General features: G+C 31.5%; 5 protein-coding genes, 2 long non-coding RNA genes and 2 other non-coding genes across 10 annotated transcripts; 5 read left to right on the forward strand and 4 right to left on the reverse strand.

Moving 5' to 3' along the window:
* The first annotated feature begins 1,679 nt into the window (after window positions 1-1,679).
* On the forward strand, window positions 1,680-1,786 carry LOC143196759 (U6 spliceosomal RNA). The gene has a single exon (XR_013005827.1). It is a non-coding gene; the product is annotated as a U6 spliceosomal RNA (small nuclear RNA).
* Window positions 1,787-3,203: 1,417 nt separating this feature from the next.
* Window positions 3,204-5,566, reverse strand: LOC143194708 (uncharacterized). The gene is made up of 2 exons (XR_013005374.1): window positions 4,719-5,566; window positions 3,204-4,660 (listed from the first exon to the last, which is right to left on the reverse strand). It is a non-coding gene; the product is annotated as an uncharacterized LOC143194708 (long non-coding RNA).
* A 2,491-nt stretch (window positions 5,567-8,057) lies between these two features.
* Window positions 8,058-8,538, reverse strand: LOC143195818 (uncharacterized). Its single transcript, XR_013005599.1, has 2 exons — window positions 8,433-8,538; window positions 8,058-8,359 (listed from the first exon to the last, which is right to left on the reverse strand). It is a non-coding gene; the product is annotated as an uncharacterized LOC143195818 (long non-coding RNA).
* Window positions 8,539-14,866: 6,328 nt separating this feature from the next.
* LOC143195819 (uncharacterized) lies at window positions 14,867-79,797 on the forward strand. Of its 2 annotated transcripts, XM_076403283.1 has the most exons (7): window positions 14,867-16,310; window positions 34,299-34,520; window positions 43,103-43,211; window positions 62,015-62,174; window positions 76,807-77,060; window positions 77,122-77,314; window positions 79,604-79,797. In XM_076403283.1, exons 1-7 carry the CDS (start codon window positions 15,005-15,007, stop codon window positions 79,649-79,651), a joined length of 2,292 nt encoding a protein of 763 aa, XP_076259398.1. In that variant the 5' UTR covers window positions 14,867-15,004; the 3' UTR covers window positions 79,652-79,797. The 2 variants fall into 2 exon arrangements, with proteins under 2 accessions (XP_076259398.1, XP_076259399.1); XM_076403284.1 differs by lacking the exon at window positions 34,299-34,520.
* Window positions 79,798-86,704: 6,907 nt separating this feature from the next.
* LOC143195380 (uncharacterized) lies at window positions 86,705-87,384 on the reverse strand. The gene is made up of 2 exons (XM_076402450.1): window positions 87,263-87,384; window positions 86,705-87,204 (listed from the first exon to the last, which is right to left on the reverse strand). Exons 1-2 carry the CDS (start codon window positions 87,332-87,334, stop codon window positions 86,743-86,745), a joined length of 534 nt encoding a protein of 177 aa, XP_076258565.1. The 5' UTR covers window positions 87,335-87,384; the 3' UTR covers window positions 86,705-86,742.
* A 112-nt stretch (window positions 87,385-87,496) lies between these two features.
* On the reverse strand, window positions 87,497-88,209 carry LOC143195381 (uncharacterized). Its single transcript, XM_076402452.1, has 2 exons — window positions 88,068-88,209; window positions 87,497-88,002 (listed from the first exon to the last, which is right to left on the reverse strand). Exons 1-2 carry the CDS (start codon window positions 88,119-88,121, stop codon window positions 87,547-87,549), a joined length of 510 nt encoding a protein of 169 aa, XP_076258567.1. The 5' UTR covers window positions 88,122-88,209; the 3' UTR covers window positions 87,497-87,546.
* Window positions 88,210-109,431: 21,222 nt separating this feature from the next.
* Window positions 109,432-110,300, forward strand: LOC143195610 (uncharacterized). The gene is made up of 2 exons (XM_076402879.1): window positions 109,432-109,529; window positions 109,593-110,300. The coding sequence occupies exons 1-2, from the start codon at window positions 109,476-109,478 to the stop codon at window positions 110,232-110,234; spliced, it is 696 nt and encodes a 231-aa protein (XP_076258994.1). The 5' UTR covers window positions 109,432-109,475; the 3' UTR covers window positions 110,235-110,300.
* Window positions 110,301-116,127: 5,827 nt separating this feature from the next.
* LOC143195225 (trypsin-1) lies at window positions 116,128-136,143 on the forward strand. The gene is made up of 7 exons (XM_076402210.1): window positions 116,128-116,720; window positions 121,691-121,901; window positions 121,963-122,156; window positions 130,125-130,261; window positions 132,859-133,105; window positions 133,165-133,308; window positions 135,746-136,143. The coding sequence occupies exons 1-7, from the start codon at window positions 116,585-116,587 to the stop codon at window positions 135,865-135,867; spliced, it is 1,191 nt and encodes a 396-aa protein (XP_076258325.1). The 5' UTR covers window positions 116,128-116,584; the 3' UTR covers window positions 135,868-136,143.
* On the forward strand, window positions 125,585-125,656 carry TRNAD-GUC (transfer RNA aspartic acid (anticodon GUC)). Its single transcript has one exon. It is a non-coding gene; the product is annotated as a tRNA-Asp (tRNA).
* Window positions 136,144-144,179: the final 8,036 nt, after the last annotated feature.

Raw genomic sequence — 144,179 nt, forward strand, 5'->3', positions numbered from 1 at the left:
AAGTTGATGGCAAAATTGTTGGAATAAGAATTGATTAGGTTTTTTTAGCCATAACATTTATTAATAATTCATTGGAGATATATTGTGCTTCATAACCTCGATCAGACACATTGAAGAAGAAATTAACAAATGATGGAATCCTGAACAAACGTTTGATAGATTGGAAAAGAACAGCTTAGTTATTCACTTGAGTGTCAATTCTGATTATTTCCAAGACAGGGTAATGATAGTGGAATTTAATTAAAGGTGTGTATACAATTACATATACGATAATTGGAGAAAATTGTATTCTAAGAGTGTGAATGATTTATATCCATTACATATGTGTGTAATTGTTCAGAATATGTATGAGTATTTGGTTAAAATGTGCGAGGGGAGAAAAAGTACTAACTGTTTTGCAGATATGGCAAATGCATTAGGGAGAATGCAGTCATAAATTTTATCAAGGATGTCATATACAGGTAGTAGCAGAATAAATAAAAATACAGTGATATCAAAATGACTTGACGATGGAACAAAAACTAAACTTAAAAGGTATTAAATATTCTCTCTAATGAGGGTAAAATACATTACTTGGATATGCAATTGTATACATACAATTGGGTAGATATATGTATATGTATATATATATATATATATATATATATATATATATATATATATATATATATATATATATGTATATATCTACCCAACATTGCTACGTTTTGATGTCATAAATTTAGATTACGTATGTTCACACCAACTTTGGATAAACTAAATATCGTTTTGTATACTTGAATTTTCGTGGTGCTCGATATCTTTTTCTTGTTAGTAACATCACTAATTTTTCAATTTTGTATTTAGTTTGCAAACTAATTTTCTTCTTCTGATTTCTGTTAATTCCTCAATTTCAAATCAATTCGCAAATATTTAAATGAATTTATTCTATGTTAATTTTTTTAATTCCAATTAATATTTAATAACTCTTGTTTTGGTTCACCATATTCCCTTACGGCTATTTTCCTTCAGCTTAGAGTTCTTTATGGGTGGTATGGACTATCAATTGTAATCTACGTATCATCAGCAAAAGCCCCTTTTGACATTTCTATTTTTCCATGTTCTTATGTCTTATGTATTACGTATATTATGTCTTGTCTTTTAGATTTGAAATGTTTTATCGAAATTTATGATTCTCTAGTCAATTTTGTTTGTTTTGGGTTTCTACATTTTCTGGTATTGGTCTCGGTTTAAATTTATGGTCTTGCATACTTCTACCTTTTCAGAATCTACTTCTCAGAATAAATAGAGATTTATGTTTATAGGCCAATTAGAAGACCACATGGAATAAATGTTTAGCAACGTCTAATATCTGCTTTTTCCTATTTCCTTTTTCCGGATGCCCTCTCTGTCCGTTTTATTGGTTTGTTTTAATCGCCATACTATGCGCCACGAAGGTATTGGATACCAATCATTCAAATGTGTGCTTGCTATATTTTTGTTTTAGGCGTCGTTTTCTGTGTGCAGTATATTAAGAAGAGTACTTTTAGTATTTTTTTAAGTCGTGACTGACTTATAGTTAAAATTAGTTCGTTATAGTATATATTCATTCCAAGAAGAACCGGGTGTACGGGAAGCAAAGATTTGAGTTATGGTTTTCCTCTTAAGAACTTTTGGACTCTAATATAACAATAAATATTATACTAGCTTCGGTGGTACATATACTAAAATTGGAGCGACACGGAGAAGACTAGCATGGCCCCTGCGCAAGGATGACACGCAAACTCTTGAAGCGTTTGACATTTTACCACAAACTAAATTAGATCTCTCATATAAACTACATAAAGGGAAAATGTTTGACATACGATTATTGAAGACTCTCTTCAATCACTACTGGGATGATGATATAAGAGACTAATTAGCAGTTGTTCATTCATCGTTGTCTCAAATATCAGTTATCTTCCGTTTAATTTTTAAAAATATTTCTATATCAAAATAATTTTGAACCTATACTTTTTCCGTCTTTTCCGTCCGTCCTGTTTATTTACATTTCTTCCTATCTTCGGTGCTCTCTTCTGCTCTTCTTCTGTATATTTTTCATTATGTCAATTCCTGCGCACATATCATTTTCTGAACATATTCCTTCAATCTTCCAGTTATTTATCATCCTAATTCATAATTGCATGATTTTTCTATCCATAGTAAAATGTACATTAAATAATATAAAACCATGTAATAATGTGAGGTTATATGTTTAAAACTTATTTTACAGTTCCAATAAAATGTACTGTAAATAATACAATTGTTTAATAATGCCATAGATTTTACGATGTCTGAACTTATCTGAACTCATGTACATTTTAATTATAATTAGTGCTTATACCATAATTTTGTTCCACAGATTCTGCTTAATATTGATGGTGAAATGTTAATTGAGGATATTTAGTTTATTTTATAACGCTATGAGATTCAATGAGAGTAAAGTAAATACTTAAAGTAGTTTTCCTAACCATTAACCCATTTCTTCCTAGTGTTGCGTATACGCAACACGAAGTTTAATCTCACAAAATGCAGTAAAAATGTAAGTAACTCATTGTACAAAACTCATCATGGATGTTTTAAAAACGATTCACAAGTTCTCTTTCTATCTATTGATATTTCGCAATAAGTCTAAGTCTAACATACTAAAAAATTAAAAAAAACTCTAAACATGTTTATTTTCAATATTTTTCAATCATTTATCTCAAGTATCGAAATACTTATATTTGAAATTATGTGCATATTCCGGAATGTTATATATCTGGAATACACATGTATATTCTTTTTTCTTGAACATATTTGATCTATGACACTGCAGCGAATGATAACAACGTTGGGAGTTGCCTGTGCTCTCGAATATAGAATACGTTATTCCTCAGTTATGCCCGGACTTGGCACATGCGCATATTGAGTTCCATTTAATTTTAAAACAGATAATAGTCCGAGTGTTGCGCATGCGTACATACATCTTTATATATTTATATTTTTTTAAGGAGACTAAGATTAAAAGTCGAAAATATATATATTAGTAAATAGGTTCAGGAGGTAAATAAAAATTGTAAAATTTTGGAAATAAGTCTGTTTATTTAAAAAATAGTTAATAAAGCGAAATAATAAAAATATAATTAATATATGTTCAGCCATTCCATTTTTATAAAAATAGATTACAAGTTATTTAGCCGAACTCCAAGCACAATATACATAAACCTCATAGAAAAAACTTACAAAGACCAATCACCAACACTATATATTGAGATATATTTAAAGAATTTACATGAAGATAAAGAATATATAAAAATATATTTGCAGAATTTACTACAAGACCAATTACTAACCTACATTACAATATTTAGATCAAATCTAACATAGTTAAAACAAAATTAAAAATCCACCACCTCATTCATGAAAGCAGTGAAAATATCCAAAATTTCCAAATACAATCCAACTTGTTTTAATTTACTCTATACATATATATAAATACCTAATATTTTATATATATTATTGGGAAAATAAGTCTGCTTCTCAATTTTTATTATCTTTAATCTTCCACCAGTGTTTGATAGTACATCCGCAAAACGCTTATTCACACCTTGTAATGCTTCAATATAACTAGATACATAATCGGGACCTAATGCTGGAACTGTCGAAAGCATTATTATTATCTCTCCATACGCCTGTAAATGACACAATTAAATACATTTTTATAATATACTTTTAATTGGGATCGCTTCTGATCTCAAAGCAGCTGTATCTGTTTTATCAACGGAGGCCCCTTCTTGAAGATTATCCTTAATAAAATATAACTAATTAAGTGATGTATGTCACTTGAATATAAAAAGTTCTTCATTACCCTGTTATCAACATTTAAATTATTTTCGTTTGCATTATCAGTGATAATGCAATGTTTTCAACAAAATGTTTAACTTCATTTTGGTACTTGCTTTTGCTAATTGAAGGTTCACTGATAATTAGTAAACGTTCATTTTCATCCGATCTATTTGGACCTACAACATAATCGCTTCTCTGCTCAAATAGGGCTACAGCGTGAATATGTTTGCATAATATAGATTTTAAGCTGTTTTCGGAGCATTCACATCTATATCTATGTAAACATATTTTGCATGGATGAAAATAACCAGCTAGGCAATCTTCATTACAGATTTTGCTGGGCCATACCATATAAGCCTTATTGTTTACAGAGATTGATTGAATCCTAAACACACAACATTGGACTTTAGTCACACTGAGTTCTACTTTACCATTCATTTCCAGAGCTTTCTTGTATAATGATTCTGTGATGATAGTTGTTTGAATTCGGACTTTCTGTGTCTACAATTGTTTTCCAGATTTTTTCATTTACAATTTCCTCTAAAATATCCAAAAGCTTTTCGACCCTAAAAATATAGCATTTTAATACCACTTTTATATATTTAAGTTATGATCATGTTTCGTCAACGTTTACTAAATTTATCAAATTCATGAACATTTACCTCAGATTACAATTGCCTTTCATTTTATTGTACTTTAAAAATGTATTTAGACTTTCAATCATGTTCATTCAGACATGTTCGTGTTTATTCCGGCATTGATTCGGTGACAATGCATCAACATCATAATACGCTCTCTGGTCTGGAAATAATAACTAAAAAATAAAAAATTATGAAAAACTAATTCATATTAAATATATGAATTGTCCTCACGTTTGCAGGTATTTGTAATTTTATTTGCAGTAAAAATGCATATTCTCCCACTTCTTCTAAATACTTAAAATATTCTTGCTTATATTGGATAAATTGTTCTTCATTTGTTTCTTTCATAATAATTCCCATTTTATATTTCATATTATCTCGAACCTCCTTGGATTTTATTTTTTTTATTTCTTCCTTGTATTTTCCAGTATGAGGTACTGACAATTGATTGCTGCCCCTAACTTCATCAGTAATGCTCTAAAAAATATTTCAATGATTATTTGATCTTTTGTATTACTTAAAAGAAATGTGGAATTGTGGTCCTTTAGTAGAACTGTTATCAATTCAAAATCCCTTTTATTAGTATGATGGGTTCCATCGATGCAAATAACCCTGTTTTCTTTTTGAATTTTGTTTTCCATTATATAATTCGTATATCCAAGGGCAAAGTCTTCATCCCGGAGGCCATCATACTTTTCATATACATACACTTTTTTTACAGAACCAAAAAATATTAACCTATGGTTTTATATAAAAATTCATTATTTTCCCCTCCTTTGTTCTACTCTGTTACCTTGAGGGAAGATGGCACCGAGTCTTTGTTGATTTATGTTGTAAGTTCTCATGATTCTATTTAAATCAACTCTTGTTAATAAATTAATACTTTTCAAAGTATTATCTTTCGCTATCCTAGCATCCTGCAGAATCCAGGTTTCTTCAGCTTTTGTCAATCTTTTGTATCCTATATTATCTTCATGTCCTACATGCGTTTCAACAAAGTCAACAGACACTTCACCTAAAGACATAGAATGTTTACTACAAGATATCTTAATTAAAATATGTCACTATTACCAATTACTGCAATTATACTCTTTTTCTAATACCGCTTGGATATTTTGCATTTATCCTACATGAATAATTTTCTTCTCTACTATCCTGACTCCTCCAGAATTAAAATTTTTCTAAAATGTAAGGTAGATATCTTAGTATTTATGTCGTGTGTCTCCAATAGATGTCTGCAGAAGTTAAGATTGTGAGCATAAAGGGCAGATAATTCTCCTTGCTCTTGTTTGTAGAACTACTTCCGGGTGGAATTTACACATAGGTCGATTTCGACTTGAAGTCGATGAAAATATTTTTTCACAAATGTGGCATATGATTATCTCACGATAAAAGTTTCATTATCATTAGTTCCTACAATTTTTAATTCTAAGCTTTCAATTTATACTTACACCTGGTTTTCCATCATTTAAAACGAATGTTGCTCCCAAACACCAAAAATAATACACAGTAAACTGAATATATATTTTCGGCTTGAAAGCACTCAAATGCAAAGCAAAAATGCGACCGTTGATATAACTCATTCAGTAAATGTAACGTTGAAAAATAATGCAAAATACTGACTCAGTGTTAAAAATCAGTTCAATCATTAAAAACCGTTAAAAAGCCGTTAAATAGAACGTACTGTCATTAGAAAAGGTTGTCAATATAGTTTATTCTTTTCTAAGGTTTATTCTATGCAGGAGATAGGCATGCGCCAAGTCCGGGTATAACTGAGGAATAACGTATCCTCTCAAATATAATAACTCGACTTGTATGTTTGGTACTAATGAAGTATTCTGTAGTCTAAAAGCTTGTATACTTTGTATTTTATATGTGGGTTTGTGACATCATTGAAGGATCGAACCACCGTTGTAAGTACATCGTAGTATAATTTTCTACTGTGACTTTCGCATTTTATTTTATTAGTATTTTATTCGTTGCTATTGCCCTTTGCCGGACTATAGAACATATAAATAGCTTTCTAGAATAATGAAATACTAATAATTGAGGAATTTATAGCTGTTCTTGAGGAATTAAAGATAGAAGAAGCTACTGTCATCATACAGTCATCATACCTCCTGAAGTAGGCGAACTTACTGATAAAGAAAAAATAGATGATTGACGTATGATTATCCATGACGCGGATGACGAATTACCAATAGATGTGGTGAGCATATTTGAAATATTCATGTTACTATAGACGACAAAACAGCACCTGAAACTACACAAAATATTTCTGAAAAAACAAAACAGAAGAAACCTATACCAAAATGGTTGAATCGAGTTCCAACTTACACTGAGATTCTTAAAAACTGTGAAGTCAAATGTGTCAAGGAAATAACGAATAAGTTTGGGAATTTTATACCAATACAAATGTTTGAACTTTTCTTAGACAAACCAATTCTGGATGAAATAGTAGAGTTTTCAATCAAATATGCCCAAGTAAGAACAACCACACATTTGCTATGTTACTTACCGACTTGAAAAAATTATTGGCACCCTTATATTCTCTGGTTATCAGTCTCTCCCTTAAACAAAACGTTACTGAAGTTTAGATGAAGATAAAGGGATCCCTCTTATAAGCAAAACAATGTCACGGAATATATTTGATGAAATAAAGAAATACATTCATCTTTCTGGTAATGGTAAGTTGAACAAATACGAAAAGTTTTCCAAGCAAAGACCTTTTCTTAATGAACGTAATAAACATGTAGTTTGGTGAAAAGTATCAATAAGATATCGGTTGGTGAAGAGATGGTGCTATATTTTGGACGTCATTCTGCTAAGATGTTCATACGAGGGAAACCAGTAAGGTCTGGATTGAACCTATGATGTATAGCCTCAGCTGAAAGATATGTGTATTAGTTTGACCCTTATGGAGGAGTTTCACAGAAGACTAATGAAAACCTGGGTTTAGAGGAAAGGGCTGTAACAAATTTGTTGAAAGTTGTTTATGACCTTGAAAATCATACCCTATTTTTTGCAAGGAAGAGATGCAAGATTTGCAAAGGCCAGAGGGTCTACGTATGCAACACATGTCAGGTCAAATTTCATAAGTGATGCCATCAACTTTGGCCAGTTTTTTCATATAGTCAACAGTTTTGTACATTATGTGTATATGTGATCGAAATATCAACCATTTCTTACATTTTTACCAGGAAACACTGAACGTTGCGCCAGTGCAACATTATGTTTGACGAAGATGGCAACACATACTGACAGCTCTTAATATTTATAATGTTATTTCAATTATTATAAAGTAAAATTGATGACAAAATACTATAATATTTCACAATTTTTATTTTTGGTAAGAAATGGGTTAATAATGTTTAATTAAAATAAATATTGTTATAGTATCACCATATAACACATTTTAATTATTTTATCTTAAATAAATATAATTTATGGTAAACAAAATTGTTAAGATAATAATTACATACTTATTTATATTTATATTTCTGATTTAGATTCAAGATTAGTTGCACAAATTCATATTAAAATTATGAACAAAAAGGAAATACAACGAAATAATACGCGTTATAGAATTTATTTTATTCATCATAACTTAAAAATATATAAAAGTTAAGAGTATAGTAACAAAAATTAATAATTAAAAGTTATATTTACATTAATAAGCCTATATTATAAAATAGTGCACACACATGTGCAACTTCCTGGTGGTCCCCCACAGCAGCTCCCGGGAGGTCCTCCGCAACAACCACCACATCCGCAACAGTCACCTGGTGGGGGCGGAGGTGGTGGACCACCGTGAGGTGGAGGAGGTCCATAATGTAATCCTAATTCTTCACCACTAAGTACTCCCATATTTTCTTAAATTTATTTTATAGCAAGTCATATGTTTCTGTTTTCTGTTAGCTAAGAGTTGTTTTGTTGAATACTTACCAGTTGAGATTCAAATTGAACTGTCACAAAACTGTTTGACTTTATACTAAATATTACAAAATACTTACTGGAACTTACTATTAAATACTGTTATGCTATCGATCCCTTTCCATATCTTATCAATAATATCCGTATTATCCTTATCTAAAATTAAAGTGTGATTTCACAATATAGGTATGTTTATCATTCAGAGACAATTTTTGACTAATTGTTTCGTGTTAATTAATACTAGATAAAACGTTACTGTTAAAAATATGGATCACCATGAGGTGATAATACATATATTAAGATGAAAAATATAAGATGCAAAAAGATCAAAATTATAGGTATTTAAATCTGTATGATATATAAACATTCCAAAATAAATATTAGATTAACTTGAAATGTTTACATAAAATTGTATTTTGGCAGTGATTTTAGTATATGCGTAGATTTTATATCTACTTTCTATATATAGAAACTGATTCCAAAATTCTAACGAAAGCGACAGCATTTGATGAAGTTATAATTTGTCATAGTTACGTTGTCATACTAATGACGACAATTATATTCATAGAGAAATAGAGATGCAACTTAATAGGGAACTCTGGCGCTAAGTTTTGCTTTGTTCAACATCCAGAGGGCGCATAATTGGTCACTGAAATAATTTGATTGGTTAAATCTCCATTATACGCATCCGTAAGATATTTTACTGCGAAAGACATTTGATTGGTTCATTAGTAATGCTTGGCACGTGACAGCCTTGACGTTATATTTAACTGGCAAGGAAATTTAAATAAAGAACATTTTTTTCTTAAATAAATTTATTAAATAAAATTTAATTAAATACAAGGTGTGAAAATAAATAAATATAAATATAATCGACAGCAATAAAAATATAATCTAAATTTATTTATAAAATATAAATAAAATATATAAAGATAAACAAAATAAGCAAAGAACTTTTGTGTATTGCAAATCAAAATTATTTCTTCCGTCTTCTTACTTTTTCATATTGGTTTAGTGCCACTAATTTAATCTATTAGATATCTATTGTGGGTTTACAAAAAGCATATTGCACACATTATTTGTAATATTCTATCTGAAAAATCATTTCGGAGGTTAAAAGAGACATACTGACAGTATAATAAAACAATTTTCTGGGGCACAAGATGTTGCCTTGACTCGTTTATTCATATAGAAACATCTGGAATTGAAGTTATAGAGTCATCCCTCACTAGTATAGAATGTAATTATTAAAAGAGCTCTCATGTTCATCCTCTTCACAATTTCCTAAAGGCCAATGAGGTGAAAAAAATTAACTTATGTTAAGCGCTTCAAATGAGTTCTAAACATACTACCCTAGGATTCCTTAATCCATGAGCTAGATCCAAAAAAACTTTTTTGTTTAAATAGCCTTAAGCCAATACATTTATGTGCATAATTACACTTTTGTTTCTTTAATGAAAATAACCACTCAACGTAGTTATTACATTGATGACACTTTAACAAATTTATTCTTACTTGGGCAACAAATTTTATACCAAAATTTATTATTATTATATTATGGGAGCTGCAACTATTGTTCCAAGAAGAAAAGTATATAGCCGTGTACATAGCTTTTTTCAGAAAAGGATTAATTTCTAAAAATTTTTAATTTATAATATTTTAATTAAATAAATATTTAATGTTTATATATAAAGTAATATATATAAATAATATATAAATGTATATATATATATATATATATATATATATATATATAATATATATATATATATATAAAGCACAAGCCAGTATACATAAATCGCCAAGTAGTTCCATATGGAAACATAGCCAAATATCTTGGCATGGCTCTTAATGTTAAATTCATGTGGAACTGCCATGTTAAGAAAAAATGCGAAGAGAAATATAACAAATGTACTGATTATTAGGTAGATATTCTGTAAATATATATAGCTTTTGATTTACTAGTGAAAGCCTGGAACCAGTGAGGACTTATGGTGTTCAGCTCTGGCGTTGTATCAGCCAAAATAATGGATACATGCTACAAAACTCCAAAACAAGGTACTGCGAGGCATTGTTGATCTTCCATGGTACATTCGTAATGAAAATCTTCATAGGGACCTGAAAGTAGAAAATGTCGACAGTGTTATTAAGGACTATGCTCAAAGACATGACAAGGGAACAACACATCAATGTGGAAGTCCTTTAGCTTCTAGATAATGCTGGCCTAGTCAGATGGCTAAGGAGATTAAAACAATTTGATCTAGTTTAGTGAAGTTATAAGTAAAACTCAGTGCGCATTAAAAACAGTGACAGATGTTAAGCCTAAAGTGTCTATCATAGAATACTTTATAATTTTAAAATCGTAGAAAATTTATATAAAAACAAATAGCTTATTAGTATTAATTTACTAGATTGCTGTAATAAATAATTTTAAAAAGTATAAACATTTTCCGGGTTGTTTCAAGGTGGCTCTATTTATTATGTTCTGACAAGTCAACAGAACAAGCCGTAAGAGACCTATCGCGCTGCTGTCTATGATATTATCTAAATTATTTGATAAACTGCCATTAAAACGTGTTAAAGCATTTATAAAAATACCATATTTCTAGTTTGGATTTCATAATCGTCACCCAATAATCGTTCAAATGCATAAAGTAATAGCGTAATAGTTAAGTAAATTAAGGGTTTCGCAGGATGGGATATTTTCAACATTTGTCACCTCCAAGCCTAGTTAAGCAGGAGTTTCACAGGCTAGTGTATTATATGTTCGTGTATCTGCTGTACACTATCGATATCCCAACAAATAAAGAAGTACTATTTGGAATATTTGCTGATATCACAGTGAATAGGCCAAAATACCAATAGGCAATAGAAAATAGGTAAATAATCATCAAGATCCACAAATGAATTAGATATTTACTGGCCATGTAAATGTTGAGTTGAAGCGAATAGACAAAAACATAATTATATATATCTTAATTTACTATATGTCACTTATATCATAATTTTTCCATTTCGCAAACAGAATTAGCGAAATATCTCAACAACCATCTCAATCGTACCCGAAATTACAAATATTACATTAGAAAAAAGACTGAATATATTAAACAACGGTACTGTTTTATCAGAAGATACTTACAAATTAATATAAAATCAAAATGATTGGCTTTGTTGGTTAATAATAAGGCCTAATAGGACTTATGGCGTTTAAATATTTCGTTGCATTAAGATATCAAAAACAAAACGGAGCTATTTAAATAATTATCAGTGCCTATCGCCATGTAATTAAGGAAAACTGAGCGATAATAATCTTGAAATCAAATTGATCTATGAAGTTGCCTAAGAAATTCGTAAAATATAAATTTTTTTGGCAAGCCCGTCAAAGTGGAAGTCAGAGGTCAATTGAAAAGTCCCCGGCCTACCATAGTAAAACATATTTTTTTGGCAAAATTATATTTTTTTATTCAACATAATTCTCTTCAATGGTGATACACTAATTATAGCGACTCTCCAACTTTTCGATACCATTTTGATACCACATTACGATTTGTCCTTTGCTTCAAAATAGGCCTCAGCCTCGACGATCACCTCTTCATTAGACAAAAATTTCTTTCCAGCGAGTATACTTTTGAGATCGGAGAGCAGGAAATAATAGCTGGGAGCCAGATCTGGAGAATACGGTGGATGAGAAAGCAATTCGAAGCCCAATTCACTGACCTGTGACACGGTACATTGTCTTGGTGAAGCAGCACTTTTTCTTCAAATGCGGCCTTCTTCCGGCGATTTTGTCCATCAAAAGGTCCAATAGCGTTATGTAATAGTCGCTGTTGATGGTATTTCCTTTTTCAAGGTACTCAATGAAAATTATTCCATGCGCATCTCAAAATACAAACGTCATAACCTTGCAAGTCGACTGTTGCGTTTTCCCACGCTTTGGAACGGGTTCATCGTGTGCAGTCCACTCGGATGACTGTCTATTGGACTTCGGAGTGAAATGATGGAGCCATGTTTCACCCATTGTCACATATCGATGCAAAAACTCAGGTTTATTATGCTTGATCGTCTTCAGACACTGCTCCGAATCATGAACTCGTCGTTGTTTTTGGTCAAAAGTTAATTTAGCACGGCACCCACTTTGCACAGAGCTTTCTCATATTCAAATATTCGTGAATGATATGATGTATAAGTTCAGTTGATATCGTTAGAGTGTCTGCTATTTCATTTAATGTCAATTTACGGTCATTCAAAATCATTTTGTGGATTTTAAAAAATATTTCGTAATAAAAAAATTTAGCATACCAATCCTTGATGATTTATTTTCCTGTGGCAGTGTCCGGAAACTCGGCATTAAGCCACGTTTTTGCTTCAACTGTATTTTTTTTCATCAAAAAGCAATATTTTATCAACACGCGAAATTCCTTTTTATCCTTTTTTTTCACAGTAACAAAAGTTGATTCACTCAATATGCTATAATTCACAAACAAATGATCCGACAGCTGTCAAATTTATACACGCATTTTTTGAGGGTTAGGGCTAACTAAAAATTTTTTTTCAATTGATCTGTTAATACAATTACTGAGCAACACGCAGGAAATCAGAATGTTGAAGCTAACCAAGCCACACGAAATTCTAGAGTGTCTATTGGTGTTCATAATATTAGTTCAACTTGTTTAAATTAATTTTGATTTGGGAAATATATGTTACATCGTGCGACTTTTGGCTACCAATTATACTATCTATTCAAGTGCATCTGTTAAAATGGAATGGTGTAACGATTGAGATCTAAAAACAGACGTCGTAGAGAAAGGGGTTTTTACTTTATTTTACATTCCAAGTATATAAAGCTATAGCCGTTCATCTTCTTCTCTTCCTTAAGTAAAATAGATTTTAAAATAAATTAATAGCGTTTGTGTTCTAAACTCCTTGTTATTTCATAACTGGTGTGGTCGGTAGGATTCCGGGGAGATTATAAGGCGGTTTTCGTTTGAATTCATAAAATTAACTGGAGTTAATTTAATTATTAAGAAAAAAAGACAGATTAACGTTTGATTGTCAGTGCTTCCGTAGTTAGTCGAAGCAGTCCTTGGTGTAATTAAGTCGAGTTCGGCAAAAGTATCGCAGCTGAAGCTGTTAGGTCACAAAATGTGATCTGGACCTGTTCAAAGACCTATGGCCATAAACCGTTTAAATTGTGACACCTTTTCCATGAATTTCCAGCAAAACCGTCCCAATCCAAGTCGCAAGATCACCAAAGGCGTGCTTAAAAATATTGCAACTGAAGCTGTAAGGTCACAAAATATGGATATGAAAAATTGGTACAAGTATCACAGTTCAGGAAGTAAGATCACCAAAGCCGGACTAAAGTTACTGTTAGCTCAGTGTTTCAGCCGTAAACTATTGGAATTTGTAGTTAGCAAAGCTGGGAAAACCATTATATACAGGTTATACCATGGAAATTTGAGTAAACAACAGTTTCATTTAGAAGATTAATAAAGTCAAATTCGCGGACGAAACTACTGGCGATACTCAAAAATAATTTTCTACTCCCTGCCATTTTCTATGGCACGTGGTGATCCCTGTGATCGTCTCTTTAGTAGCATTCAAGTTCTATGCATTCTAATACCTATGTTGTTAAAATCGAATTGTGTAACTACCTAAAAATAATATGTCGTTGAGATAGGGATCTCTTTTTATCCTGTGCCGTTTTGTATCGCCGTTCAACAAGGTTTGTTCACTTTGCCTTAAATGAAATAGTATTTCAAAGTAAATTAATAGTGTTTGTGTTTTAAATCATTTCATATTTTATAATTTATATACTAATGAATTTATTTCACGCTTCTTTATGAATTTATTTGCAAATTAAGATTGTACAGAGCGTATCTGTAAAATGTAATTAAATAACAAAAAACGTAAACCGAGTAATAACTCAATACAAAACTGTGATGGATAATATGTTCCAAAATTATATCAAGCTAATGGTTCACAAATTGTCAGTCATGCATTCTTTATTAGATGGTAAAAGTGCGCGTTAAATTATAAAATTGGAATTAAAAATGTGACGCTCTAATAGAATATATTTATTTCACTTTTACCGCATTGTTGAGAGCATCACCTCCATATGAAAACATAACTCGTTTAAACAATATCATCGTCACGATCAAGAAAATCCCAACTTTCATCGTGGCGTCCGATGTCTCGCGGAAAACAATGGCGCCTGCCGTTTGCTTCCGTCTCATCTCGTCAGTTTGACATTTGACGCGACCGCGTACCACCATCGGCGACCGGCAAGAGTGAAAGTGCTCGTCGCCTACCTTGAGAAAGTTACGGAGACCTCACCAGACCGTTCCGACCATCTAGTTGGCCACGGTGCCTCCGATAAACCGCCAACTACGATTCTCCGTTCGCTCGCTTTGTTCTTCCTTTTCTTCTTCTTACTGTTCAGGCACGGGCTTGCGGTGCTTAGTGCGCGAGGTGTAGAATGATCCGGCTTGGGTGACTAGTGACATAGAGAGCAACGACAGGAACCACCAATCACAGACGGTCTATTTTTCACTTACAATAAGAATAAATGCTACTAGGACAATATGAACAAAATTCGATCCAGTGTTTTTGCCATAGTGTTGAGCATTTTTTTAATTCAAGCGGCAGATCCGCCTTATCCGAAAACGGTTGGCTCTATTTCACAGGCCCCATCGAGCGTTATAGAACAAATAGCCCCCCAGCAACAGAAATCCTCAGACGATCCCATTAAAAGTCTGTATAATGTTCTCCAAAGCATCCAAACACATAACGAGACCACTAAAAGGACATATAATAACGTACATGACTTTCTGCAGCAATCTCCCAAAAGCATACAGGAAACTAAGCTGGAAAACGATTTTGTGCGGCCGCTACTGACTCAGTATCAAGAAGAGATCCACGGAGAACCTTCTTATGAAGAAGTTCAACATTCAGGAAGAATATCTAAAGAGGATTATGTGGATCACTTTAAGATTGCAACCAAAGAAGAAATTGATGCTTTGATACATGGAGCGGATAAATATCAACAAAATCTCGGCTTTTATCATGACCAGAATGATAATAGCCTCAGTGGTAGTGACAATGGAGGTGATTCGATTGATTTAAGACCTCCTCAGTCACAGCTGTATGGAGATACGGATTCTAAAGGTATAGAACATGTACGGGGAGTTGAGGAATTGCCCTTGGAGGGCGATAGAATTGATTACAGTGAGGATAAGAGAAGGACGGACAAAAATGATCAAGTATCAACTAGAAGGGATGACCTATCAGTGGAAAATAATGATAATGAGCATATAGGGGAGATACTTCCTCCTGGGTTCCAGATAAATGAACAAAAAAGTCCTTCTTTTATGGTTTCCAGTACAAGACGGAACTTATACCAATATCCCATAGTGCAAACACGGAAATCTTACTCGTATGATGATGCTTTTCAACCTAGAACTCCGGTGGCCTTCCCTGTGGAGAAATATCATCCAGAATACGATGTAACTGCAGTGTCTGGCGACGGTTTTGATACAAGTGGTTTTATAGCGTTCTATCCAGGACAGGAGACGTTGACCACCACGAGTTTTCCAAGAGCTCGATTTAACGAGATATCACCGTATAGATATCCGAGAAGGCTTAGACCTTTTGACGGTTCTTCTGGATACCAAGCGGTGAGGCAGGAAGTTCCTCGTCGTGAGCCGTTTTTTGAGCCTTCGACAAGATATCAGGCATGGCAAGCATCTTCCAGAAGACCCCGCGTTATTTTCCCTAGTGATTTGGTACAATTTAGAGAACAAAACACTCAGGGCGTGTCCGAAGAACCGGAGTGGTTGGTGGGCGATGGTAATCTGCAAGATTTAGAAGGTGGTGAAGTTCGTGACCGAGGTAAGAGCTTTAGCAAGAGCGAGATTTCATTTTTACTATATATTTACTTATAAGAACTGTGATTTATTTTTGACAGCTGGTGTTATTTTTGGAGAAATTATATTTTACCCCTCACTGCTTTTACTTTCTGACAGCATTTAATTATTTCACGTTGGAAAAACATCATTGATTCTATGGAATTATTCAAAATTCTATTGGTTTTTCAGTCATGTAAATATGGATATGCTTGATATTTAATGTTCCCATTTCTATAGTTAACATTTTTCTGTTAATTCTCAGCTTAAACACTTTAGTTAGTCTTTGCTCCAGTTTGAATCTTATTTCTTCATCTGTCAACTCTCTTGCTTAATGGTCAATTTTGAATCAAAGGATACTTTCAAATTGTCGAAATTTGTAGTATTTTCATATAATGTGAAATATCGCTCAAAGGCTATCAAAACATTTAGTAATAAGATGGAGCAATGCCTGATAAACATGAGGAGTGGGATATGACTAGTGCAGTTTGCTGTTGGAAAATTTCATTCAGATTCTATATATAATATATATATATATGAAAATTAATACTTTTTGGGAAGAATATTTTATTGTAGACAAATAGATTTTTGTGGAGTGTAAAACAATAACAAAAAAAAAGCTGAAAAAAAGAAACTGATAGCTTTGATATAAATATTTCAAAACAAAAAATATTTCTTCTGATCAAAATTCGTTCTGTTCATGTTTTGATTATCATAAAACGGGGTAAACAATTGCGGTTATAAACAGTTCTTCTTTTAGCTTTAGAAATAGTTTGATTAAGTCTATGCCTTTTAATTGCTTGTTTTAATTTTTCATTCTACAAAACCAAATCAATAATTTGCTAGATGGACCACATAATTAATAGATATCTTTAATAACAATAAATTTTCATTATCATGTTATTCCAGAGACAAAAGCTGAGACTGCAAATCTATTTTTCAAACATTATTTTATTGTTTTGGTACAAATTTTTAAAATAATGTTTGTGTTTCGTATGAATAAATTTTTTTTATTTCTGTATTTTACATACATATTTTTATTTATATATTTTCTTGATTAGTATATAGTTTTATTATAAAATTAAATGATATTATTTGATGAATTGATTTTGATACGATATCCAAACAGCAAATAGCACAACTCTTGATTAAATATTCAAGTTTCTTCATGGACACAAGTTTCTTCACAGAACTAATACTTCGTATTCAAGCTATCACTTCCTTATGGTTATGGTTCTTCTTTATGGTTCCTATGTTATGTTAAGGTGTTAATGATTGATATAATGGGATAACATTGACATGGTAAAAATTATTTTTGGTTTTACTTGGTATTATATCTCTTTACATGCCTTATTCTTTCTTTGTTACACTGACTGTGTAATTGTATTTTCTTGTGGTATTTATAACAGGAAAGCCAGAAATTGGATTAAGATAATTATTCATTGTTTGATTTGATGAAGGGGGAAATTGGAATTAATTTAAATAAAGCTTTTTGTGTGTTTTATTGGGTTGGGAAAAAATTAAATTTGATTTTATTCAAGGCTTTCAACACTAATCATAATTCAACACTAATGATATATGACCTTATGCCTTTTCTCTGATAATAGAAAAACTGAACCAAGTGATTTTTGGCCCATTAGCCTTTAAAGAATTTTTATGGCCTGTTATGACTATTATTATGTATTTAATTTACACTAATTTACAACGTAATCTGATCACTATACACATTAACATATCACACATTATATACATTGTCCTAGAATTGCCGTACAGGTTTATTGCTATTAAGGATGTTATCAAATTGATCACATAATTTAACATAAAATGCGGTGTTCAGAATTATCATCCACAATCTAGTTTAATAAACCAATAATTTAATATTCAAGGAACCGCCAAGGCTATAGTATCATAAACGAGACTCAAGTTCATCAACTTCAATCCATTTGAAAAAAATGTACACATATTATAATTGTTTCCAGATACTTTTCTGCAAACATTCTTGATCTCAAGATTTTGAATGTTAAAAAGTAGGGCTTCGATGTTGTTATAGTCAAATGTATAGTAATTCTTAAATATTATTCAATATCTCTATTATTCAATAAAGCAGTCAGTGCGCGTTATGTTCAGTCGCAATGTTGTCGCATTAACTTAGAGCTTTGTTTTACAACATTTGCTGATTTGTTACCTCTAATTATTATTACCAATATTATGAAAATATTTTGTAGACATTTGACAATAGGGTTGATCAGTACAAACATAAATCAAATTTTATACTGATTTCGTTACATGTTCCGACAGATCAAACAGCATTCTGTTTCTTTTTAGCTAGGGTAAAGTAAGAGGAACATATCCGCTCCGAGTTTTAAGTGAATTTTACATTTTTAGATACTGCATTTGAGAGTATATTTGGTTTCATCTATACAATTCTTCGTTATATATATTTTTTCTACGTCATTAAAAGTCAACTTCTGTTATATATAAGTATTAAGTTGTGTTATTTCAATTATGATACTACAAATATTTATTCACTGCTTTTGTAGTTATCTTAAGTAGTCACTACTTCCGCTTTTGCATATTTTTAATAGCATTCAAGTATCATTTGAAAAAAATTGTAAATTTTTCCAAAAAATAATTCCAAAAGATTGTTTAGAAATTTACCAAATTATTAATATTTTTACTTGTATAATATGAAATGGTGTTCCGAATGACCTAATATTAATGGAATTATATTGAGCTTGAATATATTTTTATCAGCAATCTTTTGTTATAAAATATAATCTAATATAATCAATATCTATCTATTGGTAGTTATACAGTAAACAACAGTTAATCAGTCTAATTGTTTATTTTTGGTCAGTTCGATAGTTTTTACATTTGTCTATATAAAGTAACAGCTTTTCTTTTAGTGTTATTGAGTTGTTTAGTCTGTACAGACGCTAATCATGGAATGCCCAAAATTGTATTTTTGGACATTCATTTTTTTTTGTTTAATTTGAAGTAATATGCTATAAAATATATGAGGCGCTTTCGAATACTTATGGTGATATTGCTTCATCATATTTTAATTATCAGTTTTAGTAATGACGATTTAACAGTGAAGAATTATAGGATGGACTTTTCAAGAGAAGAACTTTCGCGATTAGTTAATTAATTTCCTATATTTTTCACTTGTTTATATGCTATGGGAAAGATCGAAAATAATGTCTACTCCACAATTGGACGGCAAATTCATTTTCTAACTGTTTTAACAATAAGCTTTTATAGTTTGCCAAACTGAGGCGTATTTTTCTTTCGCCGCGGTATCTTCATGTTAGAATAATGGCAAAAAGCAATAGAAAATGATGAAAAATATTTTGAGTAATGTATTTTTAATTTTTCTCAATAAATACCTTTTGAAAGTTAATAAATAATCAGAATAAGCGCAAGAACCTAATATACAAATTTCGAAAATTTTAAATACATAAATAATGATATAAATACAAAAATTGAAGAGAAATATTGCACAGTTCGTGTAAGTTTGATTCACCAAACAAAACCGGATATTAAATTTAAATAATGTACGTCTGTATTATTCAACCAGTGTTGCATAATGTTTGTTTTGTTAGTTATCCTAAATTTTGATTTCTTGTAAAACAATATCGTAATAATAGAAATCCCAGACAGTCAAGCAGGCAACAGTTGCAGTAAATAAGGATATAAAGCTCACTAAAAGAAATCTACGTTATATAATCATTATTTTGACATGTGTTTCGTTAGATTGACTTTGCTGACGCTGCCTTCATACTTTTTTTTGTCAGATGTGAATAAGATAGCCCTAGGCATATTATTTAGAAACGCAGTAATGGGAAAGTTGCAATCTATATATGACGTGATTCAGCGGTGAAACTTTAAAAGTATTTTGAGAGATATTTCGAAAATTAATGTAAAAAACATTCGAAAATATGTCGAATTTCATTGAAGCAATATTTATTTAGCATATTACCAAATGAAAATCAACATAATATTTTGAGTCTGAAGAAATTTTTATATGATTTCAGAGCCACCTATTTGAATTATGTATTTTTTATATTATATTATATTACGTTATATTATGTATAAAAAGTTTCTGGAATTTATCATTTGAAAGACGCATATAAAATAATGACAAAATTTTGTTTATTTCCTTTGGAAATTGGATACCGTGGATACCTTAATGTGATACTTTAATAAATTTAATATTAAGTTGTTTTACATAAATTCTGTGAGCAGAAATATCGAACAGGTTGCACTAGAATTTATTAGTATGTGAACAACATTTTGACAGGCTAGGAAATACTAAAATGTTTACTTCAGGAGTTGGAGGTTGAAAAATATGGGTTTGAGTTTTAGAGAGTTAATTCCAGATGCGTATACATGTTTTAATATTATTCGTATGACTAATATATTGATTATGATTGAAAGTCTTTGGCAAAAAATTGAACAAACGTTAGGCACTATTATCTCTGTACTCTGTCGAAATGTCTTCTGTATCGATTGAAATTGTATTAGCTTATAAACAATATTTGGATCATTAATTCAAACGCTGGAATAATTGTATTGCGCTGATGTCTTTGAGGACGATCAAATATATTTTGATTAATTCGTTATCATTGTGATTGTGTTTTGTATGTTATTTTTCCGAATACTTTTTATGCACAATGTGTTAATTTAGGCATCTGCATGAGATATAATCCACTTTATTGAACACACAGCGCTTGTATTTTACCAGCTGTTAAATTATTTTAGTTTTGTAAATCTATGTCTAGTTGTGATAATGCTTTTCATAACTTCATTTGCAATCAATGATTCGGTAAATATCATGGATTTTGCAGCAGATCACTATTTCTTATGGATTAAGGAATGCACATATTTTCGCTTTGACTGATATGTGACTGCAGATGTAGATGTCTGATGTGTCTATAATGTAGGTGTGTATCAGTTTGTAGTTGATAACCATCTAGTTATTATTATAGCTATTATTATAGTTCCGATCAATCAACACATAATCCTGAGTTAAAATTTCATTTATATTTACTTATTGCTAATTATGAATATTTTTTTTGGTGTTATTTCAGTTTTTTAAGCTATAAGACAATATTAAAGATTTCTGTCCATATCTCCTAATTTATATATAGAACATCATTAATTTGATCTTTTGCCATTGTATTTTTACATTATGTTAAAGCAATATATCTTCTTTAATATTACATATTGTGTAATTTTTTTTCAATTTCTTCTATTACCAGTGGAGTTCGATCTCTATGATCTTGACACATATAATATCTTTTTGGGGGTGATAGTTGAGTTTTTCATATCAAACATAATGCCACAGAAGTCTTCGAGGAAGCCTCTATTTTCAAAATATATATACAGTCACGTTCCATTATTTAACACTGACTCGGATAACTTCATATTTAAATTGATGTTAGATATAAGAATGCACAATTTGGTTGAGCATCGCGCTTTTAACTTACTATAGCAATGTGTCCTAATAGCATCATCTGTTGTCAATAATTTAATAATTTCTTCATATATTTTAAGAAGTTATATAGTTATGCAGTGAAAATTATGGCTATTGCTTTCTAGAGTGTGTTAGTTTTTCCAAGATATTAGAATCATCATAATGTATTCCATTATGATTCCTTTTACAGAGTTTTGCTTTTACAGTGATAGACAGTGACGTTATTTCTGATAATTTACAAGCAATGGAAAAGTGATGTTTTACGTGTTGATTGTTGTTGCATTATTTTAAATGGTAAATAATACAATACACAGAGCTGATTACCAATTTTATTGTTGAATTTATTACATATTCTAATATAATTTATAATTTTAAAAAGAAAATAAAAAAAATCAATAATATTGCAAGGTTTTGGGAATCAATATGTTAAATATATCGCTATATTACATTATTTCTAAGAATTATTTGAAATGGGAAACGTAAATTGAATTTACCTAATATATTAATCATAATTATGCTATTTTTCACAATTTCAGATTACAAAACTTGGTAATTTCCGAAAAATTAATCCCACTGACCTCATTTTTCTACATATTCGCAACATGGTCATTCAACATCGTCACATATTGAAAATTACTGTCAATTTCGTATCCTTAGAATTACGAAAGGTTCAAATATACTACGAGTTTCACTGTGTACTATTAAATCAAATCATTATTATTATTATTATTAGTGAAGCGTATTACACCGTGTGTAGTTCAAACAATAGGCCAACCGACTGATTGTTTATATTACTTAAAAGGAAATATGTATGCGGTTGGAATATAAAAAGCGATTGTATATCTAAAATAAAATTTAAATTTATAATTTTTTGTAATGTTTAGTATTTACTTTATTTTAAATATATATCTATCAATATATATAATTTTATATATGACATAAATAATATAAAATCTGTAGGCCATTTCATAGTTTTTTATAAAGTAGTACTAGAAAATGTCGTGTAAAAGCAAAAATGGCGGTTTAACAGGCTAATCAATTATTATTTTCGTATCTTCAGTCGGTACGCTTAATACTGAGGACCGTGGTTCGGAGTCCACGTTAAGACCAGGCGTAAAATGGGACGCAGCTGGGTGAAGTGACGCAGTGAAGGTCACGGCGGGTGTACGCGGGATAAAACTGCCAGACGCCGAAACCGTGCAAATACGTTATGTGAACGATGAGTGAACTGGAATTTAGTTCGGAATCTGATTCGGAACAGGAATTCGAATATAAAATGGTAATCCTAAATTCGATGCTAAAATGGTTTGTCTCCCAGATGGCTAGTAAAATATATCTGAGAAGTGGTATCTAAAGAGAAGAAAGACACAAGGATAATTTACTTTAATTAAAGAATTGAATGAGTGTTTTAATTTTTAAATATTATATTTTAATCTTCATGTAGTTTACATGATTTGTATCGCACAAATATTGTCTAGTCCGCATAGCTTCGATTAATTCTTCTTCCATTTTTAAACACTCACCGTGACTTTACGCGAGAAACTGCGACAAGAATACTGCGTTCCGCAAAATCATGTTGGCCAAAACTGCGTCACGGCACGCTGCGAAGCAATATTACGCGTTAGCTATTGTTCTTTCAACCGACAAAATCTCGCCGTGCCTCACGCTGAGTCACAGTTTACGCCTGGCCTAAGCAATAGGTCCAGTCCTGATAAAGTCTAGTTGGCAAAAAGGAGATCTAACATATAATAAAAAAAATGATATTATTCCAACTATAGCTTTGCAAGTTATTACTAGTCAACTTAGTTAAGGGCTCTGTGAGCTGTTGCGAATGAAATATATATGAAATATGGCAGTAAGAATCGCATTCCTATAATAGTTGGGATTTGGTCTGATTTTAGATTACTCTATTATTATTTTAGATGTATGCAACTCAATTTTAAACCCCAGGAGAAAAAAGTGAATTATGAATAATATCCATGATGGCGTTCGCTGTATGGCATGTGTCATGTGCATATTGTTCAAACCACGTAAAAATGTCTAGTCGCTAAGATAACTTTTCGTCCTTGAGACCCTGAGGTATAATAATTCCGATAATAGAGTTATGTCATTGTCATGTAATTTTTAATCATGTAGCTTTCCATGATAATTTGATATCTATGACCTGATAGCTTGCCAAAAACAATACGACCGTAAAAGAGTGCCAATGCCGAAACGCCTTTATTGAAAAATTTTGAATAAAGTTTGCCAAAAATGTTTGTTAAGATCAAAATGTTGTTAAGAGGCCCGAACATCAAAGAATGTTAATTAAACATATATATTTCAAAAAATATCGATATATCGATATTTTTTCGTATTTTGTATGTCAAAAAAGATGTTCCCTTAGGCCGAATATTTAGTCAGTGAAGTGTTCTTTTAAAAGATATGGTGATGTATTAATATTCTTTCAGACTGGTATTAATATAGTAGTCGGTAATCTTCCTGGGAATGGATCACGGATAAATACTTAACTTATTTTGTTCAATATGTTTCTATTACTAAAAATACCATTCGTAATATTGTTCATACAATTTGTTCCTTTGAAATGCACAATGTTATTCGTGTTTCATCATGAAAAAATACCTTGATCCATTCACGTTCATTCTAAATTAGCATTGCATCGCCTGGTCTTGATTCAAATAAACTTCCTATTTAATTTCTCAGTGGTTTTGATCTATCATTAACTTGAATATTGCTTGAAAATGTGTAAACATTTGAACTCAAGTGGACTCTCACATACTCAAGAGCAATGCTGTGAATCGCATATTTAATTTGATCTGTTAGTTTTGTTGGTATATACTATGGGTCATCAATTCAGAAAGTTCTCAAAATCAAATGAATGTTTTCAAATTATTACGTTTAAATAAATAGAGAAAATGAATGAATATTTTTTTTTTAGTTTTAGCACTCGGCTTAGTAGTCTATTTTCTAGAGGCGATAAGTCGACCCCTTTAAAGTTACGATAAATGGAATTCCGAATCCCGCTCAGAACGTGGGTTTTTATAACATATGTCTGTAATTTTCTATAGGTTAAAGTGTAGAATCCTACAACAAAATGATGTAATAGGCAGTATATAACTGTGACTCTAAGCCTATATTAACTATTAACTATAATAACGTTCTTCTTTTTGTCTTAATGCTAGTCATGCTTGTTACCGTTTTTGTTATCCAATTTAAGACATTTTTATCCATCAAGGATGGGTATGCTAAGTTTAGACGTGGTGAAATGAGCACCGAAGACGGTGAACGCAGTGGACGCCCAAAAGAGGTGGTTACCGATGAAAACAGAAAAATAATCCACAAAATGACTTTGAATGACCGTAAATTGAAATTGAATGAAATAGCAGACACTCTAAAGATATCAAATGAACATGTACATCATATAATTTACGAATATTTGGGTATGAGAATGCTCTGTGCAAAGTGGGTGCCGCGCGAACTCACTTTTGACCAAAAACAACGACGAGTTGATGATTCGGAGCAGTGCTTGAAGATGATCAAGCGTAATAAATCCAAATTTTTGCGTTGATATGTCATAACAGATGAAACATGGCTCCATCATTTCACTCCGCAGTTCAATCGATAGTCATCCGAGTGGACTGCACATGATGAACCGGCTCCAAAGCGTGGGAAACCGCAACAGTCGGCTGGCAAGGTTATGGCGTCTGTATTTTGGGGTGCGCTTGGAATAATTTTCATTGACTACCTTGAAAAAGGAAGGACTACCAACAGCGATTATTACATAGCGTTATTGGACCGTTTGAAGAACGAAATCGCCGAAAAACGGCTGTATTTGAAGAAAAAGAAAGGCTGTTTCACCAAGACAAGGCACCGTGTTAGAAGTCAGTGAAAAATCAGTGTATCACCCTTGAAGGGAATTATGTTGAATAGAAAAAAGTAATTTTACCAAAAAAATGTGTGTACTATGATAGGCCGGGGACTATTCAATTAACCTGTTACGAGTGACAGTTACGAACATACATTTACAACCATGTCTCAGCAGAATTTGAAACTTTGATCATTGTGTTAAGCAATTAAAGACTTCTTGTACATAAAAATATAAAAAGTACAATCTTTTAACTGCAATGTTTTAAAACAAATCTTAACTTAACATCCGCTTCGCTGTTATTTTAATTGGACTAAAACTATTTTCTGTAATGGTTATAAATAGAACTTATTATAAACCCACATCTGTTGTAAGATTCTCACAAATAAGTGTGTCTACAAATTGTGGAGGTATACAGATGATGCTCTTATTTACCTAGAATAAGCAGGAAGTCCTGTTTTTAATAATTTTATGTTGATATATATATATTAGTTAATAATCACCTATAAATTAAAAACTTTCTAATGAAAAGGTTTACTTTTTATGTTAATTTTCTTATTGATATTCTCTTAGGGGAACTGCAAAAGTTTGATTGTGATTGAATTAAAGTATACATTTACTTATAGGTATAATGAATAATAATATACGTCATTTAATTATAATTATATATTAATTATTATTACTTAACTGAAATTATGGATTTACAAAATTTAAAATTTCGTTTCAATGCATTCATTCTATTATTCAAAAATTTTCCAAAAATACTGTTACAACTTCAATGCGCATTTCTTTGAGATTTTTATTTTTCACTTCTTTGAGAGATTTTTCGAGAGTTAGCTTATTTTTTAAATATCTTTATAGAAATAGAACGCTACCCAGGAAAATAATGTGATAATAAATGTTAATTTTAAAGAGGAGTATCTGGCGAATAAGGCGGGAAATTTATTTAATATATTTTTCAAATGTGTTTATTTATTAAATATGTTCGTGTAAAGTTTCCGGTAGTGATCACTTTGAATTAAACAAAAACATATTACAGTTCTCATACTCCCAAAAATACTACTTGTACTTATGTAGATTTCTATTGTTTCTATGGTTTCTTTATTGTTTTTGTTCTATGTAATATTACTATTGACTTTGCCTTCCCACCGTTAATTTATCGTCTTTTTGTCATTATTCATCAAACGATACTACTCTGGGATATTGAGTTTACTCTTCCTTCTTTGTTTTGCACCATGGCAATCTGTTTCAGAGCAATAAACAACTGTGTTGTCAACCTTCTAGAGTGACTGTATTTTTAATGAAAGAGTTTCAATATCTCGGCGCAGCTCCCATCCCTCTAGACAAATATGTTGCTGAGACTAGGGATGTCGCGTCTCTTGAGTATCAGTCAGTGTGTTGTTGTTCTCTTCCAGACGTTACACAAGTCTCTGATTCTTTATAGTATAATGCATTTCCTGCTTTACTGTTCGCTCACCTTCGCAACAAATGTGTCCACATAAAGAGGAATATTGAGGAGTATGTTCCTTAAAGCCTTCTTTCTTAAAATCTTTCCAATATTTCTATATTGCTGTTGTTTAAATTCCCCAGAATTAAATTTGGAAGATGTTATTCTTATTGTATAAATGCGAGTGCTAACCAATTCAGGCTACGGCGACTGTTGATAAGTTGTTTCCGCTTGGCACAGATATGCTTAACCTACGGTCCTAACCTAATGGTGAAGTCTCAAATATTTTGTATGTCCCTATTGTGGGAGGTTTTCATTGTATTTTACAAACGAACGATATTCGTCATAGCCACTAAATAATTTGCAATTTTTTAGCTAATTTTGTTGAAATACGGAGTTTTTGTATCGAATTATTACAGATTATTAAATATCGTCTAAATAGTCAATGTTTTTTTCTAAAGATAATCTTCATATAAATTATTCAGATCATTATGATTGACGAAAGTCTCTAAGTCACCATTCCTTAAGTAGTTATTCACAAAACTAATATTAATTATTAGATTATATTTTAAATTAATTGCTTCTTGTCGCCATTTTTCGGTATAAATTACTTGACAGGCAAACAGAATAATAAAATAGTAGTAGATGTAGTAGAAATAGATAATAGTAGTAGGCTTAAAAGAATAAGTAATAAGAAGTAGACTTAAGAACAATTCTGAAAACGTTTGTGTCATACTGTGTAAACTGAAATGTATAAAAATAAGAAAACAAACTGTATCCGTGGAAATTAAAATAATAATAATCAAGCATACAATTCTTTGTTAAGTATTTACTACGACATGAGAATACAATATTTTGCAGTAACCCATTAAGAATTACTTCATACCAAGGTTAAGTTGTTTTTTAAAATTTAAAGTGACTGAAGTCTTATAAATATCGCCCGACTAATACGGTCTAAAGACGGTATAAAGATTAAGATGTTTAGGCATAGGGGTTTGGAATATGTTATATTATATTTAATCCCTTAGTAGCGTTCTGTATCGTCATTCAATGATTATTAGAATTTATTCATACATATATTCAACACTAATCAATAGTATATGTATTGTGATATTTTTCTTATCCATTATAACCTTTTTTAACCACAATAAACATAAACCCATTACAGCATTGGTCTGGTGACAGTAGATAATCCAATTGATGGTTTAACCAAGTTCCTGGAGCTAATTATGAATGATTATTTGGTATCCAGTTTTGTATAAGGGGTTCAAAATTGTTTTGTGGCCAATGTTCAGTTCATTACTGAAGTGGAGAGATGAAATATGTTGTTCTACTTGGATATGTTTAATAATTTCACAGGCTTTTCAACGATTGGGTGGTCAGAGCTAGGTTCATTCTTTAGCAATGGAATTTCCCATTCTTTAGCAATGGAATTTCCCATATGATTCTGATGCCTAGCTTTTCCTTAAGCACTCATAACTATAAACACCAACAAATGTTCGATGAGCCTGTGCTACATTTTTTTTTTTCGAAAATAAAAAGCAAAACATAACAATCAGACAATTGTGGAGTCTTTCATTTTAAATTATATCTAAAATGCCAGACTAGACATTTAGATGTTTACATTTTTCTAGAGTATATTGAAAAAGTTGGCAGGCATGTGCCATTCATAGCTAATTCACATTACTATATATTGAAAATTTTACCCGTCACGCTGGTCAAGTCGTTCACTCGCCAGTCGGCAGACTTAATGCCTAAGGAACTTGGTTTCGAGCCCACGTTAAGCAGTAGGTCTAGTCCAGATAAGGTTTAGTTTGTTAAAACGCGACTCTAAAATATAATAAAAATAAGTGATCATCAAAAGCATTGTTAAAATTAGTAATATTTATTTTAAAATGTTATTAATTATTAATTAAAATAAACTTTAATTTCTTAAACCTGAATTCTTTTTTAATTATATTTTAAGTTATTTTACCAACAAGGTTTTATCAATCAACTATTTAAAATGGGTTTCGAACCACGGTCCTCGGTATTAAGTCCGCCTATTGGCCAGTGATTACTTTAGAAGCTATTTCAGAAAACATCCTTCTTTATCCATTGTGGATGCTGGCGTAACTGGGATGGATATTCCTTCTCCAATTCTACACTGTTGAGACATTAACAATTACAACCACAAACGTAAAGCACACCCATGACTTGTAGGAATCGAACCTGCGACTATCGCAGCAGGTTCAGGACCGTTCTGTCGCCTTAACTATTACGGTTACCAATCCGACACATATTTATTCTTTAGTGTTAATTTCCTATTTCTTTTTTACGCAAACATGACGAAAGAAATGTTTACTCTAAAAAATATAATACGTTTTTATTGAAGCATGACATGAGTACCACAATTTGAATTAGAATGTGCGTGTGTGCAATTTTTGTGTGCGATTTTTTCGGTCATTTTTTTTCGTATTATGCTCGTGGTATGTAATTTAGATGGTACCCGATACTACGGCATCTTGTTCCGGGTATTTTGCCAAGAGAAAGTAAAACCAATGATTCGGCTGTTATGGGATGGTACTTTCAATTTTTAACTTTGACTAATTGTAAACAATTTCTTTTTTTATTTTTCTAAGACTGATAAAGATAGTCATTTATTTCTCGGTTTTGATTTACTTATATTATTTGCTATCATTTTCTAAATATACTTATGACGCATACTAATTTTGATTACTTTTATATTTCATGACATGTATCGATATTTTATATTATTCATTTGCATAAATTTCTTTTGTTCGAGAATATTTTGTATGAAAATTGAGTATTCAATTGATCCAACATAATTAATTATCGGAAAATGGAACTAGATTGGTAGATGATAGAATTTCATAGAAAATTAAAGTTACTGTATTTTATTTGGTAATATTTAAAATTATATTTAAAGTAATAACAAGTTCTAGTTATATTTTATGACTATTATTATAATGGTTAGAGTTATAATATTTTTAAAAAACTCGGCTTAGTAGGCTAGTAGTTGCGATAATTTGGATTCCGAATCCTGCTTAGTACATGCGTTCTTATAATATATGTTTGTGATTTTCTGTAGGTTTAAGAGTAGAACCTTACAGCACTCTGGTAACCAGGATGGATAGCTAGCTAGACGCAAGTAAATGTGGTTCTACGCCTACATTAAGTATTAGTTCTAGTCCATATAAATTGTAGACGAATTTATTTAGGCGTATGATATATTTTAGAACACGAAATTATATTGAGAATATATTATATCAAAAATAATAATATACATTTTCTATTTCTCTCTTTATGGCTAGCATTCTTGTTTTCGCTTTTATTATGCAATTTAACACCTTTTATAACTATAAGTTTACTTGCTGTAAGACGTTCACTATCAGTGGAGTAAAAATCAGTGGAGTAAAAATACAAGGATACAAGAAGTTGTATTGGAAATGTGGAAATGTTGGAATTACAAAATGTGAAGGTTAGAATTTATGAAATCTAAAATAATAAAAGCTTTTATTTTACTTTCAGGAAATTATTTTATTATACGGGAATATGTGACGACTTATTGTATGATGATACAAAACGATACTGAGGATTTAAATCTATTCTAATACAAATCAAACCCCTTTACTTAGACGCTCACTCCATTACAGTTTTCTTAGTCAAGGTCGTACCAGTGGCACGATATAACACCTTCCCCTTTAAGAAACTCCCAGAATGACGTACGTGGTCGTTGTTTTGACAAGACACCTTATAGTTGTAATAAAATTACCTGTGTTCATCTGGTAGTTTGCCTTTTGTGATCTTCTGAATAGCACCCAAATTTCGATGGTAGAGAGAGATTCCAAACTCCAATAATCTACAGCTGAGAACACTCTGGACTGCGAATTTTAATCCAAGTTCCAATAGTGAATCTTTATTGACAACAATTTCAATCCCACTTTCGTGGTCTTAAACTTTGAACTGCGCTGCTTGTGCTGGTAATCCATGGATGAGTGTTGTTTTTCAAAGCATGGATGTTCCTTAATTAAAATAGTAACTTCAGCTATGACACTTTTGCCTGAAATCCATTTAACTACACCAAGGAACGATTCCAATATCTGCGGGACGATACGCAATTCAACGCCTGTGTGTTTCAGTTTCTTGATATAATATATTCAAAAGAGAAGTGCCGTGATGATCTTCTTGGAATCATACCGATTTTGCCAGTTGTGGGTTTAAATCTACAGATGTTTTCATTTCATTTGAAAAAATTTTTTATATTACGGAAATAAGTGGTTGATTTGTTGAACAGAGTTAAAAAAACTATTGTGATGATTTAAATATATTTTAATATAAACCAAGCCCTTAAAACAAACATAAACACATACTTTTCGTAACATTTACAGTAATTGAAGTATTAGCACCAGAGATAAAAATGTACGGATTTACTGTATTAAAAATGCATGTACAAATCCAGGATTAGTTTTATTGCCTCTGGTGAAGTGATACTAATAAGAACTGATCACTTATATTTAGGGTGTCATTGCATACATAAAACTATTGTTTGATATGGATTATTTCTAGGGCCAGTTCCGTTCAGCTTCACACCCTGATTGTATTACTTCCTTACTAACAATCCAAGGTTTTCTAAAATTTTGAATCCTAGTTATTTTTATTGTATTATTTTTTAATTGTCATAGTTTGTGTATTTCTGTAGTATATTTTCTAACAAGGATCATCAATATCGTCATTATAAAATCTACACCTATCGCGAATGCCCAATCTATTAAAAAATGTATGTAACCTCCAATAACTATGATTTAATACACTTAAAATTTTTATTTAGAAATAATTTTTCAATAACCTATAGTAATGTAATTCTATTTTTACTAGCATAATGACTTTGACTTTAATATAAACATGAACCTGATGAACAAAATGTATTTATATTATAAATTAGAAGATCTCCACTGCTTACGACCAGAAATGTTACCCTACTCTATATTTTACAACATTTTCGGAAGATAGGCTCAATATTAAGGTGTTTTAAAATGGAAAAATCAGCATTTCAATGTATCTGTATTTCTATCTCGAATTGTTATGGGGATTGAAGATTATAATGACATCGAGTTTATTTATAAAAAAAATATTTTATTAATAATAACATATGAAAGAGCTGTGTATAAATGTAAACATTATTAAACGATATCTAAAAAAATAATTAGTGAAAACATCAATATGTTTAAATAAATATACTCAAAATTATGAAAACTATTAGCTCTATAAAAATTATGTTGCATTTGCATTTTCATATTTAAAATCTACTTCAAACTGTAAAAAGTCAATTGAAAAGTCCCCAGTCTGACACATAGTTGGCACTACTAGAATTAAATCTGTATGTTTTTTAGTTAACCCTAACCCTCAAAATATGCGTGTATAAATTTCACAGCTGTCGGATTATTAGTTTGTGAAACAAAAACTTGATTTGGTGCCGAATTTTCGGACACTGCCCCAGGAAAATCAACCATCAAAGATTGGTAGGCTATGTTTAGACGTGGTGAAATGAGCACCGAAGACGGTGAACGCAGTGGACGTCCAAAAGAGGTTGTTACCAATAAGAATATTTAAAAAATCTACAAAATGATTTTGAATGTCCGTAAATTGAAATTGAATGAAATAGCAGACACTCTAAAGATATGAGCTGAACGTTTACATCACATATTTTACGAATATTTGTGTATGAGAAAGCTCTGTGCAAAGTGGATGCCGCGCGAGCTCACTTTTAACCAAAAACAACGACGAGTTGATGATTCGGAGCAGTGTTTGAAGATGATCAAGCGTAATAAACCCGAGTTTTTGCATTAATATGTGACAATAGTTGAAACAGGGCTCCATCATTTCACTCCAAAGTCCAATCGACAGTCATCCGAGTGGAGTGCACACGATGAACCCGCTCCAAAGCGTGGGAAAACGCAACAGTCGGCTGGCAAAGTTATGGCATCTGTACTTTGGGATGTGCATGGAATAATTTTCATTGACTACCTTGAAAAAGGAAGAACCATCAACAGCGATTATTACATAGCGTTATTGGACAGTTTGAAGAACGAAATCGCCGAAAAACGGCCGCATTTCAAGAAAAAGAGTGCTGCTTCACTAAGACAATGCACCGTGTCACAAGTCAGTGAAAACTATGGAAAAAATCCATAACTTGGGCTACGAATTGCTTCTTCATAAACCAGATCTCCAGATATCGCCGCAGCGACTATTTCCTGTTCTCAGATCTTAAAAGAATGCTCGCTGGGAAGAAATTTTTCGTCGAATGAAGATGTGATTGCCGAAACTGAGGCCTATTTTGAAGCAAAGTACAAATCTTACTACAAAAATGGCATCGAAAAGTTAAAGAAACTAATTTTATCAACAAAATATATTTTGCTATGGTAGGCCGGGGACTTTTCAATTGACCTTTTATATACTGTATCATTAGATTTAAGTCAGAATGGACCTTAAGGCCTATAGTGTTAATAGTGCGATCTGATATTATCCTTCTCATAGATAATGTAATATGAGATTGTTGATGAGCTGTTCGTTCTATTCCGTACCCGTTTGCTTTTTTAAGCTTTCATTAATCCTTTACATCGTACATAGTACTTCACGGTTCATATGTGCTTCAACAAATCTTACTAACAATTTACCTACCAAAGATGAATTAAGTTACTACTAAATGTATTTTATTAAGACTTTGCAACATTCACTTTTACTCTTATAAGGCCACATTAACAATGTTAACGTCCATGTCTTCCAAATTCATCAAGTATCTGAAAAATATTATAGTGGAACAAGGGGAAACCAATCGGCTCATATGGACAGAGTGAATAGATCGGCTCATATGGACAGAGTGAATAGATCATTTTTGTTATTTCCTAATTATTTAATGATGAGAGTTATAAGAATATCTTTTTTCTTTAACAGTTGATTTTTTTTGCTTTTACTAAAATTGTTTTGCGGTTTTTCTATATATATGCTTGTTATTTTATTTAATTTGATATATGTCCAATATATATTATATGTAAATGAATGAATATTCTTCATATAAAACTTAACCATGTTAATCTCACATTTCACCATGGGTGCAAAATTCTTAATAAAGAATCCGAAATTTTGACCTAGCGTATTAATATTTAGATTTATCCACTATTAGATGGCAGCGGTGTATGTCCCAGAGGCGCCACGTGTGAATTTTTTCTGTCCTGCTGGATATCCGGAGGTCTGGTGGACACATCTTGCAAGGGATTGTTGAGGGGATGCTGTTTTAAGGGAGTTTCTAAAGCGGGTTTATTGACTCTGGGTCAGAGTATCGGAACCATTCAGGCACCACCAGATGGACCAAAAAGCAGAGACGTAGGGCCATTCGACGATGTTCGTAAGTTATTTCTTGTTAGTACAGGCATGATTTTTCCCTTTTTATTGGGTCTTCGTCTAGCTTTCGTACTGTTATTTTGTTTTTGCATATTTTAGTTTTGCCAAGGGTAACTATAACTTATGCTGTACATATCTTTTAACTAATATCTGGATTAAAAGAAATAAACATTTGAAACTTATATAAAAAAAGAAACATAGATCAATTATTTAAAAGGTATAAACATATTTGATTAGGCGTAAAACAATTTGCTTATATCAATTACTTTTAACTTCATATCACATATCATATATCATATATCTTATATCTTCTTAGTCTTTAAGGTTCTAAAAATAATGTAACCTAGAAGATTCGTTCGTAGTTCTAACAATTTATAACTATGTAATTTTGGATAATTAGGCATTTGAGTGTATATTTTATTTTTCTTTTGTGTGGGATATAACTTTAAAATATGATTTATTTATGCTTCACAAACCTGCTGTTAATTTGCAACATTTTATTTGTTGATTGAAACCAAGGTCATTTCAGTCTTGGAACATCATAAAACATTTCAGGTGATGATATTACTTATTTAATATTTATATTAAATTATTTATGTCATATTTAAAGATAGCAGTATTATTTGTTTGTTTGAAAAGGAAAACAATATTCTTAAGGGTCTTAGCATGAAGCCTTTAACCATCCGTAGCGTCTTAATAGTTTGACTGTCATCTGGACACTTGTCGTTCAAAGAGCACTTTCTGAATCAGGATTAGTGCTTTTGATTAAGATATAATTACTGATTATTAATTTTTTTCTGGTGCATACTAAAAAATATGTTTTTTTCGCAATTAGGCAACGTTATGCTATATTAGGTTTTTGTTCTACTAATATATGAAATACGTTAAAATTATTACATGGTATGAAACAGATTAATAAATTTTATAGTTTTAAAGTAATATTTTTAGATTTGAGAGATTATAAATATAAATATTACAATCTGACATTACTACTAACATTTTGTTAGCATTATTATGTTTCTTAATACAAAACACACGATTAGAAAAATGTAATTTTTGATGATATTAAAAAAACCAAGACTTAGTGGATGATTACCTGGAAAGGGTTGTTAGTTTTATATCTTGATTAGTGAATGAACATGTAACGGTCGACATAATTATTTGTTTATGCTTTATAAAATATTGCATTTTGTCATATGATTCCTTCAGTTAAAGTTACCTTTTAAATCAGTTAGAAACTATTTTCTAGGCATTAATTAAAATAATTGTATTGTTTAAAATTGATGTTCTTACTAATATGTATTTCACTTCATGAGTAGATATTTTGAAATTGGTTTATGTGAATGGGTACACTTTTATTAACAAACATAAAAAGGGAAAATATGCTTGTAAAATTAACAGGAAATCTTACTAACATGTTATTATTTTCATGTATCTCGTTTATTATATTTGTCAATTTCTTTTGTCGATAAAGTGTTTTTTACTTTTTGTTTTCATATAAGAATCTATATCTTTTCTTTTGTCCAGAATTTATGTTGAAAATACTCATTTTTATTTTTGTTAATTTCGTTGTTGTATTGAATATTAATTAATTAATTAATTTCATTAATTAATTGGAAACTCAGTTTTACTCGGGGATTAAAATCTATACTAATTGACGTATTATGATTATTATGATCAGCTTACGATTACAAATAAGCATTATTAATGATTAGTGAACATTCTAGGAACTAAAAAATATGAATGAGATACTTGGAAAATACAATAATTTTTAAGTTTAATTTTATTACAAGGTATCCTAGTATTATGTATAGTAATATCATATTCTCTTTATAAGGGAAGAAGATACATGTGGTTGATATAATGATATAGAATTCTGTTACTTTTGATTGAAAAAAATATCTTGAAATAATTTAAACATTCTTTCTTAACTAAGGTATGGAGTATGGAGTATTTTTTCCTCTAAGTACAGTTACAATATTTATGCTTGTTTTACAGAATGTTTGAATTATAAGCTCTGTATCATGACCTAATTAATTTCTATTTTATGATATTTAAATTGGGATATGTAGGTGAATACACAAACCGTAGTAGGTGGATTTTCTATAACTGGTCTTCTGAAACGCTTTTTAGGGAAAGATTCTCAAGTATTATAATACTACAAATTAGTAAAATCTGTCATACCTAAATATACGTACAGATCTGCATTTATTTTTACATTTGTTTCAATAGGCCTTGTGTCGCTTTTGCTATTGATGTAAAAGTATAATAAACTCTCTAATAAAGGTCATAGCTCTCCAAGAATATAAATTTCCAGTAATTCCGTATATTTATCATGTCCATCAGGTTGTAATTTCTTTGAGAAATATGATCCATTTACACTTGTTCAAGACTACTTTGTCAGTTTAGAGTACTGAATATGAATATCAACATTACTATATGTATGTTTGGATTAAATTTATTCATTCTTGATATGTTTTACGACTGTTCTTTGATGGCTGTTTTTGCTCATTGAGGTTCATTTATATCATGCAGTTCAATTACTGAAGTTGTTCATCTTTAGTTGATTGAGGTCGGTTTATGTATTCCTGGCTTTTGCTCAATATGTTTCTATCAACGACCGTATCTACCTAAATAATTGGATGTATAATTATAAAGATAAATTAAAAGACCAGGATTATGAATCGCTAAAAATATTAAGACATATTGGTAAATCCAACAACAATCGGCATTTTGACCAATAATTAACACATATTAAAGTTTAAATACAGGCTTTATATTATGTAATACTCCTTTCATTATTAATAAGAGTGTGATTTTTATTATACTGTCTTTGTTGAATATCATCCGAAAAAATAGTTTTAGCTCTAATGGTACTTAAATTACAGGAAATGATGATAATCTAATAATAATATATTATAAATTATTACTAGAATAATCGTTTTATAATGTTATTTTTTATTTGGTATCATATATTTGAATACCTTTTTATAGCTGTTTTTTGAATCAAACAGAATCCCTTTGCTGGTCAAGCAATTCAAAGTTCAGTTGATGCAATTGCTTCTAATATTAATAATTTTTGTGTGTTACTTTCTAATAGATTAATGCAGTAGATTAATTTGTCGAACTAGTCGAACGAATATATATATATATATATATATATATATATATATATATATATATATATATATATATCACCTGGAAGCAGGCTATGCTAAGCAGGTCTAGGCGAAATATCGGAGAATATTTGATTCACTGAATAAACTGACATTTTCTTCAAAAATAATTTTTAGAGAATATTTTATATTATAACAAGACAATAAATAACACACATACCTATTGACATAAATATTGCATAATTTTTATAAATACAGTCATTTTATTTACAATTCAATTATCATTAATTAGGATGTTTATATTATAAAGGAAAATTAAATGGAAATTGTCATATATATTAGTATTTTTGACATTTTTTAATTCTGCCCTTTTATTTTATGTTTATAATCATGCATCCACTTATTTATAGTCTTTTCCATGAAATAGCCAAATGCACGTTATCAACACCGTCGAACTTTCTTCAAAATTTACGTTCTAAAACCGTAAAGTCCCTTTTAAACTCGGAGCATTTTCCTCAAGTTACTAATTAGTATTACTATATTTAAAAAGAGACAGAATGAACTCTGATGCGTCCGCATATGTAACCAAATTGGTCTATAAATTTCGATTTGTGTTGGTACTGGTCAAAACTGTTGTCATATGTTAATGTAAATATAATAAAACTAGTCTAACTTACAAATTATTGTGGCTGTTTAGTTAACTGTAATTTAAGTCCTTCACTAAATCTACATTAAATGTGCTATAATGCTAAAATTAGTGTTGGAAGGACAAGGTAGATATGATAATTATATATATGAGTCGATTCTAGGTAAGCTAAACTGATTTATAAAAATATATTTGCGAGAAATTATCAATGTTGTTTCAAAAAATTAGAAATATCAATACCTTTTAAAAATAGACTATTTTCACATTGAGCTATTTCTTTCTGTTGAGGTGAGATGTCGATATGGTTAGAAAGACGTATCGATATATATTTAAAAATATTGAAAGTTATATAAAAACGATATAGCTATATTTTTTTTAATATATATATTCTTCTACATGATAGACTTCCCTAGTTCTGAGTACAGTATGTTATTTTGAAACTGCGATAGAACCCTTTTTTCTTAGATTTGATTGCATCTTAAGTAGGTCTTGCTTTTATGTAAATGAACAAACTTCAATTTTCTTTGTTATTATTTATTTTGTAGAAATGTATCTTTTTTATGACCAAGGATGCTTTTCAAATAAGCATCTGATAAAAACTATTACTCTACAGCTATCTCTTTGTTTTAAATTATAATTACTACATAGTATGAAGCCAATATATAAGTTATATCTTTAGATTGTGTTGGACAATATCAAAATAAAAGCGTTTAAAAAATTTAAAAAAATCGCTACAGCAAAGGGATTGAGAATAGCAAAAATTTATTTCAAGTATAATAATGTTTCAATGAAGCAGTAGATCATTTCTTTTATTTGAATTTTAAATTGGACATTTCGAATCCAAGAAGAATAGGTACTTTGTTGACAAGAATGAAGATTTGCAGAGCTCAGTGGGATGGGTATAGTTATAAATGGGTGTTTATATAATATGATATATCAATATTTTAAGAATTTATGTTGTATGTTATATCCATACAAGCTATTATTGAATGAAACTGGGATTTATTAGTTGCACTTGAAACTATTGATTTACGATACATGTTTGCAAGGAAAACACAATAATAAGCACATTATTAATTTATAATTTTTATAAAAATTTTACTCTTCAAGTTTTCAGCATTACTTAAGAAAATGTATAATTACAATTATCTATACTTTCCTATAATAGTAATTGTCAGAATTCAGCTAAAAACAATAATTTTTTTTAGTTAGAGAAATGTGTGAACTACATCATGTTAAAGAAACTATAAATTTAATAGTCGTATAAAAAGACAGTATTTAACACCTCCAGCATTAACTGAAAGTATATAACAATGAAAATATATATGAAAAACAACGAGAACTTTTTGTCGATGTTTTATAAATGAAAGTCAAGGTTAATGTTGCTGGACGTTACCAACTATGTTGAGGTTGTTGGTTTCCATTTCACGCTGACAAAGCAGACAAATTCATGGTTCATCGACTGTTATATTCCAACTTTCTAGATTTTGTGGACTTCATTAAATTATATTCAAATAAAACCGCAGTTTTTGCATACCGGATCATTAAAATAAATCAATTTTCTTAAATTTTATCATAATTTTTTCTTAAAGAAGTAGTTCTATGGCATTTTGGTAAATTAGATACTAAATGCAAATTCCGAAATGTTTTCACCAGAATACCATTGTAAGTGATGAGAGCAAATATATATGCTGGCTAAACAAATTTCAATGAATGATGATAAGATCATTTTATTTGCAAGATTGAATTATAAAAGGCTCACTTTCTCTTGAGGAACGTATAGTTGATTGTTTTATAAAAAGACAAGAAATACATTGTTTAAATGGTAATATTTATTTAAAAGTAGCGTTGATCTTTGACTTCAAGTTCTATAAACAGTAATGAGAACACATAATAATAAAAGATATAATAAGGTTTATTTAAACATAGAAATCTTCCTTGAATAAATACATATTGAAATATCAAGAAGAACATTCGATACATATATAATGTTTACCTTTTGATTGTTTTTAGATCTCTTTATTTATTATAATAATTATCAATTACCATCAGGACGGTACATAAAATAAAATTTGCTTTATACGTTTTGTCCTTGTTAATATTGGTAGGGTGTATATAAGATACCGAATTTTTAAGATACCCTTGTGTACCCAGTATCTGTTATTCAAGCAAGATCGACTTGGCTGCTTATTTTACACCGAGTTTTCCTTAAGTATACTAATATTGTAAAAGTTTCACCCTGCGCTTTTAAAGTTGATTACTTTAAAAAAGGAGGAGGTTCTATGTTTCACTATATATATTTTTTTGATGTATGTTCGATTCCTAGACAATAATTATGGGCCGATTTTCAAAATCCTCTTATTCGAAAGAGTGCATTTCCGAAGCAATCTCATTGGAACTAACTTAGGATCAGATGGGGGGAAGTGGGGGAAATCGAGGGAAATCATCAATTTTCAAAAGCACGTGCAATATTTTCACATATTTTTTATCTAAAATAATCAGATATTTGGGTATAATGTTATTGCTGAACTGACAAAAAATCGAAAATAGTTCAATGTAAAGGCAATTCAATTGGCTTTTTAAGCACTAACCATACCATACTGAGAAGTCGTAGAGATATGGTAGGCAACTTTTTCTATGATGTAATAGTTAGTCGATTCCCAACATGGCAGCTTTATTTTTACGAGTTTGGTAGGAACATTTGTCAAATCACCTAGCGGAAATAAGCTCCAGTAAGTTCTTTATTCCTATTTTTCCTCATACGGGCTGTACTTTTACTTGGGCTATCCATTGTAATACTTAATAAAATAACTGCGTAATTTTTTGAGTAAATATCTGCGGTGCCTTCAAACAATACAAAAAATAATAATATAAATTTATGTCATAAACAGAAAATTAAAAAGGAATGAAACACATGTAATTTAATATAACCGTTTGGGCACGGTACGGAGTTGAAACTGATTTTTATTTAGTTATTACAACGATTATTACGTACATATTTTATTTTAAAACGTTTTTGTTTTGTGTGTTAAAACTCTAAGTTTGATTATTGTTTACATTTTAGTGAGTTCCTTAATTATTTATAGTGTTTAAGTGTTTAAGGCATTTTCCAGTATGGTTTAATTACTTTGAGGTTGTGTTACCCTAGTAGCTTAGTAATGTAATAATCTGTTTCCGAAAAAAGCGCGCGTTTAAAATATTTATAGGGATTTTGCTCATTGTCTTTATCCTGGACTGTTTAAATTTATGTTGAAGTGACATAGATCTATATTCTTAGAATCTAATGTACGCAACTTATTTAGACGGCATCAAGTTTGATGAAGATAGAGCATCCTCAATTCATCTTTCATCACTATCAACGAAGTGTTTTTTGAACGAGTTGAAAAAAGCTTTATTGAAAGAAAGGTTTTTTAATGAAAAGTCATTTGTGAAAGATCAATGCTGCTTAAGGCTTCTTTGTTATGATGAAAATTCTAAGTGTTTTCGCCCTTTATACATTTGGCATTTTGGGACGAATAGCACGCACACGACGTATGCCATTCAAATAACATCTCTTGTTTGTAGTTTGGCGGTTGTAGTATAAGGAATTAATTAACTGAGTAACTGCAGGCTTTCTGCGCCTTATTTTGTTTTATTTAATCAACAACTATTTATTTGCTATCTTTTTGTTTTGTAATATTTGAACGACCAGTGGTGGTAATTTTGGAATATTTTACAAACTGAGGATTATTTTCTTTTGAAACAAAACAAAAACTAAATTGAACTGAAAGTGAGGCAAACACTTCATGAAAATCATCTGTTTCAGTTTCTTATTCAAAAAAGTTTTAATAATTAAATAATAGTAATATATGAAATATTAGTGCTTGATGTAGGATGTTTTTCATTCTTAATTTCTGATTATTTTTGTTAGTGATGATATGATTGTTGTTGATTAAATGATTTGAAAGAATCTGCTTCCGAATTTCATTAAAAACTTGTAGTGTTGCTACCTCATACCCCAATTATCGGTATATTATGGTTTGAAGACCTTATTAAACAGAAACTCATCTCAAACTCTCAAAGGTCTTTCAGGCAACTTACTAGTTGATTCATTAACTATGGCCAGGCATTAACTATGGCCATACATTAGGAAAGGTAACTACTACTACTAGGAAATAACATTTGGAAACAATCATTCAGCTTTCATTCCTTGCTGGTAAAATGAGCATATTGTGAGTGAGGAGTAAAGCAGATTCACATAGAAAGAAATGAAGTGCAAAAAGTCATGTGTTAGTGTACAAGAGCTATCCACATACAAAGAAAATATGGCCATAATGTCTTGCCTCACATGGTGGGTTCAGTAAGGCGTACGGTTTTATAAACTGCTGTAACAGTTACTGCAGATGTTAACCGATACCAATTTAACAAATTGAACGATATATTGTTGTAATGCTCGGTCACACGCAGTAATAGTTGAGAAGGAAAACTGTTGGAAGGAACTGTTGCAGCTCGAATGGGAAACTCTACAAGATTTGGTTTAAATTGTTTTCAGCATAGCTTGTCTGGCGCAAGCTATTGAAATGCTGAAAAGTTGCGAATACCCATCGATTTTTAACGTTGTATGCCAGAGAGGTATATATCCATATTGATCCATATGAAGGAAAACTTTAAATTTATTTTTTAAACTTGATGTACTTTCACCTTACTTTATTTGGCTCCCAAGTGAATTTGAAATAATTTGAATTGAGGAAATTTGAATAAACCCTATCGTTCTTTTAATAACAATAATCATATGTACGATATTTTTATGTATTCATTGCTAACATCTTGTTTCATTCTTTCTAGGTTGTGGTATATCTACTAAACAACAAGCTCAAAGGAGGATTGTCGGTGGTGAAGAAGCCGGATTCGGAACATTCCCATGGCAGGCCTACATACGCATAGGATCCTCAAGGTAAACAAACGCCCATTTTTATCTCAAACCAATCGAATTAATCCTTGATTGCAAAACGCACTTTAATGGAAATCAAACGTACGTTCTGTTTAATTAACTCCAGCAAATTATTAACAATGAAACCGAAAAGGTCAAGTGTGTCGTATATTTTTCAATAGATTATATCAAAAATTCTTCAAATTGCCAAGAAACGTTTTAATGAAGGAAAAAAATCTGAATATATCCTTTAATAATTGACTCTCTCACACACTGTGGTTCGAGATAGACAATAAGATGTCGGAGTCGAATATGTTAACGGTTTCATGGCATGGCACGAAAAGGCCACAGTTGGAACAATGCCGTCGTTGTTGTTACTCAAAAATTTGTTGCATAAATGGCAGCCTTTTATTTGAAATAACCCAGTTTTATTATATTAATTAGTATACGGATTTCTATAGTTGGTCAATCTTGTGATGAAGAATCTCGTCCTGGTTTTGTGTTCTTGTTTTTTGTTATAGTTGTAGAAATAATTTAAATACAAAATAAGATTTTAATCTAATTTAAACTATTGAAAAGAAGACTGCATGTGGGCGTGTTAATATTATTTTAATAAGCAAGCTAATTCATAGCATTAGCAATAGTGTTAGTCTACTTTTGTAAAATTGATTTTTTTTTATATAATTGATATCGTTATGGGCATTCTTCGCTTTTAACATTATATTATTTTTAAGATAGAATATATCAGTTTTGAATAACAATACGATTTAGCAAGAACTGTGTGTGTTTCAACAACAAAATACAATAAATTATTGTAACATTTTAAATGCATCAGTTGCGGTTGATAGCGATTTCATAATAATCTTCTTCGATGTTAGGTTCTTATATATTTTTAGTCAATTCTGTAGATTATATTTAGTCATTATTATCACGGTGAATTTTCTTTGGCATTGAAAATAACTTACAAAATGATATATAATAAAATGTAAAGCGAAATGAAAAGCCTCTGATTACTATAATTAAGTGTAACAGGTTTTGATATTTTGGTTCCTTCGAAGATTTTATATTTGGGGAACACGTGCCTGTTGCTATTAGGACTATTCAAATAAAGGCAATTTTATTAAAGTTATTTGTAGATGCTAAGAGTTGGGAAGATTTCGTCATAGTGTATTTATGTTCTGAGCTGTTAATTGTGTTAATATTGGTCAGAATATATTACGAGAATCGGAATTATAGTTTTGTAACATACTTGATAATGTTTATATGAAGCAATTAAAGACACCATTCTTGCACTTGGTTCATAACTTTTAGCATATTTGCCCTACTCATTAGATTTGATCCCTTCCAATCATCGTTTGACTTGTTTGCAAAATTTTTCAACAATTCCGAAGATATCAAACACTAACTTGAATATGAGTTCTGATGTTTGCGATTATTTGGATTATTAAAGGAGATTTCCGATAAAAAATTGTGTAAAATCCGTCAATGGAAGTCATACCAGTCATACCAATAACCAGACTCGGAAATCCCGGACGTCTTCTGCGCTCGTCTCAAAGTTGGTCACACTTCAAGTTATCAACATTTCTAGTTGTTAAAACACCAACACGAGACTAAAATCTATACATGTATATACACAAGTTATACAAAGTAAAGGGGTTTAAAACAATAAATATTTTATTTAAAAAAAAAAATTAAATTTACTTTTAAAACTATTTTATTTTATGAACAGAAGAGGCGATTTGTTCAACGGCGGTACAAAATGAGACTGTGGTTTTAAAATATTAGAAAACAATATTAAAACACATAGTCCTTCGAATACAGCGTAGTTCGTAGGCAGTAACTTAACGGCCACGTGATGTAATGCTACCCTTCTAAAGAAGCGATCTCAGAGATGAACTTGGTCGTTGTCCCGTCTGGACAGCTTGTGGTTCTAATAAAATACCTTTAGAGTATCGTCTGTACGCCCACCAGTTTACCTTCATTGATCTTCTAAATGGCAGTGTTTCTACCGAAATTTCCATAGTATCAGTGTATGGAATAGTTTCCCAGGTTTTGGTGACTCCCGATATTCCGATAGCCTATGGCCGATAAACTGAGTTGCTACAACCCGCCTTTGTTGGCCGTTTAACCTGAACTGCAAGCTTTAAATTCCAGTAAAGTATGTGAGTTCACAGCAAATTCAGCCCGCCTTTGGTTTCCTTGCATGCATCCATACCCAAGGGGTGTTTTTGAAAGCATGCATGTTAATTAGGTGTAATATTTTATGGCTAAAGGTCTTTGAGCATCCTCAAAACAGTCTTTGTTATTCTATAGCTTCAGCTGCGACACTTTTACTTAAGCTCTACTTAACTACATCAAAGAATGCTTCAAGTAACTGCGGAACGATTGTCAATATAACGTCAACCTGTATTCTTTTCTTGACAATTGATTTAAACACATTACTATTTTAAGGAAAGAAAATATGACTTGTTGAACGGTGGTACAAAACGGGACTGAAGGTTTTCCCAATTAGAAAACGGACCAAACCCCTCTTATTCGTTGTATAATTCATATACTATAAAACTTGACAGAATCGACACCAGCAACTATTCGACAAAGTGCAGACCGTAGCTACGTGTAACATACATACATTTTGGAAAGACAACTTCGAACTGTTCTGGAGGTCGTAACTATGTTATGGTATATATTGTAAAGATATCCGACTTTCTAGTATGACCTATTACTTTCTTCATTTTGAACGAATTAAGCGTTTCTCCGGTAAAAATTGACAATAATTTAGAACCATAGAATTTTTTTACTTCTTATTTCGCTTGTATTCAACTTGATTTTCATATCGTCTTTTATTTTCTTTTATTAGATTCAAACTATATTTTATTATTTTCCAGATCAGTTATTTTTAATCTTTATTAAGTCCTTGTCATATTGTGATTTGAGATAAATAGTTTCAAAGTGATATCGAGCTGAACTAGAGAATTTTTAAAATTGTTAAATTACGATCAATATGAGAAGGTATGGATAATCTTGAATGAAGTGGTATTCCAAAACGAAATTTAAATTAAAAGAAAGCGGGGGAGACTTTACCTATCTTTAAAACATTGTAACATTGAAATTCATTGTAGGTATAGTTTCATTTATTATCTTTGGCTAATATAATTTACGTATTAAAGTAATTAACATATCGTTCAATTTAACACAAAGAGTAGCCGAAGGATTATATGTTGTTGTTGTATCTTCTGGACAGCTTTATGTTGTTATAAACTTGATTGCGAATATCAATAACAACTCTGTCTGGTAGTTTGTTTTTAATGATCTGCTGATTCGATGTTTATAACCAAATTTCCTTTGTATAACGTATTACTAATTACGTTATTTACATTGGAACTATTATTCGTCTTCCCAAATTCTGGTAGGCTATGATAAAGCCTGTTTCCGCTACTCCGGAATATTCAAATTCCAGGAATCTATGATATGGATATATTTCTATAAGTTTCGATGCATCGAGTCAAATGCCAAATGCCTTTGGTGGCACTACACTATGAACTATGAGGCCTCTGTCCCCTAAACTATATTGAGGGATGTTTTAAATTACTACAGAACGATTTCCTTGAAGGGTTGTCTGATTCAGGTTAACTGAACTAACTCAGAAGAAACAGATTATCCAGGAATCATTCAAACTACACCAGTTATGCGACACATGGTAATTAAACAAAAAGCTTTATATTTTTCCGTTTAACTATTTAATTTCAAAAGGTGACTTGTTGGAGCGACAGTATCTACGGTATATAACTACTTTACTTTACTTTTTTACTGTCGGTGCAATCCTATTATAATAGATATAAATAATACCGTTATATACAGTGCCGTAGGTACTAGTTGGGCTATATAACATACCTATACCTTTGTCTCATTCTTTAATCCACATGGTTATTAATGTTAGATTGGATGTGTGGATGCTAGTCTCGGAGAAAAATACGGATACCTATATATACCTTTAGGGTAAATTGATATGGCTCATTGAATGGAAGTAAAACGAAATGAAACAGTGCTGTTTACATTATGTGACCATTATTTATTGGAGTAGTATAAAAATGTGGAAAATACAAAACAGATAAAACGGATGGCAGCGGTGTTACCTGGAGACGAGGCTTGGTCAGTCGATGGTGGCACGTCCCAGAACATCCCAGATAAACGTCTCGGGGTTGCCAGCTATTCATTATCGGGTTCTAGTTAGCGCTGCTGGCACCCCGCCCGTGTTCAACATCTGGAATTATATTTCTGTGTATTCTGTAGACCGTTATTCCACTATGTAAAATTCGACATGCCTCAAGGTAGCTACATAACTATATTCTTTCAAAAAAATAATTGGTATGCAAGAATATTAATAAATCGGCTCAAAAATATGGATATTTCTTCGGTGGCCCTAAAATTAAATTTTTTAATTTTAAAAAAAATATCTTAATTTTGTTGTCAACAAAAATATTCTAGAGAACATTTTTATATTTCCTTTCTAATGAATTATTTAATACGTTGTTTTGTAACATTTTTACAATCTGCATTTTTGATATACCAAAAAAAAAATTATGGCACATGTCTTTCTGTTAGTAATATATATTCAATTTAAGAGATCGCTATCGCTCTTGAATATTTTTTTTCTAAAATGGCATTGAACAAAAATAAAATTTTAGTTAAAAAACTTTTATTTTACTTAAAGAAAAGGCGATTTTGTGAACGGCAATACAAAGCGTCACTGAGGGTTCTTATCTATTAGAAAACGGAGCAATTCGTCTCACTTGTTCATATTCAGGTAGTTTTAAACTATAATCTATCAAAAGTAGCGGTGAACATTGAATGAATGAATTTTGATTGAATGAAATATATTGTTAAAATAAATAATGTATTTAACATTTTTGTTTCAATATTTTATTTGCATTAGAATGTTGTAATATATAAAAGCTAAAATAAACTAAAAATCGAAGTTAAATTCGGCAAATATTCGATGTTTTTACTTGAATTCACTCCTAATTTGGATAAACTATAGATGGCTGGATAGTCAGGGCCGTATTACATAACACCTGCCTCCTAAAGAACGGCCATAATGGCGTGATCGTTATTCTGTGTGGACAGCTTATAGTTGTTATTAAAATTGTTTTTGAGAAATTGATTGTACCTTCGTGTGCCATTCTTTGCATTTGAATATCTTCGAAATGGCACTGTTTCTACCCATATTTCCATGGTATCCCTCTATGAAATGGTTTTACAAATTTTGGTGACTCCATATTCCAATAGTCCAATAGTAATCCGCCTTTAGCGACCGTCTACCCTGAACTGTGAGGCTTGTGCCGAGAATATACGGACTAGGGATGTCAAAACTTGAATGTTTCTTTCTTGGAATAGTTTATAGTTAGGGGTAGTTGAGCACCTCCAATACACCTTTTGTGACCATACAGTTTCAGCTGCGATATTTTTGCCCGAACTCCTCTTAACTAAACCAAAAACCGCTTCGACTAACTGCGGAAAGGTTGCTAATCCAACTTATCAAGCTGTATTCTTTTCATGACTATTGATTTGATTCTGGATAATTTAATTAATTCAAAAGGGAGCCTCTATGATTATGATCTACTTGTTGAACGGCATTATAAAGCGACACTGGGGGTTCTTATCTATTAGAAAACAGAACAACCCGTCTTGCCATTGAGGTACAGGGCCGTATTACATAACATTAAAATATATATCATGTAAAAGAAAAAATAAATTTTCTTTAAGACAACATAATCTGTCATATTTCGTGTTCCTACATGTTTACAGATTAAACATTTCTTAATATTTGTTATCCTATTATACTATTAGTAATTAGCATATACATAATATATATATATATATATATATATATATATATATATATATATATATTATAATTTATTTTTAAATAATTAGGTTTTAATTAAGCATTATTATTGGCAAATTTAGTAGATTGAAAAATTGGCCCATTATAATACATTATAACCGTAATAATATCAGTTACACTAACTTTCTTTTCTTTATTGCTTTTTTATTAACCCACCCAAATACCGTCACATGTTTTTGATTAAGATATATGACAACATTTAACGGTTATATCTGATATACCAATAAGTTCGCATATGTACATTTTGATTTAGCAATATTGTAAACAATTTTTTTCTCAAAATGATTGCAAGGTAATATACTATACACCATAATTTTATTATTTAAATTTTTGCTCAAGGCAATTATTAATTATAGTATATGAAAAATGTATGGTATTTTCCTTAGTAATCTAATAAAAAACACAAAAGCATCTATATATAAAAAGTTATTACATATTCAACAATTTTTTATATTAGTTTTCCGATATTCATTACGGGAAGTAAAACGTTGTTTCATATAAAAATATTCATTGCACTTTTTGAGTAGTAACTTTGCACCTTCTGTGTTCTTTTTGATCAATTTTGATTATAATTTTTTAGTCTATTGAATAATTATGTTATAATATAGAAACGGAACAATTTTTCAAAACAGTAAGTTGGGTTATCTCCAAAGTGTTCCTCGCCATGTTCAGTGGAGTATAAAACCCTTTGACACTTTTGTCACTGTCATTGACTATTTCACCATCATTTCCATTTAGTTCATTTTTAGTGCTCAATTTTGCCTGTCCATATTAAGTATGTGTAGTAATACTTATAATGGATTTAAATACTGAAAATATAAAGAATTTATGTTAAATTTAACGTGAAATTTCGTTGACCGAAAAGTCGAGAAGGGCAGGTTTTTGAATTAAATCCTCTTAGATTCACCAAGAACCATGTCACAAGGTCATTGCCGTGAACGAATTCTTTGTTTAAACTTCAAACCCCAACGTACAGCTACTGTTTTCGTGTAACTTGACTCCGGTTGACTAATTCCAAGTTAATAATTCGAGTTTAAGTATTATTTCAACTTAACTTTGGAGGTGGTATGATAAATTTATATTTGGAATTTGCGTAAATAATAACCATTTATTGACTAATTCCTTGTCTTTTTTTGGTAAGGATAGGTATTAATGGTGATGTTTTGATGATGTAAAATAAATATGTTGGGTATAAATCTTTCAATAAATTTTAATTGGATTGTTAATACTGTATTTCAAAAACGTTATTTAGATTGATCTATTTTTTTATTTTGACTAGATGTCTTTTTCTAGAGTTTGAATAAATAAATAACTATATATCTACAGAGGGAGGGCAAATGTCTAAAATTAATTTTGAGATTTTTGTAAAGAGTTATATCTTTCAGGTTTTTATTTTTTATATTAGTTTTCAATGGCTGGCCAATTTTGAGAAAGCGTCTTTGAAAATTTTATTTTATTTAAATTTATTCAATAGATGTGAAGCTTAGTCACTTTTACCCTGGTTACACTGGACTACCGTTTTTTTATTCCTTAAAGACCTACTGCTCCTTTAGTTTTTAATGCACAGTGTTGAACAAATATTTCATTCACTGGATGTAACCGATTAATTTTTGTAACTGAAATATTTTTATATTCGCAGAAATTTGGAATTGTCTAATATAAATATTGTAAATGTGTATAAGTCCCAGGAAACTTCTGGTTGTTTATTATGGCATCGTGGACCTTTCAATAATATATAATTTGGTTATATTATATAGGTTGTGCTATTTAAAATTTAACATCTTTTTTTATCCATAAACTTAAGTTCCATTTCAATTTTATTGTCTGTTCTGTTATGTCTTGTGATTACGTTCATTTACCAACAATATGTAGTTTCACTTGTTCCATTGACATCGGTATCAGCAGTTTTATTTGGTTTTATCAGCTCGTCCTATAGTTTACTGATCCCACCATATAGACAGCAAGACTTTATGATCACGGATATGCCGTTATGCTGTCTATGCGAATGGCTCTGTTACACAAACTTGTGAGTTTTGCGCTTGGGATTGTGATAGCGAAAAGGTAATTTCAATCAATTTGTGCCATGAACATTTTGAACATTTTTTGTCCTCCAGGCCATTTGTCATTGAATTTAAAATTACCACTTTTAAAACATTCAAACTAAAACCAACATTTGGGACAAGATAGAGTAACGTTAGCATATTTTTCTAAAAATATTTGATAGGCTTCGGCAGCATATTTCTTCAAATCAACCAACAATGTAACGATTGTCGAAAATGTTATTTGAGTATTCTTGTATCTATATCGTTTATAATCAATACTAATTGGAAAATTGACATTTTCATGTAGAAAACTATAAGAATTAGCGATTTTTATAGTTAGGTTAAACATTTTAACATGTGATTACACTGATACTTCATATTTTCATGAATAGATGTTACAATGCTACCTATAAAAATGACGATATTACAGGATAAAACTATAATCGTGTGGTAGAATTCGAACTAAATGTTTATGATTCCAATGTCACGTAGTTGAATTACGCTAGCAAGGATGATGTCATAGGTGAAAATATATGTTGTGTTACTTTGATGGAAAATATAACTTTTTTCTTAACTTGTGATAAACTCAGTGTTTAATTTTGCAATTATCAGTGGTATGGAATTATCTAATGATATGTTAATGATAGATAAGTTCCATAAAGAACAGCTATCTTAGTCGCACCAATAATTAAGAATCTTACTTCGTAAACGAAGTAAAAAAATTACTTCGTAGTGATACTTACATTAAGGTTCCAAGCATTTTGCTCGATAGAGATTGCATTATTGCAGAACCATATGACTGGAGGATTAATACTATTGATAATTGACAAATCGCCTAATAGTATAAATCTGAATATCCAATAACAATAAAGAAACGAGCATCTAAGGCTGAAGTAATAAGCTCAATAGAGTTCCCATCTCTAAGATGGTGCGCGTAGAAGAGAGGATATATTACATATTTACAATTAAAATTCAGTTTTTCGGATTGTTTATTTTACTATGTAGTTCTCGGATAGTTTCCTCACTGCTACAGTTTAAATTGTGTATGTTTGATTAAAATGCGACAAAAATCGCACAATTAAGGAACAAACCGGAATTAAATTTATCCTTTTACCGCTTTGGAAGTAATCCGTAAACGAGATAGCTTCACATTACAAACTAACTTTTTTCATTTTTCTTTGGCCGATTTCTATACACAATTTTTTTTTTTTTTTGAAATCAAATAACCGAGTTCAATTCACTCCCAACTATTTGTCTTCAGTCAGAATAATGGCTATAAATACATCTTTTCATAGTTTCATCTATAGCGATTAAACGACCTAAAATCTTTTTAAAATTTAGTTTTAGAGTTTTAAAGTTAAATATTAAGTTATATTTCTTTTTTGTCAATTCAAGCTTATCTGAACTACAGTCCTTGTGATTAAGCATATCGACAGGCGAAATATCATTATATACAGATTATCCCAGAAGGTTGTATCTGGTTACTCTTGTGACTAGGATAATTTTCCTTGTGGGATTTTGCATTCTCACTAATTATAAATATCAATAATTATAAAAAATCACAAACATTAATATACGAAAATGCCACCGCAGAATACGATGCCGTAATTATCGCAATATTGGGAAGACAGTCCTGTCTCCTTGACCACTGCTCCAACCATCCAGCAGAATTTGGTTACGTTCTTGTGAAAGATAAAACATTATTATGGTATCGCGAACTTATTGACCAGCCTGGTATTAGTGTTTACCGTCATTACAATGCCTTAAAAGTAGATTATGTTTATAATAAATACATGGTTTTGGCCTGAAAAACCAAAAGCTGTTCATTAGAAAAATTGGGGGAGCTGAAAATAAAATCAGCAGTCCGTTGTATAAAATTGGTTCTTCATACTTATGACAATACATTCATTATTTTACTATTATTGACTATTAACAGCAATTTATTGAATTAAAAATTATAAATAAGAAATTAAGGGAGGTTGAACTGAGTCTTTTATACTGCTTAGGATATGTTTTATGCGTTAGGGTCCAGCAGTAATCGTTTATCATCCTATCGTCTCAAATTCCGCTCTCTTTGTTCATCGGTCGTATCGCCCTCAAAGTTTTATGGAAAAAAATCGAGATGTGAATGTAAAAAATGCATTTTAGGAGACATTTGGGCTCCAATTTTATGGTAATTTTGCAAGAAATATCGATCACGTGTTTGTAATCCGGCGATTTGTAGTTACCGAGTAAACAACAATTTGAAACGATGTCCATGCATGAAGCGTTGAACATCCTGTAAACTTTTCGTCAGCCATTAGTTTTGGAATATCAGGTCCAAGAAATAATCCTTAATAAATTAAGTGTTTTTCTTCTATAACGAAATCACTTTCGTTGATCGCCGGAGATGACGATTAAGTTCTAAAGGCAATTTTTCAACGCAAACTCGACAAATTGTTAATGGATTACTGTCCGTGCGTGGAACTGACTTTGACACTGATGGTAGTTCAGGATATTGATACTCTTCTATATTTTTGCATTTATACAGACGACATTCATCGAGGAAAAGAAGCAACTATCTACGTGATTTTTCTGTTCTCTTCATAATTTTTGGATAGAAAACGGAAATTATATATTTTCGCCAAATTATTACTTGTACAGCTTTGTTCTGCATGCGTTATAAGACAACTTATTTTTCCACGTTTACCGAGCGTATAACATCCACAAACGTAACAAAAATAGTTTGATTTAAAAAGCAAATTCTAAATGTAGCGCGTACTTTTCTTCCCGATTATAAAGGAAAAAACTGACAAAGTTAAAAAGACTATTTATTTCTAGGTAGGGAAATACCTTTCCAATGATGATTCTCTCGTGTTGATAAAAAATATATACCCAAAATTTACCTGATATTCATCTTTCCCATGGGTTTGCAAGATTTCAGAATATTTCGGTTTATTCACACCATTGGATGTCTTTCAAGGGGATGAAAGGTTAACGTATACTATCTTGTTCTAGGCGTTTGCACTTTCCTCTCTATCTCAAGTGTTGTTCGGTTCCGAATATGATTGGTTTCTTACCTAATTTTTGACACATTTAAAAGATTGATATCTTAAAAGTAGCTTATCTAAATGTTCCGAAGTAATCTATAGTCTATTGAAAGTTTATTTATATATGCGTGATCGAAATTTGTGACGTCGAAACATCGCAATCTTGCGGCATCAACTCTGAGTTCAGTTTGACTTTAACATACAATAAAATTATAATTTAAATAAAATAACTGAACAAAAATTTTATGAAATATAATTTATTTTAACATTATAGTACATCTAATGAATATATTATCATACTGAAAGCTACAATTAAGAACACTGCTATACTATTTTTTGGGTTAATGTTATAACCTCTTATCACTATTGTTTTCAAGAATTTTACATACGTCTGACAACCGGACGACTTTGACAGGCTGATTCAACAGACAGCGTTGTGTCTTTTTTTAACTAGAATAAAATGAGAAGGAAAATATTGTGTGATTCTAAAACGATTTTACAAATTGCGACAGGCAATACATTAAACATATTGATGACGCATATACAAATAAACTTTGAATAGATTATATATGTGTTTCGAGTATTTGTTGTTGTCATAAATAAATCCGATATAAATAAACTTGACACAACATAACAAACACCAGACACAAATATACTGGATTGAAGAGTTGGTATAGTGGGGGATTTACAGATTTGCCGCCAGCTGCATATTGGAATTTTGCCGTTCATCTTAAGTCTACAATCCGTTATATCCGAAATAAAATATTGTTTTGTATAGTAGTAAAATTTGTATTAAATGTTTGATCGTTTTCTTCATTTTTCCGCTTTCTAACATGTACATTTTAGAGAGCTTCGATTTTATTTGGACTTATCATATTTCATGGTAAAAAAATAGGTTTTGTGCAACCAACAGCAAAAAGAACATAAATGAATAAATTGAATTAAAATGTATTAAGACTAAAATTACCTACATTATATTCGTCGATAAGGACTACTGCGTGACCGTAACTAAAATAATAATTTTAAAAATTGTTTATTAATCTGTTTCTTTGTATTTCGAGATTTTGACTGTTTCTGGTCTATAATCGGTGATTACCAAAATTTGGCGTTCGCACTCGAATTAATATAAGCGCGCCTTTTCCCATTCAGAACACAAAGCAAAATGCACAGTGTATTCGCAAAGTGTTAACAATATTACCCCCAACTACGAAACTTCCTATACCACTCGCATTTAATATAATAGTTTGGAGAGCATTATTGGCAACGTCGTACCACTCCGACCGTCTTAAATTGGTGATATTAGGTACTTCTGTCAGCTCATTGCCGTTATAAGAGCGCAGTAGTGCCACCGTGCGCAAGCTTGAAAATTAGAACTAGGGATGCAGAAAAAATATGGATATATCGATATTTTTGGCCGATATATCCATGTATCGATATTTTTTAGCCCATGTTTTTTCAAATTAAATATAATTTTAATAGTGCTTAATAGTACTAATTAAGATTTAGTGAATTTTGTTGTCCATCAATCATCATTTTTTTTAAATATCGAAAATCATATTTTTTAAATTATCGATATATCAAAATATCGATATTTTTTTCGGTGGCTAGCACCCCTAAGTAAAACCCATCTTGACACACGAAATGAAGTCCTTAGTTTAGGGTATCAAATAAAGTCGTTCTTATTTACTTGAGTCCAAGTTTTGTTATTAAAACTTTTGTATATTATTTAGGTAGACATGACCATATAAGAATTTAAACGAGAAGCATAAGATATTTATATTAATATAACCGTAAATATAACCAATATTTACACAAATTTGGTCATATATCTACCAGGTCAATTGAAAAGTCCTTGCCTTTTGAAGGAAAAAATACAGTTGAAGCAAAAACTTGGCTTGATGCCGAGTTTCCGGATACTGCCCCAGGAAAATCTACCATCAACGATTGGAATGCTAAGTTTAGACGTGGTGAAATGAGCACTGAAGACGGTGAATGTAGTGGATGCCCAAAAGAGGTTATTACCGACGAAAACATTTAAAAAATCCACAAAATGATTTTAATGGCCGTAAATTGAAATTGAATGAAATAGCAGGCACTCTAAAGATATAAACTGAACGTGTACATCATATCATTCCCAAATATTTGGGTATGACAAAGCTCTGTGCAAAGTGCGTGGCGCGCGAGCTCACTTTTGACCAAAAACTACGACGTGTTGATGATTCGGACCAGTGTTTGAAGATGATCAAGCGTAATAAACCCGAGTTTTTGCGTCGATCTGTGACAATGGGTGAAACATGGCTCCATAATTTCACTTCGAAGTCCAATCGACAGTCATCCGAGTGGACTGCACACGATGAACCCGCTCCAAAGCATGAGAAAAGCCCAAAAGTTGGCTGGCAAGGTTGTGGAGTCTGCATTTTGGGATGCCCATGGAATCATTTTCATTGACTACCTTAAAAAAGGAAGGACCATCAACATCGACTATTACATGGCGTTATTGGATCGTTTGAAGGACGAAATTGTCGAAAAACGGCCGCATTTGAAGAAAAAGAAAGTGCGGTTTCACCAAGAAAATGTACCGTGCACAAGTCAGTGAAAACAATGGAAAATATACAGGAATATACAGGAATTGGGCTTCGAATTGCTTCTTCATCCACCGTATTCTCCATATCTGGCCCCAGCGACTATTTCCTGTTCTCAGATCTCATGAGAATGCTCACTGGGAAGAAATTCTCGTCGAATGAAGAGGTGATCGCCGAACCTGAGGCCTATTTTGAAGCAAAGGACAAATCGTACTACAAAAATGGTTGGAGGGTCGCTATAATCGGTGAAAGGGAATTATGTTGAATAGAAAGAAATAATTTTGCCAAAAAATTGTGTGTTAATAGCAGCGAAAATGCTGTTTCGTACACTATTTTTTATTTTTTAAAATTTTTTTGGGTTATACCATAGTTAATGCACTACGTATTCTAAATTATTCATTTATTTATGACTCAATAGCTAATGTTATTCTTCCTATTATTGAATGTTGAATCAAGTCGTCTACTTTCCTTATGTCCATACGCTAAGTTTATTCAAAAAATGAGACACCATTATCGAACTGAATACAAAATCAATATTGTTCAATAATCACAACGGTGACATATATTGTTGCAAGCCGCGAATCGTGTTATGGCGACCGCTAACAGAAAATATAAACTGAAACCAATTATATAAGTTTCACAGGACAGCTTTTCAAAACAAATATTCCGTCGCTCTTACACAACAACACTCGCCGGCAACGACTTTCACTTGTTTTATTCCGCATCATCGCCAAGCTCAAGGGCAATTTCTAATGACGGGAAAGAAGAAGGAAAAAAAACGCGGACGAGATTGCGATTTTTTTTCTTTCTTCTCTCGACTCGAGGCGGTAGTGGCGCTGAATATCGTACCAATCATGCAACTTTTACTGTTGCGTATCTGGTTTCATGGTTAATATGGACATGACCGGTAATGTAACAACAGTAGTCTTTGATATATTCGTTGAAAGAAGTGGTGTTCATGTTTTGTCTTGCTTCAGAACGTGCAATATAATTTTATACAGGTTATAGTTGATACTGATACATTTTAATAAATTTATTGTTTTCTTGTTTTCACAGTATTTTTATGATACATAACTTTAATTATCTGTATATTAGAATACATGATTTAAACTATATCAAGAACTAAAATTCACTAACACTTTTTCAAATTCGTTTAATTAAATCTAGTTTCCATTAACTTTCAATAATCAACAAAGTATTAATAAGTGTAAATTACTACGTCATTCAACGTTAGAATAAAGTATCATAAGTAAGATTATTTTTGGAACTGTAACAACTTTATAGCATCAAATATAAGTATACATGATCTTTCTTTAGTTTGGTGTTATAAAAATAAGTATGGAATAATAAACAAAGTAATACATGTTTGTATATTAAACAATAAACCCAATTAGGAAATAATTTTTTTACAATTTGGAAAGGCATATCGAAGGAATGTATTTCACCATTAACCATAAAATTAAGTATTGACTTTTCAAAATTTAGGACCATTAAATAAATAATCAATATAATTGATATACTGTTCAAAGGGTAAAATATCATACCAATGCTTTAAAATATTTACCAATCTACTGTTGATAATTCATAATTTCTTCAATTTGTTCTATGCGTTCCATCTATGTAAATTATGTAATTAGTTCAATTTTAACTCCTGCAAATTTTCATTACTTGATTTATATATTCGAAGTTTTAAATTAATTTTGAGTGCTTTTTGCTTATTTATTTCATTCTTCGATCCCGCCCTTTCAGATAGCTCATCTTTACCTTGTCTCCTATGGCTTTTTTATCTATTGCTTTCTACTTTGTCTTATGTCCGACTTGGGAACTAGCAACTTACAATAAATGAGTAATTAGAATACTATGGAACTATTTTATAACTTTTATATATTACCTGCAATATTCGGTTGCTATCTCTTTTCTTTCTTCCTTTTCCTTCACCGGATCTCAAATTTAATCAATATTGTTATTTTGAAAATCTAAATATCTTGTAAGCAAAGAAAACAGACGGCTATGGTTATTCTGGAGTTTTGTTCATCTAATGTTGTCTGATCTAATGAATGTGGAGATTAAATATTCACATATGTCAGGTTTTTCTTTCGCAGCTGTATAATATGTTTCCCTGCAATTAATGTAAAATTTAACTTTACGTGACCATACTATTCTCTATTCTTTTTTTTTAGTAAGTAACAGTTTAGAAAGTAATATAAAATCATAAACAACATAGCTTAAAATTAAATACATTCTAAAAACAAACATTCTCTTATTTTTAACGGTCTTTTGTTTTATTTTATAAATGTGAAAATACCTTTATCCCCAGCAATATTCGATCCTAGTACGTTATTGCCGGCGCGCTAAACTCTTAGCCCGCACGGTTACCCGCTGTGTTTCTTTATATATTTTGTGTCACCGATCTGACAGCTAATCCTGGTTGCTTGATCTGAACGTTTTTCGTTTAATTGGTATATATTTATTTGTAGAGCGTATTGCACAAAAATATTAGGCCTAAAATTTCTTAATAACCCTTCCAAATGTCAGGCCTCCATGTTTTCTTTAAAAAGAGGTGCAGAATTTTCGCTAAGCAGATTAATATATAGAATATGTCGATTGTTTTTAACAGACTATTATTAGCTTTTCCATTAGGCTTCTATTCTATTATATTAACTTTTTTATATACAGCCCTATAAATTAATTTAAAGTTTAATTGTATAAATCGCATTTGCGGGAAGTCTTATTTTTACTTCACTTCACTTCACATTACTCGATGATAATCGGTGTAAAAGAGTATGCAGAATTGTTGAAAGTAATACAAGAAACCATTTACAGTTGCTTGATGAACGTGGAAATGATCCAAAAGTTTACATTTAAAGAGGTTTGGTCATGAGTGAAATGCTGCTTCAATGGGAAAATTGGAAAGGTTTCTTACTTCGTATTGTTACTGCTAGGAAAAATGGATCCATTGCGATAATCCAGAACAAAAAAATCATTGGGACCTTCTTTCCATCGCAACGCTGTATATCCTTGGTTCCAAGCTAATGCCTGTATTAGGTGGTGTCAGCTTGGTATGGTGTACCATGAGCTACTAAAACCTAATGAGACAATCAGTATGGGTCTACTACAATTGATACATTTGAGCCTAAAGTGCGAAAAGTGGCTGGAATTCGAGCAAAGGTACAATAGTGTTATTCTTCAGCATGAATACGCTCAAGCACATGTTGCTAAACTGATAAAAATATATTTATAAACATTAAAATAGGAACTGTTACCTCACCCACCTTATTCTCCAGACCTTGCTCCTTCTGATTGCTAGCTGTCATATGAGTCATGATGTGTCTGACCAGCGCTTTGCTTATTATGGAGATACCAACAAATGGGTCGATTCGTGGATAGCCTCAAAAGATATATCGTTCTTTCGAGAGAGAATTCATAAAGTACCTGAAAGATGGGAAAAAGTAGCGGCTATTGATTGATAATACTTTGAATAAAATACATGTTTCCGATTTTTCACAATAAATCATCAAATTAAAAAAACACGATTAAAATTATATCATAGGCGTAATACATAAATTACAATTACCAGGTTTGAAGAAAACATATATTTTATTTGATAGTTTTGGCTGACATAAGTTACATGATTGTGAATTATAATACACCATTTCTAGGAACTTTAAATTCTTCTGGAATTGCAGAGCTATGAGAAAGAGCACAGGAAGTAGTGCCTAGCATTGTAAAATTGTTGGGTATACAATAATATTTATAATAAGAATTAAATTATCTGTAGTTTATAAATTGGAGATATTAATGATCAGCGTGATTAGCGATGCACAGTGTTTAGAAAGATAATAATGCATATAAGCAAAACTATAAAAAGTAAGTAGGTAAGAAAATGTTTTAGAATCAACCCATATCAGCTTTATATACTTATCATAAGCTAATATATTAATTTCAACCTAGGATAAATTAAGTAAGTCAACATATAAAAGAACATATTTTATGTAAGAATGGGATAACAATTTTAAAAACAAACAAAACAAGTTTCCTCAAAAATATTTAATCAATATCTTTGCAGCTAAATAAAAAAAGTAGAAGTATGTTTGATTAGTTAGTTTACTTTTTCGTTAACATAGAAAAATATATTTGTTTGTTGGTCTATTTTCTCTGGTTTTTACTATTTCTATATATTCAGTTATCATTAATTTGTTTAAGCAAGTATATTTTTATGTTCCCGTTTCTTTCTTGTTTTGTGCAAATTTTCTTTGTTAATTATAACATCTAATGATGTGCGTTAATTCAATAAAAACACCAATAGGATGTATTTATTATAAACTGATAATTGACGTATTTCAAAATTCAGTATGATTTAATTAAAAAATCCCTTTAAACAAGCAAGTAATATAAAATAAGTATATAGAAATTTGTTTAAAAGAAGTTCCAGTATTGTTATTTTATAATTACAATTGTATTTTATATTCTATAGTAGGTCAACACTACTTAAGGTTAAATACGGGTTTTGATATATTATTCATATATTACATTAAAACATGTTGTGTTAAAATATAAGTTTGATTATTTTTTAATTTTTGGTGAGTATTTATCTTTTGAAGTCGGTTCAATTTTTTTGTTAAAAATGATTTACTTTTAATGACTTTGTTATACAATTGCCATATATAGAACTATGCCAACACAGGTTTACCAGGTGGCAATACATCCACAAGAAGTTACTGTTTGGCGTAACTGTTGGAGTAGTGGTATCATTGGCCTATGCTTCTCATTCGGTGTTGCTCCATAGTTCGTATCTGTTTTAGATTGGCTACCAGATCATAGCTATAAATAATGAGAGCATTTTGCAATTAACTCATGCCCTTAAATATTACTATAAACTATGCCATCGTTATTATATTCCATATATAACGGATTACATGGTCTTTTGAAATAAAAAATTGTTTCTTTAATACATCACACTCAGCTTCTTTCATTTCATTTATACATCGATAGGCCCTTGTTGAAAAAAACTGTAATTTATAATCATTATTAATAACTATATATTTTTTATTGATTTATTTCCAATGAGTTATTGTAATGAAAGTGTTGTCGTGTTTGATCTGAATCATAGATATAAGAACTGATTTCTATTCAAACAGAAAATGTGTGAATGTACTGCACTTGTCCTGATATATCACGTTAAATTTTCTATCTAATACTTTCTAATAGATATGTATGTATATATTTGTGTACAATTGTATTTATAACTTTTATTTTTCTTCCTTTCTAGATGTGGTGGTTCTTTAATCAGCCGAAGACATGTTGTAACAGCTGGACATTGTGTGGCAAGGGCCACTCCTCGACAGGTTCACGTTACTTTAGGAGATTATGTTATCAATTCAGCAGTGGAACCTTTACCTGCTTACACATTTGGTGTGTCGAGTATACAGGTAATTATTTTACGAATATCTAAAATTGAGCTTCTTGCTTGGTCTTTATTATGATTATTGATAGATATAAGATAGAATTCTAAAAAGTACTCAAATTAAATATTGGAGGAAAAATTAATCCTCCTAATATATTTTTAAAATATATTTTAGTCAAAAATGTTTATGTATGTATTTTTATAAAGGCCAACTAGCAATTAGAAAAAAACTGAAAATGTTAACGAGCGGATCTCTGGGAATCGTTACTAACCACAATTGACGCAACTGAACCGAACTTTGAAGTTCAAATTCCTCCAATATGTGAAAAAGAGGTTTTTCAGTACAACGCTTAGTCCCATGTTGTAAAATTGGCTTATAAAACTTTGAAAGCGCTTCAGTGAGATGTTTTACTAGATATTTTAACTTCTGACGAAAAAACACATACATCTTCCTATAATTGTACCAATTTCTTCCAAAAAATCTTTGAAGATACAAAAAAACCTTCAAAATTCATTTGTACTCATTTCATGCACTTGTAAGCGCTTCAATAAAATGTTTTACTAGACCTTCACATTCTGACGAAAACATACATTTTTCTATAATTGTATTAATTTCTTCCAGCAAAGTTTTAAAGCTGCATATGAAGCTTTTTTCCACTAAAATATATTTATTTTATTCTTTGGGTTTTCTTCGTATTACACATTTGTTTATTTTTAAATCATTAAGCCCAGGTAGCTGAAAAGGTTACAATAACAACAAATAGTTAATGATGATCAAAATTTCTTTTGCATCCCAAAATAAAGCAATATTAACATGCTCGTGCTTAATCTTTGATCCTAAATCCTTTTAGTGTCGATGTAGCCTCTTTTCTTGAACTAATATCGTGTTTTTTTTTCAAAATATTTTAAACATAATAATGAAACGACTGATTTATTTTGTTTCTTTTCCACATAAGCATAGCTCCTTTTGTTGTTTTAGTAGAACATATATAATTCCTTTAATAATTTTCTTGATATGATTAACCTCGAAAACGTTGTTTTTAGTAATTATTTCTATATTAGTTGTTTATGGGTCATTATTTTTCATATAATTTTTATTTCTCGACCATTAGTCACAATTATACCTGATTTTATTTCAGATTGTATTCATTAAAATAGTTACTTGATAATTATTTTTTAGACAATAATTTTAATATTGCACCAGTAATTAAATCATATCCGGCAGCTTTCCACGAACTTAAATTTCTCTTAATTTTGTTACCTCATTAGTACTTTCTCTAACTATGGGAATTTCTTTTAAGATCATATTTTTTAATTTTGTGGTGATCAGTATTCGGATTTATGATAGTGTTTTTGATAATTAGATATAAAATAGAATTATTCGAAGCTCCTGCTGTTAATATTACATAAATATTATTATATTGACTGCATGATCAGACAATAGTCGAAATTCGACAGATATTTGCTTAATTATTAAAATATAATTGAATTAAATTATTGCTATCTTAAAGTCAGTTCAAACTTTGAAAAATAATGAATTTAATTAAATAAAAAATCTCTCACTGGGTAATTACCGGTTAATATAATTAATTAGAAAATATTCCATTTTAGAAGACAGCACTGCTCTAAGCGCCTACTTTGATTGTAGATAAAATAGTATAAAAATATATCCAAAGAAATATGTTTCAGTTATATATACACTAACATTCATACAATAACTGCAACTATGGTGGTAAAACTTCGGTGACGTATTGAAAAAAAAAACTAATATTAATGCTATAAAGACATCATTAAGAGACATTTTTCACATCATTGTAATAAATGCTAGCATTTATTTATGACATATAAACGTTGCATATAAACGTCATAAGAGTACTATATATTCAGAAAAATCAAGTTACCGCTCGGTCAGGTCATACATCTTCGATGATAGAAATGGATAGTTGAAAATGTGTATGTCAACACCATAATTAATGTCGTGTAATTTCCGAAGGTAAGTTAAAACAGATAACTTGTGACCAGGTATAACCAACTTTGTTTAGATTCTTTTATATGACGGTCATATTTATTTAAATAGTAGATATTCAGTTGAACGAGTTCAATGATGAATTATATTTTTCAAAATTTCATCAGCATTCATGATACATCATAAGCACGTCTTAATTACTGCCGTCGAAATAGTTGTATGTTGATAAAAAAGTGTATGAATACCAATTTTGATATAGAGCTGTTCAAATATTTTCAGGACTCCTTTTAAAACTAATTTTGCATTGTAGTATTTATATACAGAATTCTCTTGGAAATCATTATTTTATTTAAATGGAATGAAGAGGTGACTTGTTAGTTGCTGTACGAATAATACTGAAATTCATACTCAAATTTATTATGTTCCAACCGTATTTTAAATAAACCAAATATATAACACCTCTTGAAGAAACGATTTAAGGATACTTAAACAACAGTTGTAGCAAAATTGTTTGTTTGTTATTTGTCATCAGTCTGCATTTTATAAGCTTCGGAGTTGCACCATTTCTACTCTCGTTCCTGTATGGAATGGTTTCTCAGGTTTTGGCATTTTTTAATTCAAATAGTCTGGGGTTGAGTAAGTGAGATATTGCAAATCGCCTTTGGTGGTCCTACATTCTAAACTGAAAGTTTCTACCCAAATTTCAGTAAACTAGCTCAATTCACGACAATATTAAACGGCAATGAAATGTAATGCTTGTGCCAGAAGTCCACAGACTGAGGTTTTTCAAAGCATGGGTATTTCCTAATTGCAATAGTTTAGTGATTTAGAGTGTTTTGAACACCAGCTTTGGTGGTCTTACAGCTTAGGTTGCGGGAATAAAAATCCAACGTTAATACGTGTTATTTCTATTGTTTTTAATAAACTGTTTCTCTTCTTGATAAGAAAGATGATTCTGATTAACTAAATGAATTCAAATTACAATAGTCTTGTAATCGCTGAAATGCTACCGATTGCGCAAGTATTCCTCTGAATATTCTATATCGAATTAGAATATATGGAATAAGTTGAATTTGACATCACAATGAGATATAAACACATCTTTTTCACCCAACAACTACCACCGTATTAGATGAAATGATAAATTGTTCTATATATGTGTCAATAAATATGATATAGTATTAAATCATTTAATAACCTTTATAGTAGTTTAATCTTAGAACTGATCGCATCCCATATGTTGTTTTTTAATAAACAATAATAATGTATTTAAAATGAAATATGTCAAAAATGTTGCTCTAATTTCTAGTTACTATTTTCATTAGATATTGCATATATATGCATCTTCTGGAGAATATAGCGAAGTTGGGTTTTCTGTTCAAGTGTTTTCAGGTATTTTTTGATAGATAAACTGTTAAGAAGCAGTGCCATACTGAAAATTAATGTAATGTCTATCAAAATATTTAGAGTATTTTTCATTCAATGCATAGTTCAGGTGCATCAATTATAATTGGTAGCGAGCCTCAGATATGAACTCAGATAAGGCAAAAATTAAAAACATTTTTCAATATCGTCGAGCTTAAGTTTCTAAATCAGCGAATATTCTTATTTACATTTCATACCCGAACCTTGTAGTAGATGTTTGACTAATAGTGATAAATCAATTTCCGATGATTTAGATAATTATTGAATTGCTTGACATAAGTCATCAGTTTTAAGATACAAACCATGTTCGAGATGTTTGCTTTTTTATAAGAGATAATGAAAATACTTTCGATAGTACTTCTTATCGCATGAAAATGATGAAGTATAATATAAATTCTATATATTTTGTGAAGTACAAATTATTGTAATTAATTTGGTTCTATTAGATGTCTGCTTATTTTTTAATGCTTTTCGTGCATATGTGAAGTATAATTGTAAACAACTGTTAAATTCGATGGCTCTTGTCGTGTGGTTGGAAGAAATCTGCTGTTGAAGTCCATAAAACACTTTTAGAAATGTATAGTGATGGTGTTCCTGCGTATCCTAGTTTTCAGTTTTGATTTCAATGATAAAATTGTGTTTTGATGAATGACAAAGAATGACCTGAAGGACCATAAACACATTATACTCAATAATGTAATGTAATGTAAGAATCATCGAATGATAAATCAGTTGTTAAGGATTCTGTGACGTATTACTTATTAATTCCAGCCTCAGAAAATCTTGGTTTAGTCCGGAGAAGCCTTGATAAAGTCTTGCTGTCAGTATGGTGGCATTAGCAAGTCATTCTCTTGAATAACAATAAAGGCCACATGTTGTAAAATTTGTAAGAGATACTGTTACAGCTCGAATGAAAACTTCTGCAGGATTAACCAGATATTGTGTTTTCAGATCAACACTTGTTAAAATCAGTGCCGGATTAGCCTATAAGCAAATTAAACAATAGTTTAGGTTATAACATCCTGGAGGCCCTAGAAACAGCACCATAAAATTAGCAAAAAAAATAATTTAGAAAAATGTATTTATGGGTGGTTTCGAAATGCTGAAGAAGTGAGAAGTGAGGAAGAAGAATCTCTATAAAACAAACATGGCTCTTTCGATACAGTATCGCCATATTGTCAGAAAAATGGGAAGAGGCTGTGGAAAATATTTTAATTAATATATATGGAATCAAATTTTCTCAACAAATGCCCTTTTGTAACGTGAAAAATTGATCAAGGCACATGAAAGCCAGTGGTATTAGCAATATTTACCAAAATGATCTTTATTAACAAATACCATATCTATTATAAAAATGTGCCTCTATGTGATTTTGTAATCAATATTTCATGTTAAATTTCTTTTTTATTTGCAAATGTAATACAAATTGTCATCTGTTATTAGTTTTTTCTAGGATTCTATTTATGAGCTTGTTTTTTCGCGTTATTTTCTAATAAAGCGAGATTTCAAATATTAATTAACAATAATATTTCGCAATAACCCTATAACTAATTTATTTCCTAAACATAGTAGCGCTTCAGCTTTGATCATTAAAGGAATTCTTATAGCAAGTGTGCAATTAAACCGTCAATCTAATTGATAATCGTTACATGCATCTGTTACTTCATTGCTTCTTTCTTTTATCGCAATGACTGTTATACAGCTGAGTGAAAGTGCGAGAGATACGACACGTGGTAGAAAAGAAAGTTAACCACTTTCAATTTCGTACGATGATTGGGCAAAGAGAAACAGTAAAATTTCGAGGTGAAAACCTAACAGGAGTTCAATGCGTTTTTTATTGGTAAAGGTAAAGGTCAGGTCTGATGATGGTCTTCGATTTGATTGGGTATGTTATCCTTGTAAAAAGCATCTGTTGTTTGTTCTCGATCTAGTTTAATATCGCGCAGATACTGGTGTTGTTTGTTGTAATTGGTTTCACATTATATTTTTTAAATTAAGTAAGCACTTTCCCTTCTTTGGGGGCTTTTATTGACATTTTGCAATCCTGACATGTTACTAATAAATGTGTTAAAATTTATACATTTACTAAAACCTCGGCATTTATTTTCGTTCTAGAGATATGATCAGTTTGGTTTTAGAGAAAGTTATTACTTAAAAAGAGATGTTGATTTGGAAAAATATTAGAATATTAAAATACTCTCCAGTTCTTGCTTGATTTATACGATGTTTTATAAGATAATTTGAATATGATTAAGATGTAATTTGAAGATCTATAAACAATGAGTTTATTTTTGTAGTTAGTTGCATTATATCTTTATTTTTAGCTTAACAACTTTTAGACGTATGTTTTTCTTATAAGGCGCTTCTAGGTATCTTGACCACTTAAACACACTACGTTTATTAAAAACTATTGGTTTAATATTTATTGATCAAAATATTTTCCATCATTTTCTACAACTTTTTCCCATCTTTTTTTGTAACATGACAATGATCCGAACAAGTGGTTATCAGAAGGCGCTATCTTTGGTAATTACGCTGGGTGCTGCAGAACTTCCCATTCGATCTACAATAGTGTATCCGTCTCAGCTTTTGCAATGTGTGGTCGAGCGCTATCATTCATGAGGTTGGCTTTGCATATACTACTTGTTCTTTTGCAAGTATGCGTCATTCAGCTTGTTCAAATGACATCGGTATATATCTTCAGTAGACAATTTTATTCGGTTTCAATAGCTCGTAATACATTTCACCTTGTTGGTCTCAAAATATGTAGAGCAATATTGTATGGTACAGAAATAATACAAGCCATATTCACTAACAAGTATATACGTAGAAAATGTTCTTCAACAATGTTACTGTTGTACCAATATGTTTAACTAGAAGCATGCTTTGTAAATTAGCTCATAATTAGCAAATTATAATAAGTCTGTTTAAGAAGAGGTTCATATTTAACTGTCAATTCTCGGTATTGGCTGAAATATATTTTTAAGAGGGACCTACATTATGTACAATAAAATATCAGCTTAATAATATATATATGTTGATAATCCAGCATTATTAAATATTGAACTGGAATATACATAATAATTTACTAGCAATGTCTGATAGAGTAAAACAAATGAGAGATGTCGGTGACACTGTTCATCACTAACTATTTTTTAATGAAATTAAACATATTCTCATTAATATACGTTTTTAGATATTTGCTTGAATACCTTAATATTACGAACTTAATTGCTGTGATTGTGATGTTAAATTACAACTATAAAACAATCATTATCACCAATAAAATAGATAAGTCCAAATATACGTATATTTAAAGGAAAAAAGTTGAACAGATTAGATTTAAGATTAGAAAGAAGATTTATTAGTTTATAATAAAAGATATTGTTTGTTTTTGTGCAAAGACATGACATCAACTTACAAATACATTTTGAAAAAATACATCCCTGGCATTTAATAGCAATGCTGATCGCTTTGTGATTAACTAAGAGTTGAAATCCAAATCAAATAATCCAATGAAGTAATACAATAATTTACCATAAGATACTAAATACCGACCGGTAAATTAATTTTAAGGGTTTTACAACAGTTGGTACCACTGTGTATTAGACCACATCGGGTATATTTGTATCCAATTTCATGATGAAACCTGACTGATTTCTCAGTGGTTGGCTTCATTTTCAATATGTGTCATTTCGTTGAAGTGTTTGAATTTCAACAGATTAAATCGCATTTGCTTTTTTACTTCTTACTTCTTTTTGTTTTACTTCTTTATTTCAATATGAATAAATAACAAGACGGATGAAGTTTATCGAATGCTGTGTGAAGCGTATGTCAACCATTATCAATCAATTTCAAAATGTGAATACTGGTTTCAACATTTTAGACAAAGGGTGTTCTATATAGCCAAACAAATTTGTAGACGAATATTTGAAAGTATTATTCGATGAAATCGATGGGATTACTATCGCCTATCACAGTGTGACTCTGTTATTCTTCAACATGAAAATGCTCGGCCACATATTGTTAAACCGGTAGTTTATCAAACGTATCAAGGTACAAAGGACAGGTGGATTTAGATAGCAACACTCGTAATCAGACATTACATTGAAATGATTGTAATGCTACAATACAATGGTATAATATGTAATTCTATAATATAAATAATACAAAGATTGGCAATGGATGATTGTAGTGACGTCCATGGAAATAGAGTAAACTATTTCGTTTTCCTTAATCTCCTTAAGGCTGAGTACCCAAAGTAATATTATCAAATTTTTATAATAAACAAAAGTAAAGGACGCTTAGGATGATATAATTGCGATTGCGCTATGTTAACATAATTTTAACAGCATCCATTGAATAACAATGTTAGCGCAAAGGATTGAACGCATTTTTTAAGTGAATTTAATATTTGAATATAATCAAGCCACAAAATATGTGATGATTTTAATATGTAAATTACAGATTTCAGATTGATGAGTAAATAGAATTATAAAATTGTGATGAAACATTTCAGTGGTAAAAGCTGTCAGGCTGTTGTCTAATTAGAAGTCAAATATTTAGACAACTGACAAGAAAAGTTACTATATAACATGAAAATCTATTCAAAGTTACACTGCAACTGCAATATATACCTATGAAATGGAAGACTGAAGATTGAAGGGTCCAATCCAATTATTGCAACTAAGGAAATCAACTCATCCTGACTCATCCCATTTGAGTTTATAAAAAAATTTGAAAATTGATTATGAATTATGGGCCAAGTATTGCGGATGTAATTGAAAAAAATCTTTAGCGATATTTCTATTCGACTCATGCTTTAGATGACACGACGTCCTCGAATACAGATCAGCCAGATTCCCAAATCCTACATTTCTGATCGTCACTTCAGAGTAAGATCGAACATTCAGACCTTAAATATATTTAATTATTGAATAGTAATATAATAATTGAATTAATGTTGTACTTGCTTCATACCAGTGACAACCTTAAATGCGAAGAAGTAACTATGGCTACATTCTTGACAATACTGCTTACAAGTAAAAACATATGTTATATGTCTATTCAAATTTTTTTATATTTTATACTTTTTAAAAAGAGACAAAATGCTGTCTGATTAGTTAGAACGCGTAAACGAATGAGCCTGTCAAAGTCGTCCGGTTGTCAGACGCATGCAACATTCTTGAAACCAATAGCGATAAGAGGTTATAACTCTAACCTATAAACTATTGTGGCTGTAGAATTAACTGTAGTTTTTAGATGTACTATAATGTTAAAATAAATCATATTTCATAACATTTTTCCTCAATTATTTTATTTAGAATAGAATTTTGTTGCATGTCAAAGCCAAACTGAACTAAAATTCAGAGTTAGTGTGGCAACCTTGCGACGTTTTGACGTCACAAATTTAAATGACGTATGTACAAAATAACTTTGAATAGGCTATACATATATTACATTAAAAATATACATATATATTACATATTATAACATTTAAAACTATAAATACATCGTAGCAGCTCTTATTAACTGTAATTATTGGGCTAAAAAATGACCAATAAAATCAAAACCCACATGTGCAATCACCACATGTGGATTTCATATCTGTCAGTAACCTTTAGTAATTTCATATGCGATCATAGAAAAATGCATAGGCATGCAGTTTATGTGTATAAATGATATTAGATCCCAGTTTTTAAAAGCAAGAATAAATAAGTTGAATCTTGCATGAGGCCAAAAATAATGTGATGCTTGCTTGGGCGATAATCCGAAATATCATTATACAACAAATCGTAATTGTATAAATACACCTTGAATCAGGCTTGCTTAGACGGGGTGTAACTGCTTAATTGCAGAGGAATTCAACATATCAAAAGAAAATCAAAAGATATTTACAAGCACCAGAAGGAACCAACAATTAGCGAAATTGAAGAGATTGCAAAAAACACTAAATAAGAATACATTAACATTAAAAAGTCGACAATATAATACAATATATAATACAATTATTCTTTAGCTGAGGATTTACCCAAATGTTGAAGAGATAAAAACCCTTTAACCTATGAACCTATTTAAACTCAGTTATTTAAGTTTGCCGCGCTGAAACCTTAGATTTGGAATTGAAGAACAATTTATAGCAAATGAAATAATACAAATTAATTATGTCTCTATTAAGAATGTCTCTTATTCTTTCTTTCTTCTTTTAAAATGTCATAGGGTGAGCTTGGATATCTACCAACAATATAACCTTCAATTATTACTGATTTTGTATCAGCAACACTAGTGATGTTAAACAATTCGGACAGATATCAATTGTTTCAATTTAATCGGAAAGCATCAGTGTTTATCTTGGACCACTATATAAACTTAATTGTTTTTAATTGATTCAATTAGTAATAACAAATATCTAATATTTTATTGTTATTAATTATTGAACATATTGAACAAAATATGTTTTATTGAAACGAAATTATTTCATAAATAGTACTATAATTGGTAATATTCCTAATATTAATAGAAACTTATTAAATTGCTAGAATTATCAGAATTAGCAAAAACATGAACATCAAATTGGTTTAATTAAACTTGTTTATATATTTCATGGTTAATAATCAATTTAACGCATATAAAATATTCATAAATTATTTACGAAATTGGGCTGTATTTGAAAATGGCCTTCATTAGTTCTTCTGCTTGATTAATTGAAGTATATTATTTTAATACGTTGAATATGTATTAAAAATATTTTACCATGCTTATAATTAGTAATCATATCCTAGATCGACCGTAATATATTAAATTAATAATGTTTATTTTGTAAACGATATAATAATAATTGCCTACACTTTGATATATAGCTTGCTGTTTGTTTTAGTTTACATTATTACCTGCCTTTTCTCCTTTTTAATACTATTATTTCATCAATATATATCAAATAAATTTACTAATGGAAATATTCGGCTGGTGCTTTCTAAAAATTTACAGAAAAGTTCTAAATAATAAGTTTTGCTATAGGATTGCCTATAGTACAATATTATACTGTGACGCCATTTCGGTTGCAATAATATAAATAATAAGTTTTTTTTCTTATGCTTTATGTTTAGATAAAAATAATCAAATTTTTTAAAATTCAAATTGGATTTCTTAATATTTATGTCATGGATTTGAAATATATCTTTGCGGAACTCGAAGTTACTAAGAACATTCTCCTTTTGCAAAAAAAAGGCATTTGATTTTCGAATTCTGTTAATCCCGTGGTGAAATTTTCACATATGAATATATTAAGTGTTTGTTTGTTTATTGATTTGTGATATCTTGATGAAAATGAGATGTATAGTATATCCAAAATTATTTTGCACATACTTTATTTAAATTTGTGACGTCAAAACTCTGCAATGTTGCCATTTCAACTCTGAGTTTTAGTTTGAACTCTTTTCTATATCACATATGAGTTCTAGGCAGATTTGTAGTTGTATCCCCTTAGTAGGCCTTATCTAAGTAGTATATTTTAGTCTCATTAACACAGTGCTTTTGTGTAAAAACATTTTGATATCACTGTATTGGTCCTTAGTTTGTTCTGCTTATACCTGTATATATCTTTCTTGATAAAACTAGATATAGTCACTGCATTCATCATAATGAATTTGCTATATCTGCAACTCGGTTACTATTCCTTTTCTCCTGGCACATTTTAACCAAATGCTCATGTATAATCTGAACTGTTACACACATCATTGTACACATAATTATTTCACACTGTGCAATACGATTTCCTATAGTTATACTAATTATATACTCACCTTTGTTGTATTAAAAATTGGAGCATTGAATCATATCATATTCAAAAATTTTCATTCAAGTGAATAAGTTGGCTGTTATTTTCCAGTCTGTCTAACATTTGCTCACAATTCCATCAGGTACAATATATCTGTAATGAATTATTGACAAATTTTATGACTAATAAAACTTAATCAATTGTTATTCCAACATTTATTTTTTTCCACCAACTTTTGTTGCAATAACATTATTTTTATTATTATCTTGTCATGAGTGACCGTTGGGTATATTGGTCTCATTCTGAAATATCAATGTCTCGTATAAATACATAAATTGAATAATATGTCTTCCTCAATTTTATTATATGCTTTTAAAAATTGTATTCTTTTAAATGCAATATCTGGAAGTTCCATTTGACCTTTTTGATACTGCAACATGCTAAAAAATATATTTAATAAAAATCGCAGCAAATTAATAATAAACAGTAAAAATAAACTCTCTACCGAATATTGCTGGCAAGAGGCAGATTATCCTCCAAGAGGCGTCCCTTACCTCGCACGTGTTCAAAGTAAGAGATACAGTTACTTCAAAGTAACTGATAACTGAGATTTGAAATTTATTAAAATAAGCAAACATTAAAATAACGTTTGCCGGTTTATAAGCTCTTATCATTATTGTTTTGAAGAATTTTGCATACGTTTGACAAATGGACGACTGTAACAGGCTAATTCAGTTACACTTTTGAACTCATCAGACAACATTACATCTCTTTTTAAGTGGGATAAAATGAGAAGGAAAATATAGGCTGATTCCAAAATGAATTACTAAACGAAAGGCTTTAGAATACAAAATACTATTAATTTACTTTAAAATACCATTTATTAAGGTACCTATGTCTAAATGTCTCACTTATCAGTACCATTCCATTACATAAGCACCTCATCTTGTCCTCGAATAGAGGATGTTCATAGTCAAGCCTATTAATGGTTGCTTCATATAATACCTCCCTTCTAAAGAAACTACCATAGGGATTACCGTCTTTGTTGTCAAGTCTGGATAGCTTTATTCGCCAATTTGCATTTAATTATATTCGATATATCATTTTTTCTACCCAAATGTCCATGGCATTCTTGTACGATTGTCCAAGTTTTGATTACCAATTTCCAGTATTCGACGGATGAGAAATTAAGCTACTACAAACCGCCTTTGGTGGTCGTCTACCCTGAACTGCAAAGTTCTGTCTAAAATCCACTGGATTAGATGTTAGTGTAGCTTGTAGCTTCAGTTCGGCTTTGGTGGCCTTACATCATGAGCTGAGATGCTTGTGCTGGGAATCTACGCCCTAAGGGTGCTTTTCAAAGCTTGAATTTTTTCTAATTGTAATAGTTTATGGTTAAGTCTGTTTGAGCAATGTTTTCAACCACCAAGAAAATTAAATCCACCAAGTAATGCTACGAGTAACTACGGAATATTACCAATCCAGCGTCAACCTGTCCCCTTTTCTTGACAATGAATTTGATTTCGGTTAATAGAATGAATTCAAAACAGAACAGCCCTATGATATCTCCGGAATCCTACCGACTGAGCCAGTTATGAAATATGAAGGTATTTAGAATACAGAAACACAGAAAAAATTAACTTGTTTTAACCAATATGTTAAACCAACCAAAACAGCTATGTTTAGACGTCTCACTCATTACTGCCCTTGAGTCTAACAAGCACCCCGTCTTTCATAGTCAGGCCTATTAATAGTCGCGTGATATAACGTGTAGATGCTCAAAATCATTAATTGCTTTTGTGGTTTGAATTGAAGAAATTTGCTCAGCACCTCGAACATAAATAATGCTTTTGGTGATACTGCTCCGTCATATCCGAATTATCGGTTTTGGTTTGAAATGGTTTGAAAAAGTGCCTGTTGTGAATTGCGAATGTTGTGAATCACCTAGAGGATCAAGAAAGTTTGTTGAAATCGTTATATCGAACCGTTTCAATATATCAATAGAAAAAGAAGATTGTTGTGAAGTCTGGCGATGAATGAAAATAATTTACTGCGATAATCTCAAGTCGTCGGTTAGTTAGCTTAGGATCTGAAACTGAAACAAAATATTCATGGCCACAAAGTCTTACTGGGTATATGGTTTGATCAACAAAGTCTAGTGTACAACGAACAGCTAAAACAGAATGGAACTGTTAGTGCAGTTGTGTATCGATTTTAATTGAAGAAAATTAACCATTCATTGAACGAGCATCATTCTTTTGGCACGGCATATGGCCAAAAAGATGGGAAAAAGTTGTAGAATACTACGGACAATATTTTTGTTCATGTATATCTTACCATTTTCACAATATAATGTTTTTTGTGTAAAATATACGCTAGCATCTAATACATATAGGATATAAGCGAGTCTTGATAATTTATTGTTGGTATTATAAACGTAAATTTCGTTCAACGGTTTCAACAATAATGGAATAATCAGACAATACAGAATATTGAAACAGTATTGAATTATAAAAATTATTATTAATTAGTTTTAGTTAAACAAAATAGTTTAATACCAGTTTCAGCCACTTACTGTTCATATAAAATTGTACTGCTTGAACTTTTATATTACAGCGGTGTCGTATTTAAAAAATTGCATATTTCTAATTGATATACGTCCAGCAGAGTGAATGATATGAGTACTCATGATGAGTATCACATAGAAAGATATAAAGAGCTGATAGCATTGGATGATCGCATGAAGGTAATATAACTATGATTTGGAAACCGAGTTAATACGTATGTATGGTTGCCTGTCTATGTGTGTTTTTTATTTAATTTAATTTTAATATATCATATATACATTTTAGCTTTACGCATTTCTGCTCTATATAAAATTCATCTGTAACTATCATACTCCTTCGTGCATATTAACAATGGGGTAAATTTTTGGTTTAGCGCATTAATATGTAGTAGTAGTAGATATAAAAGCATAAAGGTGTATATTAAGCCATAAATAAAGTGTCAAATATTTTGAATTTTTTTATAAATTGTGCGAAAACTGTTTAGGAGAAGAAATGGTCAATTGTTTCCATAGGATGTTCCAGTTTTTTTTGTTTTTCATGTTTTTTATGTTCATATATGTTTCTATGTTTTCAATAAACACTAATTTCAATGATTGATTTTCATTAATTATTTTGATTCATGATAGTCAGTTCCCTATTTTTTTTTAAATTTTACTATTCTTGATCACAATGGGATATCGTCTAATTTAGTAATTGTTTGATACTGACCTTAAATATTAATTGTTTTATTTTTTGTTTACTGTTAATTAGACCTCGAGATCTATATAATTAATTATTGACTAATTATTCCCTTGAATAAAAACGATTTTAACATTCTACAGGAATTGTTTTCCCCAAATATTTTTTGTATTGTTATGTAAACAAATTTTTTTACTTTTGTGATTGTTATTGTCAACTTTATAACAAATGCGATTTTTTTTAGGTTCACCCCTTCTTCAAATTTACTCCACAAGCTGATCGATTCGACGTTGCCGTTCTCAGATTGGACCGAGCTGCTTTGAACCTTCCCCACGTCACACCCATTTGTCTTCCGGCGAAAGGAGAGAGCTTTTTGGGCGATGTAGGACAGGCGGCAGGCTGGGGTGCTCTTAGTCCAGGTTCGAGATTACGACCACAAACTCTTCAAACTGTTCGTGTGCCCGTCATTGATAATCGACAGTGTGAAAGGTGGCATAGGTAAGGCGTAATCTCTCTTTTGTTTAAGATCGGTTTGTTTAAGATAACAATAATATTTCAGGTCGAAGGGGATTCAAGTAACAATTTACGATGAAATGCTCTGCGCTGGATATAAAAATGGTGGAAGAGATAGTTGTCAAGGTGATTCAGGAGGCCCTTTAATGTTACAAAGAGGCGGTCGGTGGTATTTGATTGGAATTGTATCAGCAGGTTATTCTTGCGCTCAACCAGGCCAACCAGGAATTTATCATAGGGTAATTATTACTTATAATATTGGAGAAGGCGCGGATATGAAAAAAAAAGATTTTATTATTTTAAAGGAACTCATATTTTAAGTTGTTTGTTGTATATTTTTGTATTATTTAAAACAGTGCCGGAAATGTTCTGTCACTTCTGCTCGTTCATGACGCAGATCATTTCTCCTTTCACAGCTTCATATATTTAATTTAACCTTGAGAAACAAACAGTAATTATACAATGAGAAGTATATTATTTATAACAATAATTTGTATATATTCTGTATGTATATGGTTTGTATATAGGCTCTTGTGATTGCATAAACGAGTTAGAAATTTGTAATTAATAATTAACTTATCACGTTAATGATTTCCATGTGATTTCTTTAAAAAGTTAAGGATGCAGTGAATAATACTTCTCAAACTTGACGAAAATTTACATTACATGAACTTGAGCACAATTTGTATTGTTTACAGTGAATTGAAAATGTCGTCGCAATTAAAAATGGAATCAACACGCAACATTTTCGCACCTTTTGACATTAATTATCAAAAACAGGGGTGCATCTTTCACCTTACTTGAATTTTGAGGAAGAAGCCCCATCCTTGGTCACTGTCAAACGGTATAAGAAATTTAATCTTGGTAGCAGTTCACGTAGATTGGATTGTAGATCTCATATAATATGCTTAAAATTACTTCAATCGGGGTGAAATATGTGTTACGAAGATTGGTTTTATTTGAATGCAAAACCTTATTGATTATCATGGAGAACACCTTAAGAATAAAGCAATTTTATTAATAAATTATTACCTGTTTGAACTGTTGAACTTTGAACTGAATTTAACTGTTTCATCATTATTCTCAAAACATAAACAGAAACCGCCGAATTATAGTTTGGTCTTCCAATATTTTATAAAAATGCAATTTGGACAGTTAATTAACACAGAGGCATAAAATAAATTATAGTATTTAATATATAACATGTAATATCAAAGCTACAAATTTCGGGGCTATCAAAATATTTTTGAGAATCTACAAACTAAGGAATATTTAGCATTGTTGTACTTCAAAATTAAAAGAGAAAGATTTACTATATATCTTGTAAAATAAAAAAATGACATGGTGACTTTTACACATATACAAGAAGCTAAGTAGATTAAGTGAAGCAGCCAAAATAGAATAGTTCAAGAAAAATTAGTTTTAATAATAATATCTTTAAATAGGTAGTTTATTTATAATATTAGGAGCTGACATGTATTTTGATTAGCGATATCTGACGTAAATAACTGTTAAATAATGCAAATTAACAAAATGAAAACTAAAGTCAGCTATCGAAGCTCATCAAAAACCATTAGGCAATTATGGTGGTGGTGTTAAATGATTAAAAGGTGACGATTTTGATATCAATGAATTGGAGAATGACCTACAGGACCAATCAAGTTCGAAGACCATGGATTATTACTGAACAACACTCAGATCCTTCCGATCGACATAGTATGACTTGGTTGGCACGCAGTTTCGAAATGCTGAAGTAGTGCGAAAATAAATAGAGCATTCTCAAGAAAGATTAGAATGTGACGAAAAATATTTTGTCTGATGATTGATTGACTTTTAACAAGTTTTGTCAATATATACCTTTTTAAAGTTAAAAACGTATTATAATACCCGCAAGTACCTAATATTTGCAGCTTCAGTCAGGATCAGTTTGGGTTAAGCTTTAGCTAGAATTTCATTATCATAATTACTGTATTAAATCTATAAATTGTTATGCTTTCAGCACAAATAGATATCTGCATTATGAACAATTTTATAATGCTTAGATATTATTTAGCTTGATATTAATACAAAAGAACATTTACATAAAGCTACCTTAGTCAAAACCTATTCAAAAGCCAAAATTTGTTCACACTCTGGGCTTCTGTATCTTCCAGTTATATAAATGATTTATTCAAAAGTCTTTTAATACTATAGTTAATCCGTAATATGGACGTATAATGCCGTGTAGATTAAACAATATAGTAACAATATATTAGGCATATGCTTGTGTGGTCTTGCAGTCAAACTTTTTTGTCCATATAGTTAATTTTTAACCTAAACTATGTAAAACATATTACGTCACAGTATAATTATTGGTAATAGCAACACTAAAAATTCGATTTCATTAAATTGCATTGGTCATTTGTAAATGGTACTTTTAAAATTAATATATGCGCATTTTTTACAACAATTTTTTATTGTACAATAAGATATTTAAATAGTTTTTTGTTTCTTTAAATAATTTTAAAAATTTGTATTTTTATTTTTAGGTTGCCCACACGGTAGATTGGATCAGTAGAGCGGTAGCAGCAAAATAACCAAACCATCGACGCTTTCATCTTGATATGTTCAGAGTTATTTATATAAATCAAACAATGTACAAAAGTATTTTGTGTGTAAATTCGTGTATATAAAACAACTTTGTGTGAACATTTACCATCTTACCATAAAGAGAAATAAATATGAAACAGACCATTGCCCTGCCAATGATCTAGTTTATATTAAGCGAAACAAAAATATTTTGAAGTTTTGTTATTGTAAATATTGTTGTAGTTTCCTAGTCATAATATCGTATTCTCGATTTGTTTCAGTCGAGTTTGCTTGACTAGAGCTTCTGATACATTGCCAGTGTATGGAACAGTTTTAGACAATATTTTTGTATTTTAGGTATTTATTGTTTTTGATAATGAGTATTTATTATAATATTAGTTATATGTTAATAAATTAAAATTATTATATTAATAAATAAATCTTTTTAATCCGTAGTTTCTATTCGTTACATTAGATCTATGAGTCTATAAATTAGTCTGAAACAGGTTTTTTTTTAAATTTGATGCTATAGAATGAAAAATCGGTGCAATATATTTTATTCAAGGTATTGTTCGTCGACGGTTGCTACTTTGATCTATATTTCAAGCAATTTACGGATTCCATCTCGAAAGAAGGATGTATCTTTTGAGGCTATTCATGAATCGACTCAATTTTTAGTAGTTCTTCATAATAAGAAGCGAACTTACTACCAGGCAGGTCACGACTCATTTGTTCAAACAAGTATTAAACAGAAGGTTTATATAATACAGCCGATGGGGTAGCATTTCCCATTTTACTGTTTCCAAGTGTCAATATCACCGCTTTTAAAACGGCGAATTAACTATTCACATGTTGAAATCGATAGAGAATGATTACCATAATCTTCACACAGCATTCTGATTTTCTGACGCGTTTTTTGTCAAATTGAATTAAAAAAGAATTAATGCGATTTATTCGGTACAAATTTACCTTTTCTATATAGGTTCAGACATTTTTAATGCACTGAAAACATTTTGGTTGAAATAATATAAACTGAAAAGTGAAGCATGTTGGGTTACTTTAACGTGAAGTTGGTCACAAATGACAACCCCATCTGTCGTAAGTCCTTTAAAATTAATTTATAGGCCTGATGTTTAAATAATTTATATTTTTTATACTTTAGGGTAAATGATGTGGCTCGGTGAATGGAGGTAAAACGAAATGAAACAGTGGTGTTTACATGATGTGACCGTTATTTATTGACAATATAAAAAAATGTGAAAAATACAAATGATAAAAAAAAGGATGGCAGCGGAGTTACCTGTTAACGAGGCTTGGGCAGTCGATGGTGGCACGTCTAAACCAAACGAGGGTTGAGCACTGAATCACCGATTGATGTAAAATTCGACATGCATCAAGGTCGCTACAATACTATTAGTTTAATTGTTGTTTTCGAATTTTTTAAGTCATTACGAGATTATGGTATCTAACTTTAAATTGGTAAAGCTATTCTAGTGCTTATTGCTTTTTTTTTTTTTTTTTTTATTACTCTTCGTGAGTCCACAATCTGCCCTATTGGCAATAAGTATTTCTTCTGTTTATATTATATATACATGGCATGTAGAAAATTACTTCATTAAGCAATCTTCTGTACAAAATATTATCTTAATTAATTAGACTTATTCTAAACTCTACATATGTCCAGTAATCAGATCAGGTGGTGTTAAACGTTTTAGTCTACGCACTTCACTATCACGTCGCATATTTAGCTGATTAGCGAGTACATTGGGATGCACTGACACTCTTTCGAAGTACTTCACACAAACACGTTGGATTACACTCGTTATAGGTTCTAGAGGAATATCGCGTTGTATCACTTTATTTGAAATATAGTACGGAGCATCAACAATGGCACGCAACACCTTATTTTGGAACCGTTGAATGATGGATATATTAGATTTGCTAGCGGTACCCCATAGTTGAATTCCATATGTCCAAATGGGCTTGAGTATAGACTCATACAGCAATACCTTGTTATCTAATGATAACTTGGATTTGCGCCCAATGAGCCAATACATTTGATATAATTTTAGTCCTAGTTGTTTCCGTTTAGAGAGTGTGTGCTTCTTCCAGGTTAGGCGTCGATCTAAATGCATACCAAGATATTTAACATGCTCTGCTTGGGGGAGTTGACAATGATTGATATTTACTGGTGGACATGTTTTTCTACGCAGGGTAAACGTTATATGCGTGGATTTTGATTCATTGGCTTTAATGCGCCATGTCTTCAACCATAATTGTATTTGCTCCAGGTGGGTTTGTAGGTTTATTGATGCTGTGACTGGATCTTCATGGGATGCTAAGATTGCTGTATCGTCTGCATATGTTGCCACAGTAGTTATTTTTGTGGTGGGCAGATCAGCCGTATACAGAAGATACAGTACTGGACCCAGTACACTACCTTGCGGAACTCCTGAATATATGGGATTTAATTCGGTATGTTCATCGCCTTGATTTACGATAAAATGTCTGTCAGTGAGATACGATTTTAGTAGCTGATAGTCCGGATGAGGGAGAAGTTTCTTTAGTTTAACCTGCAAGCCCGTATGCCATACTTTGTCAAAAGCCTGAGATATGTCTAGGAAAGCAGCCGAACAATATCTTTTGGCATTTAGGTCAGCGTTTATTTGGTTTACAAGTCTATGCACTTGTTCTATAGTCCCATGCTTATTGCGAAAGCCAAACTGATGTTCTGGAATAATTTTTCTTTTTTCTATTATATAGTTTAGTTTTTTTATGTATAATTTCTCGAAAACTTTCGAGATTATTGGTAATAAACTTATAGGTCGGTAGGAGGTCACATCTTCTGCTATTTTTCCTGGTTTAAGTATCATTAATATTTTAGCTACTTTCCAGATACTAGGGAAGTAATTAATTCGTAGCATAGCATTAAAAATATATGTTAATAGTTTTATAGCCTTTTCAGATAGTTCTTTTAAAATTTTGCCAGTAATTAAGTCATAACCAGGAGCTTTTTTAATATTAATCTCTCTCATTATTGTATGTTTAACTTTTTTGACCGTTAATTTCTCGTGCGGTAAATCCATTTGAAATGGCGAATCTAGAAAGCTAGTAATTTTATTTTCGTCATCTTTATGTAGCTGAGACTGGAAAGGTTTAAAAACATTTTTTAAGTGTTTTGAGAAAATGTCGGCCTTCTCTTTATTGCTTCTCGCCCAATTATTTTCGCTTGTTTTAATAGGTGGGTTATGCTGCTGGGATCTCCTAAGCTTTTTTGTTGCTTTCCACAACGAATAGTCTGTAGCCTCAGTTGATGTCAAGTTTTCTAGGTATTCTTGAATGCCTTGGTTTTGTTCAATTTGGATTAGATCTCTCAGCTCTTTTATGGCCCTATTAAATTTTCTTTTATTCTCTTCAGTCCTTTGCTGTTGCCAATTTCGTCGTAACTTTCTTTTTTCTGCTATCTTTTTCTGTATTGTACATGATATATGTGTATTTTTTCTTGGAAATGTTTCACTGTTGGGAGTCGCGGAATATGCTGCCTCCTGTATATTTTTTGTAAGATTTATTGCTGCTATTTCTATATCCATTTCAGTTTGTAACGGTAAGTTTAGAGAGATATTTTGGTCTAAGTTTTCTCTAAATGAGGGCCAGTTAGTTCTATTATTGCACAGAGAAGGGGGTTTATCTTTGATGGTAATTTTTGAAGAAATTGTTACTATTATTGGTGAATGATCAGAAGACAGGTCGAAACATGATTCTGCCTGACACTTTTTTGGATCAATATTTTTTGTAATACAGAAATCTATTGTATCTGGTTTTTTATTTCTGTCTGAAGGCCAATATGTTGGTTCACCAGTAGAGATATGTTGTAAGTTATCTTTCCTTATGGCTTTGAGCAGTTCTCTACCTTTTGAGGTTATTATTCTTGAACCCCACATTAAATGTTTTGCATTATAATCTCCTCCTGCTATTAATCTATTACCTAGCGTACTGAAGAATTCTTGAAATTGTTCTGCCTTGTTGTTATGTTTGGGTGGGCAATAAATCGCAGAAATTGTTAATGGTCCATGGGCTTCGTCTATGGTTATACTGGTGGCTTGCAGGTAGTCTTTGCGGAATTTTTCTTTTTCGAAATGCTTTATATCTACTCGAATTATTATGGCTGTACCTCCATGCGCTTTATCATCAGGGTGATTTGTATGATAAAGCTTATATTTAGGAACTTTCAGATAATTCTTGTCCGTAAAGTGTGTTTCGGAAACCATCATAACGTCAATATTTTGTTCATTTACGAACATTTTTAGTTCCCTGGCGTGTTGTTGAAGCCCATTGGCATTCCAGACGGCGATTTTGTAGCTATTGGTTTCAGGCATTAGGCAAGTTTGCTGACGACGGTTGTGAGTAGACCAAGCATCGTACTCATTTGATCCATTAGTTTGGCCATCATATTTTCTAATCTTGAGATGTTGCTAGTTTCAGTAGGTTGAGATATTGTCTCTCGTTTTTGTGCTGAACCATTTTCAACTATTTGGGCATAAGTTATGTCTGGTTGACTTGTTCTGGTGGGTAGTGGTAGATTGGTAGTAGTGGATTGTTTTTGTTGATGCCTTTTTTCCCTTAAGGCAGGATAGAGTTTCTGCTGTAGTTGCTTGTGAACTGCGCAACCCTTGTAGTTCGCTGGATGATTTCCGTTACAGTTAACACATTTCACTTTTTCATCGCGAACTTTACGAGTACAATCTCCTGTCTTATGTTCTCCTGCACATTTTACGCATCTATATGATTTGCGACAGTAAGTCTTTGTGTGCCCGTGCGCTTGACACCTTGTGCATTGTGGTATAATTCTTTTTATATGTGATGGTTCGCATTTAATAATATTATTTTCCAATTTGGTGATTTCATACACCGCCTTATTATTTCCATTAGGTTTTATGTCTATATAAAACATAGGCAGAGGTTTTTTTGTCGTGTGATGTCGTATATTGTGAATATTTACGACCTCGTGGCCTTTTTCAGCTAGTGCTACCTTGATGGTGTTAAAGTCCGTCCCGTGATGTAATCCTTTTAATACGAATTTAAATGTTCTCTCGGATTTTGGCCTGAATGTATGGTATTGGGTATTTCTTTCATCCAATTCTTTAATAAGAACTTTAAAGTGATCCGCTTCGAACAATTGGATTTTAATTGTTTCATAGCTCACTGTTTTAATTGTGTAGTTCGTAGTAATGGTTTTCAATAAGTCATGGATATTTTTTATTATTCCTACCTTATAGACTGTTATTGGTGGTGGTTTCGGAACAACTTTTTCAGGGCTTGGTTGTATGTTCTCTTCAATTTCTTCCGACAGGTTGCTAAAACTGTTTTTTGTCTCTATCGGTTTCTGCAACCAATAGTCACTGATTCTTGTTTGTTTCCTCGCGATTTCTTCTTCTGGACTTCTCAATCGTTTTTTGTTAATGACTGTAGTCCATTCTGATGGTGGAGTTTGCGTTATTGCTGTTTGTTCTAATCTTATATCAAAGTGTGCAGGTGATTTGGTTGAATCGCTATGGTTTGCCATTTTTTAATTTTTAATATTTTATTTAATTTACTTCCAGAGGATAAAAAAAATAAAATAAATACATTGTTTATTTCACGCACTTCATTTTTCACTTACGTTATTTTAGCACTAGTTTTTTACTATAAATACTATAAATGAATTTCAAAAGGACTGTTGTAAAATAAGATGAAATAATTTTAAACACTAATAAAAATGAGATGTAGTCCTTTTGTCTGGTCACGTAAACACGTATTCACTACACTTTAGGTCCACTGAGAGACGGATAGCCGCATCTGTTATGCGTTTTTAACACTCTATTAAATAACCGTAATAAAATACTGGGTTTTTTTAAAAAAAGGTATCCTTTTATAGCTTGGACCGTATTGAAAATACGTCTTCACCCTACGAAGGTTGGAACTGAACTGTGCTTATTGGTGGTTAATATATTATCACCTTCAATGAGAAATAAACTTTGTTCAATGTTTTGTATTATTTTTTAATTAGTTTTTTTACTGTTAAAAGCAAAAAGAGTTGGCTTGTGTTAATGTTTTCTCCTACTGATTGATGATTTTAATTTATATTTGTGCTTGTGAATGACAGCCACCCATATATGTTAGCTCAACCAATAACTAGCATGAGATGCCTAGATTGGTTACACGCCAATCCAGGATGGTGGTTGAGAGCCCTTATTAATTTCATGACCGCCCGTCTATGGATATTTACTATTTAGCTTCCTCAAGAAGTTTACAGCATTACTTCCTTTATTTTTCGGAGATTTTAATGTAATAAACTGGAGCAATATCGGGACAATACCGAAGATGTGCTGGAAATTTTAATATTCCTATATTAAATTTGATCAAATAGTTTTTTTACAAGTTTTGCAATACCAAGTCTGCTCACATTGCTAAATCATTGTAATTGATATAATATTTATCGTTAATAGATCCCGAAACCATTATGACAGTGCATAGTGCTATGTTGTCAAATAATGACTAAATATAATACAGTCGACCTTTTGTGGCCTTTTGGGATATTATGATCGTAGATAATGAGAGAGTTTCATAAGTTCTGCCGTACCAACAGAGTGTATTGAGGCTATGACTAAATATAATATGGTCGACCTTTTATGACTTTTTGGGATATTTTAATCGTAGAGAATGAGAGAGTTTCATATGTTCTGTCGTACCAACAGTATCTATTGAGAACCAAACACTTCCTCCGAGTATTGGCTTAAGATCCAACCAATGATTATTTCTACGATGGTTCAGAATATTCTTTCTCAACTCTTTCGAAATAATCATCAATATTGAAACCGCGATGGCCACTGTAAGTTTCCAGTAGCACTCGGTGAATTTCAAGTGCAGTTTACAGTAAAAATAAAACTGGAGATTCAGTTTTTTTGATTTGATATCTGAGAAAATCGTTTTGTGCCTTTTTATTAATTTTTTGAGCTTATTCAGCTTATAATTTAGTAAGATTAGGATAAATATTCTAATGGATTTACGACAAGAAATACGAATTTACACAGTCAAATTGAGTTTATTAAAAAATAAATATTTATTGGCATCCGCACGGGGATGGAGGAACTAAATGACCGAAGAGTTGCTGTAGAACGGCTGGACTTAAAGTCAGTACTTGGGGAGCTGCTGGTGCTGGACAGCTAGGTGTAGGCGGCTGAACTGCACAAGGTGGCGCTGTTGTAGTTGGAGCCGGAGGTTTTTGACAAGCTGCACATGGACAGAATGGCGATGGAATATGTGGATGATGAGGATGTGGGTGGGGATGTGGTAACGGTTTTTGGCAAGTAGGACAAGGCATCATCGGATTTTGAGCGGGACAGAATTTTTGACAATAAGGACAATAAGGAAAAGGAACAGGAGGTGAGGGAGTAGTTGCGGGACAAGGGGCTGGGGATGGTTTCAAAGGAGGATACGGTAAAGGTAGTGGACATTTTTGTGGCGGGGGCGCTGGAGGTCCACAGGGTTTATATAATTTTGATAAATAGCAACTACCATCAACCTAAGCAAATAAACAAATGAAGTAGATGTTTGATTAATTATAAATAAATTGGTATTACCTGTTTATTGATTAGTAAACATAAAGTAATAAAAGTCACTATGTAGAAACTCATCGTTGTTCGAGCGAGCATGTCTTGATCAATTATTAAACGAAACTGTACATATTATTAATAACAATTCACCTTTTATACTGACGAACTCTTCTTAAACGTAAATATAATTATGTTATCAATACGTGATGTTTGTGATTACTACCGTAGTAGGAAGCTATTCGTTCAAAATAAAACACAATATTCAAATAAAAATCATAGGTTGGTTTTTATTGAAATGCATCGATGACAGTTTAATGGCACGGTACAATAGTGGGTTTGATTGAGTATTTTTGGCAACTGCAGTATTGCCCTAATGGAATGGCTGATGGTAGAGCCAATGGGATGGCTACATCAGCGTGGTTGTGCACTTGAGGAGCTGGAGCTTTCGGGCAAGGTATCGATGTTGGTGTTGGGTAAGATGGGACAGCAGCACTGGGGAAAGATACGGTTGCGGATGGGAGGGAAAGGGATGGTCCGTGGGCGAAAGATACTGATGGTGCTGATGGTGCAGTGAGGGTAATTCCAGTCGAGCCAGATGCACCTGCTCCAGAACCAGCTCCTGTATTGGGGTATGGGGATACACTACCAGGTCCACCAATAATTACTGGAACTCCACCGCTACCAGCACCAGGGCGTCCTATCGCTGGAATGGATCCGGGATAGTAGCAGGGTACTTGAGGAGGAGGCAAAAAACATGCAGCTTGAGCCTAAAATAAATAAATACTGAGAAATTAGTAAATCTGATACTTAATTTAGGAAATAATAAACTTACCTGAGCAGTGATGGTCATTACCAACAGAGCAGCGACAACAAATTTCGATGCCATTTTTAATTAGGACGTACTGAAGTTAATTTTCAAACGATGCCTTTGTAATGATGCACAGCTACTTTTATACCTTACGAGGAACTAAACAGTTTCAAGGAAGTAACTGTGATACGTGATTGTTGATATTTTTCCCGCGGCTTGTAGTGGGAACCTCTTCCTTTTATTTCTGGGTAGATTTGTTTTGTGCATAACGTGGTGCACGATTTTTATCTAGTTTTGGTTTCAGTATAACATTTAACTTACACTTTTCGTATATCCGACTGAATATTAATATATTTTCATTATTATTATACTAACTTTTAGGATAATTTTAAGGTCATTTTTTATTCTCAAATATCGAATTATTTTGAGCGTTGGACATCATCCTTAGTACAGCGCGTTTTACAGTATTTGCTATTGTTGTTCATTGTAAAATGAGATAACTATTTGTCAAGGTACCGGTTTACTATCAACTTAATTTTTTTTATGTAGCTTGACAAGGATATTGCAAAACGTATTTCCGGGCGTTATGATATTGCAAAAATATTTCTTGTATGACGATTATTTTTTCCAATATTTTAATGAAAATCATCAAATTTTATACGATATCTTCAATTCGCATTTCGACAAAAGCGCTCATGATGTGAAAAGAATTGCTATTCAATTAAACTATTTTCTTTAAATTAAGATGGGAAAAGGGAACATTTTTCCATGAACCTTGATTTTCTATAGGATATAGCTTCAATCAGAATAAATTTGCAAATTAAAATATGTGTGATGAGTTCTGGGTGCGTCAAAACTTTCCATTTGTGCTGCACCGGTGTATATTTCACATATTTTGTAATGGCTAAAAAATGTCATGCAAGTTAATTATTTTACTTCTGTTACTTGTTACTGCTAGTCTTTTTTCAACATTATGTCGTTAAATTTGTTTAATTAGTACCGATAGACATCTGTGGCAACAATTTCATTCGGTTTAAGCGGGTTTTAATATCTATATCTTGATCCTCGACCATATGCATAGCAAGATTTAAAAACACTGACCTGCTAAAGTGTAAATTTGAAACGGTTCAGTATTTCAATCAATTCGTGGGGTAGAGTCGATGTCGTTTTGTTCCTCCTGGATCTACCCAAAAACATGTAAATGCCTGGAATTAGTTAAAGCTACCTGAATAACTGCAAAACGGCCCGGAAGTCTTTTAAGAGCTTGAGCTGAGTTTTCGTCAAATTCGTTTTTGTAATTGTCTTCGAACTTTTTCGGCTATCCAGGTACATTGACATTAAAATCACAAATCGCCGAAACCTAAACCTATAATTGAGATCACGGTGCAGCAAAATATAAACCTTTTTCCTAAACTTGTTACAGGAGTTTTGACAGCAGATTTCTTCCTATAAAACAACATTGTATAATTAGCATTCAGTGAAGTGTGAAGTGAAGTCGAGATGGAAAGCTTATTTTATGTGAAAAATATCAAAATCATCAAATTTAACAGTTAGATTGGCTTGTTTAGCAGTTGATTACATTGATATTTTGCATCGTCGTCAATAAGTATGGTTGAAGAAACAATATAAGAGTTTTCTTATCTTTATCCTTATTTATATCTATTCAACTTGCCGATTCAAATTACAGTAATCTAACTCTAACTCGAATAGTTCTATTTTTATTGGTTTATTAAATTATTATTATAACAAATATTGTCATTGTCGTGAACTTGACCTTAGAAATATTATTATTTTGCTGTAGTTCCTAAACATTGTATCGTACTATTTATAATGTATAGCATTGACATTAAATGGGGACACAGTACTATATACATAAAATATTAGATTTTTAAAAATTAAACCTTTTTAGACTACTAAACACAACTTTATTAATAATTATATATTATTAAATTATTAAAATTGATTCATAATGGATATTATGATAATTAAATTGGTTAAATTAGAACGAATAAAACCTATAGAATATTTAGTTTAAAGTTTTGCAATAAGGGTGGATTGATATTGACTGCCTGTGGTGGCATTTTTATTTTGACGGCATCTGGTCACCCCCTTATTTATTATTTAGCACGTGATGTCAAATCACCATAGCAAGTTATATATTTGAGTGGAACATTCAATTGATGAACGTTTTCTATTTAATTGTTTGTTTTTATATGTAACTTTAATATAAAAATGAGTGTTGGTTATTCCATTACCATCCAGGTGACGCCAAGATGTGCATAATGAAATATATATATATATATATATATATATATATATATATATATATATAAATATATATATATATATATATATATATATATATATATATATATATATATATATATATATATATGGATATTTCAAATAAAACTAACATTGTTAGTACCTTTCATTATATATAATAAAATTAATATAATAAATATTTAGTAGATAGAGGAATATTTCGAAAATATTAATAAGATATTAAAAAGAAAAGACAATTGAGGTAACGTTCAATTAGGCCTTGTCGATCTTTGTGTCATCAATAACCTTTGGGTTTAAAAGAAACGACAAAAGAAAGAATAATGTCATTTCTTTTGTCGTCTCTCTATAATATATGAGAATTCTTACATAATCAGCTACATGTTTAGTCATGTCTTATTGAAACATAAGAACTAAATTGGCTCTAATATTTGTTGGATTGAATCACTTGTAATGCTAGAAATTCTTACTTAATAATTGTATCACTTTCAGATTACTTATGGATTACATGCGTCTGCAAAAAAATCTAACATTTATTTAGGTTTTTTAGTGCAATTTTTATGTTTTGGGTAGGCTGATCCGAAAATGTCTTCCTATATTGTCATAGAACGACACGTTTCTTTATAATTTGGTATCGAAGTCGCGGGTTTGAATCCTGTTGGGGCATGGTCGTAAATTTAAGTTTGTGATTGTTTAATATTTGTGATTGTTCTAGGCAAGAGTTACAATCCGACAAAGAAAATGATCCTAGTCACGCCAGTAACCAGGCTGGGTAAGACTGGGGATGCCTTCTGGGATAATTTCTAAGTTGGCCACTGGGCAGACGGTAGGCTTAATAACGAGGTCCGTGATTCGGAGCCCACGTTAAACTGTAGGTCCAGTTCAGATAAACCCTCGTTTTTAAAAAAGAGACTAAAATATGTTTTTTTATTACATTTTCGCTTATAGGAAGCACCTGGAAGGTCTCTTTGAAGCATACAACATAAGTATGTTATAACAGAGACGTTTCACTGGCCTTGGTATGTTTTCTCCATTTCCGTGGTGAAATCAGTCACCTTGATCTCTCCCCATATCTCCCAAATTTTCCGGAATGTAGTCGAGATGGAAAGCAAGAAAATGTACATGTTTAGACTCATTAGTTTATAGCTAGGCTTTCTGACCTTTCCGACTTCACATATATCGGCCGTAAAAGAAATTTATGTGAAGATAATAGCGTTTGTTGGAGGACGTTATGTTCACCAACATTAAGCTCCTTCGGTGGCCAACTCTTTTTAATTCAGTGATTTGGTCTCTACTATCCCATAGACATAAAAAGCAAGGTAAGTTGGTAAACCTAGCTTGCCTGAACAGAAACGTAAACAAAATTTTAACACTGCCACGTACCTGCCACTTACTCTCTTTATATTTTAATTTGCGTAGGACCAACTCTAAGTTTTTGTAGGTTTCTTTGAGGTATTTAGAGTGATTTAAAGCAATGCAAGCATAAATTCTAAGAAGATGTGAAGCAGAACTGCTTTAAGGCTTCTTTTTGATGTATTTATGAAAAGATGTCATTGTGCTTTATCGTAATAGATCCATCAAACGTTCAATATTTGTGCTATAAATCAATCATGTTGCACCAATTCTTAAAAAAACTAGGGATAATAAATTGTCTCTATATACAAACAGATTGCGTAAATGTGATTAATATGCAATAATGAGCCAAAAAAAAGCTGTTGACGTTGTTAGAAGTATAAACTTTGATATGGCTATTTTCTGATAAAAATAATATCTCTGGAATTCCAGGAATAGAAAAATGGGAAGTTGATTATTTGGTTCGTTTATTAAAACAATGTTTGAGGTAAGAAGTGGATATCAGTTGATTAGAATATAAAAACAAATTTGTTGATATTTCTGTCTTAATAACATCAAGCGATTAATAAAGGACAATGTCAAGACTAAAATAAAATAAATATTTATATTTATATCTTCAATTAATTATTAGATGATTGCATACACTTAGACAGGTCTTTATTTAGTAAAACTGCTGCGAATTATATTAATGAAAATAGTTTTCATGATTCCCAAAAGTCGTTTCTCATATTTTTAAGATTATTCATATACATAGTCGCTGTTAGTACACATTGTACTCGTCTATGTCACACTTGTCGATGTTGCGCATTTTTGCACTTCTTCAGTATTTCTAAGCTATATGCCTATGTGAGTGTGCTGGGTTGAGCAGTCTATTCTATTCGATTTATTCTATTCCTATTCGAGGCGAAACAGTGTATACTTCATAGCTCTTGAAAAATGCGTTCGAGCGTTGTCATCTAAAATGATGATTTTGAGCCTCGTGTCAGACATTTTTCTGTTGATAAACATCTTCAGTAATAACTCCAGTTGATTTCAGTGGCCCGTAATTCATTATACACTACGCCCATGAATTTTCTGCTTAGGTATAGGGTGGAAGGCTGACCTGGAGGGGTGCATGACTTTTGCGCTTAGTATTGTTGTACAACGTGGGCAAAATTCCCGCTACCATGTGGTTGCCTATAACTTTGCTCAAAGAAAAGATAAGTAAGTTTAGTATGCATACTATGATTTTAAAATTATATCGGCTAAATGGTGACCGCAATTCGCTATGTAACTTTCGTTTCATTTTAAGGCATTTTTCATGACATCCTGCAACATCTGAGGCTGAATTTCTTCAATTCCGTGAAGAATATGATATTTAAGATGTCTAATCTTTTGATTTTAAAAAACCATAAAAAAATGTCTGTTGCTGTTAAATCTTGAGATCGGGCTGGCCATGCTAAATCGCCACATCGCGAAATTAGTCTTTGTGGAAAAACGTCATTCAGTAATTGAATTTTTGAACGAGCTGTGAGTGCTGTGGCCCCATCTTGAGTCCTTGATCTTCCATTTCAGGCACAAGAAAATTTCGAATTATGTCTTGGTACCGTTCAGCAGTAACAGTAACGACAACACCTTGGTTATTCTTAAAAAAATAGGGACCAATTATGTTTCCAGCATGAATACCACACCATACAGATATTTTTAGTGGATGCGACGATGTTTCATGAAATAATTGAGGATTCTGTGTTCCCCAAAACTGAGTGTTCTGTTTATTGACGTGACCACTGAGAAGAAAATGGGCTTCATCGCTCATTATAAATTTAGACGAAAAATGTTCAATTTTTCCACACAGCCCTAAGATTGCTTTACTGTATTCAACTTGTTGATCAGGATCTCTCGTTAGAAATGTTTGGACTAATTGAATTTTGTACGGGAACATTTTCAAATCAGTTTTCAAAATTTCAAACCACGACTCCGAATAAATGTTTCTGGAGACTCTGCAACACTGTGGCGCACCAGAATCACATTCTTAGCGTTACGAGACGTCTGTTGTCTACTAGAATGAGACCTGTCTGCTGTCGTACCGCTGTCGTACCGTACTGTCGAAAATTCGCATGTAAACTATAAATTGTGGTTCTGTGAGGTACTCAACGATTAGGATATTTTTGACGCAATTTCTGTTGAGTGGTAATAATGGAACAATTATTTTCAATAAATATTGTCACTATTTCTGTTCGTTCTTGTGGCGTATTTTTATCCATAATAAAATTTGGACGTTTACACAACACAATGGTTTCACATAATAATCAATATGGCGTATATTATATAATAATAATCACATAATCAATATGGTGCTCAATCAAAATGATAGTGGGACTTTTGCCGCACCTATTAGTAGATACACATTTTATCGACAATCAGAATATGTAACAGAAATGTTTCTTTTTTGCATGACAATCAATGAAATCGCGATATTGATACAGTGCGAAATGGCATTTTTATCGTTATTAAATTGTTAAATTGTTATTTCGTGTGGTAGCCATTTTCGTTTCTTTTATATCTCTCCCATCATATGTAAACCTCTGGAAATAGTTGCCTAAGCTAAGCTAGGCCGCTTGAATATTCTTTGAGAGCTTGAATTTTAGTTCAATTTGAATTTTGATGTTTTAGTTAAATAGGTATTGCAATTTATTGTCTTTAAGTTTTTTTGTCCTTCATGCCGTTCTTAAATCACTGACATCAAAACAATATTGTTTTTAAATTATTGAAATGAAAACCAACCATTTTATATCGTTGAAATCGAAACCGAATTGGATATGATGGAGCGTAAATTTTTAAATGTGGCTGATGTAGTATAGTTTGGCTGATACAAGTTCCTTAGATGAATACAATATGGTAGTAAGTTGTCAATGAAATGAAGTCAGTTAAAAATATTGTAAGAGTTAACTCCTGAACGTAATAGCTGAAGTCTGTTCATTGTTAAAAGATTACATATAGATAAAAATTAATTCGCAGATCCAATAGCAACTGCATCTTGAGTAAATGTTCTAAATGATCTAAATGATCTAAATATAGCATAGCATTAATAGCAGAAATGGAAAATATTTTCCGAAAGTGAAATTTAATCTTGGATGATAATTAATCAATTAATAATATTTGTCATTATCATGAACTTGACTTTCAAAACTATGTTTTATAAACAGTACATTTGTTTTATAAATAAAAACAGTATCAACATTGAACAAGGATATGATTACTTTATATTAAAAATGATTTAGGTAATAGCAGCATATTTAATAAATACTAATAAATTTGATTGTCAGACAAAATTTCCATAAATCATAAATTGTATTTTATAGTTTATTTTTTCAACAGATGGACTTTTGAGCCTATTAAAGAATGACAAGAGGGTTGTTCTCATCTAATTATGTAACTTCACTGTGGAAAAAAAAACGATTTGAAGAAAACTTCCCATCTTTTGTCGTCTGACGTATTGATGAATAGGTTGCTCTTTCTTCTTCGTTTCTTTGTTATTGTTGATTTTTACTTTTTTGTCTTCAATATTTATTTCAATAACTACACATATTAAACGTGCTTACCAAAAAAACATTGCCCTTCATTCATATTTTCAACTTGTTCTAGTTACTAAAGAAATATTATCCTACAAATGGGACAGTTTGTTATAAAATATGAATTACATCTTATATATTCATGAACGTGTTAGGCCCAGTGCTAGAATAAGGAAACTAGTGACTCATTACTTATAGCTATTTGTTATGCCGAATCCAACTATATGGTACGGCCAGTTACAATTCAAAAGTTCTAAAGTAATGTTTTACGTGTCATAGTTCATGCTTCGTACTGTACCTCTACTTAAGTGATTCAAAGCCATATCTTTCTAGAACCCATAAGTGCTGGAAGTCAAAAGGTTGATGACATTTATAGTGTTAGTGCACACTAATTCAGTGAACGAAATATAGAAAAATATAGACGCTAGAATAAGATTTGGACCATAGCTCGCAATGGCTACGATTTCACTAAATATATTGTACCACTAAGTATAATAATTTAAAAAATCTGCCTGTGGTAGTTTTAAACAATATATTATTTTAGCTTAGAATTTTCATTTTAATGCACTTTGGGGTGCAGTAATACTATTTCCTAGTATTTAACACAAACACTTTGAACTACTATTCTTATAGGTCTTAAAAGGAAGCGCTATATTACTATATTGGAGGCAGAGAGAGTAGAATTATTGAATGATGTAACCAAATGATACAATAACGGTAACTTGGATTTACGCTCGATGAGTTACGACATTTAATATAGTTAACCTCAAGTTATATTCGTTTAGTAGATATGTAATTTTTTGATTTTTTGATGTTGATTTTTCTTATTAGGCGAACTTGATCATTGATTGTATTTTAATATTTTCAGTGTGTTATTAAGTTATGTGTAGTTATTCACTGGTGGGCAGGTTCTTATATGTTTGGTTTTTTTATTTTCTATTCCATCGTTGTAGTGTTGTTCAGTCACAGTTGTATTTTATTGAAATGGTATTGTGATGTTTTGACATTGTTATTGGATCTTCGTGTCTACCTTGTCGTTTGAATATATTGTCACAATAGTTCTTTTTGTAGTTGGTAGACAACTGTATATACATGATACAATATTGTATCCAGAGCACTACTTGGTGCTAGCGAAATTTCTGAATGTATTAGATTTAATTCATTGTGTTCATGGTTTTGTTTCATAGTAGTATGTTTATCTGCGAGTTAAAATTTTAGCAACTAAACATGAGAATGGGGTAAAAGTTTTTTAATTTTAACTTTATTAAAAACCAAACTACAAGAAGATTAGCAATAAATAGCGTTTCAAATACTAATCAAGCCCTTAGGTTCATTTAAACGCCATTTTCAATTACACAAAGGTGCAGCTGAATAACTAAAATCTAATATAAAATATTAGTATTTGTCTGTTATATATTAAAATGAATATATTTAATATAACGCATAAATGAATGTTATTAGTATGTTACTAATATTGTTTGTTAGGAGTCCTGTTGAGAACAAAGTTAAGAATACATTCAAATAAATTTGTATGCCATTTCTTTCTAATTATTGTAGGAAGAATGAAGTATATATATTTATCATAATAAATGTATTTGCACGATCATAAATAAACTACATTTATGTATGTTAATATTTGCCTAATTCCAAGTCCAATTCAATATGTTTATACTGTGACTGTGACTTAATATTAAAGGATTTATAATAGATATAATATTGGATTGGATACTTCCGTTACTGTGTTACAATTAAATATTTGTATTCTCGCGTCAGTGATTTGCAGTTTAATATTAATATTTCATTTTAGGTGAAATCTGAAGCAATGGATGGGTATTGGCTGATAGGAAACTATGTTAAGTTTGTGATAACAAGGTTGGCGCAACTTCAAATACATAAGAAAGCAAAATTAAGAGCCTAAAAAACACTATCAACCTAATTAAAGACATACTTAAACTTCATTTTATTTTTGGTTTTAATTTCATTAGCTGAAATGTAAAATATATATTAGTAATGACGGTAATATAAAAAATTGCCACAGGTTTAATGATATCGTTGCTTATAGAAAACTATAACGAGGACAATGCCAAGTTCAAAGTAAAATGTTTTACTTTGTGTTATCATTGGATAAAATATTTATTAGAACCTTAGTTCCAATTTTTTTCATTGGGTGAAACTAATAAATAAATATAATAATAAAAATCACCGTTTGAATCTTGATTAAAAGATGTAAATGTGTTGAGTAACTTCTAAACCTATGTTTGGGATTAGGCACAGGATAGTTGATAAATATATTAATTTTCTTATCCATAATCTACTTTGTCAATACCTGCTAGTGGTAGATATCTATTAGGCATAGATAGTGTTTTTATTCACATATTTTTTTGTTTGATAATTTAACGTTTCAAATTATTTATCATTCAAATTACTTAACTATCAAAAGAAATAATATGTAAAAAATTTGTGTGGACTAAAGACACTCAAAAAAAGTTACCTGATGTAAGTTATAACTAAATTTGGAACTCTGCTATTGAAAACGATTGGTCGCCATTATTATGAACATAGATGTTGTCAGTTTATTCCTATAATATTCTGCGATGGCAATATTTAATTTGATTTGGATTGGATTGTTTAAAATTGAAGATGCTTAGGAGATCTTCATATGGGTTGCCATATTATTAAATATATTTAGTGTTAACTTTTATTGTTAGTACCGATTTGTATCGTCCAGTGTTTGTAAAGAATCCAACGCATCATATCATGTCTATATATGTTAGATCATGCGAGCATTATGGATTTCACTACGGTGTATGAAGCTATTTTGTGAATGTGTCAGTGTCGTTTTATATCACCGTTCAGCAATTCCCAATTTTCCAAAAGATATAATTAAAATAGTTTTTTAAGCAAAATAATAGTTTTTGTCATGGAAACCCTTTTCCATATTAAAACTTGTTTAGTTCAAGATTAAATTGCAGGTATTGACAAAGTAGATTATGGATAAGAAAATTAATTTATTTATTCCTCTATAGAGAAACGTTATTCTCTGTATGTGTACATATTACACACATCATATCATGTCTAGGTGTCTATATATATGTTACTCAAATATTAAAACATACTTAAGTATCATAACTTCTGTGTAATATTGGAGCTTGACCTCACTGTAAAATAATAGCAGATATTGCCGTTAGCGATTAATTGAATACATTTAAAATATAGTATATTCAAAACAGTAGTGACGCACGGTATCAATATGTACCTGTCCAAATTTGTTAATTCGTTTTACAGTCAGATAATATTTTCCTACTTATTTTATTCTATTTAAATTGAGATAGAATGCTGCTTAACAAGTTCAAACATGTAACCGAATGAGCCTGCGAAAGTCGGCCGTTTGTTAAACGTCTGCAAAATTCTTGAAAATGTTATAATTACTGGTTATAAACCGTGTTCGTACGTGTTCCAGTTGCTTTGAATTTTAGTACCGATACGTTCACTAAAATATCTCAAAAAATAAAATACAATATAACCTTAAATTCACCAAAAAGAAACCGTCTTCATGTGAAACGGGCGACGAATCAAGATCAGTTTGATGTTAGCTGTATCAGAGATCAAATATATGAAATACATAAAAACTGTAAGTAGTTTTTTCAATCGAAACATAATTTAATACAATTATTTTAGAGAAAATTGTTAGTCTGAAAAGTATGTATAAAAAGCCGAAATATATGCAGCTATTTAAGGGATGTACAACATCTCTTCATGCACTGTTAGTTAATATAAGATTTAAGTCGTGCAAAGATAATATACGAAGGCCTTTAATGGAATTGCCAGACATTACTTTTAAAAGAAGACAATTTTTAAAAACGTAGAACAAAATCAAGGATTTATTATATCAATATGTATATTTAGATGAGACATGGATATGTCAGAATGTTACATTGTGTTACTCATGGCAAGACGATAATAATTATAGTGTAAAGAAAACAAAAGTTGAAAACAAGAATGGTTTAATTCGTGCTGCTGAATTAGGTTTCACTGTTCACTAATCATCAATGTAGTTATTTGTTGGAAGCATCGACAAGAATTTCAAGGGTAATGTCAAGTTCAAACTGTTGTTAATAGACAACAATTTTATACAAATAATATAATACAATATTTATTGTATAAAAGTTTACACTTTTTAATTTAACCTATAAACAATTTCATTGGGATTAGCAATATTCTTGCAAGCAAATAGTCGTTTAGTCACCAACACGATATATTTTATAAACGTCTAAACAACTACACGAACGTTGGTTGCTAATCGGTTCATGTTTCAAAATATAGCAATGCTTATTGTTTAATGTGTGGTTATTGTTTAATTATCAATGTGGTTATTTATTGGGAGCATCGACAAGGATTTCAAGGGTAATGTCAAGTTCAAAATAAAAACGGTATGAGTAAAATTAAGCTATCTGTATGAATTAAAGCTGTTAGAAAAAACTGGTATAGGACTTCTTATGATGTCTACAACCATAAATATTAAGAAGACCCGAAATCGTGCACTTTTTGGGAATTCTTTAAGAGTCCAAAACGCCGTGTTTTATTAGCGTGAGGAGTTACTAGTTGGAAGAGTGTTTCTCATCATGATATTTCCAACAACCTCAGCATCGGGGTACAGAAAAGGGTTGGTTGGACAAGCCTTGTCCACCACCTGATAGAACCCAACGGAGGAGCTTCAGCGATAAAACACGGTGCGTCAACAACGAGTGACAGTGATTAGAGAAATTTGAAAATTGAGAAAAAGACAGTATACAACTGATTGAAGAAAAGTATTGAATTGATTATAGAAAATATTGAAATGAATTGATTGAAGAAAGTATTGAAATGAGCATTGCTTGAAAAAAACGTTGAAATAACCTTAGTTAAAAGTATTAAGCATTAAAGAAAGTATTGAAATCATATTGTTAGAAGAATTGAAGAAAGTAATGTTAACCGCGTCCATCCGCAACCCGTAGAATTCCTATCTATAATATCCAAAACCAGACCTTTGTTATCAGTAAGTACATTCTGAATCATAATCATTTTTCCATAACATATTATTAATTATATTAAGTATATATATATATAATATAATAGTGATATAAATTAATTTTTGAAAGATTTACAACAGATGGTGTTAATGTATATTAAATCCCATTGGGTACATTTGTAACCAACTTCATGTATAAACCTCACTGACAGTCTTAATTTTGTGATCTGAAATTTGTACCGAGTAAATGGAAGTTGCGAAAAGTTTATGACAAATGTCTGTGAAGCTTATGACAACCGTTCTCGGTGGAAAATTTGACACCGAACACAAAGAGCGTTCTGAGCAGCCAAACAAATTTTAGATGGGGATTTGAAGGCATTACTCAAAGAAAGCATCAATGGGGACCACTATCGATTACAATTGATGCGTTATATCCGAGCACTATGCGAAAATCGGAATACCAGCAAAGACACAACAGTTTCAATCTTCACCATGACTGGACTCGAAGATACCAAAAAACTGGGTCGATTCGAGGATAACCTTAAAAGATACATCGTTCTTTCAAGACAGAATAAGTAAATAGCCTGAATGATGTGAAAAATAGCGGTTATCAAATATGAATAAAATACATTAAACATGCTCCAAATTAGAAAAAAGCAATTCTTTAAAATTAATTTATAGGCGTATAAAAACTTAACAATATATATAACAAATTATATACTATACCAATTACTTCACTATTAATTAAAATATCGTTTTCAATAAATAATAAAAATATGCTTGGGTAACAAGCACAATTTAAATGGAATCAATAAGATTTAAGTCGAAAACAAACAATTCTAAATGAATGAAGTAGCTAAACAGATATTATTGTTTTAATTTTGAACGCGTTGTTGATAGTTACTTTACCTTGACAGAGGGTATGTCAATTTTTTATTTTTAAGTTTAGCTTAAAGTAATATAGAAAAGTTTGGTGTGACTTTTAATATTCAGAAGGTTTAAGGACCTACTCGCACAACGTTCCGCAAACATTGTCTATGAGACAATACTACCACAACATAATCATTCAAATATACAAGACACTTTTCCTAAGCATATATTCAGATCACAGATCATATTTATGTTCTCGTCTGACATTTTAGGACATATTCAAATTGTTATTTTATTGTCACAGTAACTACGTATAAACTCGTCAATTACAATCAATTCTTGATTGAGGTCATGGTATTTGTTTGGTATAAATTATTTCACTTGTTGCACTAAGTCATTTCAATTACCATCCTTGAACTTGAGCAGTGATATCGACAGGCTTGAACTAAATTACTGTTACATAAAAGCAGATAAATTTAGGAATGTAGCCCATTGAAGTCATTCAATGCCAGTCATTTGAAGCCACTCAGTGTCGTTTAAGCAAGTCACCACTTCTTTTCATTAAAATAAAATATAGTTTTCAAATATATTAAATGTTTTTCTTGTTATATTTTAAAGTCTCCTTTATACCAACTACAGTTTATCTGAAGTAGATCTACTGCTTAACGTGGGCCCCGAACCAAGGTCCTCGGCATTAAGCCTTCCAACTGGCGAGTTAGAGAACTTAGAGAACTTAGAGACTTAGAGAACATCCCAGAAGACATACAGTCTTACCCGGCCTGGTTAGTGGCATGACTGGGATCATTTTCCTTGTCGGATATTCTACTCTTGCCTTTTGAACATTCACAATTGTAAACAACCGCACACATAAATTGATGACCATGCAGAATTCGAACCCGTGACTATCGCAACATTAGAAAGACCGTCATATTGCCATGACCAAACTTACTTATTCAGGAAAGAAACAAATTATCAAGAATTGAACGCAAATTGACGTCGGATTTGCAATAGTTAAATATTACAGTTGAAGCTGCCCAAAGCCTACCAAAGGTCAACTGAAGCTATTCAAAGTTAGCTTAGCCATAAACTATTATAATTAGGAATTGTACGCGCCTTGAAAAATCTCTAGTCCTTCGATTCCTGGCATAAGCATTGCACTAAATAAATATATAGTGCACTAAAATTAAAACTATAAGCTAAAGAAATTTAAAACGGCAGATTTTTTAAATTACTACCTTTAGTGGTTAAACAATCTGTTTAGTGAAATCAGTAGGTCGAAATCACTGTGAGCCATGGTCCAGATTTTATTCTAGCGTCTATAGTTTTCATTCACTGCACTGATGTGTACTGACACTGTCCATAAATCTCACGAACCCGTTGAATTCCAGTCTTGATGGTTTCCAGAAAGATCACTTCATTGAATCACTTCATTAGAGGCGCAGTACGAGGCATGGCACGTAATGCTATACTTTAGATCGTTCTTAATAGTAGCTGGTCTTACCTTATAGTTGGATTCCGCATAACAAATAGGTATAAGTAGCTCTCTTATTGGGTCTAACACGTTCCTGAATATATTAGATGTAGTTCGTGTGTTCATAGTCATATTTTATAAAATGTTCCATTCGTAAGTAATTTAGTTCAGGCTTGACATTGTCCCTGTTCAAGATCAAGGATTGTGATTGAAATGAATTAGCGTAACAAATGAACGTAATTGCCGAGTTTATACCTGGTTGCTGTGACAATAAAATAACTGCTTGAATATGTCCCAAAATGTCAGACGAGACATGATCTGTAATCTGAATATACGCGTATGAAAAAGTGTCTTGTATATTTGAACGATAAAGTTGTGGTAGTCAATTATTTGCCTATTTTCTACATTTGCTGATAATCTAGGCTATGCGATTGTCTTATTGACAATGTTTGTGGAACTTTGTGCGTAAGTAAATGCGAGTAATCTTATATATGTAACATAGTATAACACATAATATAACATATGTGTACGTTGTTTGCACACTACACACAAATATTTCTTTAAACAATTAACAAATTCAAAATATAAACTTGACATTGTCTCTATCAAGGTACAGTAACTACCAACAGCGCGTTCAAAATTAAAACAATAATATTTGTTTAGCCACTTCTTTCATTTAGAATTGTTTGTTTTCGACTTAAATCTTATTGATTCGATTTATATTGTGCTTATTACCCAAACATATTTTTGTTATTTATCGAAAACGATTTTTTAATTAATATTGAAGTAAGTAGCATAGTATATAATTTATTTTATACCATTATAATATTAATTTTATTAGAATATATAATCTTGAATATATATATATTTTTTAGTTATATCATATTTAATATAAATTTTATGTATATAGTAATAATATAATATAATTAATTTTAAAGAATTGCTTTTTTCTAATTTGGAGCATGTTTAATGTATTTTATTCATATTCGATAGCCAGTATTTTTTCAGGCAATTTGCGGATTCTGTCTTGAAACAAAGATGTATCTTTTAAGGTTATCTTCGAATCAACCAATTTTTTGTAGAATGTAGAACTCGATAGAGAATGGTTGTTATAAGCTTAAGAGACAATAGTCATAAACATATCGCAACTGCGATTTACTCGGTACAAATTCAGACATTTTCAACGCATTGAAAAAGTGTTTTGTACACACTTCGACGAAATGACACATATCAGAAAGTGAAACCTGTCAGTGAGGTTTCTACATGAAGTTGGTTACAAATGCACCCGATGCGATTTAATTCACAGTAAATTCACAAAATTAATTTATATCGCTAATGAATATTCCTATGCCATGTTAAAGTTTAGCCCTGTTATAAGTCAGATTTTATAAGAAGAGGTTATATTATATACAGGAAGGTATTATTCTAGAAGTCTAGCAAAGATTATTGAGGAACGTGATCGAGGGTATAAACTGTGTTGGGGAATGTTAGTACTCTAATTTAGTTTAAAAAATCGTAGATAACACATGTGTATTTCCTCAGTCATTGCAACTATATTCTGTAAGAAAGCACATGCAGAGTTTCTCTGGAAAATTGTGATCTCAATATTGATGATTAAGAACAGTATGGGGAACCGAAAAAGTTTGAAAGCTAGTAGATTGAAGCATTCAGTTGAAGGATGAAATTTGAAAATTGGAATTTTCAAAAATATCTTATCACTAAGGAGAATATTTTAATACAAGTTTAAGCTGTGGCATAGCATGCATAGATATAAAAAAATTGATACACTCAACATTCTTAATCCATAGCTGGCGCTTGGACAGAGTGTCTACTCCTCAAGCATTATGCTCTTGTTGATTCCCTGGCAGCACTTAAAATATTCTTCACTAAGTCTCGGCATCATTGGCGATCAACCGCAACTTTTTTTATATAACATCTTTATTAGATACGCTTAGTACAATCTTAATTTACCAATAATTTATTACTACTTTTCCTATGTACATGGATTAATTCACAAGCAAGACGAGTGCGAAAGAATACACTAATATGTATTCCTCAATTATAAAATTGTAATAACTTGTAGCTATAATTTACACTACAGGTATATACTTTATGTAAGTTCGTATGGTTTTATTCACTTCAATCTCCTGACATCCTGCGCGCTGTCCAGCAGTTGTATTGCTACCAGGTTAGTATGCTTTAGTAATATTCTTTCGTCTTTCAAGACAAACTTCGCAAATCCACTTGATTTCCAGATCATTGTGCAGTTTTTTATTGGTTATGTAGCTATAGGCATTGGTAATCAATCGAAGAATCTTGTTTTGACAGCGTTGTATGACCAGTAGATTTGAATTTTTTGTGCAACCCCAAATTTGCACTCCTTAGGTCCAAATTGGCTTTATAATTGTATTATAGATCAACCTCTTTGATTTTAGATAAAGTTGAGAGTATCTTCCGACTAACCAGTATAGTTGTTTTATTTTGGTTCTAATGTGTTTTGTAAAAATCTGAACATTGGTTGCTGATGTAAACAATGCAATATACTTTAATGAAGATCAACCTACGTTGGTTGATGTTAATATTAACGTTACCATTACCAAAATTGGTTTGTTATATTTACGCATCCATATATTTTCTTGTAAATGTCACTTTGAATGCTAATTATTGCCGGCAGCATTAACCATAAATAGTTTCAACAAATCATAATAGATCAGACATCATACTATATATGCATTTTTTAGTAGTTCGAAATAAATTAAAATATTAGTATTGATTCATACTAGAATTTGTGACTGTTATCTATATCACCAGAACATTAATGATGTCCTTTGGTACTGAAGATAGGTGATATTAGGAAGGCTTCGGTATCAAAGTTCCAGCCCTGAAAATGTAACCTTGAAACAAATGAAAAACGCCAAAAACAAAGCTTTTAGCGAAAGCCACACATATATCTTCTTCATTCAACATCAATCAATACATTATTCACAATACTGACTGTCGATTAATTGAACTGACAGTGTAATAAAGGCTTACAGTTATAACAGTCAAAACTAGGTAAGCACTCTAGAAATTAAAATAAATACAACAACTAATTGCACATTAAAAATTAATACTGAGTTTGTTTTTGTTAACCTTTCCGAGGACAATGTCAAGTTTAAATATGAAATGTTTCATTGATATTGTTTTTATTAGTTATGTTGATATTTTAGTGCAATAGCATGTTCATTAGCATTTTAATTTAGTATGAATTTTATATTAATTTATTTCTACTTTTAATCTATACTTCTGTATCTAATTTTATTAAATATATATTATTTCTATCACGTCTAATTTCAGGTTTCTTGAAGATTAATCTAACTGTTTAGGATGAGGTAATACATTATAACACAGTTAGATGATATTACTACTTTATTTTACATCTCTGCTTTCTCTTCCATATAAATATTCCATTTTTATGTTTTATATAAGTGGTGTATTCTTCTACAGTTTGCTAATAAATCTCCGGGTATCAGAATTAAATTAAAGTTGCAGAATTATAATAAACACCACACTGTTTTTAATAAGCTCTCAATCGATAAGAGGTGTGAAGTAAATGGAATCATAGTTTAATAAAGAGTCATCTCACAAATGTTTCAAAACTATAAATATAAACTACAATGAAATAAGTAAAACAAGTGCGGGCTATTGCTTAATACTGAGATTGTTATTTGTGTTAAACTTTGCGAGGACAATGTCAAGTTTAAATATATAAAGTTTCATTGAAATGGTTTTCGTTATTTTTGAATCGTAAGGAATGTTTGCTATCAAAGTTTTAATAACTCAAACTTTTCACAATGTCATTCTGAAAATGTTTTAATTGATTCATAAAATTATAACTCTGTTGTGACGGAAGAAAATCAAACTAAAGTGTCTCAATAATGCAATAACTAGTGAATGTCAATAAATCCCTATGCCAAAGAATAACTTTAATTATTGGGAGCATGCCCATTGTGTACGATTTTCTAATAAATAATATTAGCAGCAATAGTAACATGTATGTTATCTACAAAGGATGTAGAACGATCACAATCAATTTCGTTTCGTCCTGATGGAACTATATAGATGTAAGATATATGTTTTAGTAGAAGCTAACATAAAGTAGAGAACGTACTGCATGAATGGTTTGGGCTATTGAGTTCACTGCTAAGATCATGCAATTTGATTCCACCATATTCTCGTTATATCTTTTTAAGTTGCAATGCTTTACTATAAAAATGCATGCAACTTAATCCAGGTCTTCGTTCAAATTTATCCGGCTTTATGCTACGGACTGAAAATAGGATCACTTGATTATGCTCCAGAATGGAAAATGGCTATGTATCCATAAAAATACCTGTTAAATAGCCTAATCTAACTGAATTTTATGGTTTTGATATTTTTCTACAAACAATAACTATATTGGAGTTTTTGAGAGTATACAAGCACTAATTATTGAATGATCAAAATTGCAATTTTAACATTCATAACTGTGTTATTTGATTTTAAATAATATACTATCGAAGCACATGGCTTCTTAGAAACGGTGCAGAAACGGGCAGAAACAAAAATTGTTTTCTGTAGTGTATTGAAACAGAATAACAATGAAACGTGCATTTACTACGAAAATTTGAAATGCAAAAAGTCATCTATTAGTTCAGGATAGCCATTGATATCAACACCCCGCGAAATATTTAAGGGCAAAAAGTTTTATAGAGATATTACATATTTTTACTGTAGATGCCCACCAATAATATTTGAAAAAAAACTGCAATAACAAGAAACAGACGCTGTCACCATCTTGTTTTATAATGCTTGAAGAATATGTTATTGCAGCTTGAATGGGAAGTTATGTCGTATCCAAAGTATCATATATAGCGCCTTCTGATTACTACTTGTTGAGATCGACTCTGATGGAGTCTCAGTTCATGCCTTTGGGTATAATCTTTAAAAAGTTATTAAAGTTTATTTTTTTATTATTTATTATTTAAGTGTCTATCTTCAGGTCCTTATGTATCAACAACACCTCGCAGTGTCTTGTTTTGGAATCTTTGTATGATATTTATCTTGCCTAGGCTGGTACAATTCCAGAGTTCAAGGACTGATCCAATAAACATCCTTATGGCAAGCCTGCTTTTATTATCTTTAAGTCAGAATAGGCATCTTCTTCTAGAAATGTGCCGTAACGGTCAGTTATATGTGACTATAACATTTTGGAATATTAACCTCATGGCAAACTTTATCGAAAGCTTGAGCAACGTCTAAAAATTTTGCCGAAAAACTGCATTTTCTTCTAGTTATTTCTCTATGACATTGGTGATTCTGTAAACTTGATCAATCATGGAATGTCGTTTCCTGAAACCAAACTGATGATCTGGAATAGTATGCCTTTCTTAAATGATATAATGAATACTAATATTCGTCGGTATGACGTTTTTTCTTGATTTAGGAATCATAATTACTTCAGCAACCTTCCACAGTTGTGGTACATATTGGAGTCGAAGGGATGCATTTATTAGATTGATGATCTTAACTAGTAACTTTTACGAAAAAATGTTTCTTTAATATTTTCCCGTTAAGGTAAAAACCAGGTGCCTTTTTTGCACCAATACCATTTTTTTATTTCTTTCTTAACCTCGGACAAAATGATTAATGAATTTTCATCCTTTCCTGTCCATTGGCTCAGTGTAATGATTTAATTTCACCCACTGTATGGGGTTGAAACACTCTTTCGAGGTTATCTGGTTTGGTCCGGCAAACCTTCCAACCTGGTAAACTTCTCTTGATTATTTCTGGCTCAGGACCCATTCTTATTTGTTTATCGGAGGTGTTTCCATGATGGGTAGTAGTATCATTTAAGTTTTCGGTAGCTCATTATTACATTATTATATTATTACAATTGTTTAATTTAATGTTTCAGTTTTATCTTGCTGGGCCTTGGAATAATACAATTTCGTCCTTGCTCTTCCTTTTTCTAATATTAGTTCTGGGATTTCCAGGGTAATTATTGTCATTTAGTTTAAGTCTTATTTCTAAGGTATTTTGGCACGCTGAGTCTGAATATCCTTGATCTCTCCACGTACAGAAGTTTAAGTTCTCCACGCAAAAATCCAGTTCCTCTTCAGTCTGTATCCGGTCTCCCGAGTTACTTTTTCTTGCAACACCTCCAAAAAACCTATCCAATCGATTATTATTATCTAGAGAGCAATTACTTAGTTTTGATGCTACGTGATGTACTCACTTAAAGTCAGAATAATCGGTGATTGGCTTGAGTTTATGTGTATGTTTCAGATCAATTCAGAATATGTTTAAGATTAAATTAGAATATGTTTTAGTGATATTTAGAAGGCTATTATAAAATAAATGTTATATTGATTACAAAATTATGTTAGAATAATGAAAATATGAGTAATTTTATGCTTAATATTATTTAAGCCTTTTAATTTCAGTTAAAGGTGAATAACTTTCTACTTTCGAAATATGAATAATTTTCTGTTTTAAATTATTAATAATAATGCTATAGAACAATGAAACAGAAATTAATGTTAAAAACACAATATTTAAAAAACAAGGAAATTTGTTATTAATAACTAATTAAAGTACGAGATGATTCATTAACACTGTCCGATACAAAGTCAAGAGTGTTGACATTGATTAAATGGTATTGTAAAAACACCAAACAATATTTCGACTCGTACCATTGCATAATGCGACTAGCATGAACGAATGAAAACAATGCGGGAAATGTTTACACTTCCCTCAAAAGAAATATCACGTAGGAAAAGCTTCCTGCTTGCTTCCACGCTGATGAGTGTGGTGTATAAAAATGCTGCTTCTTCCCGGAAGATGTAGTTCAGAAAAAGTATTCTAACACAAAAGTTATGGCTTTTAAATTAACTTTAGCAGTTGTCGGGCTTATTGCCTTTGCCAGTCAAGTAAGTAGTTAGTAATGATTTCATTTAAGAACAGCTGTAATTGATGGTTCCTTTTTATTTTAGACTGAGGCTGCCTGTTATCTACCAGTACCCTGTGGATATGGACCTGGCTCTGGCGGTTCTGGATCTGGATCTGGCGCTGGATCAGGATCTGCATCAGGATCAGGATCTGGTTCATCCAGTCATACAATCCCCGCTGCTAGCATCTCCTTCCCTGCTCCAATAATCTATTCAGCTCCAGCATCCAGTGGTGGCGCAGCTCCAAGCCCAGCTCCAGGCGCACCTTCAGCTGGTTCCAGCCCTCAACACTATTCCATCTCCGCTCTTGCCCCAGCACCAGCTTCAGCTTCTGCTCCAGCTCCAGCAGCATCAGGCCACAGTACCAGCTACTCTGTACCCTTACCATCATCTCTCGGCTTGAACCTACCGTCGCTTTCCCTATCCGCTCCTCAAGCCCCAAGAGTGTCCTTCAGTGGAGCTCCATCCCTGTCGCTGCCTGCCCCTGCTATTTCATTCCCCAGTGCTCCAGCTCAACGCTACATAGCCCCAGTTAAAGTCGCCTGCCCAGCGGAACCAAAGCCCCAAGTAGTCCACCATCCAGATGTCGACATCCCACTTGTATTGCCTGATGACATTCCCATCGGCAAATACTGCGCTTGCCAGAAATACCAAATCAGACCTTCAGTACAAAAATGCAGCAAGTAATGTGGCTGTATAGAAAAAGAGATGTATCTCTTTTTCGATCAAATAAAGAGTTTTTGTCTGAGAAAATTGTCTTTTTATTTTGTCTATTAGTAGTTATTAAAACTTTATAGCAAAAGGATGTTAATTAATTCCTCTTCAATAAACGAAAGCTTCAGTAAAACTTTTAAAATAGTTAGACGGAAGGATCGAAATTGAATATTGACGGTATTTAAATTCCAATATTCAATACTCTAAATCCTCTTGTTAGTCTTACTTTTTATATCTTTGATCGTCTGCCATAACCGCCATAATAGGTTTGGAGTAAATGGACAATCTTGAGGAATTAATGTATTTTATATTTTTCCATCTGTATAGACAAGAATTGATGTTTAGAAGTCTAGAAGAACCTCCCTATTAGAATAGTTCTATCCAGTACTATTGGATCTTGGGGTAGATCAGAACGAATAAATATAATAAATAGTTCTTCGCCTGACTTAGTCTTTCACTTTAGAATACTCTATGGTGAAACCTGAATTATTAGTAAATGACTAAGAAGGTATAATGGCTCCTGAATTAGATCAAATCGGATCATATTATTCAGTAGATCAGTAGACATTACGCTCTTTTCTACTTTATTACGCCTAGTGTATCTAGTCTCAATTCGGGAGTAATACTAATCGCTGGTTACTTGTTGGTGAGTGTTCGATTACAATTAGTCCAATATATCCAATAAATATATCCAATAAAACAGTTATCCAATAAAACGTCTACTGCTTATTGTAAGAAGTGCTGGGTAAAATGCATACTTTACTTTAATTAAAATGTTGAAATTAGATAATACTATCTCGGATGTGTTTAGAATACGAATTATAAAATAATTTTGAACTATATATTTAAAATACAAAATACAATATTTTAACTATTACTATGTAATTTTCAAAATACAAACTACAAGATATAATCAGGAGTTATATAAATAGAATAGAACTAATCTAGCCAGCCTATTAATTAGCAAAAGAGGCATTTCCTTTCACAAATAATAAATTTTTATATGTACTATCAAACAAAGAGCCTCTTGTTACTGCTGAAGAAAACAATCTGTCTATAGATCCTTATGAGCACAAACTTATGTTTTATTGTATTAACCTATATATATATATATATATATATATATATATATATATATATATATATATATATATATATACATATACATATATATATACATATGTATCATGTTTTTCGGCTCTTGAGCTATTAAGGATCGGTTTCAAGGTAGTGTTTAGTTTAAATATAATAAGTCATGCAGTAAGCACATAAAATATAATAAAAACTAACAGTAAAGAGTATATATAAATGTAAGTTAAATTAAAGACAACACATTTAGAATAACAAATAAATTAGAGTGTAAAAGGACATAATATCGAATTTCTCAGTGGATGTTATAAGTACTGGAGCAGGTCCGTAGCTGTCAAAAAGTTAATCAGTAGTTCCAGTTTTTCGGGTTGGACCAATTGCTTCGATGACCTCGGCATCCCGAGTTGCAGTCTTACAACTCCATGCTTCCGACATTCCAGAAGGATGTGCTTGACGCTCAGTTGAGTCAGACACTGGTCACACAGGAGTGGGCCTCGTTCTGTGTATATGGGTAAGTCTGCAGTGCCCTATTCGCAGTCTAGCGAGGATACTCAGTTTGAATCTAATGATGTTATCGATGTTGGGAAGCTGGTGAGAGACACTCTTGATCTCCCAAACTTATTGTTCCTCGTAAGGAGGTCCCAGTTTAGTTGGTCCAATTGTTTATAGAGAGCTTGTATTTATTTTTGAGCGTCATTCTTGCAAACCAGCACACTTAGCTTGGTCTAGTCTTCTTTCCTGATCGGCAAAAATTCGACTTATTCAATTCCCCTATGGGAGAGGGCCCAGAGGTATATAATCCTTATTTCCCCTTCTTTTGTAATGTAGCGCGCAGCTCTGAAATATATATAACCAAAGGATGGACTGTCTTTGCCGATATCAGGCTTTTCAGGGAACTCTTTGAATCTCTTATTACCAGTATTTTTACGCTTATCAATGCATTTTCCAAGGCTAATAGCGCATTCTAGATAGCCAGAAGCTCCGCAGATAAATACTGGCTATAGATGGAAGCCAAAAGTGCTCCTCAAACTGACTTGAAGTATATGCCGCACCCACGATCTCTTGGCGCTTTAAACCATGTGTGTAAATGGCAAAATGGTTCGGACATTTCTCCTCAATTATATCCCAGAAGAGCCATTTTGCTGAAGAGGAACTAATTGTTTCTTTTTGCAGAACCTTCATAGATAACCCTACAGCTATATTCGAGAACTGCCATGGTGATATAGCCGTGATTCTGTTGTCTGCAGCAGGGATCACAATCATCAGGTAAACCCTCCGAAAAACTGACGACATACTTGTATGCCTACGTGTTGTAAAGATGTTGTCTTTGTTCTGGCTCAACTCGGAATGAAATCTAAGGGAACTTGAGAAATTTATAAGTAGGAGTTCTCGCAGTTAGCCGGGTGATGGGATCTCTGTTTCACATTGTAGGCGTTCAACCGGGCTAGTGCAGAATGCTCCCAATATAATTCTCAAGGCGATGTTTTGCTGGTGATGTGCTGCAGTGATATAGCACTGACTTCCATAGTTTAGCTTACTTCTTATTAATGCTTTGTATATATTGCTTAGCGATGTTCGATATGCTTCTCACTAGTGAACCCTTAATGTAGCTTATGTGTGAAAGGCAGTTTGGTCTATGGTCAAGTACCAGACCAAGGAATTTATGTTCCGATTTATTTATTAAATTCTTACCAACCATTACTTACACACTTCTCGACTGAGAACTTTAGACCAACTTGCTCAGCCCAAATATGCATTTCAGTGAAGCAATTCTGTAGGAGGTGTCGCTAATACGTTTGATCTGAATGTCTGTGATATATAATTACATCATCCTCATAAATCCTAGCATTAATGTGAGTAGGGACAACCTTGTTTATCAAGTTTATAGCAACAATAAACAATAATGGACTAACACTGGAGCCCTATGGTACTCCATTCATCTGGTGGTAACTACACTAATAAAACTATAGTTTTCCCCCTATTTTCCAGTCCAATAGTTGTCTTTGGATGCTGTTTGTGTTAATGGTATCAAAGGCCCTTTCCAAATCAAGGAAGACAGCGGTCGCGTGTTGTCTCGAGTTGGAGGCTCCTGAAACCCGATCAGGTGTCCAAGAGTATCCTCTTATGAAGTCCAGGTGGCGCTCATTTAATAGTATCTGTCTTTTAATTATATATGTCAGCCTGTGAGTCACATGGTCTGCAATGCGCTCCAGCACATTATACAAATGGCCGGTGAGCGAAATGTCTCTATAGCTAACGACTGAATGCCGCGGTTTACCCGAGTTTTGAATAGGGACCAGTAGTGATTGCTTCCGTGATAACAGTAAATAACCTTTCTTCCAAACTTCGTCGTATATGTTGAGCAAGTTTAGTAGTTGGGGATGAAATAATTTTAATGGGGGTTTTCTTTTTAATTGGAAGAACTTCCCGAGTGGAGATGGATGATGTCGATTTAGATGCTTCCTTGGCCTCTTGTTCACCTATGTTACACTGGGTGGCTGTGGTGACATAGCTCTTTTTGACTGCATTCGCAAAATTAATTTGTGCATTTCCCAAGTTCTAGCCATTAAATATGATTCCTAGCCATTAAATATGACACCTTTACCTGGGGTTTTAATTTTCTGTATCAAGAATTCTTCCATATATACAGGGCATCCCCTGTATGTTGGAGAGTGCCCCTGGCCACACTTGATACAATGAGGCGGTAGGGAACATTCTACTTGTTCTTTCCACAGGAGGGATATGTGTAATTTATGGACACGTGTCCGAACCTCTGGCACTGGTAGTACCTCATAAAGTTTGCGATCCTTTACGAACCTTAAAATGTAGCTGTTGATTACAATGTTCTCTCCATTTTTCTTCGAGGCGATGCGCTTAACCGATTTTATTCCCTGCGATGCTAAATTCTCCAGGATCTCCTCATCTGTATATACAGACAACTCCCTGCTCGATATCACTCAACTGAGCTTCAATTGTCTAAAATTTGAGACTACTACAAGTATTGTTCCATTCCTAAGTTTTTTTAACTGATTGTACTTCTCCCACTGCTGAGAACAATTTTCTATACATTACGAACGGTCATAGAATTGTCAATAAATTATTTTCTGACGATATGATCAAATTTCTGTCATAATCATCCTGCGTATGTCTGTTCTGTATCTCATTCTTTTTCCATGGAACATGGATTCACGTTGCTTCAGTTTGATGCTTCCGATGGTTTCTTGAGTTCTAGACCTGGGGCTTTTTTGAAGAAAGGCATTTTGCGAAGAGGATAAACTTTTAGAAGGTATTCTGACATAAAAAGTTTTCTTTTCGGGAGTTGAATTGAGTCAGTGATGACGTCTAGCATATGTCAGTAAGAACCCAGAGAATATATATATATTTCATTTGATTTTCTAACGTCTTAGCAAGGAGCTCTGGATTGGTTAGGGTGAAATCCGTAGAAGATTCTGTTAAATATATGACTTGTCTCGATATAAGAGCCAGTATAGAAAAAAAGATTCTGGAGCTCGAGTTCGGAAGGGGCAGTGAGGTTATCTAGACTTAGTTCCCATTTCCTCTATTTCCATATTTTTACCGTATGTTTCTTGTTCTGATTAGCTTTTACATTTTCCCTCGGAAGGATAAATTGAAATAGTTCTGTACTCCACGTTTTAGTGGCTATTTCTTCAAATGGTTGGTTATCTAGAATAATAGTGACGACTGCATTTTCTAAACCGGCTGGGGTATTGATACAAGGTGTAGGTCCTGTTTAAAAAAAATGACGGATTTCAAGCGAATGTCGCTGATTATGAGAATAATTAGCCGGTGGTCGAAATCAAAGTGTTGGGGAACTGGCAAATCTGAAGATTGATTTACCTTTTGTGTAGTAAAGGAGAGAGAGAAACGTAGCGGTACAGGTCTTTTACGAGGGGGAATCAAATATAAACGGTAAGTTTATATATTTAGCTTAACACGTAATTCTGCTCTAGAGGATTCGTTGCTCGAGTGTTCTTTAGTTTACGAGGAGGGTGGAAACCGGAGTGTGTAGAAGCTGTGCTCGGTTCTGTCCGAAGTACAGCCATGACGGAGCACGAGTTAAGGACTGAAGAAATCTCGTAACAATCGCATATCGAAGCAAACGACAGGGTGGACCCATTCGAGACGTTATCATCTTTCATAACAACACCAGCCCACATCCCGCAGTTTTGACAAGGAATAAATTGAAAAAAATATGCTGGAAAACCCTCGTGCACTGTCCTTATAGCCCTGAATTGTCACTTTGTGATTATTTTTTGTTTACACCCTTGAAAGTGTCACTTGGAGGAAAATGATTTGTAAGCAATTAAGAAGTAGAGGAGTATGTGTGCAATAGATGAATAACTCGCCCTCAAACTTTTTATGAAGAAGGAATATTCAAGCTTCGAAATCGGTGGCAAAAGTGTGTCGAGCATATGGGTGACTAAATTAAAATTGTTAAATGTTTAATTTGTGTATACCATCCATGAATAAATTTATTTTAAATAATTACCATCTATGTTTGAGTCCCTCTCGTAAATCCTAGGACCACGTGTTACTAATCCCCGCGCATTGCTAACCTATTTCAATTGAATCAACAAATTCGTGTTGGGGTATATGGGGTGGCCTAAGGAGTCTTAGCAGTCTATACTAAAATAAATGAATAGATGCGCCATCTATAAGGATGTAGTCGTAGCCTATGAATATTCTATAAATTATTATCACTACCCACAGATGGCGACACTATAAATATTTAAATTTAAATTGGTGTTTGTCTTTATTTATTGCGCCGACCTGAAAGTATTTGCATCGACTTTCATTATCAAGAGATAAAAAAATAAAACTGGTACATTCATCATCAGGATACTCGGAACCCGAAACACCAACGCGCTTGTAAGAGCTTAGGAATTCACCAGAATCGTGTCTATTAGGCAAAAGTAGAACGCCAATCTCCAAAAGGAAGATGCGATGACCTCGAAGGCTTGTACAGTTATAAGATCTGAATCCGCACGCCGTTCGCGTTTACCATAAAAATTGTTGTTTGTTTTTTATTTCTTTCGGAACTATTTATGTGATGTAAAACTGAAACGGAATAAGAACCGGGCTGACGGTTTATCATAAACCGTTAGATAAATGGAACTTTAATTGTTGTTTTGTTCATTGGGGATCAACGGCGCGCTGAAGACGGCCGATCGTCCGGTGTTTTCGATGAAAGTGCTGAAAAATGTGTTTTGAATATGAATGTGTTGTTGACGCTGTGTCTTCTTTTGGATGTTGCACGGTGCGCTTGCGGTATATGGAGTTTCTGGAAGTTGGGGGATCACTGGACTAGTCGAATACATTCGCTCGATGGATATTTTAATCAAAATACAGGTAAAAGTAAAAATTATGCGGATTTTTCGTGCAGTGAATACGAAATGAATTCAGAATATTTAGTAATTTTAAGTATTTTCGTTTGTTCAAATACAGTAATTTATGATACAGTTGCTTATTGTATACATTATATATTTTTTGTCAATTCACGGAAAGTTACATTTTGTTAACAATATATTTCATTGTTTCAATTTAAACTAGGCCATGACTCTGTGATTAAACTAGTTTCAAATTAAGCTTTTTAAAAATTATTTAATGATATATATGTAGTCCTGAATATCTGTAGATATAACCTTATTTCAGAAGTGTAATTAACTAATTTTTGAAGATATAAATAACCAGTTATTCTTGTAAAAATTTGTTTAGGTATCTAGTGCATTTGTGTCTAGTGTTTGTGTGAAGTTTATTTATGTTAGATTTATTTATGATAACAAGGAATACTCGAAACACAAACATTAGTTTGGAATAATCAGATAAGCTAATAGTTAAAATGTTGATCCTTAAGAGTGTGAAAAATTAAGTCGGAAACCAAGCATATTCGGAACCGCAAATATTTAGGGTAAGGAGAGTGCAGATGCCAAGAGTCAGAAAAAAGGGAATCATCATTGAATAGGTGTTTCCTTCCTTAAAAATAATCAGCTGGCGTCAACTAATCAGTTGGCGAGAAGAACATCTAAGTCAGCTCACTTTCTTGATACAAATGCGAAATTAAACCACAAGCTTTACATAATTGAATACGAGTTTACACACAGTCTGCACAAATCATGCAGTTTTTGAACAGATATCATGCAGTCTTCGTTAATACAGAATATTTAAATAATCGTTTAAAGGGGCGCACAGTTGTTACCACTTTGACAGTGTGAAGGTTGTCGTTATCAATCTTGTAGCAGATCAATTGAAAAGTTCTCGGCCTACCATAGTAAAACACATTTTTTGCCAAAATTAGTTGTTTTATTCAACATAATTCCTTTCAAGGGTGATACACTGATTATAGCGACCCTCCAACTTTTCGATACCATTTTTGTAGTACGATTTGTCCTTTGTTTCAAAATGGTCCTCCGTTTCGGCTATCACCTCTTCATTCGACAAAAATTTCTTCCCAGCATTCTTTTGATATCTGAGAACAGCAAATAGTCGCTGGTGGCCAGATCTGGAGAATACGGTGGGTGAGGAAGCAATTGGAAGCACAATTCATGGACTTTTAATCCGGTGCATTATCTTGCGGTTTCGGCGATTTCGTCTCTCACACGGTCCAATAACTCTATGTAACACTTGATTGTCTTTTCTTTTTCAAGGTAGTCAATGGAAATTATTCCATGCACATCTCAAAATACAGACGTCATAAGCTTGCGAGGCGACTGTTGCGTTTTCCCACATTTTGTAGTGGGTTCATCGTATGCAGTCCACTCGGATGACTTCGAAGATTGGACTTCGAAGTGAAATGATGGAGCCATGTTTTATCCATTGTTACATATCGACGCAAAAACTCGGGTTTATTACGTTTAATCATCTTCAAACACTGCTCCGAATTTTTGCTTCAAGTTTTTGCTTCAACTGTATTTTTTCCCTTCAAAAAACAGTACTTTATTAACACGCAAAATTCCTTTTTATCAATTTTTTCCACAATAACAAAAGTTGCTTCACTCAAATTGCTATAATTCACAAACTAATCATTCGACAGCTGTCAAATCTATACACGCATCTTTTGAGGGTTAGGGCTAACTAAAAAACATATGGATTTAATTCTAGTAGCGCCATCTATGTCTCAGGCTGGGGACTTTACTCTTATACACGTCTATATTTACAAGTATAATACATGGGCTGAAAATTCCTAGACCTAACATATAAATGGCGCTAGTCTTATTGCAGTCACCGCTTTTTCAGTTAATACTGTACTTCGAAAGAAAGCGATTAAAATTTAATGATATTCTACTCATAAGTTTGTGAGTTGTTGTGCTATGAGCACAACATTTGTTATTCTCAAAACAATGGATTAGAAACAATTTCGTGTTTTAATTTTACACTGCTTTAAGGGAAAAAATACAGTTCAAGCGAAGTAATGATTTGAAAAGTGTCATAAGGACTCCGCTCCATCAAGAGCAACAATAAAATGTTGATGTACTCACTACAAACGTAGTCGTAGAAACATCGAAAATACATAATGCGGTAAAAATTTACATGACGGGATGATACCAGAAAACATCTAGAAAATCCACAAAATTATTTTGAATGATCGAAAAGTGTAGTTGCATAAGTTAGCTAACATTGTAAAGATATCAAAAGAACATGTTGTTTTTATATTGCATGAGCATTTGACTATGAGGAAGCTCTGCTCGAAGTGAGTGCCGCGTTGACTCACTATTGGCCAAAAATAAGAAAGTGTTGATAATTCTGAGCAGTGTTTGGCCATGTTTAAACATAACAAACCGGAATTTTTGCATCGATCTATGACAATGCATGAAACAAGAATTCATTACTTTTCTTCAGAGTCAAAAAAATCGTTATCACAGTGGACACCAACTAGTGGCAAACCCATTTTGAAGAGATAAATCGGTCTATAAAAGTGGTATTGAAATGTTAGTGCGGCGTTAGAATGATTGTTTGGCTTTAGATGGACATTTCATTGATGGATAAAGCCAATTAAACAAAAAGCCGCATTTTCATTGTTATGCCCGTGACTTTTCGGCTCAGGTGTCAAGTTTTAGTGTATATAAAGTCTTTTAAATTTGCCAATTTCTTCCTTAATAATCGAGAAATACTTACGCGTAATAATTTATATAAATGAATCTAATCTACTTAGAGACTTAGTCATAGTGTTAATATATCTTTAGAAGTGAGTTCTGTGAAAAACGAAATAAGATCAATAGGTGCTAGTGATAAATGGTGCTTACATTCTAGCTATGCTAGTGATTTTTTCAAATTAAAAAAACATTTTTTGAGAAAGACTCTGGTCTTATTTCAGAAGTGTAATCAATAAAATTTAGAAGTTTGTTCTGAGAAAGACGGAATAATTGTAATCGATCGATTGTAATGATTACACTGCACTATGAGTACTCTACGTAGTATTCTATTTTACACAACTATGGCAAAGTGTGTCTGAGCCTCATGTAACAGGACGATTTTACATCTGTTACTCTGTAAAAGGACACACACTTAATTTGTTCAATTGATATCGGAAGATATATGCTGTAACAGTTCAATTCAGTTTAACAATTTCATAATACACTACCTCCTCCCAATCCTAGATAGTCAAAATTGTTGGTTTTTTTCTTGTCTGCCTGGAAAGAAATTGAATTTCAATTGAAATTTCAAATATTTGGATTGGTATTTTCAATCAATTCGCATAGAAAATATTTTTTCATATTCTGGATCTTTCACATTGCTTTTTAAGCCGGGATTTCGTTTAATGTGTTTAGAAATTAAATTCTCCGGGCCGTTTCACATAATTGACGTCAATGTTTATATTTCTAAATCCTTTAAAACAAAACCTACATTTGGATGTACGGAGGCAACATCACCACCAACATTTCTAGAAAATAAAATTATCTTTGATGTATTGTTTAATTGGATTCAGCGGCATATATCTTCAAATCAAACAACAAAAATAATAAATGTCGAAAATGCAGATTTGAGCATTTCATGGTTAGTGTTTATAATAATGGAAAACTGTTACTTTATGTAGGGAAATGTGAAAACCATGAAATATTACAATTAGTTTATGTTGTTTATATCAATACTTCGCAATTCAATTCAATCAAATTCAAATTCCTCCTCCTCCATATTTGATAATATTGTTTGAACTTTTAAATCAGTTGTATCTAGAATTTCAAATAAATCGTATTAATATATTATTTTTATTAGCACTATTAGTTATGGATATTTTGAAATGGAACTGGTGCTAATGGGTGGTTCGGATTAGCCCATGACTTTCTACACTTGGGATTGTAATAGATCAATTTTCTTGCCACCCGTAATAAGGCAATACAGAAATGTTTTGTAATATGTAGAAATGAATCTCTATTTCCTTTGGTCAACCAAGAACTTGACAAATGTCGTTTAATCGCTGTCGATCGGCATATATCAATCAAAGATGTATTTATTAATTTATTACTGCACAGTCCATTCGATCTGAACGTTTTTCCAGTTACAAGTTTGTTGAGTGATTTTTCTATTAAAAGAGAACACTTTATATTAAAAGCTTAATTTAATATTGATTTTTACTAACTTTTTATAATAGGTAGTACACAAAAATATTAAGGGAGTTGATTTTTATTATAACTTGAATTTTGTTCTTCAAAATGCCACCAATTAGACATACCAACTTGTGTCGTTGCAAATTCAAGGCTAGATTGAGTGCTGAATGAGCTGTTCCAATAATGGAGCTGCAATACCTGATGAAGCAAGTACAATTCTATTTTGTGATTGAATCTTTAAAATCACTGTTATTGAAAATGTCTTATCAGTTGTAGCAAGATCATCTAAAAAATATTCCGACAGTTCTATCGCTCATTACCTTCATGAGCGTATCGTAGGCATAATTTTGTTCCTGATTTAAAAGGGGAACGTTTCTTTGAATGGATTCTTGAAATCGTAGATTTCCCATATCAGCATACATATTCATTAAATCGTTCTGAATTGGGCTTTGTTATTACTAATTATATTAATTCCTTGTTGGTAAATATTAATGACATGTTCTTAATTAAAATTATTGCTTCATTGTGAATTTCTTCGTTCAAAATATAGAAAACCAGCAACATTATTTATTTCCGCCCCGAAAACATAACAAAGTTGTGCATCTAAGAGCATTATAACAAACATCATGCTTTTGAAATATTTTTTAAAGTGATTTATTCCAGTTCGAATTGAATATTCATAACTCTGTCAGGTTAAAGTCTGTGGAGTCAGCTAGTAGTTCATATTTATTAGTTATGCGTATATTCATTAGTAACAAATTTATGTTATTGCTACAGGTAGAGTCTTTGTGACCATGTTTGGCTATCCTTCGAAATGTCACCGAAAGGGCTCCTCACATTCCTGCACTTTATCAGTAGCCTGCTGGTGGGTGGGTGGTTCTAGTCAGTCTGGTTGCGGAGCTAGTCCTTGGATAGTAGCTTGTTGTGTGAAAAATAACAAAAATCATTACCGAGAACCTGAGATAGACGTTTACGAGGATGTGCCTGAGTGAGTTAAGAATTATAGATAATTGTTTTGGTAATAATTCGACGTTATTAATTTTCTTTAGAATCAAAACCAATCAGGTGTCATCTCTCATGGAGCGAAGGAATGGTTTGGTTGACCTTCAGGAGGAATCTTGTGGGATATCAGCTGACAGGTTAATGCAAAAACGGATAGTTGGAGGAAATGAAGCGCGGTTTGGACAATATCCTTGGCAAGCTTACATAAAAATTTCATCGTACCAATGTGGCGGAGTTCTAGGTATGAAATTAGAGTTGATAGGATATTAGGTGATTAGTTTAAATTTACAATATGGGCATTCGTAAAGGAAATTATTTGTTGTTAGGATATTTGATTTAAGCAGATTTTAACACGCAGATGCGTCGCGTGTCTAGCCCCTGACGTCATATTTTATTGACTAAAAAAAATAAAAATTTTATTTCTGTAAAAATTTATTAAATTAAAACATAAAGTATAGACGTACCTATGCCTGTTGTAATTCTAATAATATCTTTATTCCAATAATATGTGATACACTTATTATTTAGATTTAAAATGGTTTAAAAATATTTAAAATGTTAAACAATTTTTTGCAAATCAAACTAGAGGAGATACTATCAAATACTAATAGTTCCTATTACATAGTTAGAGATACTAACAGTTCCAAAAAAATCTTGCTTAAGTAGCCTTAAGCCACCACATATTGATTTAGATACTCAGCCGAAATATATTTCTCGAAATAAATTAATACCTTGAAATTGATGCTAGTTTAATAAGTATATTTTTAAAGAGTCATACTGTTTGATATTATTCAAATTTTGATTTACTTTGGGATACAAATCTTGTACTGTAATTACATTTACTTTTATATTTTTGACACTATTCCATTTTCGGTTTATACTTTAAATTTTCGGTTTATAATGTAATATGTTTAAAACCATCACCCATTTATTGGTAACAACCTAAAAACTAGATTGACATTCTAAGGGAAAACACTATAAGTTAATGTATTTATATACATGACCTCTATATATAACAGATCAATTGAAAACACCGCGGCCTGACAAACAGATGGCGCTACTGGAATCAAATCCATTTATTTTTTACTTAGCCCGAAGACTCAAAAGATGCGTGTATAAATTTGACAGCTGTCGGATCATTAGTTTGTGAATTATAGCATTTTGAGTGAAGCGACTTTTGTTATTTTGAATAAAATGTATAAAAAGAAATTTCGCGTGTTGATAAAATATTGCGTTTTGAACGGAAAAAATACAGTGAAGCAAAAACTTGGCTTGATGCCGATTCTCCGGATACTGTTCCAGGAAAATCAACCATCAAGGATTAGTATGCTTAGTTTAGACGTGGTGAAATCAGCACCGAAACGGCGAACGCAGTGGATGCCCAAAAGGGGTTGTTACCGACGAAAATACTAAAAAACTCCACAAAATGATTTTGTACGAATAACCGTAAATTGAAATTGAATGAAATAGCAGATAGTCTAAAGATATCAACTGAACGTGTACATCATATCATTCACGAATATTTGGGTATGAGCAATGTGCAATGTGGGTGCCCCGCGAGCTCACTTTTGACCAAAAACAACGACAAGTTGATGATTCGGAGCAGTGCTGTTTGAAGATGATCAAACGTAATATACCCGTGTCAATATATGACAGTGGATGAAACATGGCTCCATCATTTCACTCCGAAGTCCAATCTACAGTCATCCGAGTGGACTGCACACGATGAACCCGCTCCAAAGCGCGGGAAAACGCAACATTCGGCTGATGAGGTTATGCCGTCTGTATTTTGGGATGCGCATGGAATAATTTTCATTGACTATCTTGAAAAAGCAGGACTATCAACAGCGACTATTACATAGTGTTATTGGACTGTTTCAAGGACAAAATCGCCGAAAAACGGCCGTATTTGAAGAAGAAGAATGTGCTGCTGCACCAAGACAATGCACCGTGTCAAAAATCCATGGATTGGGCTTCGAATTGCTTCATCATCCACCGTATTCTCCAGATCTGGCCTCCAGCGACTATGTTCTCTGAGGCCTATTTTGAAGCAAAGGTCAAATCGTACTACAAAAATAACATCGAAAAGTTGGAGGGTCGCTATAATCAGTGGATCACCTTTGAAGGGAATTATGTTGGATAAAAAAAACTAATTTTGCCTAAAAAAATGTGTTGTATACACATTAGCACTTCTTTAAACGAATATACTCATTTTATTCATATAATGAATTTATTTTGATTTGTACTCTGCTTTATGTCCTCCACACATAAAATGGTGCTCACAATGAAGAGCAACTAACGCTCGATGATGGCGATTAAAACCCATAAAATGTATCGAAAGGGGATTGTAGTGTCTAGCTATTAGACGTTGCAAAACATTTCTCCAATGTTACGTAAAATATTAAATATATATTTTATCTATGCTATTATATTGGATAAAATGTGAAGCTTCTTAAAATATGTTGATACTTTTTTGACACACATTTTGACATTTTTGTACATAAAATAACAATTTTTCGTTTGCTTTTATTGAGGTATTCAATGTATATAGTTGCCAATCAAAATAATGCATTATCGACAAACAAATAATAGATCAATCCTAATTATGGCCTCTTCTTCAGAACTAAACTGCTGATTTGCTAAAAACTTTCACAAGATGCGAAATTTAAAGAACCCAAATATTTAACGTTTGTTATTATTAAGCTTTCCAATGTATATAGATGCTGATAAAAAAATGCATTTTGACAAGCAAATAACAGATCAATCTTATAATTAAGATTCTTCTCTATAAGAAGCCTCTTCTTCACAATTTAACTGCTTATTTACCAAACACTTTTACATGAACCAAAATAATTAATAATTACGTAGGAAAATGTCCTTATTATCATTAATTTATAGTCGGTGCTCGGTAAGAGTGTCTACTTTTCAATCAATACGCTGGTGTTGGTACTTCATCTCGAATACAACAGGATTATTGACTTTTGTTAGTGTTACTCTCCTATTCTTCAGATCGCTCTTTAGACCCATGTCACAGAAGTTTACTAGAAGTCTACTAGGAATTTCTTCACATGCGCAAACCATTCACCATCTCTGGATTTGTTTTCTAACTCTACACTGATTGTCGTATTTTAACTGACTTCCTTTAAAATCATATGATACAAAAAATAACCTAACTGAATGTTGGCTACAATGAAAGTGAAACCCAACCTTTTCGGTCATAGATAACCTTAGTAAATTAGTGTATTTTCAGTTTGAATTTTTGATAAACTTATCAGGGGTCGTTAGCCAAAATAATGATTTCTATATAGAGTTTCTATTTAATTAATGTCCTAATAGATTTATCATTCTCTATTATCTCTGATTATCCAAAATTTCTACAAGTTATAGGAGTATATATATTGCCTACTAATTATATACGATTTTAATAATCAAAATTAGCAGCTTTAATATGCTTCGCTTGATTGTATTGAGGATAGATCACTTTTATATAGAGTTTATTTTGTTATAGTATTTTCATTATTATTTAAAATTAGTATTTAAATAATTCTATAAATGTAGAAATTAATTAAACAGTAATAAATCTAACAAAATTCAAAAAAAAATACTTATTAAAGTAAATATTCAAATGGCCTGCTGCTAGTATACCTGTATAAAACCAAAATTGTCAAGTCTTCGGTAGTATAGTGGTAAGTATCCCCGCCTGTCACGCGGGAGACCCGGGTTCGATTCCCGGCCGGAGAGGGACTTTTTATTTTTATTTTGTGCAGCTGATCTATTTACATCATCTCAATTTATGACATCAAGCGTCAAAATATATATATATATATATATATATATATATATATATATATATATATATAATATTTTTAACAAAAGAATTGAATCTACTTCAAAAAATAAACTCACTAAAAGAACTCACTAAAAATTAAAAAACAATCAAGCTTAGATTTTTAACACAAAAAAGCATTTAAAAATAAAATATGTACATAATACTTATATATAACTTATTTAACCTATCTACTACAAGTATTTTATATTCTACAATATCCACACAATTTAGCTTAATACCTACCTAAACCTCTTTATTTATAATATTATCTTTACTACTATCAACTGATCACTGTGAAGCTATAGTAGAATATAAAATACGTGTATAATATTTTTCATATTTAATCAATAAATTATGCAAATTATGCAGTTGTTCTTTATTAAGTATTACAATGGGTAGGCCAAGTAAAGATGCAGCCCGTATAAGGACAAATAGGAATAAAGAAACAATGATTCAAAATAAGGCAGGCTTTAGGCCCCAGGGCCCGCTACCTAACCTGGGTGATTTGAGAAATGTTCTAACTAAATTAAAATAATAAAAAGTTATTGTCGCCGCCGGAAATCGAATCCGCCACCTCCGTTTGGGAGATAAACACTGTAACCGTTACACCATAGAAGCAGTTGTCGCCAGTTTTTCTACGAGGACTTATATGTTATAGGCAGTGCTTTGAAAGCAAATTGGTTGGCTTTTCTATCGCATCAGCAATAACATTATACCCACATATTTGGTTATTTTAGATAAAAAAAATGTGAAAACTTTATACGTGCGTTTGAAATTTGAGCCTTTCCCTCGATTTAACGGTTTTAACACTGCATTCTCCCTAATGCATTTGCAATATCTGCAAAGCAGTTAGTATTCCTTTTTTTGTACAATAATTAGACCCATATCCATGCACACAAATATTTCACACTCTAGAATACGATTTTCTAGTTATGCCATATCACTACATAGTATAAAACAAAGTCGCCTTTTCTGTCCCTATATCCCTATGTGCGCTTAAATCTTTAAAACTACGCAACGGATTTTGATGCGGTTTTCTTCAATAGATAGAGTGATTCAAGAGGAAGGTTTATATGTATAATACATGCATAATATACTAAGGCAACATTGCTAATTTTAGAGGTTTATAACGTGATGTCGTAAATTAACCTATCTTTTTAGGCTTATTTAGCAATTAGCAAAAACGCTGCCTAACCCTACGAGTTAGATCAAATTAATGTACTACAGTATTGTACACCATAAAAAGGTCTACAAAAAAGTCCGCGATGGTATATGTTTATCTTTTAGGGATAACCCACATTAACCATTTTTATTGTTTACTTTTTACGTGAGAAAATGGCTTATTTACAAAGCTATTTTAAGCAATACGGCATTAATCCTTATCGAATTAAGTACCTTAAATACAGTGTGCAATTAATATAGATCAATATGGTTCCTTACAGCATGTAAATTAAACAAATATTTTCGGAGATATTACAAATTAGAATTTGTGTTTAAAAATGTGTAATGTAATAAAAATTGTATGAATTTAGATATTCCAAAGATAGCAGGAAATCTTCATAGTAAGTATAGGGGAAGAGGAATTGTTTTACTCCAAATTTAATGCGTGAAGGCCAAGGGCAGTAATGAATGAACCAAAAATACTGGATCGATTTTAATCATGTTTTCATTGAGTGACATAGGCATATATATTTTATGCCCGTGCAAAGTCGGAGCGGGCCGCTATGTTTTTATATACAACGTTCATATTTTTTCTGTAGTGTATTTAATTTAGTATCAGCATTGCACCCGTGCGAAGCCGGGGCGGGTCGCTAGTTAAGTATAAACTATATACCTTTAGTTGTTTTCACTCTTATCACCCTACCTTGGTATTGTTCATCAAAAGTAAAGTAAGTTTCATCAAATCACTGTCAAATGCCACTATTCAAGTTAAAACTAAGCTGTTATATCCAATGTAACACTAGTTCACAATTCCACCATTTGTCAATTTCTTCTTCTGTGTGTCTATACCTATACATACTTATTGTAGTTATTCTTTGTCACATCCTATAACAATTCGATATGATTTGATATAGGATAGGGAGGAAGACGGTACAATCTGTGGCCTTAATTTTCAGACATCTGAACTACTGTGTTTTTTTCTTCATGCCTATTACTAAAGACGTAAATTATATAAAACGCTATTAAACATTTCATTTATATATATCAAAACCTCATTTATGTTCTGTAAGCCATCCTTTAACTACAACCTTTGCCGATCACTTGTTGGGATAATCTTTGTTGGATTCCTGTTTCTAGTATGAATACATATATATCATACTCATATATCTTCAATGAATTATTAAATAAATATTGTGAAATATTGAATAATATAACTAATTATCCTAAATATTGTATATGATGAATATATTATATTATATTATGTTACACTATTATATTTTAGTAGTAGTCCTGTTACGGTTATAAAATTAATCAGCTCGTCCAGGTTCTCCAACCTAAGATACTGGTCCATCATATCTCCCAGGTTGACCAACCGTCTCTCCAAGTTGTATCTTCAGTTGTATCTTCAGCAAGTTGTGTCTATCATTCAGTTAGTATGTGTTTGACAGGCAATGAGGAATTACATTCGACGCACAGTGGTGGACTTTTTCCCTTAATGAGAAACGCACGGGTCGATTTGTTTTCTGTTAGATATCATCGGAGTTAGACTAGATGTCTAAAGATCCTAATAGAGTGGTGCTTCATATCACTACTCCAGAAGATGGAATTCTCCGTAAGTGATTCTTCACTTTTTTTGGCCAAGTAATCCTCTGTTTCATGATACCAAAGTGAGAAGGGAGTCACATAAAAGTGAGGGTTTTGCCGCTTCATTTCAATTTAGAACTTTTTTCACGGATAAGCACTCCTAGTGGGGGCAGAGGTAGAGATGGTTGGAGGCACTTTAAGGAGATCATTAAATCGGAAGCGATAATTAATTGTTTGTCTTGCACATCTTGTACTGAGATCAGGGCTTAATACTTTGAAGTGTCTTTCCGACATCACCGATGTAAATGCTGCCCCACTTAATCGTTGCTCTGTATCGATCCAATTTTAGTATATGTACCGCCGAAGCGAATACACCCAAAAATATTAAATGTAATAAAACTATATAATCATTCAAAGATATTCAATACCGCAGTGTTTTAACTGAAAAATAACTATACGCTCTCCGATGTCCCTCTGCGGATCCAATGACGAAAATTACTGATAACATTTTTTAAATTCTCACATCTGTTTGCGTGATACAGAGTATGATTAAAAAAAAGAACGCTATAACATCTATGGCAAAAGTAAAATCGATGTGAAAAATATGATGGCAAAAATAAATTGCCTCAGTGTTTTATTACAAAAAAACTCTAACATTGATATAAGAAACGTTACAATTATACTCTTATCTATATAAATAAAAATGAATCGCCCACATGCATATACTCGATAACTTCGGAACCATTGTACCAAATTGGATAATTCTTATCAGGGCCACAGTGGTACAAAAATATTTTTAATATATTTTTACCTCTAAATCTTATAATTTGAAGAGGGTGTCACAGGAGACAGTTGATAAAACATTGACAGATTTACTTTTTTTTTAATTGGTTTAAATCAAAACAATGATAAACATGGGCGATTAAATAAATATATTCGACTAAGGACAAAAAGAGAAAGAAAAAATGTATAAAGTGTATTTGGGAGTAAATAATTAGAATAAACTAATTAAAAATATTCTATATCTGGAAGATATATCCTATAGACTCATTATGAATTATATAAACAGGCTCTTAGATTACATAGGGAAGTGATTTGCTATTCAAATGATAAATAAATGTATTTATTGGAAATCGTTGCCCTGTATTTAGTGTCGTGATTTAATTGATGAACATTAGAGAAATATGCTGTAGTAACGGTCAGCAACTTTTGAATTAGCAGCGGCGCGTAATTAATTTTGAACTTATAATTAACTTTGAGGGGTGCACATTGTTAGATAAAAAAATTGTCCGTCATTTTATCAAAATTTCCATTTCCATACAGCAATTACATCCGCAAGCTACAAGCGCACTGATTTTCATGGATGTTCTGCACTGTGTTTATTCCAAATTTGAAATTCAGGAGTACTAAATGATTTATGTTACGTCCAGCAAAACACTCATCAGCTATATTATGTATAATCATTACATTCAAATTTTAAAATTAAAAAATAAATATCTTTATTATTGTTTTGAAATTAAGAATTTTATTCATATTTTACACCAGGGTTCCACATCAGCTGATATAAACAAATACAGTATCGTACTTTTATGTTTACATATATACATTTATTATATTCCTGATATATTTTTACAGTCTCAAGAAAATACGTCGCTACGGCTGCCCATTGTATTTTTACAGCGAAACTAAAGGATATATTGGTGTACTTGGGTGAGTTGGACACTGAAGATACAGGAAAATATCCGGAACTTCAACCAGCAGAATTACATAGGGTAATATATGATTATATTATAAAACTTTACAACATATCGAGTTTACAAATTAGATTTCACTTCTCTTTTAGTTGCTAATGCTTCTATTAGGTCAATTGTTCACTTTAAAAAAAGATTTATTGAAACAAATTACTATAATAAATATTAATTAAAACATCTCCCTCATGTCCTATAATCATATAATACAAATGCTAAGGTGGGAAATACCGGAAATAAAAAATGAATCCATAAATAACCTGCGAGGTCTAACAGAAAACAAGGAAATAGACTATTCCCTCTGGAAGGCTACTAATAAAAGGATGGGCTTGCTTGTTCAAATTATGCACATTTTGGGTTAATAATGGAATTATTGTTATTAAAAAATTGTAGACAACTTGGCCTCGACCAGGATCGCATATTTTTGCCAGGGAGCTATGGCAACCGGGACACAAACATTGGACCGCTAAATAATAAGAAGCTTGCAGACACAACTAAGACCCAAATCAATACAAAGCTACAGTAAAAAAATATTGTTAATGAAGAAAAACTCATTTCTAGAGAAACAGATTTGCTCTTACTAAAAATAAAAATAGAAATAGTAAAAAATATCTAGCCACAGAGTTTCCTGAGAAGAACTATGGAACTCTAATATTACAAAGTTATTGAGAGAAATAAAACCACCAACAATATTTTTAAGCAATGTCCAAGACACAGAACAACACCATCAAAGAGGAATTAAAAGTTATAAGTGGGTAATACAAAATACCGTTACCGCGTAATAATCACATTAAAATTAACTAGTACGGAGAGTATTACAGAACAGTGAGATAAGTAATAGATAGTAGATAACAGCAATATGGATAGGCATTCATACCAAAATAAGGCTACCAAACCCATCAAGGTTATGGTTAGAAACCTACATTCATTAAGACCTGTTGAGGTATTAGTCAAAGAACTAAAATAAAATGACATTTAACATTACTGAGATAGAAGACATCTAAATAATACATGAAATAAATTATATTATTGACATGAAAATTAAATTAGAAGAATTAAGGAATAACAAACTTCTTCCACAATCCAAGTATGGCAAAGATATGGACACACTAAGGCACAATATGCAAGCTAAGGTAAGCTGTACAAAAGCTATATGCCAGATAAGTAGCAAAATTGCTTAAGAGAACGTCCTGTCAGCTATAGGGGACGGATAATTGCACAGGAATTGTAAAAACGAAGGGACAAACAAAAAAAACAAATAATCCCTAACAAAGCAAGAAATAACGTGACATACGCCCAAGTTACACAATCAAATTCAGATCGAACACAGCAAACAGAAAAAGCATCTTGACCATCTCTAATTCAAAATTATTCTATGTATGAAAAAGCATTAGTTGAAATCTGTATAAGACTTAACAAACTAGAAACCTAGCACAGTGACACCTTATAAGATCAAAATTATTCAAGAAGTAAAAAGATTTACGTGTTGCCGTTTTAAATGTCAATGGCATTCTGGATAAAGTAAATAGCCTTGAAATATTTCTATATAACCAACATATATATGTGTGTCGAGATCTGTAAGATCTGTGTATAGATGTGATCTCCGAGACGTACATGATATATATACATGCCTCAACAATCATAAAAAATAACAATATTCAAGAATACTTTACCACTTTGGAAAAGATTTATTGTTAGAGGAGACTTCTCTTCTCTAATTTTAAACATATAGATTGCGGTTCAACTCAAACCACAAACACCTTTGCTAAGAGATAAGACAAGGAATTTAAAACAAGACAGATAAATCTAGTAGCAAAGGACAGATTTCAAGGTGTATACTACCCAAAAAATTCGAGAACTAGTTGGAAAAAAGGAAAATCCATAAGAAGACGATAACAAACAATAATTTAGTAACTATTTTTAAAGCAGTTTTTACACTGAAATATGTGACTGCATATTCGAAACTGATGCCTGGTAAACAACCAAATGATATCAAATTGTATAGACCTATATCTCCACTATAACAATTGTGTCGGAACTTTTTGAGAAAATATTTTATAGGATTGATGTATAAACGGCTAGGTTTGAATCAAATTCAAAATTTTGCCTTTAACTTTAGTTGTTTTTGATAGTTTTTTGTGGTAGCTTGAATAATAGTATGACAACATGTGCTCTTTGTGAAGTAAGGTAACTGAACTAGATTATAGTATTATCAGACATGCGGCCTTGCCTTGCTGTCGTTATTTAAAATTTGTAAGTTTGCGAATAACTTGTATGTGTCTTCACTCTAAGGCCTAGTCATAGTATTTTTTTGTAGATGTTGATCACATAAATATTTTCACTGAATCTTTGTACTATGGTTGCTAATGGTGGGGCATGTTTACCTTTATATTACAATGATCTTACGGTCAAGATGTTGGTCTGATTATAAAATGTATAGTATTGAACACGCAATATAATTTAATTAGTCAAATAAATTTAATTAACTGTTTTTTCAAATAAAATTTATATTAATTTTAAAAACAATTGCTTGAACTGTTATATGTTAAAAACTATACCAATTAAATAATTCAGTATATAATTATGTGGTTAACATATTGTTTTAAAGTATTCTTTTTTAGGTGAAGAAACTGTTAATTCATCCAAAGTTTCAATACAAATCTACCCAACCAGATCGTTATGATCTGGCTTTATTAAGACTGGTTACCGAAGCAGGGTTTGGTAATCACATCGCCTCTATTTGCTTACCTTATAAAGGTATAAAGCTAACTGGGAGGGAAGCCATTGTAGCAGGTTGGGGAAAAGTTCAAGCATGGGAAAAGTCCATGGGCACCAATATTTTAAGAAGTGTTACAGTTCCTATTATTGGTAATATAACGCGCATTATTTATGATTCATCTACATCAATAAAGTATATATTATTCCAGATATAAAGGAGTGTAGAGCTTGGCATAAAATTAGACAGATTGATGTTGAGCTACATCCAGAGATGATGTGCGCTGGCCATAAAGACGGTAAACACGATGCATGTCTTGGGGATTCCGGAGGACCACTCATTATCTTGGATCAAGGTAAATTGATATAGAAATGCATATTGCATGATATGAGGGTTGCCTATCATATTTTAGGATTGTACTAAATTAGTGTAATTATATTCATTGATACCGATATACACAATTGAAATAAAGTTGTGGTTGCGTATTGTTGAAATTTTGTTTGCAACGTTTAAGGAAAATATATTTTTCTAACGAGAGATAATTTATTTCAAATAAAAATGTGGTGGCAACAACATATCGGTATTGATCAAATTTGTCAAATAAGATGGGTTATATCATCTGCGAAATGACAATTAATGTTATAATTCTTCTCTGAGCATGCGTTATGGGCAGTAGTGTACAACCTAACGCAGAATAATAACCAGACGATAATATAATGTTATGTAATATAAAGTACTTTATATGATATATGCCCCCATTAGTCGGAACAACTAATGGGGACATATATTCAATACATTTTTCAACACATTGTATGTTATCATATTTAATCGTTATATATCGATAATATCTATCGTAATTTTATCCTGAATATAAAAAACTGTTAAAAACCTAACCTAACTCTTAAATATCTTGTCATATTACTACATAAATTAACAGTTGTCCCTTTAGTATTATAGAGTTATTCAAAGTATACGGATATTGATCACTGGCTCAAAATTGTATTTCCGACATTCGTTAGTTTTGTTTTTTAGAATTTTATGGTAATGCTGTTCCATCATTTTCCAATGGTTTTCATTTCAATGATTTTAAAAGTGGACAGTTTCATTTCAATGACCAAGAACGGCCTGGATGACCAAAAAAGTTCGAAGAAAATAATTTGAAAAACTTATTGGACGAAAAACTATTTCAAATTTTGAAAGAACTTTCAAAGCGCTTAGCATTTCATTAATCAGATGTTCTGAAAACCGCATGAAGCTGTTACTTCAAATACCTACGTCATATGCCATATGTCAATAAAATAAATTGAATTTGTGGTGCAAAAAATATATCAATAATATTGAGTAGCAGACTCAAAGACATTCTCATACATGACAGCGTTCGGTGACATTTAGCAAGAGTTGTGAGGGATACAGTGGGGCAGTTCGAATGGGAAATTTGTTGCAAACAACGTAGTAACTAAATATAGCTATCATATAGTTTATCTAATGTGTCTGCTCGAAACGCTGAAGAAGTGTTAAAGCCGATCGATGATTAAATTTCTGCCAGAAACCAACATCGTTCTTTCTCAACTCATTTAGTGTCGCCACGTTGCAAGAAATATGTTATAAAGTTTTAAAAGTAGGATTGAAAATATTTTGTTCGGTATATATTGAATAAATGTTGCCTTTTTCGCCTCTAATATGCGAAAAAATTATCAGAGAAGGTCATGCAAGGCCTTGGTAATTAAGTTCAAAATAACTAATCACATTTTATACATTATAACTCCCAGTTTATCTATTTGAATTTAGTTTTACTGTTTGCTAATAATTATATTGTATTTATAACACAAGTATAAATGGTTTTATACATAAGCAACCAAAAGCTATATATAAGGAAAATTGGGGGGCTAAATACAAATCAACAACTAATTTTTTTAAATTTATTCTAGTTTTTGAAATTTTGAAAAAATTAATTATTTTATTATTTTGACTATTAACGAATACTTAATTTAATTAAAAAGTATAAATCGGAAATAAACAAAGGTTGAACTCAATATTTTATACTTCTTGGGATCTGTTTCACGCAGTAGGGTCCAACGGTCATCGCTCAGCGTGTCCCAAAATTCTTGGTATTGTCTTTTGATTTCGCTATATTTTGGTATAGCCTATCCACCTGCTCGCCGTTTAAGTTGTAGGGAAAACATCAAGATATGAACGCAAAAAATGTATTTTGAGTTATATTCTGGAGAGAAATTCACTTTGTTGTCAAGGCCTGTATCTGTAGCTGGTGGAAACAGAAGAGTGTCAATTATGAGTTGTTAATATTGAATAAGGCCATTTGTAAAGTAATGCTGAATTATGCTGCCTGACCAAGAAAAATTATTTCAAATATAACGAATGAGAGGCTTTATCCTACCTGTGGCGTATGCAGTTCTAACTACTTCTGCCTTCCATTTTCTATATAGAACATCCTGACTGACTCAAAAGCTGGACACTATGAATGAATAATAAATAGTTGTATTATCATATAATAAAGCCACATATTCAACAAAAAAAAAAACAAAAACGATAATTGCATACATCCCATATCACTTAATATATTTATTAACCTCTACTAATGAATCTGTTATCCTTATTAGAATAATTACTAATACGCTTCCTTTTTAATCATCGATATATATTTAAATTAATTTTATTAATTTATTCGTTTCAAAATCCAGTAATTGTATAATAAAAAGATAATTAACTAATTATTATCTATAAAAAAAAACAGGGTGTTATGGTTATGTTAATATTAGAATATTTAATTGCAGGGCGATGGACTTTAGCAGGTATAACCAGTGCAGGATTTGGATGTGGCGAACCGCACCAACCGGGAATCTATCACAAAATTCCAGCGACAGTAAACTGGATTCGAAGTATTATTAATGACTGATCAGACGTTATCGCGACATGAGTGTGTACTAATTACCGCAAGCTGTAATACAATTTGGGTCAAAACACATTGCGTATTGTCTTTAAGATATATTTAGATAACGGCGTATGATAATTAATTAATATTCCCTCAATATTTTCTTATCTTTGTTATTCTAGATTGTATATATTATATATTACGTATTTCTGTGTATTAAACTTGACCAAACCACAAAATATTATTCATGTCGATAATATAATAATAATAAAGGTAATAATCAAATTTGAGCAAAAAAAAGTTGTTGATTGAAATTTGGTAATATAAATAATTGTTTTAATAATCTGACTAATCTTTAGATAGCAAGTGTTGATATAGTCTAATTATTACAGGAAAATATGTTTCTAGTATATATATACATATATATATATATATATATATATATATATATGTATATATATACATTTATATATACAGTTTTTTTTAGCTTCCACTAGCGACTCGCCCCGGCTTCGCACGGGTGCAATGCTGATACTAAATTAAATACACTACAGAAAAAATATGAACATTATATATAAAAACAAAGCGGCCCGCTCCGACTTTGCATGGGCATAAAATATATATGCCTATGTCACTCAATGAAAACATGATTAAAATCGATCCAGTATTTTTGGTTCATTCATTACTGCCCTTGGCCTGCACGCATTAAATTTGGAGTAAAACAATTCCTCTTCCCCTATACTTACCATGAAGATTTCCTGCTATCTTTGGAATATCTAAATTCATACAATTTTTATTACATTACACATTTTTAAACACAAATTCTAATTTGTAATATCTCCGAAAATATTTGTTTAATTTACATGCTGTAAGGAACCATATTGATCTATATTAATTGCACACTGTATTTAAGGTACTTAATTCGATAAGGATTAATGCCGTATTGCTTAAAATAGCTTCGTAAATAAGCCATTTTCTCACGTAAAAAGTAAACAATAAAAATGGTTAATGTGGGTTATCCCTAAAAGATAAACATATACCATCGCGGACTTTTTTGTAGACCTTTTTATGGTGTACAATACTGTAGTACATTAATTTGATCTAACTCGTAGGGTTAGGCAGCGTTTTTGCTAATTGCTAAATAAGCCTAAAAAAATAGGTTAATTTACGACATCACGTTAGAAACCTCTAAAATTAGCAATGTTGCCTTAGTATATTATACATGTATTATACATATAAACCTTCCTCTTGAATCACTCTATCTATTGAAAAAAACCGCATCAAAATCCGTTGCGTAGTTTTAAAGATTTAAGCGCACATAGGGATATAGGGACAGAAAAGGCGACTTTGTTTTATACTATGTAGTGATGATACATAACAATATTCTAAGATTAAAAATAAGGAAACAAACATGATGTAAAATATAATTTATTTAATATTATAGTACATATAATGCATATTTATTGAAGGACTTAAATTACAGTTAATTAAACAGCCACAATAATTTGTTGTTTAGAGTTACGTTTCTCTTTATGTTTTTATAGAATTCTTTCCTAAACAACCTATGGTATCCCCTGGTGACTTAATCTATCTAATTAATAATTGTTTATCCAAGTAATGTATTTAATTTTCATTAGAGATCATATTTGCCTTTTTATGTTTAGTTCTTGTTTCCTTCGTTACGAGTTTTCTTGTCATTCTGATATCACTGTATTTCTCCTTAGTTTCTTCAGTTACTACCTATGTATACTTTTATTGATAAAATTTAATTTAATCATAACATTCTCTCTAATGAGTTTGTCATATCTGCCGGTTACTATAAAAATTATACACATATCTATGCATGTAAATCTATAAATCTTTTACACTTTACAATAAGATTTTATACAGTTATCCTATATTAATTATATACTCATCTTTAGTTGCTTCCCTCTCATTATCCCGTCAATACCAAGCCAGCATTGAATCATAATCGTACATCCAGAAAGTTTCATTAACTCACTATCACGTTCTAAGCTAGTATTCAAGTCAATAACCAAGATTAATTTCCAATCTAACACTAGTTCACAATTTCATCACTTGTTAATTCTTTCTTCTGTGAGTCTGATGTAGTTTCTTCAAGCCCAAGGGTCTTATTGTATACAGTTCTTTCCACAAATCTAAACAGTTATTACCTGTATATCTCCCTTCACTTTCATATCTACAGTAGTCATTCTTTGCAACATCCCCTAACAATTCGATTTGATTGAATATGCAGTGATAGGGAGCAAAACGTTATACTGTGTGACTATATTATTCAGCCATCAGACCTAACATTTCATTTACATTTAGCAAGTGACAATTTGAAATACTCCTAAAAATTCTCTTTAAACCTAGTATAAGTTTTGCAAGCCAATTTCTAATTACAGATTTTACCTATTACTTGTTGGGGTCCTTTGGTAGGATTCTTATTCCCAGCAGCAAGAACAATATATCTGCAATGAATTATTAGAATATATTATGATTTACAAACGGCATTTTCAACTAAAGTACTTACAAATATTAAGCGGCGATTTGAAATGTATGAAAACAAAGCGCCAAAACAGCGTTTTTATCTATGGCATATTATGTTATCATCACTAATGTTTTGAGGAATTTTCCAGAGATTTGCCAATCGAACGACTTTTGCATGCATATTCAGTTACACGTTCGAACGTTTCAGACAGCACTGTATCTCTTTTCAACTGGAATAAAATGAAAACGAAAATGAATTTACAAATTGCGGTAGGCAATACATTAAAAATCTTGATTACGTAAGTTCACTGCTACTTTGGATATACTATAGCAGGACATATTGACCATAAGCTTATATTTGAAATCATTACTTGTAAATTAACTTGGGCTCCGAATCACGGTCTTCAGCATTAAGACTACCGACTGGCGAGTGACAACTTTAGAAATCATCCCAGAAGACATCCGGTCTTACCCAGCCTGGTTACTGGCGTAACTGGGATCATTTTCCTTGTCGGATTTTACACTCTTGCCTAGAACATTTACAAATTTTAAAGAATCATAAACATAAATTTACGACCATGCTCTAGCAGGATTCGCAGGAAGCCCGCGGCTATCACAACAGGAGGAGGACCGTCCCATCGCCTTTACCACTGCGCCACCAAGCCGGCGGAAATTAACTTATTTCTTGGTTTTTAAGTTATCGTGAAAATTTTCCTGCCATAGATAAAAACTAAGTGAATTAAAGGTGCAAACAGAGCAGTTCTGTTTCTGTTCCGATGTGCATCACGATTACCTCATATTTTAAAACGATGTATATATCAGTCTGCTATCACTTGCTCAAATTATATCAATTATACTACAAAATTAAATCTTGTTAAACGTGAGACTAAATTTTTTGAAATTTAACGAATGTCTTGCTCTGATGCTATATTAGGGTGTTCAAAGCTAAAATAAAAGAAATAAAAAACCAGAAAAAATAAGAATGAATAGACTTAAAAAATATTTATTTTGACATTTAAACCGATTAATTGACACAGGTCTACAACAAAAAAGCTCTCTGAATATTTTCAACTGTATTATATGTAACGGTATGCTGAAAACGATAATAATATGGAAACAATCCAGGACATGAGCATTTCATTTTTTTTGTTGGTAGATTCATCAAAAACAAGTCTTAAAGCAGGCTGCATTTTCTTGTAGGACCCCTCAAAAAAACCTAAAATATTTTGGAACTAGTTCTTCCCAAATTTTGAAGTTATGAGTATGGGGCGATTTTATAATTTTGTTCATGTTGCTCGGACAACTTGGGTGTATCAAATTCCCTTATTTTTTATGTCTATGGGATAATGGACATTGAGAGAATCACTGGGCCAAAAAGAGCTGCATCCTTGCACAAAGTGATGACTGATCTAGCAAGCGATTTTACGAACACTTAACATAGTTAAGCTTCAAAGCTTTTAGACCTCTCAGAAGCAAATAAGCGTTTTAGTCGGAACATATAGCGGTTTGTGACTAACCTACTATCGCGACCATGAAATATCGTCAAGAAGATGAATGGTTATAGAGAATATTTTTAGGCAATAATAAAGACCCTAATTATAAAGCATTTCAAACTTTAGGTTGCCTAATGAATCTAAAAGTTCATTTTCTTCATTCCTACCTCGACTACTTTCTGGAGAATTTGGGAGATGTGAGTGATGAGCAATATTAAAGATTTCAACAAAACATTAAATAAATGGAGGAAATCTACGAAGCAAAATGAAGTATGTTAATAATATCAGACTACTGTTCGTCACTTCAGAGAGATTTTACGATATTACAAGTATACAAAGAGGAGACTCACTGTGAAAAGGAATGGTTTTTAGTATATGCTGGTCAACATATATGCTGTATGAATAATATATTAAATAAAAACATATGTATCGTTAATAGTTTATACAAAAAATGGTGTTTGTCAAGTCTCTTCTCTATTTTTGAATGTAATGACTAGATTAACATAGTTATCCAAATCGTCAAGAAACGTGTTGTCCTATGACGAATAGGAAGAGATTTTTATATTCAGAGCATCGATGGATTTGTAGAGTAATATAAATATATATATATATATATATATATATATATATATATATATATATATATATATATATACATATATATATATATATATATATATATATATATATGTATATATATATATATATATATATATATATATTTATATTACTCTACAAATCCATCGATGCTCTGAATATAGTAATATAAATATATATATATATATATATATATATATATATATATATATATATATATATATATATATATATATATATGTATATATATATATATATATATATATATATATATATATATATATATATATGTAATATATATATATATATATATATATATATATATATAGTATATATATATATTTATATTACTCTACAAATCCATCGATGCTCTGAATATAAAAATCTCTCCTATTCGTCATAGGACAAACCACGTTTCTTTTTGGATAACTATGTTAATCTAGATCATTACATTCAAAAATAGAGAAGAGACTATGAAAACTACCATTTTTTGTATAAAATTAACTTATGTTTTTATTTAATATATTATTCATACAGCGATATATGACTGGCATACACTAAAAACCATTCCTTTTCACAGTGAGTCTCCTCTTTGTATACTTGTAATATTGTAAAATCGTATCTCTGAAGTGACGAACAGTAGTCTGATATTATTAACATACTTCATTTTTTCGTAGATTTCCTCCATTTCCATTTAATGTTTTGTTGAAATCTTTAATATTGCTCATCACTCACATCTCCCAAATTCTCCAGAAAGTAGTCGAGGTAGGAATGAAGAAAATGAACTTTTAGATTCATTAGGCAACCTAAAGCTCGAAATGCTTTATAATTAGGGTCTTTATTATTGCCTAAAAATATTCTCTATAACCATTCATCTTCTTGACGATATTTCATGGTCGCGATAGTAGGTTAGTCACAAACCGCTATATGTTCCGACTAAAACGCTTATTTGCTTCTGAGAGGTCTAAAAGCTTTGAAGCTTAACTATGTTAAGTGTTCGTAAAATCGCTTGCTAGATCAGTCATCACTTTGTGCAAGGATGCAGCTCTTTTTGGCCCAGTGATTCTCTCAATGTCCATTATCCCATAGACATAAAAAATAAGGGAATTTGATACACCCAAGTTGTCCGAGCAACATGAACAAAATTATAAAATCGCCCCATACTCATAACTTCAAAATTTGGGAAGAACTAGTTCCAAAATATTTTAGGTTTTTTTGAGGGGTCCTACAAGAAAATGCAGCCTGCTTTAAGACTTGTTTTTGATGAATCTACCAACAAAAAAAATGAAATGCTCATGTCCTGGATTGTTTCCATATTATTATCGTTTTCAGCATACCGTTACATATAATACAGTTGAAAATATTCAGAGAGCTTTTTTGTTGTAGACCTGTGTCAATTAATCGGTTTAAATGTCAAAATAAATATTTTTTAAGTCTATTCATTCTTATTTTTTCTGGTTTTTTATTTCTTTTATTTTAGCTTTGAACACCCTAATATAGCATCAGAGCAAGACATTCGTTAAATTTCAAAAAATTTAGTCTCACGTTTAACAAGATTTAATTTTGTAGTATAATTGATATAATTTGAGCAAGTGATAGCAGACTGATATATACATCGTTTTAAAATATGAGGTAATCGTGATGCACATCGGAACAGAAACAGAACTGCTCTGTTTGCACCTTTAATTCACTTAGTTTTTATCTATGGCAGGAAAATTTTCACGATAACTTAAAAACCAAGAAATAAGTTAATTTCCGCCGGCTTGGTGGCGCAGTGGTAAAGGCGATGGGACGGTCCTCCTCCTGTTGTGATAGCCGCGGGCTTCCTGCGAATCCTGCTAGAGCATGGTCGTAAATTTATGTTTATGATTCTTTAAAATTTGTAAATGTTCTAGGCAAGAGTGTAAAATCCGACAAGGAAAATGATCCCAGTTACGCCAGTAACCAGGCTGGGTAAGACCGGATGTCTTCTGGGATGATTTCTAAAGTTGTCACTCGCCAGTCGGTAGTCTTAATGCTGAAGACCGTGATTCGGAGCCCAAGTTAAACTTTAGGCCCAGTCCAGATAAACCCACAGTTGGTAAAAGGAAACTTTAAAATAAATATATATATATATATATATATATATATATATATATATATATAAAAGTTAATTTACAAGTAATGATTTCAAATATAAGCTTATGGTCAATATGTCCTGCTATAGTATATCCAAAGTAGCAGTGAACTTACGTAATCAAGATTTTTAATGTATTGCCTACCGCAATTTGTAAATTCATTTTCGTTTTCATTTTATTCCAGTTGAAAAGAGATACAGTGCTGTCTGAAACGTTCGAACGTGTAACTGAATATGCATGCAAAAGTCGTTCGATTGGCAAATCTCTGGAAAATTCCTCAAAACATTAGTGATGATAACATAATATGCCATAGATAAAAACGCTGTTTTGGCGCTTTGTTTTCATACATTTCAAATCGCCGCTTAATATTTGTAAGTACTTTAGTTGAAAATGCCGTTTGTAAATCATAATATATTCTAATAATTCATTGCAGATATATTGTTCTTGCTGCTGGGAATAAGAATCCTACCAAAGGACCCCAACAAGTAATAGGTAAAATCTGTAATTAGAAATTGGCTTGCAAAACTTATACTAGGTTTAAAGAGAATTTTTAGGAGTATTTCAAATTGTCACTTGCTAAATGTAAATGAAATGTTAGGTCTGATGGCTGAATAATATAGTCACACAGTATAACGTTTTGCTCCCTATCACTGCATATTCAATCAAATCGAATTGTTAGGGGATGTTGCAAAGAATGACTACTGTAGATATGAAAGTGAAGGGAGATATACAGGTAATAACTGTTTAGATTTGTGGAAAGAACTGTATACAATAAGACCCTTGGGCTTGAATAAACTACATCAGACTCACAGAAGAAAGAATTAACAAGTGATGAAATTGTGAACTAGTGTTAGATTGGAAATTAATCTTGGTTATTGACTTGAATACTAGCTTAGAACGTGATAGTGAGTTAATGAAACTTTCTGGATGTACGATTATGATTCAATGCTGGCTTGGTATTGACGGGATAATGAGAGGGAAGCAACTAAAGATGAGTATATAATTAATATAGGATAACTGTATAAAATCTTATTGTAAAGTGTAAAAGATTTATAGATTTACATGCATAGATATGTGTATAATTTTTATAATAACCGGCAGATATGACAAACTCATTAGAGAGAATGTTATGATTAAATTAAATTTTATCAATAAAAGTATACATAGGTAGTAACTGAAGAAACTAAGGAGAAATACAGTGATATCAGAATGACAAGAAAACTCGTAAGAAGGAAACAAGAACTAAACATAAAAAGGCAAATATGATCTCTAATGAAAATTAAATACATTACTTGGATAAACAATTATTAATTAGATAGATTAAGTCACCAGGGGATACCATAGGTTGTTTAGGAAAGAATTCTATAAAAACATAAAGAGAAACGTAACTCTAAACAACAAATTATTGTGGCTGTTTAATTAACTGTAATTTAAGTCCTTCAATAAATATGCATTATATGTACTATAATATTAAATAAATTATATTTTACATCATGTTTGTTTCCTTATTTTTAATCTTAGAATATTGTTATGTATCATCACTACATAGTATAAAACAAAGTCGCCTTTTCTGTCCCTATATCCCTATGTGCGCTTAAATCTTTAAAACTACGCAACGGATTTTGATGCGGTTTTT

Source organism: Rhynchophorus ferrugineus, unplaced genomic scaffold, assembly GCF_030347505.1.
Source record: "Rhynchophorus ferrugineus isolate W39M unplaced genomic scaffold, kcgeb_rfMv2 rfM4, whole genome shotgun sequence".
NCBI classification, from domain to species: domain Eukaryota; kingdom Metazoa; phylum Arthropoda; class Insecta; order Coleoptera; family Curculionidae; genus Rhynchophorus; species Rhynchophorus ferrugineus.

Coding starts and splice junctions, on each gene's coding strand:
- LOC143195380 (XM_076402450.1), bottom strand. CDS start 87,334: ATGCTCGCTCGAACAACGATGAGTTTCTACATAGTGACTTTTATTACT. Junction 87,205..87,262: donor GTTTACTAATCAATAAACAG/GTAATACCAATT, acceptor TTATTTGCTTAG/GTTGATGGTAGTTGCTATTT.
- LOC143195381 (XM_076402452.1), bottom strand. CDS start 88,121: ATGGCATCGAAATTTGTTGTCGCTGCTCTGTTGGTAATGACCATCACT. Junction 88,003..88,067: donor TAATGACCATCACTGCTCAG/GTAAGTTTATTA, acceptor TATTTATTTTAG/GCTCAAGCTGCATGTTTTTT.
- LOC143195610 (XM_076402879.1), top strand. CDS start 109,476: ATGGCTTTTAAATTAACTTTAGCAGTTGTCGGGCTTATTGCCTTTGCC. Junction 109,530..109,592: donor TTATTGCCTTTGCCAGTCAA/GTAAGTAGTTAG, acceptor TTTTTATTTTAG/ACTGAGGCTGCCTGTTATCT.
- LOC143195819 (XM_076403283.1), top strand. CDS start 15,005: ATGAACAAAATTCGATCCAGTGTTTTTGCCATAGTGTTGAGCATTTTT. Junction 34,521..43,102: donor AGGGCCATTCGACGATGTTC/GTAAGTTATTTC, acceptor CATTCTTTCTAG/GTTGTGGTATATCTACTAAA. Junction 43,212..62,014: donor ATACGCATAGGATCCTCAAG/GTAAACAAACGC, acceptor CTTCCTTTCTAG/ATGTGGTGGTTCTTTAATCA.
- LOC143195225 (XM_076402210.1), top strand. CDS start 116,585: ATGAATGTGTTGTTGACGCTGTGTCTTCTTTTGGATGTTGCACGGTGC. Junction 122,157..130,124: donor CCAATGTGGCGGAGTTCTAG/GTATGAAATTAG, acceptor ATATTTTTACAG/TCTCAAGAAAATACGTCGCT. Junction 133,309..135,745: donor ACTCATTATCTTGGATCAAG/GTAAATTGATAT, acceptor ATTTAATTGCAG/GGCGATGGACTTTAGCAGGT.